Below are 144,179 nucleotides of genomic sequence, written 5' to 3'. Positions count from 1 at the left end.
AATAAAAGTAAATGGCCGTAACACAAGATTTTGACTTTAATTATACGCTGTCGTAAAAAGCTATTCAGACGCTTCAGAAAACTTGCAATAGACACAGACCACTTTTGTGGTTCTTTTTAGGCAATACACTGCACATTAATCAAGATTTGTGCATCTTCCCGTGTTGATTCATTCAGTAAATTAAGATGTTTTGTATTTAGTAATTTTGTATTAAAAGGTTTTCCTAAAATGAATGTCAAAAATGTTGCAAATGTATTTTAAATATGCATTTGATGCTTAATTTAATTAACTGTACACTAATTTGAATATATGTCTAGTTATATATTAGTATCATTGTGATATTGTTATACTTTATGCTTTTTTTTTTAAATAGTTTTTAAATTTTTTTCATTTTTTATCATTTTGATTCAGCAGTTTTTTTTTGTCTGGAAAATGAATGAATGAATAAATTAATGAATGAATGAGTGAATAAATTGATTAATGGATAGCAATGTAACCATTTTTTAGGTTAACCATGTGATATGAGCAAACTCCTCTGTAAAAACCTTCAGAATATTAATAGGAATAAAAAATATTGTGTGATATTGTAAGATGTCTGGGAAATCTACAAAGGCAACTACATAAAGTTTAATAATGTGCTCTTAAATTTATATTTTGGATGTTTTCTTTCCACTAGTCTGAAAGAAATCATGAAAGCAAAGAGCCTAAAATCTCAACATTGACCAGTGCCTGAATTAATAATGCTTTGTGTTATCATGCCATAAGGTGTTTATCCTTTTTTCGCTCTTGACAGAAAGTGTCCATCCACTTTAGATTCTGCTAAAGTTCTCAGTTTGTGTTTCACAGGAGGAAGTCAGTCATGCAGGTTTAGAATGAACACAATGTTTATATTTAGGTGAACGGTCTCTACACACAAGTGCGCTGCATTCATTCAGACAGTGGGAACAGGAAACTTCTGTCTGATTTCACTCTCGTTTTTTTGCTTAATTTCTTAATTCTGTCGTCCGGCATTCCTCCCTTTCTCTCCTTCACCCTCTAGATTCACGGCTTCTCACTGTCAAAAGTGCGCTGAAGACAGGTCACCCGGAAGATCTTTCCTCACTTTAATCTCCCTCCCTCAAACTCTCCGACTGGAGGTGACATGAGCTGCGTTTGGTCTGAGAGGAGGAAGCTGTGTTGTTCTACCCCCCTGTCACTCTGTCCCCTTTGCTGTCTGCCTCTTTGCCCCGAGCTGTCATGTCAGATGCCGGAGTCATGAAGGCAGCGGTGGAGAGATGGACGGCTGAGACAATGAGGGTGGCACCTGTGGGCACCTGCCTGCTTGTGATGCCTCGGCCTTCCTGCGTCACTTTCACTCGACAGGGCCAGATGGGGCGTCCTGCCAGACTGAGGCTCTGTGTGCAGTCCAACTGCTCTACAGGATGATGTTCTCACACCAAGGGCAGGCACAGCAATGTCAAATGAGTTACTGAACTATAAAGAAAAACTATCGGTTTAGGGACTTTTTGCTTGTACTTCTTTGGCAACACTTTATTTTTACGGTTATACCTACAATATTAGTTGCTTATTAGCCATTATTAGTGCTAATTAGGCACGTATTAATGCTTTATTCTACATGACCTTTTTCCTAATGCTACACAATACCTGAATTACTACTAACTACCTTACTGACTATTGATAAGCATGCAGTGCAAAGTTTATATTAATAATGCTCTGCATTGCATTACATTGTGTTTTAGAATCTATTACATTTCCATTAAATTAATGAATAATGCCTTTTTTTTACTTTTTTGTTTTTTTAACATTTTAAATGCTGTTATTTTGTACATTGTATTTATCAAAAAGTCTATAGCGTTAATTTGGATGTGATAAAAATGGCTTATTTTAAAGAGCTGTGTATGATATAATTAGCCGATTCATTTCAACCATCTTAACTCATTTAATTGGTTTTTCAAACTAGTTGTCGAACTGAGATGCGGGCATTATTGCAATGACAAGGTAATCAGCCAATCACAGCCCAAGAATTTTCTACATCATCTGACTTGTCACCTGTGTTTGCCCGTATTGCCCTTTACATTCACAAGAACAAAACAGATGCTTCTTTTGAAACATTATCTATTCATGTGACAGCATTGCTTTGAAAGAATCAGCGCTTTTAAATGCTGTTTGATCTTTCGTATTTTATTCCTTTTCTCTATCAGAACATTTTGAACCTCATGCCTCATCACAACCACGTTTTTCTTTGGAGTGGCTTGTCTGTTCCTCTCTTGATTTTAAGAGTGACTCAAAATCTCTATTTTCTGCGGGCAGCACTACAACAACGCCTGGCCTCCAAAAAGCCCTTAACTTAGAAATTGGATTCAGTGATGTGTATAATTCAGAAGCCTGGCCCTGACAAACACCCAGGGATTGACGCTGGTTTATTTTAGCCTCCTCTGTATTTTAGGCCAGGGTGGATGGCTGTGTATTAGACAGAGGAGCCATAAAGGCAGTGGACTTGTGGAAATCGGGCCTGGCTGCAGGCAGAGTCAGTAATCACACTAGCCAATGAAACCGCACAGACACTCAGGCTAAATTATTTTCGTCACTCGCTGCAGTGTAATAGCCGTACTAAAGAAAAGACAGAGGAGGCGACGGAGAAAGAGAATGATAGAGAGAGAGAGAGAGAGAGAGAGAGGCTGAGGGGTGAGTAATAAAAGTGTATCTCATTCGTTCACTTCACCAGCTCATAATGCACAGCCAAATTGCTGTCAATTGCTAAACAGGGATTTGAAGTGCAGTGTTCTGAATGTCGATTGATTGCCTGAAATTAAAGGCGTTTTTACACTAGAACTTGCAGCTCGAAAGTCTGTTTGACGTCAGAGTTTGGATCGCTTTGTTGTTTTCCTCGCTCCTGGGTGTACTTGAAAAGACAAAACACAAGTTGAAAAAGTCAAAAGTCAAACCTGGTCCAAAATTAACTTGCCGTATCTGGCCAAAAAGGCGACTTGAGTGGTTAAAAATGTTTTTGCTGGCCATTAAATTGTCATTTGTATTTCATCGTATGAATTTGTAGCTGTCACAAAAACGTCAAGGCATTGAGCTATTGTTCGTTAGTCGTTTTAGTGGTGAATGTGAAGTGTACTTGTGTTGTTGTTAATGCGAAGAATAATAAGAACGTTAAGATGATTGATTTTCCACTGAGAAAACTGCTTAGAGGAGCTTTTATGTCTTTGCTTTAATTTGTGAGCCGAAATGATTGTTTTTACAATTTGATTTAATCCAAGTAATGTTGCTGTTGAAATAAAGATATATAGCTGAAGGGGGGAAGGAAATTTAGGTTCACCTGTTTTTAAAATAAATACTTTAATTCACCAAGGATGCATTAAATCAATCACAAGTTCCAGATAAGATGTTTAAAAAGTTATGAATGTCTAGTAAAAGAAATGCTGTACTTTTGAGCAGTTTTGCAACAATTTAACATTTAATTAATCAGTTTCATGGCAAAAAATTACCAGCATATATATATACTCGTCCAGTATCAGTGTGTGACCTCACAAATGCACTTCTGGAAGAATGGTCAGAAATTTCCATAAACACAATCCTAAACCTTCTGGACAGCCTTCCCAGAAGAGTTGAAGATGTTATAGCTGCAGAGATTGGACCAACGTCATATTGGATTTGGATTAGGAATGGGATGTCCTTTAAATTCATATTATTCATAAATTCAAGGCAGGTGAGCAGACACTTTTGGCAATATATTGTGTGTGTGTGTGTGTGTGTGTGTGTGTGTGTGTGTATATATATATATATATATATATATATATATATATATATATATACATACACACAGTGCTTAAAATTTTAGGTCAGTAATTTTTTTTTACAAATGAATCAAAATAAAGTAAATAACGAATTGTTAATTTTTAAATATACCTTTTTTCCTTTTGTTTACTTTTACCTTCTGGAAAATAAGTTAATTTATTATACATGTACTCAGTACTTGATAGGGGCTCTTTTTGCATTACTGAGTTGAATTACTGAAATAAATGAACTTTTCTACATTTTCAACATTCTAATTTATTGAGATGCACCTCTTTACTATTCTTTTGAACTGTTTTTTCAGTAGTTTTTTGTCCAACTAAAAAAATATAATTATATGGTCATGTAACTCTGAAGAATGGAGTAATAGCTGCTATAAATTTAGCAAAATAAATTATATTTTATTTAAAATTGTAAAATCATAAGAGACCTTAAAAAAATCTTATAGACTCCAGACGTTCAGCAGCATATACCACTTCCCACCAATTTTTGTTATCATGTGTGATGTTTGGAGTGTGTCGGTTTTCGTTCCTTCCTTTTTCTAGTTCATTACCTAGCTTTTACGTTAAAGGTGCAAATGTACCAAGATTGCTAATGTGAAATTAGAAAAATTGGAGCAGCATGATGGAACTGAACTAAAATTTAGGTCAAGCTTTTAAACATCCAACATCTGGATATTCAACTGCACTCAGGATGGCAAAAATGCATGTACACCACTTACTCTGCCTCAGCCCGCCTCATTCAGTACACTCCTGGCTGCTCTGGAATAATGGCATGGTTTTTCGGTTTGCGTCATTGCCTACGGTTTCTGCGTTTCAAAATCTCAAGGCACTGTTCTCTCATCAGGGGGTACTACATGTAGATGTAGGGCCTGGACAATGCACATCTTATAATGAAAGCTCTATATGATGCCTCTCATATTCTTCTCTTCTGATCAGGAGCTCTTTGTCCACCAGAACAGAGAGAACATCAAGTCAATGTTCAGTAGCGTGGTGGGCAGATGAGATCGTGTTACTGCGGTCAGCTCTCACCCGAAGAAATGGCCTGTGATTCTCATTATCACCGTCTTTATGAATTCAAAAATAGAATCTGGCATGTATGCCCTGAATCTGACAGGATGTCACACAGAGACCCGCTCAACACGGCACCTCTCTGCTCGGCTTAAGGACGCCGTGGGAAATTCACGATCAAAATTTGTGATGCCAACCTGCTGTGGCACGATGAAAGCCCGACCTGCAATCAAAGCAATGACAGAACGGGATGACTTCGTAGGAGAAAGAGACAAACAGAAAGTATCTTTTATTTTTTTGAGCATGCTTTTCTAAACATATTCTTATTCATTGGTATGCTGCTCAACGATGGCTTTTTCCCAAGCTGTTGATGACTCAATGAATAATGGATTCCAACAGCTCAATAAAACATTCGGCTGGGTTTAGACCAGGTGTGCTTCGGCACATGCAGGTCTGAGCCAATGTCACCCAGTCAAAGCTCATTCACCTAAACAGCCCCAGATTCAGCAGAAAATGTGGCATTGATCTAAATGTCAGGCCTGTGAAATATTACAAAACTAAACCTTCCTGATTAAAACGTCTGATGAAGAAGGCTGAAATCTTTCATCATTCTATCTGTCGTTCTTTCTATCTACTGTTCCGTTGTTCTATTTAGCATTCTATCATTCTGGCATGCTATTCTATTCTATTCTTTTCTATTATGTCATTCTATCATTCTCTTCTATTGTCCTATTAGTCTTTTATACTACTTGTCATTTTGTTGATATGATTATATCATTTTATTTATATATCTGTTGTTCTATAATTCTGTCTCTCTTCTATATCATTCTATCTATTGTTCTGGCATTTGACCCAATATTATCTATTACCCATCATTCTATTTGTCATTCTATCATTCATTTCAATTATTTTCTCTGTTGTTCTATCTATCTATTGTTCTGTGGTTTATTCTATCTGACATTCTATCTACCACTCTGTCTGCAATTCCATGTTATTTTATTTGTCGTTCTTTTATTCTATTCTATTATTCTATCATTTTATCTGTCATTCTATATTTCTGTTGTTCTGTTCCATTTAAGATTCTGTGTATCATTCTTTCTGTTATTTTATTCGTCATTCTATCGTTTTGTAGTTCTATTTTATTCTATTATCTACTTTTATGTTTTGCCTTTTTTGTATGGCTACCTGTTGTTCTATCTGTTTTACTTTTGTTCTGTCTATCATTCTACATGTTCTATTATGTTCTTATGTTCTGCCATTCTACCATTCTATTCTATTCTATTGTTCTGTCTGTTGTTATATCTATATATGGTTCTGTCGTTATTTATATCATTCTATCTGTATTTTTTGTATGTTCTACTTATCAAATTATTATTTAAGCTCATAGTTCTCCACCGACAAACCTAATATACGTCATCTGCCTATCTGCCTATTTTCCAGAATTGGAATTCATTATTTATAATTAAGTTGCGTTATATTTCACAGCCTCTGACATATTTGTAGCAAAAAGTGCCATTGTGTGTGAATATTCATATCCATGCATGTGAATCTGTTTTGGAGGTCAGGAAACAGTAGGGTCAAGCAAACCTTCTCCACTTCCTCTGGGAGATCTGCTTCTCCACCAGCATGCTTGCAGACTTTTTTCTTCCTTCTCAGAAACTGATTTAAGTGGCTCCCCGGGGGCCTCACCTCGCCATATATCCAATGCACTGTTTGGATTTACTTAACAGTATCCTCATGTTGCAAATGGAGAATGAACTAAAATCAATGGAAACATCATCACAGGAGAGCTACCGTTCTGTTTTCTTCCATCTGCTGACCTTGTGATGCTCAGACCACCATTGATTTTTCCAATGAAGAGTGTAAGAATGTATATAAGAGCTTTCATAACAGTGTTTAGGTTCTTGTTTGTTTCTAAAGCCATTAACACAGAGGCTGATCATTAAAAACAGACACAAAGCAATGTTCCTTCTCGCCATATTCATTTGGATATACAGCGAATGTGAATTGGATGGCAGCGGTATCTAATTTAAACGAGCTTTGTTGGTTTGCGGTTCATGCGTACTGTTGGACACCATTAGAGCTAATGTTTTCATAATTACTGAGCATTAAAAACGGGAAATCAGGCCGCATTTCAGTACCAGCTGCCTTAACAGAACTAGGCAGTAGATTATAGGCCCAAAGCGCTCTGAATATTTACCAGCAGCACAGGCTGTCATATCTTTGCTTTTTCAAAATTTGCATTTAGTTTCATACGCCTCTGTTGTGGCATGTGTGTGCGTGTGGTTTGGATTTTCTCTCAGGTGGTGTGAAGATCATGTTTTATTCATCTCCGAGTCCCAACAGAGTGTCTTTTGGCGTTCCTCTGCCACCCTTTCGGTGCACCGTGTCCCTTTTTGACAGGCATTTCCCGCTGAGGTGAGAGCACAAAACTATTGCATTTTGGATCTGTCTTCTGTGAAACAAACTGCACAGGGAGAATGTAAATAAGACTTTATTTATCTCATCAATATCACCCTTGTCCCTCCACCCACCACTCAGGCACTTAACACGCTCAAGCGTTCACGCATCAGTACCCGCTTGCATTTCTTTCCTAACATGCTGGTCTTCCTATATGCAGCTTAATAAATTGAACAAATAATGTTTTCTTCTGATTCATAATAAAGCAGTAAGGAAAAGGGGATGCAGTGCAGTATTGCATTAGGATTGGTGCTATAATTGACTCCTCAAGGTTAATGGTGTGTGAGAGTGAAAGAGAGGGAGATATTACATTTGTTCCTCCTACAGGATCTGTTTCAATGGACACAGTTTTTCCTCTGACTAATATATAAGTGGATGTTTCTTCATCTATGGCCAGTTTGGCCTTTAGATACCAGCAAGAACTTAAACACTTAAAGAGTTGTTTTACTACTTATTTAATATTGCCCAACATTGAATATTAACACAAACAGGAATTTCAAGAATTATTTTATTTTATTTTAATTATACTTAAATGTCAAACAAAATTTAAATTCCTTGTAGATCAAATGTTGTTGAAATTACGAGTTAAACAATTAAAATTATTTAAATGTAAATAAATTCTTAATTTTATTTTTAATTACATTTGAAACATTACATCTTTCTATGAGAAATTTAATTTCTAGGATTTTATGCATCCTGCATACAACTGAATATTATTTTCCAACATTTGACACAATATTCTGTTTAGTGAAATTTACCTTGATTTTTTTTCGTAGAATATTTATATAGATTATATACTTTAATCTCTATTTAAATGATCATAGTCATTGTATGCTTTATTTTTATTATTATTATTATTATTATTATTATTATTATTATTATTATTATTATTATTATTATTATTATTATTATTATATTATTAATTATTGATATGATTGTCATGTTTTTATTGTGTTTAGGTATTTTTAACAGAATCAAAATAACCCAACTTTAGTTTGTTTGAGATTAATTGGAATGCACATTTTTCAGAACTTAAAAACGTTATCTGTTTTTGCAAATGAACTCTTTATTTATATATATATATATATATATATATATATATATATATATATATATATATATATATATATACTGTATAGAGAGAGAGAGAGAGAGAGAGAATTTTTATATTGAAAATATGTCTGATATAAGTGCGCTATACAGTTAAAACATATGTTCAATGATTGTTTTTTGAAAACGAGTAGCTGCAATTTTTGCTATCAGCATATTACAACCTCTTGTTGATATCAAGCAAGGTTACACAAACACCAACTTGATAATAACGCATTAGGGAATTCAGATTCTATAATGATAATTAACAAAATAATCTGTCTTCATTTGCTAATCCTCTAATTGAGTTGCACTGCTGGCTACTGAGCTGCATAGATGATTTTCCATTAGCTAGATGCCTATAAATATTCATTCTTTGAATAAGATGCCAGATTCACAGGATAGAGGCAAATACACACCCGGAACTGCACAAAGGAATTGTACGCAGGCATTAGGCTCATTTAAAATAATTCAAAGATTCTAATTGATGTTGATTTGGCTAATTGGACAGTAATAGTCTTCTTGGTTGTATGCCATGCACAGCGGTGCATTATGTATTTGAGGGAACTTGGATTCATTTTGTGATAATGTGCTTTGATTTTGATGAAAGTAACCTGATGTTTTGCAACTTGTGTTTGAGGCCTAGTTTAGCAGGAGTCATCTATAGGCAGCTGTCTAGCCTGGTTCTTTCCAATAATATGACTTGTGCACTTTTTTTGTAAGTCGCTGAGAGACAGACAGTCAGCGAGAGAGACAGAGACAAGATGAATGAGCGTCTGAAGCCTATAGACGGCAGAGCCTCAAGACGGCTCTCATGCAATCATGTGGGAAGAGCTGTACAAACAGATCTAAATTTCTGACAGATAGATTGACAGTCTGTATCAGCGCAGCCAAACAAACATGCTTCCCAGCATCTGTTATATGTTCATGTCTTCATGTGGAAACCTGTAACTGGGAATCAATCTGCTTTGATCCATCTCTACTGTAGTTTCCAGCAGCTTGAGGTGTTTTTCAGAGCGCAGGCAGTTTTTCAATCCAGTGTCAATGAAATACATTACAGGAAAAAGTTGATGTCTTAAGCCAGAAATGCACTGGTGATCTGGTTCTGGGAAATTCTTATCTCTGTTGACCTGCCAAATTGGTGCTTAGGACAAAGACTGTACAATAAATGATCGTGTTTTTACTATATGCATGTCATGCATACCAAAAAAACCTTCATCTGGACAATACTTAATGTGAAGCTCATCTATCTATCTCTGTGTAATTGCATGTTATATATATAAAGAATATATGTTGTACAAACTGTATTATCTATTTCCCAACACTAACTGTAAACCTAAACCCACTCCTCACAGGAACATTTCTGCATTTTTAGATTTTCAAAAATCATCATTCTGTATGACTCATAAGCTTGTTTCCTCACGGGGACCTCATGATTTGAGATATTGCATCTTCGTGGGGACATTTTGTCTCAACCACGTCTAAACTTAAATACACTTTTCCAGGGAAGATATTTGTTATTGGTGGGTTCTTTTTAATGGACCAAATGAGTAGTCTAAAAAAATAAGACATCACATAGCCTATATTGCTCATATTCTGTCATTTTTTAGGAGATCCGCAGCAGCCAACCAATTGTCTTGGAGATAAATGGGCATGCTAACTCTGGTGATAGTTAGCCATCTTTATCACAGAACCTGTGACAACATTCCCAGTTGTGCCTGCTGATGACAGCCCTGTATGTCAGAGAGCCACAGTCAATAACCTTCAGACCTACAGCAATGACACAAAACCCTGCAGACAAATGTGTTGTATTGTATGCAATTGTGTCTTCAGTTGGCCGCCCTCTGATGGCTTTGGGCTCATCGATTATCCGGCAGCGATGGAGTGAGTAATAGAGGTCACACACACTCACAAACACACACACACAGGCCTGAAAATGCTGAAAGAGTGAGTAATATATGCAGAAAAGAGCATATTTATAATTTACTGTCCTTAAAGACTCTGAAGACTACTAGTTCTGCATTAAAGCTCTTATCCTAGCATGTTAGAGGATGGAGATTGAGAGGTTGTACTCTGATGGGGGATAATGACTGTGATTAAGTCATAGCGTTCATTCTCCTCTCTAATGTATTGCAGATAGTGATGTTTACTTAGAAATCGTCGCATAAACAAAGCAAAATGGGGCCCAAAAGCAGCTATTGACAAAAGGAGCTTTGTGTGTTTTTATTTCTTGCATTGCCAAACCCCACATTAATGTCACTCTTTCAGGGAAAATGGGCTTCTTTTAATCCTTTTTTAAGCTCTACGACTTAAACACAATGGGTTCATGTACCCAATGTGAAAGAAATTTGAAAAGCCAAATGTTTTTGGCAAGTGCTTTTTATTTTCTGTAACAGCCGACAGCTTTGAAGGTGCCATGTTTTAGGAAGCATACAAGAACTTTTCTTATTTTAGGTGAATGGAGGTGGACATGGAGTGTCTCTGTGATCATAGAAAAACCATGCAAAAGAAATCGCAAATCGTTTTTTGGCAGTGCTGATCTTTTATTAGTTCAGCTTCAGCTGGTTGATGAAAATTGGGAATGGCAACAAGCAAAAATGTGAAACTGATCTGTGAGAGTTTTGTTTTATTTCTCAAAGCCATGTGCCATGTTCATCTGTTTGTGATCTGTTAACCCCAAAATTATTTATAGAAAGACATTTTGGATTATACAGCCAACCAAGTGGCAGTTATTACAGCACAAACACTTTTTAAGCAAAACATTTCATGCAGAGGTTTTAAATGCTAAACACACGGCACAACCCGTGCAGTTGGATTCTCGAACTAATGGCTTTCATAAGCTGATTCTGACTCACTGTTTTATTCATTAAATGAATCAGATCTTTGTAGTAATGTAAAGAATGTACAGCATCATTATTACTGTCTAATTCCAGAATTAATGACTTTTATCAGCTGGAAGTTTTTAATGACAATCAGACATTTATATGTCTGATTATATGACATATTATATGTTAGAAATATGTACCTCTTGCACTTTTTTGTACATACTTTATTGGACGCATTGCCGCAGTTTAAAAGAGAAATGTCTACTGAGTGGGACTAAAACACAGGTTCAATATATGAACCCTGGCACATTTTATTAAGTTGATATAGATACATATTGCTGTGTTTTAGTTTTGTATTGTATTGTAGTATTGTGAATATTTATAATTAAAATATCTGGGGACTGTTGCTAAAATTTAATGCTCTATCATGTTGGAAATATGCCCTACACCAAATTCAACCCTTAACCTACTGATAGTGTTAATAAATGCCAAACTGTTATAAAAAGGCAGTTGTTGATGCAACCGTGCCATTTTAACCACCTTTTATGCAGATTTGAACGATTTTGTTTAACCGCGGTTACACGGCATTCAAAGCAGAGCTCCTCGTCTCTCAAGTACGTCTCTGTACTTCTTGAGCTACAGAACAAACCTATTATCTATGACAACCCATAGATATAAAGCTGGATATGTTTGATGTTAACATTCAAAAGCATCAGTTTTCAAATCTCCCAGCATATTAATATTGTTTCGAATTTCTAACATGATATTCAAGTAATTGTGCGAGAATTACACTTTATTAAAGGAAAAATAAAGACACAGAGTCATCGGAAGTCAGTGATTTACTTTATTATTTTAAAAATATAAATATTTTGTTACAAAACCCCATCGATCTGCTTCAGAGGACATGTGATAGCCGTCCAGAGGCGTACAAGTTAGTTTTTGTGATGCAGTACTTGCAGATATATCAGCTTCAAAATAATGGCCAACATCCACCTGCATTACCAAGCTTGGAGGAGCCAGGATACATTTTTTAAAAACTCAGTGTTTGTCTGAAAGAAGAAAGTCATATACACCTAGGATGGCTTCGGGGTGAGTAGATTATTTCGTGAATTTGTGTGAAAAGGAATAAAAGGTAGAGTTTTGCGGTTTCTAGTGCTCATTTCTTTTGGAAACTGCAGTGATATGTACTTATTGGTATGTATGGGTATGTCCTGCTAAAACGCGCACAAGGTAGTTTTTTTTTTCATGTGTGTTTTTTTAAATTTTATGGTGTATCAGTATCAATTTATATAGAGGGAAATGCATTTATGTAAAAAGAAAGTGCGGTGTAAAATAAATGGGCTGTGCTGATTGTCTGTGACAGTACGGCTGTGCTCTCTTCTGTATCTTTGGCGACTTAAGTACGGAGAACATACAGGTGAGTGGCTCTGAACTGATGTTCTGACCCCTATTCTATTGCGATTGATCACTCTGACCATCGCTGCCAACCTCATATTTCATATTTCCCTTGAGGCACTTTCCTGTTCAGGGAAAGGAAGATGAGCAGGGTCTGTCCCCTTTACCCAGACATTTATTTTCTTCTTACTGTTGAAAAATAGCTAACTACTCGAGCAAGTAGTGATGCTATCAACTTATGCATGAAGTATCCGTCTTATGCATTTCATTTTGAGCAAGTTTCAGTGTTTGTGACAGAATGCTTGGATATATTGCACATATTTTTAGCATTTTAATGTCACCCATTTCACATCTTTCTAAATGGATCCTAGTTAATTGTTTCTGTCAGTTCTGCTTTTTGATCTTTTTGGTGTTTAGTTTTGTCTGGCCATTCAATGAGTTAATGAATTAACAATGAAAGTCTTTTCTCTGCAAGCTAAAATGAGTAATTTATAAGAGTCTGCATTTCAGATGAGGGCAAGAATTACAACCCTTCATCAGACAGACTTTAGCACCGACACCAGTAGAATATTCTTTCTATTTTTGATACTGTCCGATAACATAAGCCAAAGACATCATTATGGTTATAGTGAAAAAAACCCTTTTCAACATTTCATGTTTCCATGCATGGCTCTTCTGTCTGTTCTTGTCCATCAAATCATTTTTGACTCTGACAGATGAAAGTTCAGTGAGGATTTATTCCTGCACCCATGGCTTTGATCTTCTCTTTTCGGTTTGTCTCTTTCGCTGATATAAGGGTTCACAATCAACAGAGATCTGCCACTGATTTTTTTTTTTTTTTTTACAGTCAGGACACACAGATGCTGCCAAATCAGACAGAGAGTGACATTTGTGTCTGTTCTAAAAAAGCCCAGAAATTGTTTCTAGTTGGGTGGAAATATTTTTTTACTTTTATGAAAAGTCCCTTACATCATGATATATTAAACGGTAGAACATTGATAAAATGTCATGTTAATATCAGGGCCGTCAAACGATTAATTATGATTAATCACATACAAAACCTAAGTTTTTATTTGCATGATATATGTGTGTGTCCTGTGTATAATTATGTATATATAAATACACACACATACATGTACATGTGTCTATATTCGTATTCATATAACATAAATACATATTTGTAATATATAAATATAGCATATTTTTCTGAAATGCATTCGTGTGTATTCATATATACATAATAAATATATACAGCACATGATGATTACTTATCTTTTCCTTATGAGAAAATTGATCCTCTGCAGTGAATGGGTGCCGTCAGAATTAGATAAAAACAGCTGATAAAAACCCAACAGCAATCCACTAATGACTCCAGCCCATCAACTAACGTCTTGTGAATCAAAACGCTTGTGAACGCATTTGTCGCTTCCAACCAAAATCCATAACAATGCTTCTTACACCCGCAACATGAGGACGAAACAATACCGACAGAGTTATTTTAGAAGTTCTTCATAATGCTGTTGACACAAATCAAATCATCTGTAACAAAATAAATCTTGTCACATTTCAGTCTGATTACAGAGCTGCCTTAAAAAAATACACTGTAATAAATTACAAATCAACGAGCAAATTACTCCTAACTGGATACTGATTTGTATGTTTATCTCTTGCAGTTGCTTTCCAATGAGTCGAGAGGCAAAGGAGTTTGTTGATTTGCAGAGCATGGGATCAATTTCAAGCAGTAATTCTATTGTTCAACAAGCTCTCTTCTGTCCCTGGCCGAATCCCTTCATGCCATGTTCACACACCCTAATTTAATTCTTGTACACACACACTCTAACCTTATTTGCTCGCACATTGGAAGCAAGTTAAGCTCGCCTCTCCTCCGCTGTTCCATTACAGGCAAGGAAATGATGTAATCACAGATACTGTCAGTGTCAGCAGCAAGCCGTAATAAGATCTGATGCGCTGATCTATTCTGGGTCCCGTTTCTCTTTCACGGTCTCAAGTGGGAGAGAGGCAGAGTGAGGGAGAAATTTGATTGTGCACGCTTCACTTTACGAACATTCATCATCAAGATGAGTTAGCTGATTTGTGATTGAGCATTTAGGTAAACCGTTAGCAGGGGAAGCTTTTGAAGAGATGTTATCCTCCTCTAGCTCACAGTGTTTGCCAGCGAATGTTTTTTGGCCTTATGCCAGCGTGCCAACAGCACTTGATTGTGAAGGGAAACGAAACCGATAATAATGTTTCTGATATCTGCTGTTCCCCTCTGATAATGCAAGAAATTGTGTTTGCATAATTCACCGATGAATAAAACATTTCACCATCAGCCCTAATTGCACTGAATGAAGAATCAAAATGGACGTTTCAGCAGCGATGAATAAATGAATAATCGACTCTTTAATTGGCTTTAAACAAGTTAATTTAATGATGACAGGGATGGAATTTATATGATGGTGCGATCAAATGACGGCAATGAAAATCTGTATCTCTATCATCAGTCTGGTGAACATGCTGTAGAAATGTCCAGATGCATGCTTATAGCTTCGGTCAGAGTGACTGGCTTATACTGTCCAAGGAAACTGTGTTTCGTTACTGCTCCAGACAAGACTGCGATTAAATATGATAAAATATTACCAGTGGCTCCTGAAAGCCTGTCCGAATTTTTTTTACATTCGCTTCTTTTTTTCAAATTCGGCATCTTTTTATCAAAGTGCTACAGATGCGAAAATGCAAAAAACGTACACAGATCCAAAATTTTTAATGGACAAAAGTTTCGCAGGCAGTCTATGAAAGTGAATGACACAACGTGAGGTCGAATTAATATTTCAGCGTGTGACAATTTTTGTCTCATTGTGCAATGACCTTTTTGTGCAATGTTTTTGTGTGCATTTTCCATTTTTGGTATCCGTTGTGCTTTCAAACACAAAAAATCCAACCTGAAAAGTTTCAGAGGCAGCGTGTGATCATGAGTCACATAATCTGAGGCATTTATTTTTTACATGAAGAAAGTTCGGACTGCAACAGAAAGTTTGGAGTATGATGGCCTTTAATCTTGAAATCCTTTGTGGATTTGCAGATTGATTTAAACTTGAAATCATTGAAAAACTGAGCTTTTTTACAATTGTTTTTTTTTTTCCCTTTCCTGTCAAAATGTTTGCTATTGATGTGAAAATGCAGAAAATTCAACCTGATCCAAATTTGTTCTGTGACAAACAAACGTTTCAGAGGCAGTGTGTAAATGTGATTGACACAACGTGAAGTCGTCTTTATTTTTTTAACATGCAGAAAATTTCGAATAAAGTGTGCCAACATTTTTTAACTTTCTGTGACTTTGCAGTAGAAGAGCGAGGTCTGCTTAAAACACCTTTTTAGTGTATAAAAAATGTCAAAGAGGTAGCAAATGTATTTTTACATGTAGTTGCATGTAGATGAATATTTTATTCCCAGGGACCAGGCATATTTACTATTAATGAGAATAGTAGGCTATTGTTTGTAGGCCTATTCCTGCAACTCATAGTATATACATAGTATATAGTATATATATATATATATATATATATATATATATATATAGTACTCAACATAATTTCTATGTACATATTCTGCATATTGACAGGTTTCACTTGCATTCATTTATGATTCATTAATGATGCATGCACATTTGTGATTAAGCAGCTAAACAAACTCAGCTGGTCCTCTGTTGATTAAGTTGAGTGTCAACATTAATTCTGGGACACCGAAAACATAAACATAATCATCAGCATGTTGATGAGAAACTTCTCTAGCTTTAGTTTGTATAGTGTTTGAAGCACCGGTCTTAGGGATTCAGCTTTTCAAAGCAAGGATTGCAGTAGCTTTAATGACAGAAATCACAGCCCGATCTCACTTTATGAGGTGGCTAATACATACAAATTCATATTTTTGTTCAGTGCATAGATCTTTGTTAAATCGTCTGTATTTTACAATTTGCACAATTAGTTTGAATTTGTATGAATTTGACCTACATCTTATCCCGCCGGTAAACCAACCCCTCACATCTGTTCACCATGCATTTGTATTTGTGTACATATATTTTTCTGGCCTTGATATGTTGAGGACATTCAGTAACATATCAATTTAGCATGTATGGTTTCTCAGATATCAGGACGTCCCACCTATGGGTCTTGTTGGCTTCCTTTTTTTTTCTGGTGTGAACAGCTCAAGGGTGTTTTGTGTTTGTGTATATCAGAGCGCGACATCTGGCTCATGTGTTATTTGTGTTTCTAATGCACTGAATAATTCATGCTGGTTTGTTTTATTGTTTATACTAGTTCACACAGAGATGAGGAGAATGTAAGAAAGAGATTTTTTTTTTTCCATTGCGATGAAGTTTGGCCGGTTAACCTGATGTGTGAGAGTGCTCCGTGGAGTGGTTTGTAATCTAAGAGGGTTGAGAGAGTCTCTCTAGTCATGGCAGGTTGCAAACCTGAACCATGCTGAGTGTACACAGATGAACCCTGACTCTCAGCTTTCATTGTGAGGCATAAAAATAGTCTTTTACGCCAAGTATATTAAAGTTCTGTACCCTACAAAACTCGCAGCACTCTTCTCTTCATTTAGTTTTGGTGTGACTCATGCAATGTGACCAGTATCACCCCCTCTTTTACTTTCATTCACTCTCTCTTTTTTGAATGCTTTGTGTTACTGCAGCACTATTATGTTTTACAATTTCTTTAAACCCCATGTCACCACTTAATTTTGTGAACTGGACTTGGAAATGGATCTTGCACACAGCGTTCTCATGTAAAGCATGCTGTACAGTAAATTCACGTAATCTGTGCGTTTAATTGATCTGTCACCCACATGTCGTTGTGTGCATGTATATCATTTGTCACAGTGTAGATCAGCGGGTGGGCGGACACAGGTTGGTACTGACAGTTTAATGCATGTGACCCCCAGCCATTCGCTGCTGTCCCAGCAATTACATTCTTCCCTTCAATTAATCAGAGGCACCAGCGTTTCCCCGCTCCGGGGACTAAGAGGAAGAAAACGACCCGATTCACTCCTCTCTAATTTGCCCGCTAATTAAAACGGTTTTAGCCTGACTGGCCTCCAGCTCTGAGAGAGCTTTAAATTGCAGATTAAAAAAAAAATTTAAATCTCACCCAAAATGAATTTTTTTTGCCATCGTGCATGATCTTCAGACTACAACCGTGTAAGTTTTAGTGTGTTCTTATATAAATAATCTAAATATTTCCATTATTATGAAGCCAAAGAAAGTATTTTTGAATAAAATAATGCTAAATAAACACTGATTTATGTCTGTTTGAAAAACGTAGGGTCAAAAGGTTAATTTCGGATGCTGATTGGATGTTTGTGTGTTGATTATTCTGTCCGGTGATTGTGCATCTATTTGAGAGCTTCAACAGAAAGCTTGCGCTGACAGCAGCTTGACCGAGATGGATTTGTGGGAAGGGAAGGGAATCACCTGTTTGTTTTCAGAGCGTAGGCCCGAAATGACTGCATGATGTCAGGCTGTGTCTCGTCGTGTTGTTTTTAGCTCTCAATAATAGCGGCAAAGCGAGCCGCTTCAGAAATAGACGGATGGACTCAGGGAGTGGCGACTGGCGAATGTTGACTATTTTGACACACCACACCCTTGGGCTCATTTTTTTTTTCTTTCCAAAAGTGTGTCTGTTACTGGAAGATTGCAGCACTAGCAATGTCATGGGTTTGATACCTAAAAAAAAATATATATATATATATATATATATATATATATATATATGCATGTAATAAAATGATATTAAAACATTTTACATTTAAGCATAAATAATAAATTGTACCTCAGAGGCCATCTTTTAAACCGTCTGGATTACTTTCCAATATAGACGCCGTGCCTAATGGGGGAATTAAAGAATTACAACATTCTTTTTATAGGATCTTCCTGGTGTGGTTCTGATGTCAATGGAACATCCCAGAGCCCCGTGGTGCCCATTCCTTGGTCCATGCGGAATACGCTCTCTCCTGCAAAACATCCCTCATAGTCAAAACACACAGCTGAACATTTTTCTAAGAAGTGTTGGCACCAGAGGGGTTATAGAGCGCACAAGGGTTACCGAGAGAAACAAATGTGGAGGATCAAGTTTGTGTGAGGAGAGATGATGTGAGCGTGAATGGCATTCATGGGTTTGGACACACGTGTTTAAGTCTGTGTGGATTGACAGACAAATTGGTTGATAGTTCAGTATTTTATTTGTATTATTATAACATTTTGATTTGAATTATTATGAATATACAGATGTTATACTATGCATATATGGATATAAATTTGGTCATGACGAAAGACACAGACTAAACCTTAAAATTGAAAATATGCTGAAAGCTTAGTAACAGCCAGGCTTGTCCATGTAGATGAACTTAGTTTTTCATCTAAATGATTTGGACAAATTTACTGTTACATCAGTCTCTTCAATGGATTTTTTGTAGTGAAGTGGGTGCCATCAGAACGAGAGTCCACCCAGAGTACACAGTAATCCACCCAACTCCAGTCCACTAGTTCACATCTTTTGAAGCATTTTTGTAAAAAAACAAAGAAACAGAAAAACAAGTTATTTTACTTTTAAACCATTACTTATGGGCAAAATAGCACTTCCTCCAGTGAAAAAGCTTCACATCGAAATCCACCGACGCATTTATTTTGGACTGTTTTCACATATTTTGCATATTCTTGAACCACATGATGAACTTTTTCATTGGAGAAAGCAGTATTATGGAAAGTTCACTCGTATTAATAAGCAATAATACCAAACCGCATTGCTTATTAATACCAATAAGTGATGCAGATTGAAGTTAAAACGTCTTAATGATAATTTTGTTTTATTACAAACATGCAGCTTTTTGCTTCAAAAGACATTTGTTGATGGACAGGACACAAGTTGTGGATCATTTTTGTGTTTTTATCAGCTGTTTGGTCTCTTATTCTGCAAAGGATGCATTGGTGAGGAAGTGATGTAATGCTAAATTTAACTGATAATTCTTACTATACTATCATGAAGGTGAGTACATTTTCAGCAAATCATTGTTTCTTGGCGAACTATTCCTTTACGTTTAAGGAAGGCAGCAAAAACAATTTTTGAGGTCCAATTTTTGAGGTTCTCAGACAGGCAGGCATTTAGAGAAGAAGCCCAGAAAATAAAAGGTGACAGTGATCAGAGAGGGTTCCACTGGTTGGTCTTTGCCCTTATCACAGGTGCTCTGACGTCCCCCCGGTTCCTCCATTGGAATTGCTAAATCTGACCTTCAACAAGACATTTAAAAATGACCCCAGATTGTTTTTTTTATCTCCTGGTGCTGTTCCAGAGATTCCTTTTCTCTCTGTAGAAGATGAACTGGTCACTTTAACTCCTGGAATAAACTACAGTTGTGTAGTGAATGAAGATAAATGTAAAACTGTGTATAGCTTCTAGTGACAAGATGCTTTATTATCATCCTATCTGACCTCATCCTGAGGCAGTCTGCTCTGGACATAAAGAACATGTTTATTTAATAAAAAATAGATCGTTTTAAAGAGCTGCTGAAAGAAAACTGAGCATTGGGGGAAAATGATGTATATGAAAGACATGAATTTATATCCGACAACCACATATAGCATCACATTCTCATCAAAATGCAATGTGTGCAAATAAAAACAGAAATCAAATGCATTTTAACCCAGTCCACAAAATTCTATGCATGCCAAGCATAAGCATGCCAAGCATTTTTACATTATTCTATTCATGTTACAACATGCATGTTTATCATTACACAGAAGATTGCATTGCAATATTAAATGAACTAGTTTATTTCCTACACTATTGCCTACTTTATTGAATTTTTAATATGCATATATTTTAATATTTATTTTACTTTCCTCATTTATTTATTTTTATTCTTTTTTTTATTATTTTGATAGATTTTTTTATGTTTAGAAGAATACAAAACATTATTAAAATACCTTTTAAAATAAAAAGTGCAATTTAGGGAGTACTGCAGAAATATTACATTTAACCTAAATACCTTCTGTAATGGTATTTTTCAGGTCTGGCATTTAAAAAGACCTCTTACAGCTGATCTTACATTGTAATGGTACAGCAGATTACTTTAATGTTTGGTGTTTTGACGTACAACAAACCCATTAAGCACATGTTTAATGTGTTTTTTTCGTACAGAGAGAATGATAAAAGAAGTGGTGGTGGAAGCAGAAAGGGCAGATAAGAGGCTTTCGTTCAGTTTGTAGAAGCTTTTTCTGAGATCTTCAGTTTGTGGAATCAGAGCTATAGACTTGTATCTGTGTTGTGCCTTAAAGCCCTTTTTAGATTTACCCACCAAACACAATGAATGAAAAAGAAGTTTAGCTGGTCCATTTATCATGATCTGATCCTGCACAGAGGTGTATAAGTGTGTCTTTTGTGAAAAAGAAGGTTTAAAGATGAATAATAAATACTGGTTTTAGTGCTTTGGCATACAGTTATGTGGACTAAAGTCATCCCAGCTAACAAAAAAGTATAATAAGAACTTAACTCTTCTGTAGTTATATTGTGTACTAAGACCGGTGGGAAATTAAAAGTAGCAATTTTCTAGGCCGATATGTTATATGTTAAACTATACTCTCATTCTGACATAATAATCAAGGAAGTTTGCTGCCGTATCACAGCTTTTCATTTTCCTCTGGTTTAGTACATGATATAGCTACAGAAGTGTCAAGTTTTAAATAGCACAAAATATCTTTGGTCATTTTTGAACGCAATGCTACTGGTCTAATTGGACTCAATGATCTATGCTAAGCTATGCTAAAAGTGCTATCGCCAGACACAGAGATCAGCTATATGGATTCAAAAATGGTAAAACTCAACTTATGAACTCTGGGGGAGTTGGAAAAATTTGCCTATTTCCGAAAAAGTGTTTCTTAAAGGGTACATGCATTAGTCATTAAGGAAATGTTGCTTTGTTTAGCATGTTTTCTGAGCATTTTGAACAAGCAGCAAACATTAGATGAACATAAAACATTCCAAGAATGATGTGCACTTTGTTGAGAACATTATTAAAGACCTGGCATCTTTGAAAGAACATTCTCTTCAGGGTTAGAGAACATTGCTGAAACTTTCTGAGCACATTCCCTATTAGCTGAGAGATGAAAAGAACCTTGAGGCAAAGCAAAACTACAAGAAACTCTAAACTGCTGGTGAGGTCAGTAAAACAAAACAAAACATGATAATCATTGCAATTTTAAGCAGAACTTCATTTCCTACATTCCTTTTGTCCATTCCCAGTTTTCATTTTTAAACCACATATCAAATAAATATTTCTCTGTTTTGGGAAAACAACTACCCAAACAATATAATTTCAACTGTACATCAGGATGAAATTGTTGCCTTGACTTCAGTTAATCATATTTATTGACATTTCCACAGAAAACTGAGCATAGCAAATAATGAAAACCTGTCCTCATTCAAGACTTAACAACATATAATCATTGTTTGCCAGCACCTGAAATCTAAAGAGGCATCACTATCGAATTAGTTGAGGGAGAAAATCATCAGGACGAGTTGTTTTGGGCCGCTGCTTCCACTACAATCACATACGCTGGCCTGGTTGCTGTTACGGCCAATTTGAAAGGCTGTCAGATTTCAATAGCATTGAATAATCACTGTGTTTGTTCAGGTCTGATTGCGAGAGGCATACAGGGACATGGTTTGGCACAGTTAACGTGGTTTATTTGTTCATATTTCACTCTCTCTCTCTCCGCTCTGATTTTCTGAGAATATCAAGAAAAAAAAAAAATCCTTAACAAGCTTTAGCTGAATAACTGATTCACTGGAGAGATGCGCCGAGTTCACACACATGCAGAAATGAGTAAGTAATTTTTATTTCCCACATATTTGTTGATGCGGAAATTCTCAGTCCCAGAATCATTAAAGAATATTTGCCGAAGCAATTATCTCTATATAAATATGTAGACAAGAATTCACACTGCACGCACACATGCTCGCGCACAAACAAATATATTCACACCCTTCTGCATTTGTAATTGTAGTGTGGACATACAGTACATGCGATTAAGACCGAAAATATGCCTGTAAGAAAATTTTGGATCAGAGCATGTTTACCAAAACAATGTTTATTTAATTTCTTTTAATAATGAAATTTGAGTGTGGCTTAACAAACCAATGGTCCAATAGGAAGTTTGAGCTTTAAGGCTATATGTGGAAAGGCAGACTAACAACAAACAAATTATGATCGCATACGAGACAAAAAGCGTATTCATGCTTCAGTTTGTGGGCAAAGAAAAAAGAAACAGCGGGAAGGGATTTGATCCCCAAAACTGACATGAAACAGCAATGCAGGAACGTGTTTATAAACTCATGAAAAAGCAATTTCACACATGACAACATGAACGTGGAATCTGTCATTGTTCTCCTGATTAATTTAGCTTCTTCCACCACAAAACGGAAGACTGACAGAAAGGAAAATTAATTAATGGAGCAGATATGCAAATATGTTAGCAAGCCCTGTGTAGCAGAGGTTAAGATACACTAACGACTGTGAACTCAGTGAGATAGAACAGTTACTAAATAAACCATTAGAAAAAGATCTTCTAATAGGAAACAGACTGTAGGTAAATTGCAAATGGGGATCAGAGGAAGACAGATTCGTGCTTGCATTTGGATTCTCAGAGGCTTTCTCTCCAAAGCTATTTGCAGGAAAGTGAATATGCACTTAAGTGAATTATTTTTGTTGGGAGACGGGATCCTTGAGAGCTAGTACAACCACACGACGTCAGTAAAATGTCATGCCAATACTTTTTTTTGCTGCCGTAATTACACAGGGTGAAATGTTTGATTGTTTAAAACGATCAGAGATAATGTTTAGGCAATGGATGGTTTAAAACAAAGAAACTCAAACACTAACAAGAGCGGCAACACTGAAATTGCAGGGCACTCTGAAGTCAAGAGCTTTATTTAAGGGCACAATGGTGGTATTTATAGGTCATTCTCAGCATCGAACCTTAGTTGTTTAAAGATGATGAGTGCAGTTTTTTTAACGAAAAATAAAGTTTAGTATTATTTATAAACTGATATTTTATATTATTATTAAAAAAATTTCAATTTCAGTTTTAGTAATTTTAGTCTTTCACCGTAACTTTAACTTCAGCTTAAATAATGAACAAAAGTAGCAATAAAATGATAACAACATTCAAGATCTCTTTCATCCGTCAGTCTTGTTAGCCAAAAGCAGTGCGGTAGGATGGCTAATGCATTGCAGCCCTTGTTTCATCACTTTTAATATGATGCTGTAGCTTCTGCTCTGCCATTAATCTGAAGTTGTCTGCTGAGCTCTGTGCGTGGTAGATAATGTGCTTGGGTACCATCCCAGCCAGCTGTGCCAGACACCGCCCAGACTGGAGCCTATAACGGAGTTCATTTGGCTATAGTCTTCTGCTCATGATTTCCAACCAAAGCCTGAACAAAACTAAAAGCTGAGCTGATCAGTAAGGAAACAGCGTCATATAATTCTTACACATTTTTGAACAGCACTACAGTATTTGTATCAATTCCTTTCCGAACCGTTTCCAAACACAGGCGTGCATGTAGGTTGAACCGTTACAGAAGAGTCCCTGGTGGACAGTTCTCTAAATACTCCACGTATTTCCCAGGAAAGGACATTTATCACAGTTAATTCCCTCATCTTAATTATATGTGAAATGAGACAAAGAAAAGGCAGCAAGCGTGAGCTGCAGTAATTAGTTACAGTGCAGTAATTGATATTGTTCTGTTGCAGTGACTGAAGTCATCCGCATATAGTCAAAGCCCCTTTCATTAAGTTATCAAAACAGCCTCAGCCATTACATGCTCAATTATAGAAGAGTATTGGATTCTTTTCCTGCTAATCTCTTGCATTGAAAAAAGGTGATAAGTGAGAAAAAGGCTGAAATTGACTTGAGCAATTAGTAGAACAAATTATAAAGGTGTCGGTGTTTGCATTGAAAGCAGAAAACCACTTAGGAGAAAGCAATCAGACAAGAAAGAAATAAGGAAGGATGAATGGAAGAACGGATTGTAAAGAAGGCAAAGGAGGAAAGAAAAAAATAGCAGAGAGAAAATAATAAAGGTTGAATGGATTTTAAAAAAATAGGAAAAAGGGGAAAATAGTAAGGAGCAGAAAGATATAGAATAGAAAGGTTAAAACTGGATTTAAGAAAGGTTGAACAAGTGAAAAGAATGGAGAAGGAAACGGTAAGAAGGAAATACATATGGATGGATGAATTGAAGAAAAATGGTAAAGGAAAGTATACAGTGATGAAAAATGGAGGAAGGATGGATGGTGGAAGAATGAAAGGAGTAGGAAAAAGAGAAGGAAGGATGAATGAAAAGATGGGAGCAAAGGATAGAAGGAATTAAGGAAGGAAGAACAATGTAAAGAAGTATGGAAGGATCTGAAGAAAGCAGGGATGAAAATTGAGGAAGCAAATAAGCAGGAATGAAAGAAGTAAAAGGAATGAAAAAGAAAGAAAGTGTGGAAGGAAATTAGAAAAGAAAGGAAAAAGAAGAAAAGATAAATGGGTGGATGGAAATAATAAAAGAAAAGAGAGAATGGAGAAAAGAAAAATAGGAAGAATGAAAAATGGATGGATGGATGGAAGCAAGGTGGAAACATGGAAGGAAGAATGTTAAGAAAGAGGTATGGAAGGATCTAAACAAAGGAGGAAAGAAAAATGAGGGAAGGGATTTGTGTAGAAGAAAAGGGATGGAAGGTATGAATGGTAAGAAGAAGAAAGGATGAATGATTCGATGAAGGGAGTAAAAAAAATAGAGAGAGAATATAGAGAGTAGAGAAGGAAAAAAGGATGGGTGGATGGATGAAACAATAGAAAAAAATGATGAAAATGAATATAATTTTATGCTGCAAATGATATCTTCCTTTAAATTAAGAAACACTTTTGAGTGTTACTTACAGTATTTCATTTCACATAATTACAAGATGTTTGCTGAAATTATTTCTAAAATATCAACTCCAAGAAACAAATTACATAAATATGTTGATTCAAACAGCCTCGTCCCGTTTGAAGCCTTCCATCCTTCCTCCCACTTATTTTGATCCAGACATCAGAGCGTGTTTTTGCGGATAGTCCTGAGTCAGAAAGGGGGTTTTACTGGCTTTCAAGTGCTGCACAATGTGGGCTGTTCTGACCCGCTCCTCTTCTCAGAACACAACAGAATTTCTCCCCCGCTGTGGAGGCAGCGAGGCCACTACTTCAACTGTGGGCTGAACTCAAACTTGGTCTCACCGAAAGAACTCTCCACGAGTCCCTGTTGCCCGCCTGTTTGGAGGCCGAGGAATCCTGGGAGGCTCCTGACGTGTTCGTGCTGGAGCGAAGAGGCTTATGCAACGCAGTTACTGATGGAGAGTGACTCTAATGCACACCTGGAGTGGCTCTTGTGCGTCTGGGAGGGCTCTTAAGGGGAACAGGGCCGCACCTTTGAAGAGCAGGTGCCGGGGGCCATTAGGAGCACCACTCTGCAAAAAACCCCGGTGGAAATGCAGACAGGACAAATACTCACACACATCTATTTGACTCACAAATCTATTTGAGGAATAATTCACCCAATAATGGAAATTATGCCATGATTTTTCGCCATATGATTTCTATGGAGCACAAAAGAACATTTTAAGGAATATTCGGCGGAGCACATTCACTACAATCACAGTATGCCTTTGTTAAGTTTAAAGGGATTGCCATGATTTACTCACCTTCAAGCCATCGGTGTACAGCATATGGCTTTCTTCTTTCAGAAGAATGTAATTAGAGTTATATTTTTAAAAAAAAGTCCTGGCTCTTCCGAGCTTCATAATGGTAGTGAATGTGCTCTTTTGGGTTAATGAAAGGTTAAACCATGTGGAGGTTTATAAACCATAATCTTTTGTGAGAGAGTGAACTAGAGATTATGGTTTGTGAAATTTTTTATATAAATATTTTTTCTGAAACTTATCGCTTCGCTTGAATAGCCATTTATATACCCCCTGGATCCGTTTTAATGATAGATGGATGCACTTTTCTGGGTTACGAAATTTCAACCTCCCTTAACTGACATTATAAAGCTCAGAAGAGCCAAGACATTTTTAATATAACTCTGATTGTATTCATCAGAAAAAAGAAAGTCATATAGACCTAAGACGGCGTGAGGGTGAGTAAATCATGGACTAATTTTCATTTTTGGGTGAACCGTTCTTCTAAAGCTAAATGAGACACAAGTGTTAACAAATTAATATGCATGACTCACTAATCATCTTGAAAGTATAATCTAATATTTACAAACAAATTTTTTTCAATTAATTTAGTTGAAGTATTGTATAAGGAGAATATATATATACACACACACACATACATACACACACACACACACATATATTTTTGGTCAGCATAGCGTAGATGATTTTTTAAATTATTATTATTTGTATGTTTTTAAATAGTTAGCTGTTAAAAGCTAGTTTAACACAAACGATAATTGAAAATGATTTATCATGTAATGCTTATATCACAGTCCAATAGGTGCAAGTAGAACGAAATACTGGACTAACTAACTAACTAAGAATAGTGCAAAGCATTTTCTTGTATCTCTATGTTGTATCTCTAGGGAACATGTGGGGAAACAAATCTGAAAAGCCAAAGTCCCTGGTTGCTCTCTATATTTAATCTCATTGAGATTGTGTGCGTGCCATTCAGGGGCACTTTTAGTTTTCAGATAGAGAAGATGGTACAACACGTTGCTGTCAGGGTACCATTGTGCATTGTGTGAGCTGAGGTCATGCCTGGCTGAGAGTTTTGCTCTGTGAGCCGATAGGACGGCACATGCTGATATTTCCACAGGTCCAGGGTGAGAGCTTAAGGCTGTATATCAGCATTCACATCACAAATGATGAATTTAAGCCGAGTTTCACACTGAAAGACCACAAAGATGCCAACACATTCACAACATGTTAGCAGTAGCGTGTCACGTATGTCTTGACAGTATAACACACGCATTCACCTCAGCACATTCGGTTTTCACAGCTCTTTAGTTCTTGCTGTTTATATTTACACATGTCATTACCTCAATGCTATGTTTTAGACAGAGTGTCAAAGCTTGTCACACACTGTCAGTTCATGCATACATTAATGTGAATTAATCAAACTGTTTTCACACTTTTATTCAAATCAACTCTCAATACATATGTTCTCATGTCTCACGATGTACTTAAAATGTATTTATTTAACCTATTAAACTTTAGAAAACAATTGAATTTGAGTCAAAATTAATTCTTTCCAGTAAAGCCCAACTTTTGGTCATTATTATTGCAGTAAATTAGCAGCAAAAATCACCATAACATTGTTATATAAAAGTGGTCAATACGATTTATAACGTTTCTGGTGTTCGATTGCTTTGGTTGATGAACATACTCAAGCTGAATTTGAAGTTTGGGCTATAAGTTGCTTTGATTGGATCATTGAATCATTGAGTTGAACTTGAGAATGATTCATTCAGAGTGTTTTTTGAACTGGATGAACTGATTCTTCAAAGATTAAATTTAAACAGTGATTAGTGTTTTTGCTATTTTCTGTAATGAAGAATAGATCAGTTAACATCTATTCAGAGAATAAAACTATCGCATGGATTCATTACTTTTATGTTGTTATTATGTCATTTTGAAGCTTGACAGTTCTCATTCACTTTTGTATTACTACACACAATATTCCTATACTATTTTCTCCTTGTTTTTTATTCCAAGGAAAAAGGAAATCCACTCAGATTAAAAAAAAAAGGTTTAAATCAGCCTTTCTGTCCAGACTGGAGCTTCAGCCACTCCGGGTCCATCTCTTTAGATACACTAAATACAGATGGTGACCTACGCCAAGATTCATCTCCAAGTATCTCTGAGTAGGTCACCATCTGCCCCATGTTTGCGTGTGTCTGCTCTCTCACCTGGGAGTTTATTTATGTTGAGAGGTTGGAAGGTCATTAAAGGTCTCAATGCCGCCGCAATGATGGATCCGAGACAAAAGACAGATGCGTTCCACATCACGGTCCATAGCCCTGAAAGTCAGGGAGAAAAATACCCATCATTCAAGCAACATGATCCTGGGAAATTGAACATGATGTGGATGCGGACTGACCTACTGCATTATTTCTTCATGTTCTCATACTCCGGTCTCTTGAATCTCAGACAAGAGAAAGGGAACGGAGCGGATATGTTTCTGGGCCAGTGTGTGAGGCATTTTACGTCGTACTGGAAAGGCCATTTTGAGAATGTGATTTCCACAGAAAAGACAAATGGGCTGGAAGATGCACTCCCTATGATGCAGTGCAGAGATACTGCTCTGCGTGAGCCAGGGAAACCGCGTGTCGCTATAAATCTTGTGTGCCATATGCCGAGAGGAATTCCGTAATCCTCAGATTTTTGGGAGCGTGATCATTTTTCTTCCCCTCGCTCTCAATGCACGCCGGAAAAAGGAAAATTAAAAATGGATCGCAGGTGATTCATCATCGCAGGTGCGCCTGGAAAACCTCCTCATTATGAGGCCTGAAACTGAAAAACGACACTTAAAAATTCAAGACGTAGAGCGGAAATATATGATGCATCATCTACGTATAGAATAGCATTGGAAGAATATCTGTCTAACCGTCTTTCTGTCTATCATCTTTCTTTAATAACAGTAGAATTTAATTAAGAATTTAATAAAAATGGATTAGAAATTATTTTTTTAATAAGAAGAAGAGAGTATTTCTGAGAGCAATTTCCCAATTTACTTTAATATGTTTTGGTTTAGTTTTTGTTATCTAAAGATTAAAATATAAAATCATACTCACTAGGCTGTATTATATTATGGTGTAATGCAACTTTGTACTCTTTTTTTATTTTTACGATGTCATTTGTTAACATTAGTTAATGTATTATCTATGAACGAACAATGAACAATACATTTATTACAGTATTTTTTCATCTTTGTTAACATTTGTTAAAAATTCAACCAGTTTTTGTCACAGTGCGGCTAACAGTGCAATAGTGTTTTTAATAATGCATTAAATGCTGAAATAAGCATTCACTACGATTAATAACGAATGATTATTAATTAGCTCCATTAGAATTTATTTCTGTGAAAACAGTTGCTATAATATGAAGTTAAATGTGTGGATTTTTGTGCATTTCAGCAAATTGCTGAATTTTTAAGACCCATTTCACAGGTGCTGCAATGCAATTTCCCCCATGCTTTAATGGATGTTTTCGCATAATTAAAAACATTTGGTATTGCTTAAAAATCGGTTCCGTTCTGTAAGTCAAAGTGAGGCTACAGTTTGTTCATGAAGTGTGCAGTGGCTGATGGAGGCAGCCTCTCGGGAAAGAAAAGGATTATAGCCTATTAATTTTGGTTTATTTTTGTCCCTCATTGTATTTGCCTGCATGTCTTCATGGCTTCAATGCTTTGGGTCTAATGGCAATGCTAATGCATTCTAAGTCCCTGAGGCATGAAACTATTCTTGCTTTGTATTATGTTAGCCATCGAGTATGACAGTATGCATTCTCCCTGCAATTAAATCAAGACGTTGCGCTGATGTAGTGAAAGTGTAGGCCGGCCCATAGAACTCAATTTGAATATCTGCCTATCACTCGCCGTTGCCTGTTTATGTACCTTCCTCTCTGTTAGTGGCTTGTCCTTGTCAGAACGAATGGAGTCAGAACCACTGATGAAGGTTACATTTAAACATTGCACAGTTTACTTATTATAATATAAATATAAATCACTTTGATTTTAAAACATGTTTGGTGCCTGAGTGTGTGTTAAAATAGAAAGCAGATGACTTTATATGCAAGCCAGTGTTCATTTATGTGCTGTCCAGTGTTATTATAGCTAACTAAAACACACACACACACACACACACACACACACGCTGCACATACACACATACTGTACATACATACATATTCACACATACATACATTTCCATTACTTTCAAGTTACGTCTAAGTATAAATATGTATATTTCAGCATTTTGGCAACATTTACATTTAATGTGAACAAATTAAATTAAAATCAAATACTATATAGACATGTTTAAAAATGTTTTTTAAATGTTAGAAATAAAAATGGAAATATAAAAACCTACAACATAACTACATTAAACACTATTATTATTATTACCGTTATTAGTTATTTCACTGTAAAACCAGATTTTTTGTGATTTATTCATATAGGATTTACTAGAAAAATATGGTAGCCTTTACAATTCTTTCATTTCAGTGCATTATTTGGCATTTCATTGTAACTAAATTTACAGTTTCTGTGTAAGTGCATGTTAAACGTTAAGAAAAAAGAACCAGAATGGCATATTTATACAGTACGATCATGATCCTAAATTACAGTGAGACACTCTGGGCTTCAGGTTATCGGCACAGTTTCCTGCTCGGCTCATTTCAGCTTCTGCAGCTCTGTAATTGGCTAAGAGAAGCTTATTGTCCGTGTCAACAACAGAATGCCCAGCAGTTGTCTTTTTACCGCTTTCCTCTCATTGCCAGGAAGACCACGGACAGAAAATCTCTGAGGCCATGTGCATATCAGATTCAATTAGAGCCCGATCCATTATTCTCAGAGCAGCTTTTCAAAATGAATTAACTTGAATTGAATCGTTGCTTCATAACCGCTGCTTTCTGGTTTCCTGTGCTACAGTCTCACTTCTCCGAAATAGCTCTGAGTGGGCCTTCGGTTTAGTTTGAGTTCTCCTTTTCTCCTGTTTTCTTTTAAAGTTTAGACTTAGAAAAGATATAAATGTTGGGAAGAGAGCAAAAAAATGAATACGTGATCATTCCACAGAACAGACAATTGTTTCCCTGTATTTGACTTTTGCTAAGCTCATATACTTTTTTTTAACAAAACAATCACTTATTTTACCTAAAAATATATCAATATAAAGCTATATTGAATATATGTATTTGAATAGAATATTTGTAGAAATGTATAATCATTTAGAAGTAGTAATACTACTACTACTAATACATTTATAATGATAATTTAGTAATAAATGCGCAATTTATAATACATTTCTGAACAACATTATGCATAATACATAATAATACATTTATACTAAATTATATATATATATATATATATATATATATAGTATAAATATGGCAATATTGTGAAATATTATTGCATAAGAAATTACATTTGCATTCTCTCTATTATTACATTGCAATTTATAATACATTGCATGATCCTTCATAAATCATGATAAATCTTTTATTATGATAGATACCAAAACATTTGTGATGCCTAAGATTTTTGTGGATTTTTAAATAGTATATATATATAATATATATATTTGTGTGTGTGTGTGTGTGTGTGTGTGTGTGTGTGTGTGTGTATATATAATTTTCTTTTTTACAGACCCTTTTCAATGGTTGTGTTATGCATTTTATTTATTTGTTTAGCTGGAAATGCCACAAAGCAATACTGTACATTATAGATTATTTACAATCTTAAAGTTTGATCCAAAATGTGTGTTTATTAGATAAGAAAAGGTATCTGTTTTAGAGAATGACCCACGGAGAGGACAAAACAGGAATAAGGTCTGTTCAGTCTCCTCGTTGAGGATCAGAGTCATGAGCTGTAGGAATACACTGAACAGGACAGCCATCTGTGCAAAACATTCTGGAGATCTGCTCCACACACACACACACACACACACACACACATCAACACTTGATGCTGCATGTAAAGTAACACTGCCAAGCAGATTTAGCCACATGTACAATGCCAGTTTTGCAGCCATCCCAACAATCCATGGACAGTTTATTTGTAAATATTTCTCATTTTCTGGACAAAATTTTATGCATTCAAGATGATGAAGATTAGGAAGGCTAGAGTAGATTTCCATTGGATATTAAAGTTACTCTGGTCAAAAATGAAGGCAGCTGCCGCTGCTTTTTATGCACATTTATGTATATGCTTTTGCTACGCAGACACATTTATAAAAAACAATGGAGTTTACAAGTAAGCCTTATGTATTGTCTGTCACGGGGCGATTTGTCATTAACACTGCAAAGCGACTTTGTAGACTAGTCTATTATAGGAGAGGAGGAAAAGAGAGTTGCTTTATCTTCTTGAATTAGATTTGTGCTCTTCCCTGGAGCGATATTCCAAATGTGTTTTTCTAACTGCGGTGTAGAAAACAAAAGCACAAAGAAAACAAATGTGGTCTTTAGGGTGAGATTGATGAACGCGAGATGTTCATGACTCAGTGGAGGTGTTTTAGAGTTGGGCATCTCCTCGCCAGCTCTCACAGTTTTGCAGAAAATACATGAACATTACTCCCAAATCACATTTGATTTTAGCCATATCCAATAAACTGCAAGACTACATGATCAGATTGCTCTGAAAGTTGTCTGTTTCTGTTTGTCTTGCCATAAAAAACCAAAAAAGCCCAAAACATAAGAACATAGGAAACTCACAAGAAAAATTAGAATTAGAGTTAAAAAGACTGAATTAAAAAGAGAGAAAGGGACATTAGAGGGTGATGGAGAGAGCAAACAAAAGAGAAGGAAAACAAAAAAATCAAATGGAAGCACAAAACAAGTAAAACATACTAAATTTAAAGTGATATAAGTACAAAAAATCAATAAAAACACAATTAATGGTTTTAAGGGGTTAAAAAAACAATAACTAAAAATAGTGTAAAATAAGCAAAGGGAATCATGGGAAATAAGGAGATAAGCGGAAAAAAAACGGAAGAGCGCTAAAACTTGAAAGTGACCAATAGAAAGAGTGAAATAACCAAAACAATTAACCAGTATAAATAATAACAGTAAAATAAATACACAAGAAGGAGAAAGCAAACTAAACATGAATGAAGGGAGAAAGAACAAAGCAATCAATTAATCAATGAAAGAATAAAAATGCTAAACAAGAACAATGAAGGCTAAGTTCTTTAAAGAACTGTTCTTTGAAAGGTTCCTTTAGGGAACCAAAAATGGTCCTATGGCATTAACTAAAAAACACCAAATTGAAAACTTTCTTTTAAAATAGCATATTAGGATCGTAAAAGTATGTAAAATGGGTATAGTGTAATTGTATAGGTTTACGTTTCACTATTTTTTTATTTTTTTATTTTACATCTTTGGTTAATCCCTATTGAGCTCTGCATTCCCAGAAGTGCATGCTGACCAGATTCATTATTGTTGTACCTGCTTGTGTGACGTTACTTGCTTCTCTGATTTTTATGCTCTGTGTATGGCAAAATGGAGAAAATGAACAAACAAGCATCTGCAATAGTGACAGTTTAACCGTTTAAAGGAAGATCAATGTCTGTGCAGCTCCCATCACTGAGGGAATATTAGTTGAACCGCCACTAATTTGCTGGCGATAGAGGAAGAAAATGAAACCAGAGACACATCATCCTTCTGTGCTAATTCAATAACCGTGACCGATTTAAAAAATAGCAACTAACATTTATGTTTATGGACCCATAACAGACCAGAAAGACAAAGCCCAGAGGAGCACTCACAGGTTCTGAGTGTGTTTCCTGTGTGCGACTATAAATAAAGAGCGGGTGTGAGCAGTAAACAAACCGAGTGTGTCGTAGCATGTCAGAGCAGCGAGCTAAGACCACTTTAATGATTTCGGAGGGGCCTCAGGGGTCCAGAGTCCAAATGATGATTATCACACCCACTGTAATAACCTCAGCTTTATCATTTCCCTTTCACAGATCCCTGCAGCTTCCGAGGAAAGACATAATCCAGTCAGGATCTGAATGGATTTACCAGTTTTTCAGCAAATAAACATCATCAAGCCATCCAAGGGATGGAGAACAGATGGATGACTGGATGGATGTGCCTGAACAGGCCAGTATCGGCAGTGAAAATACACAGAACCGAAGAAGAATGTTAAATACACCTATAGAGTATATTCAATAATATTGATTAAAAAGAAGAAGAAAAAAAACTGTGTTGTGAATGCGGAAGCTGTGCTGAAGAGTGTGCTTAAACGTTATTAGCGTAAAAGCATAAAAATAAAGGCACGCGCTATCAAAAATATGGGAATAGTCCATTTTTTATTTTTAATAATTTTTTACTTTTTGAAGGTTTGTTAAGGAGCCCCTACGCGGACATGGTGATGGAAAAGAAAAAATATATGTCAATGCTGTCAAAAAAAAATGTTGTGTCTGCTCGCAAAACTTTAGTGATGAAAATGTTATGAGGAGAAAAAAATATTTCAGGGCTTTTGAGAGGGAACGGTACTGTTTTAGTGGGAGAATGCAAATGTAACGCGGCGCTTTCGCGGACAGATGCCAACGTTTGGTGAACCCAGAGTTTTGCTGGGGAATGCAATACTTGTAGAAAGCAAATGTTTTTAAAGAAGAATCTCGAAAAATGACTGAACTCCCAAAAAAAACTTTGCGCTTGCTCATAAAACATTTGCGTTCCTTCAAAAAAAATCTTTTATTCCCCACCACAAAACTCCCGGGTAACTTTAGCATTCTCTTGCAAAAGTATTGCATTCCCCCAAAAATCTATGGATTTTCCTCCCATTAAAAAGTATTAATTTCTTTAATATATATCTATCCATTGCTATGCTCTGTAGGGGTTAACCATATTGAAATAGGCTTAAATGTCACAAACCCAAGTGTGCTTCCCCATGGTTAACAGTCATTTTTTAGTTTCCACAGTGCTGCTGTAACAGGTTTAATCAATGAGTTTAATAACATATATATGGAAAAAAAACCTAAATGTGCTCATGATAAATCAGACGCCAACTTCTTAGCTTGTTCTTAGCTATAAAGTTGCTTGAAACTAATGTTATAAACATTAGATAATAAAGAATGAGCAATGCTAAACAATACTGGAAAAGCAAAAATAAATAAAATAAAAGCTACTTGTAAGATGACCCTATGGAAAATGTATCTTTTTATGTTGATGTAGATTTTTTTCATTTAGAATATAGAGAAATTAATAAAACAAATTGAAACACAATATTTTGATGTGATCATTTTAAAGGATAAAATAGTATTTTTAGTATTTTCTGATAAAATGTACTCAAGTAATCTAGTGTTGTCAAACAATTAATCACGATTAATTGGAGTCATCTCATTTACATAATATATGTGTTGTACTGTGTATATTTCTTATGTAAATATAAATACACACGCATGTATATATTTAAGAAAAATATGTTATATTATGCTATATATTTGTAAATAACTGGAATGGAACAAATTATACATGCATGCATGTAAATACATTAATATTTTCAAAAAATATGCATGCATATATATGTATTTATATACTTAATAAATATAATAGTATGCGCGCATACAGGGGTTGGACAATGAAACTGAAACACTGGCCAATTAAGTGTTGAGGTTTCATGGCTAAATTTGACCAGCCTGGACAGTCTTCATTGATTGCACATTCCACCAGTAAGAGCAAAGTGTGAAGGTTTAATTAGCAGTGTAATAGCAGTTTTGCTTAAAATACTGCAATGAGTACATATCAGAGTTCAGAAGAGTACAAATTGTTGCACGTCTTGCTGGCGCATCTGTGATCCAGACAGCAAGTCTTTGTGATGCATCAAGAGCCACGGTATCCAGGGTAATGTCAGCATACCACCAAGAAGGACGAACTACATCCAACAAAAGTAACTTTGGACGCAAGAGGAAGCTGTCTGAAAAGGATGTCCGGTGCTAACCCGGATTGTATCCAAAAAACATAAAACCACAGCTGCCCAACTCACTGCAGAATTAAATGTGCACCTCAACTCTCTAGTTTCCACCAAAACTGTCGGGAGCTTCACCGGAAGCTTCATATACATGGCCGGGCTGCTATAGCCAAGCCTTTGGTCACTCGTGCCAATGCCAAAGGTCGGTTTTCATGACGATGTAAAACATGTATTGTTCTTTGAGTCCACCTTCACTGTCTTTTCCACATCTGGGAGAGTTACGGTGTAGAGAAGCCCCAAAGAAGCGTACCACCCAGAGAGTTGCATGCCCAGAATGAAGCATGGGGGTGGATCAGTGATGGTTTGGGCTGCAATATCATGTCATTCCCTAGGCCTAATGCTTGTGCTAGATGGGCCCGTCACTGCCAAGGACTTCCAAACCATTCTGGAGGACCATGTGCACCCAATAGTTCAAACGTTGTATCCTGAAGGTGGTACCGTGTATCAGGATGATAATGCACCAACACACACAGCAAGACTGGTGACAGAGTTGTTTGATGAAATTGAAGTTGAACATCTCCCACAGCCAGCACAGACACCAGATCTAAATATTATTGAGCCACTTAGGGGTGTTTTGGAGGAGCGAGTCAGGAAAGGTTTTCCTCCACCAACATCACGTAGTGACCTGGCCGCTATTCTGCAAGAAGAATGGCTCAAAATCCCTCTGGCCACTGTGCAGGACTTGAATCTGTCATTCCCAAGACAAATCAATGCTGAATTGGTCGAAAAAGGAGGCCCTACACCATACTAATGAGTTATTGTGGTCTAAAACCAGGCGTTTCAGTTTTATTGTCCAACCCCTGTATATTATGTAAACAAAACCTTTGATTTTGGAAGTGATTAATCTCAATTACTTGTTTGACAGCACTAGTTTATTTTATTATGTTATGATGAGTTTTGACGTTGTATGAAATGTATATTTAATAAATGGAAATATTACATTATTATATATATATATATATATATTTTAATTATAATAAACCTTTGTTAAGCTACAAGTTGTATTTTTTGCTTCATTATATAACACAAATATTATACGTGTAAGTATTTTTACCCCCCAAATCTAAACTACTTACCATCTTCATAATAATATTAACAAATCCCTATTATCCTGGACTATATAGATAGATAGATAGATAGATAGATAGATAGATAGATAGATAGATAGATAGATAGATAGATAGATAGATAGATAGTCGTTGTTGCAAACCTGTATAAGTTTCCTTCTTTTGTTGAACAGATATTTAGAAAAATGTCTATTATGCAAGTCAATAGCTATTGGCAACTATTCTTCAAAATATCTTCTTTTCAAATGATGACAGAATTTTCAATTTCAGGTGAACTATTCTTTTAACCCAGAATGTATTTGTCCATTGGAAATGACATATACCTTTTGTAATGAATCTCCCAGGCCTCTCTCTCTGCGACAATGTAACCCCTGCACACAATGCCGTCCCCTCATTAGGGTTTTTTTCTTTCTGCCCTGGCTGGGCAAAGGTAGGGCGACCAGGCGAATCATTCTGTCCATTCTCACTGAAGCCATACAAACGTCATTATTCATGCTCTCACTAGTTAACAAGATCACTGGATGTGCATATTAATCCAATGCAAGAATGAATGTTCATTTAACATTATTAATAGTGATACGGTTTTGGAAACACAACGATCCGGGGAGGAACGTGGTGTGAGCCCAGCTGTTGTTTTCCTTCGTTGTTTCTGCATGAGCAGCCATGATGTAAAGGGCAGTGGATGCCTGTGCTCCGGCGCACAGGGAACTACTGTTCCCTTTCTATTTGTTCCACTCATCTGGGGCACTTGGTAGTTTCTGTCGAAAAAAATATCCAATTAATTCCTGTTTTGTTTTGACGCCGTTTGGTGTACTAATTAATACTGGTTGAAGCGTTATTCGAATGCTGGCGTCAGTCTAATTGTTTTGGCCATGTGCCGCGTAAACAACATGGTTTGCATTTGCACATGAAAGATGCAAGACATTTGTTTCCCAGTGTTTCAGAGATAAGTTGGCATTTTATGTTTTTTCATTAGAGTTTAAGGGCCTCAAGAGGCTTTTAGGAATTTAAATTTTCTACATATTGAAGCTGCACATCTCTTTACTAGTTTACAGTCTATCAATGCAAACGCTGCCAATTGCAGAACATAAAAGTCTCTTAAAATTAAGCCTCCACACAAACCTGATTCTGAAATGTGTTGCGGTGCCCGACAGAGAGCCAAGGATGGCTCAAACTGCCAGACAACACAAAAACAGCTGAAAATAAACAGAAATTAGCGAGAGAACAAATTAAACATTGTTTTTTAAAGAACAGAATATTTCACATGTGTGTGAGAGCAAGTTTTTAGTTGAGTTTAGTTTAGTTTGGTTTAGTTTTTGCTACCTAAATATATTTTATTATCTGTATATCTGTCTATCTATGAATATATTACTCATGCCGAACCTTTGAATTTAGGCTTTTTGAAAAAAAGTATAAGATGGCATTAGCGTACTATTTTTAAGAATTATGTATTGGGGCACACTAATTCTAATCTTACATAATCCTTTTTAAGATGGAGAGCAGCCAGAGTGAGTCGTGATGGAGTTGGTAACTGTTCATTAGATGCAGCCACATGGCCCACATCTCTATAACCTGAGAATGGGCATTTGATATGGAATATGTAACTCTTACAATAGATTCTTGGAGGAGTCTTTAATTGTTTTGCGGTCCGATGCTATTATTTGTCTTAAAGTTTAATCCATCATTCAGGAAATCAGCACTTTTAAACATGCATTATGGGATTTTCTTCGAGGGCTTTCTTAGAGATTGGTTCCGTTCCCATGACCTGAGAAGAATGTTTATGAGTCTTAGTGTGCTAAATCTCAAACTCTTTCTATCAGCCTCTCTTTCTCTCCTTTCCTTGAACTCAGAAACTAGAGGGTACGTTCTGTGATCTGAAAAAGAATTGCTTGGTCTCTCCACTGATAATTTGTGTTATGAGACTTGCAGAATCTGAGCTGAACTGAGGCTGATCTGACAGGTCTCTGTGGACCAAGGCGTATAGATCACTTTCAGCTGAAAATGTCACAGAATATTGCTGTTTTTTCTCATTAAGGGTCTCATTTACTATCTGTGCTCACATAAAAATGTGGAGCTACATACAAATTTGTTCCAAAAAAAAGAAAAACTCTACTGTATAAAAACAGCACCAATTATAACAATTTAGTTATGATTCATGATTTAATAATGTAATTAGTGAATTTAAATTATTAAATGAAAAAAATGCTGGTTGCTTTGTATTATGGTTATTATAGTTAACTAAAACTAAAATAAATAATAAGAAGAAATAAGAATTATATATATATATATATATATATATATATATATATATATATATAATATAAAATAAAAATTATATATAATATAACATTATATATATATATATATATATATATAGAATATAAAATATATATATATATATATATATATATATATATATATATATATATATATATATATATATATATATTACTACTTCATTTCAGCTAGTTACTAAAGTAAATAATAAAATAAAATAAATTATATATAATATAAAATAAAATAAATAAATAATAATAATACAAAAAAATATATATATTTTTTTTTCTACTTTATTTCAGCTAGTTACTAAAGTAACAACACTTCAAATAAAAATCTTTTTAAAGAATTTTAAAGATAAAAAGATATTTAAAAAAAAAACAATAATACAAAACAAAAACTAGACTATTGTTTGCCCAGTAAATGGTTGTTATAGTTATACTAAAACAATAATAGTATTTCATCACCACTAAAATTACAAACACACAATATAGAGCATATTTTCAGTAATAGTTGAAATACATTCAGTTTGAATAATTAAACACTCACAAATAATTAATAGATATTATGAGATATAAAGTTACATTTGATACCAATATGCACAACAAAGTACAACCCTGTACCAAAAAAATAAGCATGGTGTCTATTCTGATGAAGTTCCATAGACAGCCTTTAAGGTTGGTTTAGGTTCTAAGCAGTCTTTTCTGGAAGCCTTAAATTGAATTTGCTTCAATTTGTGCTCAGAAGTTGAATGGAACAATTTGTTCGGACTAATAAATTAGGAACATTGAGACACTCTGAAGCAAACAAGATAAATCGACAGAGAGGGAAAGTAGGGTGTTGTAATTCCATCTCTATTTCCAGATCCAGATCTTTTTGTTCTGGTGTTGTCTGTCTGATATAGTTGCTACAATTGCTAGTTCCTTCTCCCCAGTAGCCATTTCCATCTTAAAATACCTCCTTTTCCTCTTTCATATGTCTTAGAATAATTGTGGTGAGAGTCTTTGTGAGAGCGCATAGAAAGAAATCAATTCATTTCAAAGAAAGAGCCACATGTCTTTTCCTAAGTTCAACAGTGTGAAGAACTAAAACCACTAATGAAAATGGTCCATTTCTCTCAGTGGGAGCCATTCTGGCACTACAGCCCGAGATATGACTCACTTTTGGCAGAGGGTATGGAAACAGATAAAAGAAAGGGTGTCTGCAGCAGCTGTGCAGGGTTTTGAATGTTTGTGGCGTTTCTTGTGTACCCAGAAAAGTACGGGCGACGAAACACACCCTCTGCTGCGAGGCAGAAGGTCACACACACAGGAGGAGGCAGAACTGTGTGAAATGCACACGTCGTCTCTGCCTTTCTCTCCATCAGTGCTCACGCCTCTAACGGCGCAACCAATTAAAAGAGGAGAAGGGTGTGAGGACTGCTGTGTTGACAAAGCATCCTCATTCCCCTGTGAGTTGTGCAGCTCCCAGATCACCGCCGTTACGTGTTTTCTCACATCGGCCTATGTGTTTCTGTTTCCTCGCCCGACTGCACAGACTCCCTTTATTTGTAGTGAGCTCTGCAGTCATTACAGTCAAGGTGACCCAGTATTTGCATACACAGTGGTGCAGATAGTACATGGATGTAAAAGGTTGACAAGTCCAGTTGTCAACCCTTTATATCTTGCACCGTTTTTAACTTTGTAGAGGCTTTAGTGAACAAAAATACTGTAGGCTAAATAACGATATTGTCAGTGATGATTCCAAAGGCTATTCAAACCCCTTTTGGATTTTTAAATTGGATCAGTGTTGCCACATTGGAAATGCTATATGTTTACACTGGGTAAACATATAGCATATAGCTAGACCAACAACTTCTTACCTCTTTACCACAATATTACCACATTTGCCACAACAGATAAATAACTAGGTGTACCTAAGGGGTAAGGTCCAAACGTGCCTCCAGATGTTGAGGTAGTCCGTTCGCTGGTAAACTTTTAATACTGTCATGGACCGCAAAATAGTGCACGTTGGCTTAAAACAGCACTATATAACTTTCTCGGTGTACAGAATTTGCTAAATGTATAACATGAATTCATCTCCCAAACCGACTTCGTGCCTTATCTCGAATCGCTACTGTACACTTATAATAAGCGTTTATATTCGAACTATTGCGGCCCGTTGAGGCCGTCACCGCTGCGGAGTAACACGTGGATCGCCTTGGAGAAGTAGCTCCGGTTGGAATGTTCTTCCGCGGGATGCGTGCAGTTCTGTTTATTAACCGCTAGAGCGCCAAAAAACAATGCGGAAGAAAAGCAGCACGGTAGACGTAGGGTCCACAGCTAGATTAATTAATGTAGAAGCCCTATCATTAAACCATCTGAAGTTTCACAAAATACTGAAATTAATGTACATTATGGGATTTTTTCATTATTAATCATACATCCTACAGAGGTCTAAATGAACGACTCTCTGTGAGACCCTTAAAAAAACAAAAAAAAAAAAAAAATAATAATAATAATAATAATAATAAGAACATTAACCATGGTTTAAAAAATAAAAACTGGTTAATATACTATAAGCTATGGTAACCACAAATCGACTGTAGTTTTAATACACTAACCATAGGTTAATATTTGTTGTAAAACTATTAAGTTATTAACTATTAAGAAGAATAATATTGTGGCTACCTCCATTTTAGGTAATAACTGCACAATATGACTCATCAGTTAAGCATTTGTTAATCCGTTCATCCTTTACAAAGCATTGGTCCAACATTAATAAGCAGTTTATTGAGTCAGCATTGACTTCAATAGCAGTTCAATAATAGTTCAATAGTAAAAAGATACTATGAGAGTCAATAATGACCCAACTACTTGAGGAATGTCCATTTTTCTTGGCGAATCCCTTTAAATCACTTGATAAAATCGTTGTGAGGGATTCATTCAATTCTTCAGCCAAACAATTCGCTTAAAGGCAGTGATTCATTCAGAAATGAAACAGGTGAGTCATTCAATCCTTTTCTCAAACGATTCAGGAATTAAACAGCGATACACTTTGCTGCTAATTCTGTTTGTTTGGTTCATTTGTTTGAATCCTTTTCTGATATGGTTTTGGGCTGCACGGTGGGCAATAAAATCCCATTGACATTAAACAAAGATCTCGAGCAATATAGGCTGCTTAATTACTCAGAAATGTATCTCACATTCTAAATAGCCATTTTGTTTTCATTGCCCGAAAGACGTTGACTATAATGCTTCTATTTGCGCGCCTTCAAAATTTTTTATTAAGCACTACACGTAGCTACCTTTATACATCAGTCTTCTCGGCTGATTTAATATTGTTCCGCTTGTCGATCTAGAATGAAGAAAATTACCTGCACTTGTTTCGTCTTTGTGTATGAATTCACTTTTGTTTTCCGCTCAGCAGATCTGCACAGAGAGAAAGGGAGCTAAATCGCTGATTAAGAGACGGATATTTAAAAGCAAGCATCTATTTTCTGAACTATGCCGGGCAGTAGAGGTAAGAGAACCGCGTTTATTTAACCGCTGTCCTTCATTTTCCTCTGTAATGTAAAAGAGGAGCTCACTGTGCCAAAATGAAGCGTGATTTATCATGTTTCGTGAAACAGCGGGGTTTCTGAGGAGCTCACTCTTTCCAGGAGTAAACAATTGGATGCCCTTAATGAGCCTAAATTGCACTGTTGTTTGTTCAAGGTCAGACGTTTACGCGAGAAATCGGTCAGGGAACATAGTTAGTTCATTCGCATTGCATAGCGTGTAATAAATCAGCTCTACCCCACGCATAACCTCTACCAGTTTGATGGTAGGAATTTTTTTTCATCTGAGGTTTATTATGCAAGCACACAGAAATCTTGTTAAAATGAAAAGTCATATATCCTCGATTCCACTCAATGGTAAAAGAGAACTCTGTATGCTCAGAGTTCTAACACGTCAGAAATGATTTCTATAAATATGAAGATTGATACAGAGGCACCCTAAGACCACACAGCTTGTGCCCAATCTCCATTCCACTATTATTTCCTATCCTACTACCTCTCACAGCTGTATTTTTTTAAACTGTAATTTACATTTTACCGCCATTAACCAAATTACTCAAACCCGAGAACAATTACTCACAGACCATTACACAAGTCTTTGCTTAAACCTCTTAATTCTTCACCTGAGGCCGAAGAGAATTTTATCATATTACACAAAACGAGATAATGAAATCAGAGAGTTTTCGAACTGCCTCGCAAAATAAACCCACGATAGATTTTTTGGAGATGTTTTATGCATGCTATTGTTCCCCGCAGAGAGATAAAATACCAATGCTTTGAGTTTCGCTCGTGCATATCCATCAATCCGCTCTTAAACGAGAGAATGATTGCATATACTTAAGCATGTTTATCTGTCGAAGGCTGTTGGCTGCTCCCCAGCGTGTAGTTCTGATTTAGTTTGAAAACACTCGCTCACACTTGGCTTGCATTTCCCCATTAAGTTCCAAGACGAACCTGTGGTCGTAACCAAAGAACAAAACAGAGTTTGAAAATAATAATAACCAGATTGAAGGAGTTGATGACCACCGAGAGCCGAATGAGAAAATGCCGCCTTTGCATTCCAACTTGAATCATATGCTTTGAAAAACAATCTAGTTGAACTTTATATTATTGCAGGATCACAATTATGTTTTCAAGTACCTTTTATCTCTGGGCTTTAAGGCAGGGTTTGAGAAATGGTACAGAGTAACCACACAATTTATCACTGAATGGCATTTCAAAAGAGATGTTTTTGTTTCTTTCTTTTTTTTTTAAAATAATATCCAACAGAATGCTAGAAGTTATACTGTCACAAAGATCTATTTTTCATTTTTATTTGAAGTCTTTGAACTAAAAAGTCCAAAAACTTGTATTTATTTTCAAACCTTCTAAACATGAAGACTATCCTCGGCATGAGATTTAAAAGTAGACCCATCTGATGTTTGTTCTTCAGGTTTAAATCATTTTTAAATCAGCTAATATATTTAAAAATGTCATAATTTTATTTAAATTGCAAGTTACCTGAGTAAACCATTAGATTTTTTTCTCTTTAGCAACTAAGAAATTAATATATATATATATATATATATATATATATATATTTATTTATTTATTTATTTATTTATTTACAAATAAGACTTTTCTAATAAAGTGAATTATGCTGATATATATATATATATATATATATATATATATATATATATATATATATATATAAACTGTGAGCATAATTCTGAGCCTCATGAATTAAATGATTGTCAGTAGAATTTTTTTATCATTATTTTGGTACAAATTTTCTTAAAGCCTTTATGCATGATGTGTTGTAAAAATTTAATGCATTAATTATGATTTGTAGTGCACCTTATAATGCATTGCGTATATTGCAATAAAAATTGTAACCACAGTTAATAAATTACATTACAAAACACTTGGTTGTATTATTTTCCACAAGATATAATTTATTACAATGATTAATTATACTGAATTATACCTATTACAATGCATTTAAGTGTTTTTTTTAAACCTATCTATCTTTTGTTGTGTTATCTGTCTCTATGACTTGATTTACATTACATTAGAAAGCCTCAACCTGCTGTCAGTCCTTTTAAACACTGTCTATTCAGAATGTCATGTTAGCTGACAGATGATTGACAGTCATGGGTTGTGGAGTGCTGTTGACTTCATGGCAGTCGATAACAGGCAGATGCAGGTTTGTTTATTATAGTTGAGTAATGTTGAATCTGACATGAGAGCAGCTACTTGGCCTGAAGGAGATGCAATGAAATCCAGGGGTGGTGACTTAAATGCCCTTTTAAAATGTCTGATACTGGTCAGAGTGAAGGCCAGTTTAATTCATCCGAGTCACAAATACCCTGAAGACATCAGTATAGCTGAAAAACTGTAAGCTAAAATAATATGAATATGTGACACGACACTCAAAAAATGGTAAGTTGCTTACCTAAATATTTTTTTGTGGAAACGCTGTTGGGATACCTAATTTTGCTTAGAATTTGAGACAGCATATTTTAATAATTTTTAATAAAATCAATTGAAGTAATTTTTTTTTTATGTTTCATACAACAGCATCAGACTTCATTGCCAAAATGCAGGAAAACAAAATGCATGAAATAGTGAACTATTTTATTTAACAAAAACTGATCATTTTAACAGATTTGTGTGTGTTCTGCTCTGCTTAATTAGAATTGTCTTTCTTTCTAAGTTTTTAAAAGAGGTCTCTTATTTTTAACAAGGTTGCATTTATTTGATCAAAAATACATAAAAAAATGTAATGTATTATGGGTACATATAGGTAATGTTGTGAAATATTACTACAATATAAAATAACTATTTTATATTTTTTTTATAGAATTTAAAATGTAATATCAATGTGATGGCAAGGCTAAATTGACATCAGCTGTTACTTCAGTCTTCAGTGTCACATAATCCTTTCAAAATCAACCTAACATGCTGATTTGATGCTCAGAATGCAGTTCTTAATATTGTACATTTTAGAAACATTGCTGCTTAATATATATGTGATATACTGCTTTATCAAAAGTTTGGGGTAGTTACGATTCGAAAGAGAGAGAGAGAGAAAAAGAGGGAAAGAGCGAAAAAGGTAAAACATTAAAGAAACTGATTAAAAGTGACTTACTAGTCAGATATTCATTGCAAAAACAATTTTTAAATAAATGTTGTTCTTTAGAAATTTCGGTAACACTATGAGGTTCACTATAGTTACTATAAGCGAACTACATTAGTTGACAAATTAAGAACGACAATACTTTTACAGCATTTATTAATCTTAGCTACTGTTCATTTCAGCATTTACTGATTATCTGATTATTGAAATCACAAGCTATGTTTATTAACACCGTGAGCTAATGTGAACTATGAACGACTGTATTTATATTAACTAATATTAATAAATGTAAAGAGTGTAATAAATGCAGTGTTCTTTGTTCACTCATGTTAATTAACACTAACAAATTTTAAGTGTTACTGAAATTTCTGTATAAAAGTAGTGTTTTTACTGTGTTTTGTTTTTCAAAAACAAAGTATTTCATAAAATATTTTATAATTTTTTTAAAAACTATATATGTGTGTGTGTGTTTGTTTGTTTGTTCTGTGATCCTATCTTTTTGAGCATAAAGATTGTGATGATAAATAGCTTGTAGCCTGCTGAGTCTGGTTTGCAGCATTCGTAAAAATGCGCTGTGTGATAAAATTCAGCCGCTTACATGGACAGTACGTTGTGTGAAGAATACCTCAGACAGTGGTCAGCTCCCTAGATGTCTTATCTCTGAAATAGTTGACGTACCACACTGCCTTACAAACAGCAAGAGCTTGGGTTGTGTGTTGTAATACAGCAGAAATGCATTAGCGGTATTTCATATCCCATTAGGGCCCTTGTGAGAAGTGAGTAGCTGTCGTTGCAGGCAGCGACTGACTGATGTCTGAAGAGCTGTCACAGACAGCTTCTGTCACACTGAAGTTTCTTGTGTTTCTTCTCACCAAGAGTGTGTGTCAGTCAGTCACACCGCTGTCGTTCATTGCGTGATGCCTGACATCAGGCAGCACACAGGCGCCTCTAGTTTATTCGTGCATAAATTGTATTTGGCTGGTCTGCAGTGTTCGGGGGAATGCTGAATGCTACCCTAGAAATGGTGGTGGTGTGGTGTAGTGGTTAACGGTTTGGGTTGATGACCTAATGGTTTTAGGTTTGAACCCCACACTTAAAGCATCTGCTTTGCATGTAATTGATTTAACTGATGTCCGGTGTTGTGGGGGGTTTATTTCTTTGCCAGCTCTGTTAAAAAACATACGGTCACTGGTCAGGTTTTGTTCCAAAGCCATAGTATCAGTCCAATAAATGGGTGGAATAAATAAACAGTGTAAAATAATGAAAGAGGATAAAGTTGTTTCTATAATCTGAAAAGCATTGTCAAATCAGATATTCTGTATTTTGTTTTTTAAAACTTTTATTTTGAATTCGAATCATTGTGATTAATTGTTTGACGGTGCTGTTATTTACATTACTTCTCATTTTGGTTTGTGTTGCTTATTATTTTATTTAATTATTATATTTAGCAGACTTTTTTTGCATTTGAATGTTTTCTTTTGAGTCCATTGACACCATTCTGCATTAATTCTTCAACCCTCAGTCGGTCTTTCTGGACTGTTATCACTGAATCCCATTTTGACGTTCTGCATCTCTTCCTTCTGTGATTATATCAGTTCTATTTTCCACGAATGAAAGTAAGGCCTCGCTCTTCTCCTGGACTCCTCATCTTTCATAAAATCAGTGTCCCTATTGGTTGAGAGCTTTCATGAGTCACGCCATTCAGAGGTCATATTTCTCCATGCTGAATAATTTATTTTTCCTTTCTTATTCTCAGCATCGGGGTCAGTATTAAAGGTGGTAGAGTGAGTATGTGCCCATGAGCTGTTTAGCCATGAGCATAGAAATAACACAAAAAAATACAAAAATTCTATTATGATGTCTATACATAGTCAGATAATCGTCAGTATTCTCCATTATGATACTCTCGTGAATTGTTTAACCTTGCTCCTTACAGTATTTTCACCTGTGTGTTATTTAAATGAAGGACTGTCATAGGATTCACAATTGAAATGACCCTTAATCCCTCTCCCGTCTCCTTCAAGGTCCTTGTGGCTGTCAAATGCTATTCCACAGCTGTTAATTAAGCCGGTTTGTGCTTCACAACGTCAACCCTGAAGGCCCTTATATTGCAACAATATGTCTTTCCCAAGGACACCACCTCAAACTGCCCCATTGACAGGGCCGTGACCCCACCTAAGTTTTGTAGAGGCACTAATTAGGGCACCCTCCCATGTGTCCACACTGCAGGAATTAAGTTTCAGTGAGTGCGCCATAACAGTCACCAAACTACTCCAATGAAAGCCAAAGGCATTTTAATGCTGCGAATGGCATTTCTCTGGCCTTTGGAAATCAGTATCAGTATGAAAGAACTCAAACGTGTCTGTGCTGCTAATTTATTTATAACATAAAACACTGAATGTTCTGATAGATGCTGCTGAAAAATGTTTGTTATGGAGTTTGGCTATCTGGAATAAAAGCAAAAACATCATGCATTACTGACAACGAATTGATATAACTAGCATGCTTGTTCGTTTTATATTTTGCTGATTCTTATCGTATTTATACCCCAGATGGAGTGTTTGGATTAAACATAAAGCTTAAAATGGTTCTTTGTAACTACTAAAAAAATTATTTTGCTGTAGAGGACTCTCACTTTGACTGTATGTTTCTTTGGAGATTTAAAAAGTTCTTATCTATTCGTCCATCCATCTGTCCCTCTATCTATCTATCTATCTATCTATCTATCTATCTATCTATCTATCTATCTATCTATCTATCTATATCATCTGTCAGTCTCTCTTACAGTTGAGTGTCTTGTTTTATTTTTATATTTTTTTCTTCCTCCTTACGTTCAAATCTGGCATGAAAAAAGTTAAAAGCCTATTAGGTATAAGTTTTTTTTTGTGTGTCATCAGACTATAATATGCCTCAAAAATTGTATAAGATTGTTTAATTTTATTTATTGCTGTCAAAACTAGCATGTTGACCCAGGCGATATATATAAATAACTTTTATAAAGCTGTATTTACATGTATTTAGTTTAGAATTTAAAATTTGATAACTTTATTCAATTTCAGTATATTTCTGCTGAGGGGCACAAGTAACCTAGCTAAATATAACATTTATAATGGGTTTATGTGAAGATTTTTTTTCTATACATAGAGCCATTGACTGGACAAACAGATCCATCCCCAAACTATGGTCTGGTAACGATGACTGGGAGCAACATTTTTATGGCATTGTCATTTCTTTGAGAAATCAATCTACTAATGTTTTACATAGTCTTCACATTTCAAGATGTGTTAGCAAAAAAGTATTTTAACATTTAAAAAAAAAAACACTCTGGTCTCATAAAAATATCAGCACTTTTTGTGCCATACTGCATGTTTCACCTCAGCTTCAAAGAGAAATGTTCTGTTTCCACAGTAGAAACAAAAATACTAAGAGAGTCAATGGTGACCCAAAACAGCCTGGTTACAAACTTTCTCTATTCCTTTAACAAATGCAAAACTGATATAAAAAGGCATTTGTTCTGTCAAACCGTAGTTACACAGAAATGTGCATTTCTAGTACATCTCTTCGTGAGCTGCAGAACAAACCTACCATCTATGAAAACCCATAGACATGAAGTATGCGTGATGCTAACATTCAAAAGCATCAGTTTTCAAATCTCCCGGCATATTAATATTGTTTTAAAGTCACGTGATATTCTTTAAGCAACTGTGCAAAAAAATGTAACTGGATTAATCGAAACTGTACATTTGTGTAAAAAGGAGTTTTGCTGCCTCTAGTGTTAATTTTCTTTGGAAACTGCAGTGATATGTACTTATTGGTACATATTTTGGGTCTTGCTAAAAAGTGCAATGAGGTAGCTTTATGACATGAGACCAGGTAGAAAAAAAAAACACACCCTTCAGCTTTAAATGGCCTGTTTGAGAGGTTTTAGTCTCTCCAGTATCTGAATCATATATAGCTCAGACGTAAGAGAGTTTTAAGCATTAAACTTTTTATAAAGAGAAACTTGAAGTTAAAAATAGTACCTCAAGAACATGTACGAGTGCGTTGTACTGGAGTGTGTGGAAAGGTGAACGCCCCGTTCTTCCCAGTTTGGTCAGCTCGCCTCTGGGCTTTTCTGGCTGGGCTGGGGTGTACAGTAGGACTTCAGAAGACTGTGTATGACTCTCTCCACCCACTCAGTGACTCCTGCCCATGCACCCGGGCTGATTAATCTCCATTTCCACTGCAGTGCGTGGAGGAGTGTAGAGGGGATATCACATGCTCTCACTTATTCCCTGCATTAACGCAGTGGGTGTGGGTCACCTCGCTGAGGAGTCTGTAGACGCTTTCTTTATCTCTCTATTCTCAGCCCACGTTCTGAATCAGCTTTCAGGGCTACAGAGGTTCCTCTCTTCCAGCAACTTTTGTTTCTGCTGTATATTATAAATAGACCTCAAACACACCTCTCGACAGGATGGGAGATTCGGTGTGATTTGTACAGGTTTATCTGCTCCGTGATTCCCTGGTCTTGCATGTCACTCAGATGATTTACTGGCTCTTGAATGGCCTGTGAGATTTCTATTTTGAATGTCTGTGTACTAGCAACGTGAATAGAGAGTGTTGCGTTATAGCAGATGTTTTACCGTTTTATTATTATAATGAATTTTAGAAGAAACAACTGAAGTGATGCAGGGATTGAAATAATTTTTTTCTCTCACCAGCTAATTTGGCTACTACATTTTAAATTATGGGCCATTCATAACTTGTGCTAGCCAAAAAAACTAAAAAAAAAACAAAAACATAAATCATGGAAATCATCATTTTGTGTGGTTGATAGAAATTCATAGAAATGAATTTTTTCCAATAAGTTTACATTGATTTTTACCTTTTATGGGCATTTTTTCTTTAGAAAGACTTTTGATATTGATTAACTATTGAAATGAATAGAAATACATACATTTTCTGCCCCCTTGTCTTGAATTATGTGATACTTCTCAACGCATATTAATAGACTGAATCATATAAGAACTCACTAAATTGGTCTAACCAGACATCATCACTTAGTCACATAGTATGCTATGGTTTTTGCAGTATACTTGATAATGATGTCTCACAAGTTCAGTTTTGTGCTAGACCTATGCAGATTTGGCTTGCATAAACTTAATGAGTGAAAATAACTTTTCATTTATTTGGCAGAGTTACCTGCCGCAGCTGATTTTTACCAACATTTGGTGGGTCTTTTCAAACCCTGGATGTAGGCATCACAAATAGAGCAATTGGATGCAATTATGTCTTTCATTTATGTGGCATTTATGTGCATGACAAGAAAATCACAATCTGTCAGCCTGTAATGTGCACATATGTTCAACACTGCCATTAGTTGACACAATCAAGTATTTATATCTAATCTAGCACATTATAGAGCGTCGAGAGTCAAGAGGCAAGAAATAACTGCCACCCTGCTAATTAAAAAAAAAAAAAAACACACAAAAAACACACTTTTTAATTTAAGCAGCTACGCATTAAACATAGTAGCTGTTTTAAAGGTAAATCGTTTTTTAGTAGCTAAACACATTAATTACAAAGGCATAATATTGGGCATGTATTAGAATTTGTAAACAATAATCTTTAATCAGATTTTCCAAGTGATTTTTATATATGGTTGCATGTGAAAATGTCTGACTAGGTCAATTAAATTTCCTTTATAAATATCAAACATTCATCTCCATGATGGTAATATAAAAGGACATAGGGTTAAAACTAGAAATGTGATCATGTAAAATTTACTCTTTATAACCTTTTTTCTCTGTTTATATTGTATTCACTCAGCCTTACTTAACTTTTTCCTTAACTGAATTACATGGATTTTAGTAAACTTAAGTTAATTACGTAAAGTTAATTCAATGTTGTTGAATCAACTTAACATCCCTGACTTCGATTTAGTCTATTAATTCAGTTCAGTTATTCTAAAATTTATATCATCACCTTCAACCAAAACAAAAAAATCCAGTTTCACCCATGAAAAGAGTTAATTCTGTTTACACATTTTTTCAAGAAGAACAATTTGTACAGAATCTAAAGACTATAATTGAAAAAAAAAAACTTGTTGGGCATAGCCATAAGAGTTTTGTTACATCCTTAGCGTGCACAAAGCATTAAATGATTTTAAGTCATGTTAGCAGGCCCACTTTACCCCCAGTAACACTAACATATCAGAAACTGTTTTAAATACAAAAATAAAAGAGCATTGAACGAGTCTCCCAATTTGATCATCTTAATTAAAAAGTTCCTAAAATAACATTTTATTTCAACATTTACTCTCCTTATTTAGCCTTGTGCAAAGCATGATGGGAAGGGAAACCCACTATCTAGTTGAACAAGTATCATTTATGTACTCTCAACTCAAATGCATTAAGTAAAATAAAGTGGTTGTAAAGAATTATGTTGGATTGTTGTCATTAAACAAGCATTAAATATTACCTTTGGCCTACTTAATTGTTTAACACAATGCAGTTGTTTAAATCGGAAACCTAACATAATGTTGTTAAATAAAAAAATAATAATTTTTTAAAATAAACCAAACAGTGATGGAAAATAAAGCCCAGCAAAATTCCCACGACAGAATTGAACACTAATATGAATGTTGCAACTGCATTTCATTTTATGTTATACCCTTCATTTTATAATCAGAATAACTGAATATTATACACCGTAGCTTCCACTTTCCACTTTGTTTCTTACACACTCTCTCTTTCTCCTTATATTCATATTGCTCTCGCTTTTGCTTCTTACGGTGCCACAGAAACAGTAGCTTTAGCCCTGGAGGCGAACTACTGGTGCAGGAGTTTTTGACATAATCAGCACAATAAAATCTGCCTTGTTAAAGATGATGAAATGGAGTGTTCAGCCCAGATGGATAGCACTTATTTCTTTAAAAGCCATGCCGCATAGAACTGCAGCATGGTATGTATGAACCAAAATCCAGTAATGTTATATAACAGCGTCCTACAGTACAGTAGATCATTCTCCCCCTTGTAACTGAATACCCTTTGTGTCGCTTCAATCTACTCCTCTCTGATCTTCTTCATTGGATTTATGTGGGTTTTATGTTCTCGATATGCAAATTCTGGCACTCAAAGCACTTTCTTTATTCAAGCATTCTAATCAGCCAGATACAGAAACATTAGCTTAACCAATAGTTCGAGTTTAAGGGCGGGACTTTGACTGAGCAATGCCAGACGGGGAAAATAATCTGTGCCTGCATCCGAAATTGCATGCTTTCCTACTATACATTGTGTGCACAATTATTAGGGAAGTGATTATTTTGACCATATTGTCATTTTATCCATAATTTCCAACTCCAAGCTGTATAAACTTGAATGCTTATTGGATTTAATGCATATCAGGTGATGTGTATTTGTTTAACGAGGGTAGGTGTGGCCTAAGGAGATCAACACCCTATTTAAAGGTGGGCATAATTACTAGGCAGATTCTTCTTCTCAGGAAAAATGGGCCAAAAAAGAGCTTTGACTGACTCTAAAAAGTCCAAAAATTGTAGAAAGTCTTTCACAGGGATGCATTACTCTTGAAATATCCAAGATATCGGGGCGTGCTCACAGAACCATCAAACGTTTTTGTAGGAAATAGTCAACAGGATCGCAAAAAATATATAGAGAAGAAAATACGTAAAATAACTGCCAAAGATTTTAGAAGAATCAAACATGAAGCTACCAGGAACCCATTATCCTCCACTGCTGCCATATTCCACAACTGCAACCTATCTGGAGTGTCTTGAAGTATGAGGTGTTCAGTTTTCAGAGACATGGCCAAGGTAAGAAAGGTTGAAACCCGGCCACCTCTGAGAAAGACACATATGTTGAAACATCAAGAATGGGCTAAGAAATATCTGAAGACAGATTTTTCAAAGGTTTTGTGGACTGATAAGATGACAGTGGCTCTTGACAGACCAGATGGATGGGCCCGTGGATCAGTAATGGACACAGAGCTCCACTTCCACTTGAATGCCAGCAAGGTGGAGGTGGGGTACCGGTTTGGGCAGGTATTATTAAAGATGAGCTAGTTAGACCTTTTCGGGTTGAAAATGGACACAAAATCAACTCTCAGACCTACTGCCAATTTTTGAAAGAGACCTTCTTCAAGTAGCGGTACAGGAAAAAGTCAACATCTTTCAAGAAGACTTTGATTTTTATGCAACATCGCTCCATCACATGCATCAAAGTACTCCACTGCGTGGCTGGCCAGCAAAGGCCTTTAAAGTTGGAAAAACTAATGACATGGCCCCTTCTTCACCTGACTTAAACCTTGAGAATTTTTGGGCCCTTCTTAGGCAGGAAATTTACAGCGAAGGTAAACAGTACACCTCTCTGAACCGTGTCTGGGAGGCTGTGGTTACGGTTGCTCAAAAAGTTGATTCTGACCCGATCAAGAAACTGACTGACTCCGTGAATGGAAGGCTTGTGACTTGTGACGAAAACAAGGGTGGCTATATTGGTCACTTTTCTTTTTGAAATTTCAGAAATGTTTATTTGTAAATTGAGGTTGTTCATTATTCCCACTTTAACAGGTGAAAATAAACAAGTGAGATGGGAAAATCTTTGTTTTTCATTTAGTTGCATAGTTCTGCACACTAATAGTTGCACACTGATAATGGTGTACATGTAGATATTCTCTTAAAAAAGCCAAAACTTCACTTTTACTACTTTATATGTTCAGATTCGTTAACATTTTGGATTGACCAAGAGCACTGTAGTTGTTCAATAACAAAATAAATCTTGCTTAATAATTGTATTGTAGGCGAAAAACAGTATGTGACATAAGATCACATAAAAGAGAAGGCAAAACATATCCGGGAGGAAATACTAGATATGACTTGGCGTGATTCCAAAGTGTGCATAGGATGGATACTATCCCGTCAGGCAGAGAGGATTTATGAATAGCAGTTATGCGATGCATCATGTGACAATGATAATATGGCGAATGTAGTACGTCCAGACTACATTATCTTTATAGACTACATTTTTGCAGTTGCGAAGTATCTACTCAAGTGTGCGATTTCGCATGGAGCGTGTGACAGAAGTACGCTGTCTCTGCAGTTCCAATGCCGATGCTACTTCTTTATAACTATCAACTGAACTTAAATACGAACAAATTTGTATATTTATAAGCTTAATAAACACTGCATAGGCCAGATGGTTTGGTCCTTTCATAAAAAATTTATGTTTTGTGTTGGTCAGTTTGAGCACAGCTCTAGAGGAGACACGTAACAATATAAAGGCTTTTGTAGGAGAAAAAGTACATTAGCATATAGCAATATATAGCAAATAAATCTATCAAATATATTATATATTATATGTTTAAACTGAAAACTAAAAATATATTTAAATAAGTTATTTAATATCTCAGCATTCTACTTCAAGAAGCTCATAAATAGTGCTGTTAAATGATTAATTGCTATAATTTCTTAAAAAAATAAATGTTTTTATTTACATAATGTGTGTTCTGTGTATATTATGTATGTATAAAGAGACACACATACAGCATATATTCAGAAAATATGTATGTGTGTGTGTGTGTATGTAAAATATATATATATTCTTATATTTTGTATTATAAATAAACATATGTAAAAGTATTTTTTCTTACGTGTGTATTTATACTACTACTTCTACTACAATACTCATTAATAATTGAAATTGAAAAAACCTAAATAATGAAGTATAAGAAACTAAAATGTATTCATTATATAATTTTATATAATATAATCTTATAATATCACATTTATTTTTGCAAATGTCTATTTTTAAACTACGTTAGTAACGCATTTTGGCCTCTTTTCTTTGTATATTTTGAAATAAAAACATTTAGTAAATCCCATTGGGATTCTCATTTTTATTAATTTTCCACAAGCAAAATACTGGAAAAAGTTTTTTCTTTTATTTATTAATAATAATTTTAATAATTAATTTTTGCAATCTGTTTAGTGTGATTTAAATGGAACGGAAACGAAACGCTTCTCCTGCTCCTAAGAAATAATGTAAAAGGCAAATTCCCAGCCAGTTGCTAAAGATTCTAATTCATCCTATTTATGTCATCCATTTCTCCACTAGAACGCTCGGCGTGACGATTACTGTAGAGGAAATGTGGACTAAGAGAACAGATGGGCCGGACTGATGAGAGCGAACTGTAGAATCTTACCCATCAATCCTGTGTGAACGATCCCTGAGGACTCACATGTGGTCGGCTTCCGTCTGCTGTGTTTCCAAGTATAGGCCCGTAAGAACACACACACTTTTTTTGCACATATTCTCACCCCGATTCATGGGTGGGCTTCAGCAGGGGCCAGACGTGCAGATGTGCACCTCCAGATGAGCGTCACCGTCCCACTTCATGCATCTGCCTTTTCTTTCACCCTCTGTCCCTTCTATTACCTTTCTCTCCTTTTCCTTCTCAGTAACTCTGGTCTCTACTATTCTTACACTGTAATCAGAAAACACTTCACTGCGGCCCCTTGAATGTAACATTTAATTAACCCTGCAATTATTGCATCTGGAGCTTATTAACATATCAAATGAGCAACCGCTGGGACACGGAAAAAGGAAGTGGGGCTTTTGGGAGGCATTGATTACCTTTTCAATGCACAGCTTGCTTCAATATGACTCATTGTGCTTAAAGCAGCCTGTTAATTTTCCCTCATGCTCATTTTGTAAAATGTAAATGTGTTTTAGCACATTTTCTCAGCTCATTAGTTTGAGGTTCACGTCAGCGGCGTGCAGAGGTGCTGCGGCTAGATGGAGTTGGCGGAGGTGATACGCATCTTTCTGCAGGTTTGCTGTGTTGGGAGAATATATGAATAATTTCTTGTTTGTTTGTCGATTACGCTGAGGTTGATCGGCTAGGGGAGATCGTGTCGGCTCGGCGGGAGGGAAGTTTCTGTCTTTAACCTGTCAGGCAAAGCCTGTGATCTGTTGGATCTGAGCTGTCAGGTGCTTGTCATACAGATGCTGTAGCACTTGTTAAGAAAGGCAGCTCCTGGTATAAAGATCTGGCGGCTGTAAAATAGCAGCTCTGTAATTAGGCTACACAATGTTGAGACTTCACTTGTATGTTTGTGAATCTGGGTAAGGCAAACGGCACTTCTGCTGTCGCTCATAACAAGGGTTCGAGAATTATATAATGTATATATAACTGAACACATAAATGGTGACGAAGCATAAAAAAGAAACATGATAAAACATTCACCAATTATCACAAATTTAAAGAAGAATTTTAAAGCTGTTTAAGGTGTGATCATAAAATTATATTGGAAATCTTAAACTTTTTACATTTTGCCAAAGCGTTTTAAAATGATATTAATAAAAAAAAAAAATATATATATATATATATATATATATATATATATATATATATATATATATTTTTATTATTATTATTTTTAATATTAATATAATTTATTTAGATTTTATTATTTTTTTATTTAACCATAAATTGACATTCACAGAATTCCCTCATTACATTTTACATTTGATGTTGTGCTTGTTGCTGTTGAAATAACGGTAACACTTTACAAAAAGGTGTAACTGGTTAACTTTAGTTAATGAACATTAACTAAGAATAATAAATGCTGTAGAAGTATTCTTCATTCTTAGCTCATGTTAACTAATGTTGTTAATTAATGTTAACTAATGATGCTTATTGTAAAGTGTTACCAATAACTGTTTTTTATTATCAGTTTTGTACTTTAGGTTTGTATGTTACATCTGTTGTTGTTAATGTATGTTGACTGGATTGTTTCAGTTTCATGCGTGTTATCATGACAGTCTTTAGTGTTTGTGTGAAAGACACTTTGCACCTACAAAATAGATTACTTCAATAGGTTGGTAAATTAACATCATATTAGTTTTATTACAGTACTTAAATGTCATTTTAGGATAAAACCATAACACCTAAAATATTGCTACCAAAACTTTTACTGAAAAATCTACAGTTGCCTTTTTTTTACAGAATCTTTTATTTCTTTCAGTGAACAGTACATTTTTAATGGGTAGTGTATATTTAGGGCACATAAAAATTGACAATGAAATTAGGTCTAACAAAACAAAGCAACCAGAACATTTTATTTCAAATATGTTTAATATGTCATTTCCATCATTGCCATTTTAAAATTCTCTACATCATTCGAGATGAAGTCAAAAGCCAGCAGTTACATTGCAAAATGAATTGTTGGCATTTTAGCATGTCTCTTTCTCTGATCCAAACTTTGGTCAGTCATGTATTTCGTTGCTGTAACAGGGCACTGAATTTCAAATGATCTATTCTGTTGAATAACCGCACATGTTTGTCTTTGACCTCCAATGTTGTTCTTTGCATCCACGGCTTAGCACAGATGGCTTTAATTGTGATTTTGCAGGCATGATGAGTTCTGTCCTTAGAAAGACAATAAGCACTTTGGCACACAATACTATGTGTTTGTGGGTACCAGAGCATATGGACAGACTTGTAGGAGTGGAGAGGGGTACCAGGTGCTGGGCTTCTGTGATGAAGCCTTTTGTTGGACAACCAATGGAGTCAAAGGCATACCTTGATGAGCAGTTTTATCACAAGAATGCCTCGTCCTTGAGACAAAGAGAGAGAGTGAAGGCTGAAGAGGTGAAAGAAAGCAATTATTTCAGAGAGAGGGCACCTTCGGAGCCTGGTGAACATATGTGAGATCTCGCGTATGGAGAGAGGTCTGATTGACCATGAGCTGATGAGAAAACCTGCACAGGTGTGTTTCTACCAATTTCACAATCCTCAGGGGGTCAGAGACGAACTCCAGCCGCTCGTGAGAGACACTTTACTGTCTTTCTGCACGTTACACAAATAACATCTGGCTGGGAGCAACAAAAAAAGAAAGTTTTTACAGAATGACATCATTTACAGTACGGTATTTTCAGTTCTCTAGGCTCACAGGGGTCAGTATTAAATACACTGTGTTATCTATCTATCTATCTATCTATCTATCTATCTATCTATCTATCTTTTATGGCTGTACGATATATTGCATGCAATAGTCATGCAAATCTCCTCAGGAAAACCGGTTCTGTGATTAAAAATAAACCTCTATCACCTGTTTTCAGATGGAGTGGCATTTAATACACAGAGCTGTAGTTCTATCTATCTATCTATCTATCTATCTATCTATCTATCTATCTATCTATCTATCTATCTATCTATCTATCTATCTATCTATCTATCCATCCTTTATGACTCATCTATGACTGATAAATAATGCTTAGATGCTCTGGGGAGTAAAGGTCCTTGCACACTAAGTAATTTTTTGTATTTGTCATCTTACAGATGCGAAAAAAGCAGAAAATTAAACTGATCCATTTTTTTATGATGGATGAAGGCTTTGGAAGCAAGGCGTAAATATGGTTCTATTTTTGAATGTGCGTAATTTTCCGACAAAACTTTCAGACCTTTAGAATTCTCAGTCCAGTATAATATATTTTGATATGTTTGTACATAATCGGTTGCGTGAACTAAGCGTTGGTGATTTGTTAAAGAAAAAAGAGAAATTGCTTTTATGATGTGTACAAGTTGAACTGAACAAAAAGCGCTTCAGATGTGATCTGAAAAATACCAAAGCGTCTGAAAAAACTAAATTGGAATATGAAAAAGTACTTAAATGAATACGTAATTAAACACTAAATTCAAAACAAAGAGTTAAAGCACTTAAAATTAAGAGTTAAAGCAAAGTAAGATTAAAGCACTTAAGTGCTCTGGCATCCAACAAGGTTACTGGAAACATTTTTTAGTTTTTGCCGTTTTCAGTCTCCTTTTGTGTCAGTGTTTGTAGGTGCATGCTATTTCATTATATCTGAATGTGTGAGCTGTTCGAGGTCATGATAGAAAGTATGAATTTAACAACACTTTGCTTTCGCGGCGGCTCGACAAGCCACCTTGTCTTTGGGAGGCGTGTGGCTTTGTCTAATCTAATTTTGCTTTGCAGCTGCCTCGCTCTCTGACGTCAGCTCTTTGTGCTTCAAAGGCAAACCCACAGAAACTGTGTGACAGGGAAATATGGAAGGAGTTATTTTGCTACAAAGAATCCTTGGCCCCAAGCAAATTCATAATTTTCACACTGATACGTTGGAGCCAGTGTCTTTGCACTTACTGCCTTTTATAGCTTTTTGAAATGTTCTGGTGCTCAGGCGCGCTGAGTCAGAGGAGACATTCGTTCTCATTTGTCACATTAAATGACCGGGCTAATCATGCTGGGGAACATCATGGAACATTTGTAATCCTACAGTGGCAATAAAAGTCCATTAAACAGAGAGAGTCTCATATTGTTAAATTGCTCTGGTCAGATCTGTTGTTGAGTTGGTTGAACTTAATGTCTCGACCCCAAACCTTGGTTCAAAGTCCACACATGCATTGCCTACATGAGTTAACCTGAAATGGGTTATTTAATGTATGGTTAATGAGCAAACATATTTAACCATTGATAAAAAAATTATGTGAGGTCATTTATGTGAATATAAAAGCCCCTGGTGAAGTTATTTTTCATTCTTTACAAGCGGTAAAAAGAAAGATGAGTTTAAGCTGCAGCTAACTTTTTTATAAAAGCCCTGTTGAAAAAACTTGTTTAGGTATGTTTTAAAGCTGGGGTGCTGGTTTAAACTGGTGTATGCTGGTCCATTGCTGGTTTAACCTGGTTGTTTGTTGGTTTATGCTGGTCACGTGCTGGCAAAGGACCAGCTTCAAAACATACGTAACCAGCATATGCTGTTTTATTCAGCAGGGTTTGGTTCCAAACTCCTGAAAGGAGCTTCAAACGATTTGGTTTTGGCCTGATTTTCGAAACGCATGTATTTCTTTCAACTTTTAAATGCACGAATGTTTCGCAAATCATTTTTACATATACGCGTAGCGAACCCGGACCTATATATCCAGCACAGATAGATTTTTAACTGCTGCAAGACCAAAAATCCCTCTTGATATTTTAAAATAAAGCACTTAAAATTTAAAACTGTTCAATTTGAGCAGATAATTTTACCATCGCTGTCATCGTTCAGGTAAAATTCAGGTATTCGTTTATCTTTTACTTTTTTTTATATTTTTTGTAATGAATAGATTGAGGAATACTAAGAAAGTTAATGTCTAACTTTAAAAAAATGAAGGAGGGAGAGGGTAGAGAATGACCCTGAGGCATGCGGTTAAGGGTTAATAATGTTACTTGAAGAACATTGCTTATAACTTTTATAACCAAAATGTTAGCCAAAGTTTTGACCGTATTCCCTGTTATCTGTCACTTTAGTAATAATTAATAGCAACAATAACAACAGTAATGATTAACAGAACCATTTCATAACCATTTACTCCTTATTTTGAAACAACGCAAAAAAAACAAAAAAAAAACAGTAAAAACACTACAGTAAAAACCAGATAAAAGGTTGACGGTAAATTCCTGGAAAATTTACGGGAAAAAACGTAAACTGATGTTTCAAGAATTCCCTGCACTGCATTTCAATTTTTGATGTTTTTTCTTTAAAATTACTATATTTCTTCTTAGTTTCTTTTATCAGCTATGTTTATTAGGGTTGTATGTTACATGTGATGCTGTTAAATTAATGTTTATTTCATATTTCAGTTGAATGAGTCTCACTGTGATGATGTTTAATGTGTGTGAAAGACTCTGTGCACCTTCTATATATGTTATTAGTTAGAAATTGCTTATGAAGGGCTTTGATTCATCATTTGACTTTCTCATCTCCACCTGCCTTTGGTGTTTATCTCAAAGGTATTTCAGTACTTTAATAGGATGGTATATTAACATTATGATGAATTACGGTAAAAAAAGCGTAAAACCTAAAACGTTGTTGCTGTATATCTAATTCCGGGAACCACAGCTGCCAGTTTTTTATCGTAAATTTTGATTTTTTAATTTTTTTACTGTGGGATAACAGGTTTAAAAAACGCCTTCAAAAGCATTTGTCTCTCATAGACAACACTTCCCATGGCTGTTCTACATTTCTGAAGACATGTACGACATCACACAGTCTGTACAAGAGTGCAGAACGCAACAAAACAGGAAGTGCTTCCTGTTCTGTGAATCAGTAGAGGTTCAGTGCTCAACTGCATTCGAGAGATGTGAGAGCCGTGTGGAGGAGTCTTGAACGTACTCTTATACATCAGGAATTCATCCGAACGACTTCAGACCTTTCACTTGTATGGGCGTCACTTTGTATTAAAAAGCAGAGACACATAATGGCTCATAATTATTAATTTGGTTATACACGAAAGCTTCTGCTGTTTTAATAAATTCTAACTAATGAAAGTAAACTTCCAAAATCAAATGGTCAGTATTCTTCTGAACTGAACTCAGTTTAGTTCTCTCCCATAAAAACTCATGGTAGGTATTTATTAGCATCTTGGCATTATTAAAAGTCATAAAGGACAACATGGCTTTTATGTTCCATTTTTTATGAGTGAGGAAAGGGTTTTATGACCAGGGATAGTAAAAGAAGTGACAAATTCTCATGCATTAAATACTTTTCTAAAAAGGATTCCTTCAAAAATCATTCACATGGACATTACACAATGTAGCGGAAAATATGAATAAAAAAAATAAAATAATTTTTTTAAATTAACTCCTCACTTTGAACTTTGGAAGCTTGGAAGAAGTTTTAATGTTGAGCAATACTGACAAAATATCAAGGGGCAAGCTTTTCTGTTTTATTAATTACTAATTGATTAATAATTTGGACCTTACTTTAATGTTAAACTCCAAAGATAAAATATTACGTAACTAAATGTCATATAAGCAAACGATATAATATATTGTTATATATTATAAATGGCATGCTGTGATATGCTATGCGGTGAAAAATGTGTTTAAAAAAAAAAAATGTGCTGAACAACTGCAGCGAAACACACATTAAAGCCTTGCATGTGCTTGAAAGATTTCCTCATTTAATTCAATGAATGCAAACCATCTGCATTACAAAGAGGCATATTGATTACATAAGAGAACAAAAGTGACACTAAACGTATCGTATGACAATCCAGTTCAATTTTATATATGGCGTATGCCTAGATTTTCCATAACGGTCATCTCTGGTTTGGGTCAGACTCTAAGATTACTGGTCAATAAGTAGAACAATTACATTCAGTTTAACATGAAGTTGGGTTACTGTGTCCTTGCTCATTATAGGAACTTGAACCACTTTCTTGCTTCAATGCTTTCACCCCCTAAAGGCAAATAAGTAAGGTTAAAGCCAGGGACACTCAGACAATGTTCTGAGCAAGGCCAAGTCAGACGTGATGAATTACACCAACAACAGCAATTGTCAGTCTCAGGTTCTTTTTAAAAAAAGCATTCAATTAAATGAGCTCCTAAGCTCTCATGCACAGATGCTCAATGGGTTTTTTAAAATGAAAAGAGTTACCTGTAAAATAGACATCCCTGAACTGCACCTACAGTAATATCTTCGTCTGCTGGTGTTACGTAATATCTATATTGAAAGGGGAAGAAAAAAAAAGAATAAAATGTAATTTTCACTTTACAGCAGTCCAGATGAGCTCAAGTCACTGGACATCAGTCGCTCATAATGGAAACTGAATTAACTGGTATATTCTGTCTGGAGATTGAAGATGAATGTTGTTTGCGCAATCAATATTAGTCATTATCTTTCAGGATGCGAGCTGTATTCTCAAATCAGGTTACTGTGGACGCTGACTTCCTATAGGTCGTGCGAAGAGAATAAGTGCTTTTCATACGGCCATCTATTCACTCTCCAAACCACTTGTCCTTTGAATGTTGCAGCATTGTGTAAAATGCATCTAAATATAAGTGCATCCTTTCTTTTTAAAAATATTCAGTACACCCTCTATGTCAACATATGTTTCTTCTATCCCAAATTAATATGCTAATACACTACTATATGTATTATTATTGTTATATGTGCTGTTGACCAATTTTTTTTTCTGGGTCATATTGGTTATTTTTGTTGATTTTAAACCTACACCATAAAAATGTCACTTGAAATTTATACTTATATAAACTTATACTTAAGTAAAACTAAAGCCAAAAAAGAGATGTTTAAACATGTTTAAAATAACATTAAATACCAGACAAATTAAATCATTTTATCATATAATTTATATATAAATATTGAAATATATACATACGTGTGTATTTATATACACAGTACACACACACACACACACATGTATTAGGTAAAGAACTATCTAAATTATACTAAATGAACACCTTTCAATAAATGGCATATTGGGATGTTAGAAAAACAATGTTTATTTTGCACTTGTAATTATTTATTAGATTGTCGTAGGATATATTTATTTTAATAATATGTGTATTATATTATTATAATATCAGTATTAGTTGCTATAAACATTAATGAACTTGAAGTATATTTCTGCTGACAATAGGCTTCTAACAACAACAAAAAAATCATATTCTTTCATGCATGATTTAACAATAAAAAATGCTGTGATGGTTCCGCTGCATGATATAATTTCATTTATTTGCTAATGGACTCTCTCGCATAGAAAAACATTGCTGATTGCTTCATTGAAGTGACGAGAGAGATAGTTCACCTCTGTATTATCAACAAATACGCCCGGGATCAAGCGATCCATTTCGGCCGAGCTGACATAAATGTAGAATTTTCCATGGGTATGTAGTCAGGGGAACTGTACTGTGAGCCTGACACTAAAGGTGTGTTTAAAGCTCATATTATCATCAATGTTTGAGCTAAAAGGGGTTGAGGTCAGGCTTCCTACTGAAATTTTAGACTGACAAATGGAGCTGGAACACGAGTAAATGACTATGGGGAAAATTGAAGGCAAAGCAGATTTTAATGGAACATCACTCAAAAACTGTACAGGGTATGTGCGGGTTCGTTCGCATTCACGACGGCCTCACAGAACATGAAATAAGCTTACGTGTTAACCTTATTGTCTTGATCGTGGGTTGTGAAATGGAACATTTAAGACCTGAATATATTGCTTTACTTGCACTTAGGCTTAAATTCGAAAGCCTCGGTGGTTAAAAAGCCTTCCCGTGTCACAAATCACTCACGTCTATCAGTCACTACTGCCTCTCTGTACTTTGAAAATAAAGCTTAAATGCTGGAACTATAAGATGTAAGAGCACAAAATGTCAGGGTTTTTTTTTTTTTTTTTTAAAAGAATATTTATACCAGTAGCCTGTGTGTGTGTGTCTACAGCCTACCATATAAATATCTGTTTGACTGTATTCATATGGAGAAAATTTACAACATACCATTTCCAGGCCTCGTACTCCTCTGTGTCGCCCCCTTTCGGTCCTATGTGGACTCACGGAACTAAGTTAAATCTCTTCAATTACTACATGTTTGATGTTTTGGTTATCGTACGAAATTTTGCATGAAGCGAATTACTTATTTTGAAGTTACTCGTGCAATTCCACCACAAAACATCACATAATAATTTATTTAGTTATTAAATAACACCCATAAGCGTATTATTAGGGAGCATGCGGACAAAGAAAAATATATAGCCATGTAAAAAAAACTAAGATCTACATCATAATAAGTGTGTAGCTAAGCTGTAAAAATTAATTAAACAACTTAATATCGCTATTTAATTATTTTAAGTTAGTGTGTTCGTTTTGTTAACGACAAATGTTAAAGTTAAATATAAAATGACTGTTAATTCTGTTAACGCAGTATTTTTTTAAATGTAGGCTATAAATTATATACAAAAGACCAAACTACTTGCATTTTAACCAAAAGGGCAACTTTATGTTCAGGACAGTCGTGGATCGCGACCAAATTATTATCCAAAAACAACAACAACAACAACAAAAAAAAACACTGCAAGCGAGAACTCCAAACAAATAATTTCCTTCATAGTTACGAGCGTGAGCTTGATGTGTGTGTGTGGGGAAAGTGGGTGTCGCTGTGTAGAATAATTATGCGAGACAAGGGAGGTATTTTCTGACGGGTTGCTTCACAGAAGACGCAACAACCCCGAGGTCTGAGGAGCGCTCTGCCTTCATCCGCAGTAAAGGTCCCGGGAACGGATTCGAGCTGGATTTTTGACAGGTAGGACCGAGCAAAATGTGGATATAATGTATCCAAACACACGTTGTCTCCAGATTCTGAACTCTTAAGTGGACCTACGATGATCTGCCTGAGGAGAGACGAGAAGGGTGCGAGCCACCACAGAAGCACCGCGGACTGTTGTTGTCTGAGAAATGATAACAAATGAACGACACGGAAAGGAACATGGTTGAAAGGACCAGTAAATTTCTGTTGATCGTCGTCGGATCGGTCTTCTTCATGCTGATTTTGTACCAGTACGTGGCGCCCGGGGTGATAAACTTCGGTTCCCCGCAGGGGTACCTTCTCGGCGAAGAGGACATGACCATTTTCCCCACTCCGGATCCGCACTATGTGAAAAAGTACTACTTCCCTATTAAAGATCTCGAGCGCAACATCGAATTCGAGATCAAGGGGGAAGACGTGATTGTGTTTCTCCACATTCAAAAGACCGGCGGGACCACCTTCGGGAGGCATCTAGTCCAAAATGTTCGACTGGAGCTTCCTTGTGATTGTAGACCGGGCCAGAAGAAGTGTACTTGCTACCGTCCGAACCGAAAGGAGACCTGGCTGTTCTCTCGCTTCTCCACGGGCTGGAGTTGCGGCTTGCACGCGGACTGGACCGAGCTCACCAACTGCGTTCCGGGAGTCCTCAACAAGAAGGAAAGCAAGTCGAAAAAAACGAGGTGAGTTTGGTTAGCGTGTCCCTGCAAGTGCTGGAAGTAGCAGGGTTTTCAAAACACTCCCAGTGTCGCGAGGAGTTTAAATACCTCTGCGTGCGCAGTAAGGAACATTTAGTAAAAGTCTCAGGTGCTGGGTTCGGCTTTGCTTTTGTTGATAACATTATGGTTTTAAACTCTTTTTTTTTTCACCCTGTGTAAAATCGCCTCAGCCTGTGTTCAGTTGTGCGTAAACAATAGACTTCCTACATTACACCAGCTTGTCGTTTGAAAGCCGTGTTTGTTTAGGGTACTCGGCAAAGGTTACGGTGTCGGTTTCGTGAAAGAATCGAATCCGTTACATTCGAACGCGATTCGGTTAGACAGCATCGTTTTTGTTTCATTTGCTGCTCCAGGGCGGGAAGGGGATTCCCTTTAGTGAACCGAAGTTACGCTGGAAAAGTCCAAAAGGTTAATTCACGATTTTTCTATATTTAAAAGATTAGAGTTGAGGTCTGTACAGCTAATTTAGCCGTTCGTCTTCTGTTAAAGGTAGTGGCCCAACATGGCGTTTGTTAGATAAATCTAAATGCTTTTTATACGTCCCAATAATCCCTTATTTACTTCAAGAAATCCTGGTAATATGATTGTCTTTGTTAGACTGTGCTGCTAACTCATCTGATATCTGTACGTCCTCAAGGGAGGATGATGGTATGATAGCTTTGCCTTTAATTATTTATGGAATGGTAATTATTTTGGTGACACTTTTACCTAGTCCCCTGAATTTCACCTGGCATAAACTGTCTTAACTGTAAGGCACAGCGGTAGTAATTAATCGCGCTATAATTGAACATATAATATTTGTAACTTTCGGTCTTGCTCTCATTTAGTTTTTCTTTTTTACCACAAAGTACCGTATTTGACTGTAGTAACTGTATTTCTATTGAAAATGTTGATTCTTTTTTTTTTGTGTAGAGAATGAGTCACCCCATCGAGGGCTTGAACCTACAACATTTCAGTTTATAGCTCTGAGCTTTAACCACACTGCTATATCACCCCTATTTCTACCCTGCGCGCCATTTCATCGAGTTGACCACAAATTAAGTGGCTCGCTTGTGTTTATTGTCACAACGACTAGAAAACCAAAGCAGTTTCAGTTTATACACAAGGAAGCTCTCCAGCTGTGTAACCAGATAACTAGTCAGACGCACAACGGGGTGTGTTTTAGCAAGCCTGCCGGGAGAGCTGAAACAACATGCTGATATCTTGCTGTTCTGGACAACTTAAAGACTTCTTTCAAGACTTCTCTGTGCGTTTGAAAATCACTGGCCCTAAATGTGATAATGGACACCGTGACTCATGTTTCACTAAGTGCACGGAAAGGACATCCTAGAACTTGCCTTACCTTTCACTTTCCCAGGTGTTTTTTTTTTTAGGATTTTTTTTTTTGACTCCGCCCGGGGAACTTTGTGGAATGCCTGCACATTCCTTTTTAGCGAATGGCCAGTTAACCTCTTAAACCTCTTAACTCGACAACCTGTTAATTCATGATGATGCACTTTTCGGTAAAAACCTACTAGATCCAAACACACTGCTGCTGGTGAGCGGCCACATTCTGTCAGCTGTGGGCTTGGTTGATGAAAATTGGGAATTTCATGGATGGTTATGTCCAATCACTGAGAAAGAGGGTTTAAAAGCTCGTCCAACTAGCCTAATAGACACCCTGCTGGCTGAGTGCATCACACATGCCTTGACGCACAGGCCTAAGTGACTCGCACTACCAGAAGAGTTGTTACTGGCTGATCTCAGCGGCCCTGCACCAACAGCCGCAGCCACACTTGAACAAGTAGAGCGCCGTTCACACTCCCTGCTGGTGACGTGTTTTCAAGATGCAATCGCCATGTGTTCAGTTACAACAAAGTGATTTATAGTACACAAGTTTAATATGTAAATATAGTGGACAGTGTGGCATTTATAATACATAAGCATCATATTAGACACTATTTAGTATTATTATTTTGTATCACTAATGGTTTAAATATTGAATATTTAATTGTGCATGCTCATAACTTTGCCATCTGCCTTCGCCATCATCTACTGCTGATTTAAAGTTAATCTTTAAAGAACAAAAAAATCATCTTTTCATACTGTGCATAATGTTATGAGGTCTAGATTCACTTCAGTATTTAAAGAAAGATTAATTTTAAGTTTTGAAATGTTTTTATTATTTATTCGCATAAAAAATAGTGACTTAATATGACTTAAATGAGTCATTTATCAGCCATAGCCATGAAATGAAGTATCAGTTTATTGTTATAAGACAGGAATTTTACATCATTTAAGAAATATAAATCCCCACTTTATATATATATATATTGTTTTTTTTTATACTAAACACTAATTTGTTTTCATTGCCTGTAAATGAGAACTCACATGATTTCACTGAAATAGTGTTTTGACATTTGCAGTGTATATATTAGTTTGAGATCATCTATTTCCAGTCTAGTCAACTGACTATCGATTCTGCCAGAAGTGGTTGAACCTCTTGCTCTAATGGGTTTTATGGTGGGGGCAGTAGCTCGTTAAGATTATCATAAACGCCACAGTAAAGGCTCATTATCTGTTCTTCTCCTGGGTAACGTCTCAATGACACACACACATTGGGGTGTGTGTGTGTGTGTGTGTGTATGTGCGTCGAGAGAGGGAGAGCAATTTGACTCTCAACCAGAAATAGAATAAGGTTAGTTGCACTTGAGGAAGATGTTGTAACTGATAGTTAGGATGGGGTCTGTGCCTTCTAAATTAATGCTGTAGCATGTCGTTGCATGGAGAAGAGTCATCTACATGACAGGTCAAAGGGTTTAGCTTCATGGTGACTCATTTGAATTGCGTTCGTGACTTTGTGTATACGGGATATGTACGTACAAGTTAGCAAGCGGAACGGATCTAGGAAATACTTAAGCAAACTCAGCATTTTTCACAGTGTGTCTGTGAAGAAATCTGAAGAAAATGTAAGTGGGGCGAATTGACGAAACCTTCCAGCACAGTGCAGTGTTGTAGTACAGTGTTTCGGATCGTCGTCCAAGTCAAAGAGCCCATCTGTCAGCCTCTATGACATTCTGTTTGTGCTTCAATTCAAAAACTTTCTTCACTCATTTTATTGTAGTTCCAAGGGAATTTCTCAAGTCTGATAATGATGAATAGCGATCGACAAGCCAAACTTAGCTGGGTAGCAATCATGTTAACGGCACAATCTGTGAACATTGCGAGTTTGATATCGAGCCTTTTGAAGAAGACTCTTCTGCTTAACCCATCACCCACACACGGTGCTAGTTTTCACCTAAGCAAACGACTATTGACAGCTTTAAGTCCAATCTGTCTGTAGCTCCTGGCAACAGACTGTTTATTTCATCTGTATGTCACGAGAGTTGCTTATATTAACGATCATGCAGGAAACTGCAGTATGAAGCCTGCGATAGCAACCATAAACCTTACCATTATCAGATAATTAGTTGGTTTTTTTTATTAGTCTGTGTATTAAGTAGCACCCCCACCTCGACTGATGTGGTTCAAAGTGGAGATGTGATGAAATGCTGGCTGTCATAGATCTGGATCAGGCGGGATGGTGACATAGATTTAGACAGAGCTGCTTTTGTGCTAAATTTGGGTCTCAGGATCCACTGGGAACCGTTCAGGGATATTATGTCTAAGTAAGGTCTGTTTGTAGCTCGAATGTTTATAAGAGGATTTGTTCTGGACATAAATGCTGATAATCGGTACAGCAGATCCTCAGCTTGATTTTCAACCACAGCTGTAACGAAACTTGTGTGCAGTACCGGTATACTATCAATTTACTTTGTTTTATTCATGGTGCTTGTGACGTTTTAGGATAAATTGAGTCGAATGGCTATTTCTGGAAGACTTTCACAAATGGCCATCAAAATCGCTTCAGTCAAGTATAAATCAAATGTGTACTAAACTGTAATGCCTGGAGAAAGCTCCAATGTAGGTGTTTTAAGATGTAGTTCTAGCATGTGTGTTTTTAAGTGCATTAACAACATGACAGCGTCTAAAATGTATGATTCTGGAGATGTAAAATGTTGGATTATCCTTATTAATAGGGTATTGAAATCACAGATTGAATTATTCTTGTTGATTAAATCAATCTGTTCAGTACCATCAAATTTAATGCATTTACCTAATTTGGCATTATTCTGTTCTTTGTGGTTTCTGATGCCATTTTCAACTAATTTTCAGGGGTTTAATCTTTTAAGTTAAACCAAAAATATTAAACATAAAGATTATGATTAGGGCTGTTAAGTGATTAAACTTTTTTTTTTTTTTTTTTTTTTTTTTTTTTTATTAAATTAATTACATGATGTGATGATTAATTAATCACAGATTAATTTGAGTGAGAAATTCCTGCTTCAGCGTAGCAACGATTCACCCAGTTCGTTCAAAATATGCATTAAGATTGTCATTGTGCCTAAAATAACACAATATTAACTTCTTCTTTTACTTAACTTACTGAATAACTTCTTACTCACTGAGAATATGACAAAAACTCAAACATTCTTGAATTTTAATGACATTCCAACTCCGTTCTCTAGGCTCCACGCAATGAGTTGTGTCCCTGCATCATATTTGTCATCAAGCTGCTGTATGATAAGTCCGGGGAGGGGAAAGTGTGTTAAATGCAATTAAAATCATTTATAATAAAATGTAAAAAAAATTATATAAAAATTAATATTAACCTGTTATGTTTCAGTGTAATTATTCTAATTAACATTTTAAATTACCTGCCATAATTATGATTAAAGCTAAAAGTGCTCCACCCGACCCAGGGATCGTCTGAAGGGATTTGAAAAAGTAAAACTCAACTGTTTAACTGGAGTTGGAAATTAGCCTATTTTCTAAAGTGGTGTCCTCCTTTTAAACTAATATATAAAGATGTTATATATATATATATATATATATGCAGTAAAAGTAGTAATAGGGTGAAATTAAGTAACGGTAATCTTTTAATTTAAAATAAAAAATTTTGTCGCGATGGCAAAGTTTAATTTTTAATTTTTAACAGTGTTTAGTATCACATGATCTTGTACAAACACGTGTGATAAAAATATATAGTAATTTTTACATCAGTTTCACACCTAAGGAATTATGCACTGGTAAAAATATAATACAATAAATAGAAAAGATTGCATAGTTCTGAATATCCTATGTGTTTTGCCCTCTACCAGTATAGGTGCTAACTGCTAAACATAACCGGCCGACAATTAAAACAATGAGCAATGGCAGCAAGGGGGTCAGGAAACCATAGGATCAGTGGTTATAAATAGATTCTCAATGGGCGAATCCTCTTTGCCTCACTGGTGTAATCTTGAAGAAGGTGCACAGACCGGTAATAATAGTGGTTCTGGCTGCAGGATGTGATTTACTGTGAGACAGGACAGCAGCCTGTGAGGGAACAGGCCAGCGGTAAGCCACTAACTACCTGTCCGCAGAGACAAATGAGGGCCAAATTCTCTCAGACTTTCCCCTTTTCTTATTTTCTCGTCGTGTTCATTGCCTCCCTCGTTGTATCTACTCCTCTTTCTTTCTGTAGCGCTCACTTTATAGCTTCTCTTTCTCCGTCGTTCTCTGCGAGCGCGACTGAAGTGTTTATTTTAATGTAGAACTCCACAGTTCCGGCATTCTTGTTTTGTATTGCTTGTTAAGTAAATGATGCCGGCACTCTAGGGAAAAGTATATAAATTGTGGTTCCCTGGCATGTGGGTTTAATGCAAAAGTCCGGAGCCCTTGATGGCATGGATTTCCTGTAGCAGGCATGAAACTGGATGAGCTCTGGATGAGCGGTGGTCTGTAGCAGCGGTGAGAAGCAGGAGGTTCGTCGCTAAATTGAATCAGATGTTGTCAGGCTGTGATGGCTCACGGTTCAGTGAGAGCCACTCAGACACACTTTGGAGGTAATTGGAGGACTTTTCTCTTCAACCTCACATGTCCTTTCGGTGATTTATCTTAAGATATGACCTTAGTGCTGATACTATTCAAATTTTGCATGGATATCACACATTCAATCCACTCCTGGGACTCGTTTTTCATGTAGCCTTTTGAAGTTCACATTGAAGTTTATTTTTGCCAAGAACCAAACGTTGATATGTTTGAGGTAAATTGGATATAATTTTTCCAGTAAATTGAAGTTGTTTAAGTGAGGGGTTATTGCTATAGTTAACTAAGAGTAATAAATAAATAAATTACTTGAAATAAATATTATGATTTAAAATGTATATAAACAAAACATGTATAAAAAAAACTTCAACATTTTCTCACATAAAATAGTACTAATATAATTAAAAAATAATAATAAATTATAAATTGCTATAATAGTAATTACTAATAATAATATCAGTGATACTAAAATAACACTTTTTTTTGTATTTAAAATATGAAGGAAATCTGATTTTGTTAATGGAGTTTTGTGGGGTTTTTTGTAAAAATGCCTCTCTTTCTAATGATCTTATCACATATGGATTACTGCCATAGTAAAAAAACATAATCGAAGGCAGTCCAGCACAGGTGTATGCTCGTGCATTTCATGGTTATTACACATTGATTTGGCAGTAGTGCTTGCAGAGTTTACATTTACATTTTAAACATTTAGCTGACACTTTTTTTTTTTTTCCCAAAGCAACTTACAATTAGAGTTCAAAGCTTAGGTGTTTGTGGGTCTCTTGGTGTAAAGTTCAGCTGGTCAGGGGACACACCTGAACCTCGGGAGGTTAGCTGTGTCAGTGGCCGCACATGGCATGATAGCACAGCACACAGCCATGTCCCTATGAGCCGGGACAGCCTTAGTGTGTTAATCCAATCAGATCAGCGGGGGATTAGAGACCGTTGTCTCCGAAGAAGACCATGGAGTTATGCTAATCTCTTTAGCGACGAGTGCTGGGGCCAGAGCGTCTCTCTCTCATGAGATGCAGGCAGACAGTTGCTTCCTGCGTTGAGAGAGTTATTTCATACACCAAAATAATACCCATTAGGATGTAGCATGTTTTAGGACCACTAGGGTTGGGAACAGAGAACTTCCTGATTAAGAAAAGTTATAAAATTAAAAAAAATATATTAATAAAAGTATATATTGATTGATGTGAGTGAATTGTAGCACAACCAGTGTGGTGATTCATAAAATAATTTCAATAAATCATTTTAGTGAATCAAAAATATATGGTATAGTCAGTTTAATCCTGAGGGAATGAATGCTACGAACCAGATCTTTCTCTCCAAATCAAAAACATACAGGACAAGCTCTGTAACCCAATTCATTAAACAAAAACATCTCATAAACTGGCTCTTTTTTTGTGAATCAAAAACATGCAGCTCGACCAGTATAATCCAATTTCTGATTGAATGAATCTTTCAAGCGGGTCCATTTTAGTCAAGAAACAGAGCAACTGGTGTATTCTGAATTCTGAATGAAGAAGTATTATTCATTTGTAGTCAATCAAAAACGTACAGCAAAACCTGAGTAGTCTCATTCCTGAAATAATTCTAATGAGTCAGTTCATTTTAGTGCATCTGAAGTGGGCTATATAGCATACTTAGCGTATGGCTTCCTAATGACTAAATACGAGTTGGTTTATTCTAGTGAATCAGAAATATACAGTAAGGTCAGTGTAATCTGATTCCTTAAGAAATGAATGTCATGAACCATTTATTTTTTTGTCTGTCTTATGAACTAATTAATTTTAGCCAGTCAGAATAATACAGAGCAACTAGCAACTGTGTTATGATTCCTAAATGAATAAATATCATGAGCTAGTTCATTATAGTCAATAAAAAAAGCTTGCAAGTCTTAAGTCAATGTAAACACTGGCTCATGTAGTAAAGATGCACATTATATTCTCTAAAAGATTTGATAATGAAAACATTAAATCAAATCGGCACCTTTTGGTACAAGTTCCCATGTACCGCACAAAAAGGGCAAACTTGAAAGTCATTTCTTAATTTTGAAACCCCTTGTCCCGACCAAACCAAGCAACACTTTTATTTCTTGTTCAGCATGAAAGTCGAAATTGACGCTTATAAATGCGTCATACTTTTAATGGCAAAAAGTCTAGCTCGGATACGTCCCGTGCCGCCTCGGTGACTAGATGACTGATCTTCACATCATTTGCGGGGACTCAGTGCCGTATGAAATTGAATTCAGGGAAAGTGAAGACCGCAAGATGGGGATTTAGAAGCTGATCATTGTATTCTACTAGGGAGGATAATGTTATCAGTTACTCCCTTCGGGGAAAGCAGGCTTAAACGGAAGCTGCACAGGAAGTACACGAAAACCCGACGGTCGATCTGTCAAATAAAAGTGATTAGAAGAGTCTTTCACGATCGCTGTTCCTGTCGTCCTCGTCTAGCATCAAGGACGTGAGGGGGATGAGGAATCTGGTGCTTTTTTGTTTTTAATTCAATGAACTTTGATTTATTTATTTATTTTTTTTCCTCGAGACCTCGTTTGTCTTGGTGTGCGAGATGTCCGTCGTGAATGACATCTCACTTAGCACGTCTTCAGATCTATATCGGTGCGCGCAGGAAATGGGCCGTCCTGCTGTCCTGCACTAGATTGATGCTCTACAAGGGCAAATTACAAGGTAATGAGTGGTTAGCTGGAGACACTCTTTAATTACGGCTTGATGGTCTCGAGTGAGTCTGAAGGACAGCTATGGATTGTTGTGTGCTTGTTTGCGCGTGTCTGGATATCTCAAGCAGCGGCTGGTCGCCGTCTCGCACTTTCTCCTGTATTTTTAGTCGATTCCAAATCTGGAGGCCCGTCTCAAGGCGGACTAATAATAGCCCTGGGGCCTATTATGACAATGACGTGCAATCTGTCTCTTTCTGCTGAACGGCCGGCAGGGCGCTAGCAGACTCATTCGGCTCACGCTAGCTGAGATACCCTCATTAAAGCTCGGTCTTATTAAAACATGTGAAAACGGGCGATGAAGGAGAGCAGTTTGTGCGGGAACGATGACAGAATCAAAGCTGTGACCAAATGGTGGTTCCCAGTGGGATTTCATTATCGAATTGTCGAGCACATGTCAACATATTTGCACATGCACACTTAGTGGTGTGCGTAGGATTTTTTTTGCTCGGTTTTTTTGGCTACGTTTGGACGTCATTGGTGACATTGGGCAGCACAGGCTGTGTTACACACAAGTGTGCCCACACATAATCTGCACACTTTTTTTCATTTTCATGGAGGAAATCTTCTTCATTGATTTTAAATTAAATTTAAATTATTTTAAACTTTTTCTTCTTTTTCAGTGAAAAGAAATGGATCGTGTAAAGAACATGTACCACAATCTAACATGCTGTTGGTTATATATGAGTTACAATGCTTGTTTCGTTACAGTATGAAAGGAATACTTATACATTACTCATTGTTTTAGTAAATAAATAAATAAATATATATATATATGTAATGTATACAGGAACTATCCAACATTTGAAATAATTTTTAAAATGTAAAAAAATAATAATGCCAAATTGTTTATAGAGATTAATCGCATCCAAAAAATAAAAGTTTTTGTTTAAATATTATATGTTTGTGTATGGTGTATTTGTATAAAATATACACATATCGTATATTTAGAAAATATTTACATATTTACATGTGTATATTTTTATATTATATAGTACATATTATTTTATAATAATAATAATAATAATAATAATAATATCTTTCTTAAACATGTTCATATATTTATATGTATAATTTTTTTTTTTTAATGAACAACAGAGCAAAAACTGTGCAATTAAATTCTTATTTATTTAACAGAGAAAAATATCAGGCTAATTAAATTTTGTCTGGACTACAATAAGAATATTTAAAGGAATAGTTCACCCAAAAATCTTAATTACCCCATATTTTACTCAACCCGAAGCCATCCTAGGCACATAAAAAGTTAATTCTTGCTCTTCCAACTTGGTAATGCTGGTGGATAGCGGCCATGATTCTAAAGCTCCTTAAATCGGATATATCCGCAAGTACTGCAACATAAACCTTATACTCCTTCAGGGGTTATCACATGTCCTCTGAAGCAGGTCGATGGGGTTTTTTTGAACAAAAATATTTTTAACTTTAAAATTGTAACTAAATAACATAAATTGTTGTAAATAACTGACTAATGTTGCTTTCCGCTAGAACGCTGAGCTCCGGCTTCTTGGCTGGCCCTGTGACTCGATGTATGATGCAACCTAAGCCAGCCAAGAAGCCAGAACTCGGCGTTCAGTCAGTCAGTCAATTATAATTTTACAACTAGAAATATTTTTTCTTAATTTAAATTATGCTGAAATAAATTGTTGCCGAAAAATATAAATGCAAGAAACTACATACACAAATTAGAAAAGTTGCTTTGGCAGCTAACTGAATACATTTTTGAAGTACAGATATTGACTTTGAAAAAACAATTCTGTCTGTCTACACACACACACACACACACACACACACGAACACACACACATAATGTGAAAACGTATTAAAATATGCAAATAACTAATATAATAATATTTACATAATTTAAAAATAATTCTTAATTGGCCAGTATATCTATCGCTAGTGCTGGCTTTTGCATTATTGATTTGATAAATTGGCCAAGCTGTGGGTCAGCTGAAGGGAGAGGTAATTGTAAAGGTGAAAATAAGAAACCAGCGACACAGAATGAGTATGTTCAAGGTGAGATTTCTGCAATGAGGAAGGGGGTGGATAACGTATCGAGAGAAATGAGGAAGAACACTGTCACAGAGTTGTTTTACAGCATGCGCGGTTGGCTCTGATTCATTGGATTCACTCTTCTGCAGACGTTCACCTTCCACTGCCTCTGATACGCTCAGCCAGTCAACATGCGTACAGTAATTCCAGGCTCCCTCCGGCTGTTTCTGGCTTTACCACAAGTCCTGGACACAGATAACGCAACACTGCACCAGATTGATTCCTTTTGCATGCTGTAAATCTTCCCGCACCTCTGCTAATGCCCCGAGAACAGAACTGGGATAGACGACTCTTCATTACCCAAACAGCGGGGCGTCCAAACCAACCCATGACACAGTCGATTCTCAGCACAAACCGCATCTGTTATCCCAGTGTAAGATGTTAAATAAAGAAAAGGAAAGGCTGAGCATGTGGAAACCGATCAGTTGGCTCGATTGTAAAGGATTTGTTTTTTTCTCCCCCTTGTTGTTGCTGAGCAGATGTCTCCAGCCAGCGAGAATTGGGTTCCGTGAAATTTGGGCTGGCATTGTGTTATTAGACATCTGGATGCTGTTGCCTGATATTTGGCTGTGCAGCAGTTGAGGGATTTAAAACTAGCAAATTTTTCGATTTTTGAGCCTCTTCGCACCCGCAGTTGAAAGTGCAGAAACAGCTAAACGCTAGAAAGAACATCTAAGAAATCGAGGGAGATGGAGCATATGCTGAGAAAACAAAAGCTTAAACTCATATTTTGAAGGTTCCCACCTCCCTGATCTCCAAACATAGACCTAACGGGATTGGGAGGGAAAGGAAACCGACAGGCACATCGCTAGAGATATTATTACCCATTTATGGTACTATTTATACCTCTGCTGGGCCTGCAGAGCACCAAGGGGAAGTGAGGTCATATATGTTGAGATTGCTGGAGGCTGGTTTACATTCTCCTGAACATGTTTTATTTATTAATACTATGATGGAGGTCAGTAACAGGCGCTTTTCTGCATGTATCCAGTGTGTTGGAGGAGGCGTTGAGAGCACCGGTTTGCCTGCAGCGAGTCGGGGGATGTGGGTGGGTTTCGGTTTATGCGCTTACCTGGACATGGATCAGAAAGGCAACGGGCCGTACAGGCTTTCAGTGGTTTGGACCCAGGGTTAGGCTTGAGCTGCGTGAGCGTGCCCGGGGGTTGTTTTTGGCGTTGAAATAGAAGAGGAACAGGAGATAGAGAGAGAGAGAGCGAGAAAGAGGGAGAGAGAGAGAGAGGAGTGATAAATAGATAAATCTAGCCCCATTGATGAAAAGATTCACATTGACCTCCAAAACTGTCTGTAAAGAGTAATTGTGGGGAAAAAATGAATGGTCTGTTGCCTCCTTTTTAAACTCACAAAAAGAGACTGGGTGCAATACCATCCGTCTATCTCTGTCTGTCCGTCTGTGGCAAAAACGTCAACAGAAAGACATCTTATCTGCTGTATGCGGTCATGCTCTATTGATTTTATATGACGTTTCAAATATGAACTTTGCAGGGGTTTTAAAAAAAGTTTCAGTTATTTCTTCTGAGGATCATTCTGTGGAGTATTGCAAATATAAATGCATTTAAAATAACGTTTTAAAGGCTAGTAAATTACAAACCTGTGGACTGTACGTCATACCCGAGGGATGGAATACAATGTCTACTTCATTTTCTCTTCTGTTTTTCATTATACAGCCATTTCAATTAGTTTTTTTTTATTTATTTTTTTATAGATGACTAAACATAGCACAGGGCCGATGGTCTTCAAAGCAGCTAAAGAATTCAGTTTTTCTTTATCATATATATAAAGAAAAACTTTATTTTGGGAGACAATACACTGCACTTTTTAGATTTTATGACTTTTACGAGATTGTTCACATTCACATACAGCTACATTACACATTGCATAAATAGCAGTATTGGAAATGGTATAATAGGGGCGCTTTAAAACCTCGATCAGTCCGTTTTGGGAAGTTGAATAGTCATTTTATTGTTAAAGTGTTCACAGTGTTAAGGTTTTTATTAAATAGTGACTTATGTTTGTTAATTTCCAACTGTATGGCTTTGAAAGACTTGCTCAAGTTGTATGGACCATGTCGATAAAACTTTTTATGGTGTTTTTTGTTTGTAAGGCCCCTTACCTTTTGATATAGAGTTAAATATGGATAGAACAACATGTGGATAAGTAAATGATAACATAAGGTTAATTTGTAAGTGCGCTATCCCTTTAAGGAGTTTGAGAGAAGAGTTGTTTAGTGTGTGTGTGTGTGTGTGTTTGTTTAAACTTCTTGGTGTGGCCCTGACTGTGGGTTTTTAATATGTCTGGATTTTTATTGCCGTTGGGAAAGGATGGAGCTTTTGTGAACTACAGTCTAAATTGACAAGTAGATTGAATTTGTGGAATGGATGATGAAATGCTATTGAAATATTCATTTTTCCTTTGTGCTACAGATGGGTTGGGGCGCCCACCCACATGTCCCACTACTGCTTCACTTGAGGAAGAACTGTCACCGATTCGTCACCTCACAGCTGTTCCGCAGAGGAAGAGAGTTCCCGTAAACTGACGCATTTCTCTTGATGATCAAACCGCTATTGAAGTTGTTCCTCGGAACGAAATGAAAAAAAGAAACGTTTCCAATACAATAACATCCGGTCTTCTGTTATTAAATGTTGTTAGGTGTAGTCCCGAGCTGCTATAATGAGTTAAAAGAGGGAAAGGCATTATGGGAATTGATGATGTTGGCAGAGCAGGAGTCTTGCAGTCAGGAGGCATGTGAACTAAGCCGGCCTGTTCGACGAGCGTGATAATTGAATTGTTGGAAATGCAAATCCGTTTCAATGGCATCTGCAGACAATGACCGCTGCAAGCAAATGAAGATCCACCTGTGGAAGCTGTGAGCATGCGCAAGGAATTGTGGGTAATCGTTGCTTTGCGAGCGGACAAAGACCCTTTGAATCTCTGCAACCTTTTTGTGTCTTTTCATTATATTCAGTCTTTTCTCTCTGAACTCAAAGAAGTTGAGACTTATTAAGTCTGTCAATCTTTTTGTTTTTCATTCACTCTTTCATTTTTATTAGATTTAGTCAGTGTAGATGCCATACTAAAGGTTTTTTTTTTTTTTTTTTTTAAATGGGATGCATTGATATTGAAATTGATAATGTGGTGTAGTCTTTTCATGTTATGCCCAATAGTTTACCAAAAAATAAAGTTTTCTTTATGTAGGAATGCTGGTTAACATTTACTTCCATAGTATTTCTTTCCCTGCTCTGGACCCGTTTGAGTCTTTTCTTCTACTGAATGCAAAATAAAATTTTTTGTAGAATGTTAGTAACCAAATATTTAATTGTAGCCATCGACTCCCTTGCCATTTCTTTTATTTTTGTACTATGCAAGTCAATGGCTACCGTCAACTAATTACCAACATTTTTCAAATCCTTTTTTTTTTTCATCAACAGACGAAAATCTTTGCCATAAACCCGCCGCTGTCCTTTAAAGTTACTGCTTTAAATGATTCACTTATAAAACTTGTTTGTGTTCGTTTGAGCGAGGTTCTAGTTGAGCGAACACGAGTAAATCCAACCATCCATCATTCTCATCAGCCGAGCATGTCTCCAAGCTGCCCGTTTCTCCCGAAACTCCTGAGTAGGAGCTTTGGAAAGTTTGTTCATTGAAAAAAGTGCTGAAGGTGGTTTTCCTTTTTGAAGCGCGGCGGCCGTGGCTGTGTACAGGCCTTTGTTGTATGATGACGTGATTGAAAGCTAAACATGCGGGCTTTCTAGAAGATCAAATGATACGAGTTCTTCAAACCCCCAGTGCAGCGTGTTTTCCTTGGCTCAGCGCTGATGTACAGGGGTTTGAATATGCGAGTAGGTGCAGTGCATATTGCAGGCCTCGCACTTCAAAGACATCCGTTTATATCTCGCATACTATTTCAGGCTGTTTTAATGGCCACTGGTGGAGGAAATGGATGTGATTTACTGGATGTGAGTGAAACCGTTTGATTTACTTTGCTGCTTCTTACGTCATTTCGAAGGAATCTTCTCTTTTGTTCGCCAGAGTTACATGGAGTTTGACTGCCTTATTGAAGAACGTGGCTCTGACCAGGGGATTTTTTAATTTTTTTGGTCTGTCATGAAGGGTTCAGGTTCTTCTAAAGAATTATAATTGATGACGCAGCTCAGCAGAAATAAAAAGTGCTGAGCTCTGCCAGTAAAACAGATTTGCGACAGAGAACTGGAACGGAATCATGTCTTTCTAGCATAGCTGGGTCGACTTCATTTTTTAATGGTACTGTGATATGTGAAGCTTGAACTGGTTTTGTTTCCTTTTTGGCATGGCATAGTACTTTACCTTTTATTTATGTAGTTTCCTCAAAAAATAAATAAAATAAAGTATTGTTATTGTTAACGTCTATATAGCTTTAGTTTTTTTTTTTTTTTTTTTTTTTTCAGTATCAAGGTAATGTGAAGAGTTAAATTAAGTTATCAATTATTTTTTTGTCAAGTAACACACTCTTATCTCTCTCTCTCTCTCGCTCTCTATCTCTCTATACATTTTATATATACAGTGTGTATATATATATATATATATGTGTGTGTGTGTATATATATGTGTGTGTGTGTATATATATGTGTGTGTGTGTATATATATGTGTGTGTGTGTATATATATATGTGTATATATATACATATATGTGTATATATATACATATATGTGTATATGTGTGTGTTATATGGGCATTATCAGCCATAAAACAAAAAATGCATTTATTTCAAAATAAGCAGGCTTTTTAAGCACATTGCTTTCTAAAGTAGTTAACCATTTTTTTTATATACAATAATTATACTGTTTAAAACAGCATTTGGATATTAAAGGATCATGTTCACAGTAACCGTGCTGAACTACACCTGTGTTTGCTTTGCTAGAACACCTGTGTGAACATTAGGAAATGACTTAATACATCCAGTAAAAACGACATGTGGGTGTACTTGTGTCAGTCTGTGTTGCATGTGTGTGTGTGTGTGTGTGTGGAGCTGAGTACAGGATGAGAGTGGTCTGGGTCTCTCTGTGCTAGTGAAACACGAGGTGATCTGTGATTTATTGTGTCAGTTATCACCTTCTGTGTCCCGAGTAGCTGTTGCCCAGATGGTCTTGTCGTTAAGAGGTGTAAATTACACATTTAAATGGAGTCATTCCAGAACTCTGTATGCGCATACATGCCTTAAATGAGATGTTCATCTTTCACATATTATGAAAGAAATTATAAAACAGACTTGCTTTTTGTCAAACCTTCTTGCCAATGTAAAGGACCGACAAATGCTGTTTAAAGATGGTTGCAGTGCATTTATATAACAATTTTAGGCATTTTGCTTATGTTGGTCCTGCTGCTGATTTTGCTTTTGTACATGTGTGCAAAGAGTGTGTGTACACACACCTATAGGTGTGTTTGTGCTGACCCTAATGCTGGCAGCTGCATCCTGTCATCATTTACTAGGGTCAGCAAACCTTGCGAGTCTTTGAATGATGGCTTTAGCCTCTTTTAGCAGGTGTTTAATAGAAGAATGAGCCAAAGCCACCTTCCCTTCACCTTCAGTTTCATTAAACCCAGACCGGAGCTTTTAACAGCAGCTGAGGGTGGGCTGAATAAAGACGGGATCATATTTAAGCATTTTCAGGGATGCAGTAGCCTTTCAAAGCATTGAGCAAGGGAAAACAGCTCATCTGGGATTCTCCCTAAAGGTTTTGGGTCAAATGGGATTTACAGAGGGTGGATATTTACCCCCTTATCAGGTCTGCTTTGAGCTTCCTTTAAGAACATAACATTTTTATTTGTCCGTTTTTTTTTTTTCCATAAATATTGAATTTAGTTAAGTCGCTTGTCCTCTGTCCTACAGCTGAACTCAAAGACCGTTCGGCCCTGAGAGAAGAGGTCAGGACAAACCAATGTCACTATTCACATGGTAATAATGCTGTTCACTTTCACTCAGTATGCCGGACTAATGGATAGAGCATCGATTATAGCTGTCATGTTAAGAAACGCCAAGGGACTGGCTGCTTTTTTTTTTAAGTGCAATTAAAATTCAATGATGGCTAAAGGGTCAATAATCAAACGCCTTTTGGAAATGGGCCTCTGAAAGACAGAAAGTCAATGGAAATCACTTTACCATCATGGGGTCTGTTAGTAGACACGTGTTGAGTGATATTTTTTTTTTTCTCCCCCCGCTGGTCAAGGAACTCTGATAACCTTTGGTTCACATTCGTCATTGGAGTTTACAGGCTTGAAATGGCATTCATGATGCATTTAACTTGTGAAATTTCTAATTGAAACATTCTCATTTTGAACGAGTCTATCGATCCAAAGGAACCTGTAATTCATTCATGGTTTCTGTATTGGAAATCGATCCAAAGATCTTGTCTTACACTTTTGTTTTCTTTGGAAAAAATATTGAAACTAAAGAAATTTACATTTATTTCAGACTTCAGATTCAAGGCAAAAACTGTTATAATAATATCCTATTTTATAATTATATCCTATCCTTTTTTTACACTATTGCCATAATTATTTTTATACTATTTTATATATTCTTGTGTGTGTGTGTGTGTGTATTTTTTTCTGTTCTTTTTCTTCTGTTAGTGCTGTCAAATAATTAATCACAGTGAAATACACTATTAAAGTTTTTGACTTTCATTGAGATATACACAGCACACATGCATATAGCATGTAAACAAACAATTTTTGATTCAATTAATCACCTGACAGCACTAATTTATAAAAAAAATAATATTGGGCTATAATTTTATTTTGCCTATTTTTAACTGTAAACTAAAAAAAAGATTGATTAAAAAAAATAGTTGTGTTCAGCAGGAATTATTATAGAGAAGCACTTTTAATTTACTCATTTAGCTATAATATATTTAATTAATATTATGTTTCTTTGCCCATACATCTGTGGTTATGTTACAGGCATTTAGTCACATTTTAAATTACATTTACATTAAAAAAAACCTATTGTTTTTTAGAATATTAGCCATGCATTTATTATTGATTCGCTTTATGAACTGCAACACTTAGAGAGTTGAAGTTGTCCTGAAAAGCATTTCTGTTTTTCTAGCAGGGTCTGGTTTGGTTTAGCTCTATCTTATTCTTGGTTTCTCTTAATTACATGCTCGTCATACGCCCCTAACGGTAAGGATGTAATTAACTATCAAGCGTTTCAGCGAGCAGCTGTTTGTGGTCTGTGGTGTAGGTTTGGTACGAAGCATGACAGCCGAGACTCTGGATTAACAAATCACTGTGTCATGATCTGTATCTGAACATTATGATAACGACGGCCATGATGACATGATGTACAGACATGGGGTTTTTTTTAACGGCGACCGGAGCTGACAGTGGCAGGTGGCACAGTGGCCCACAGAGACTCTTTTGTCCATTATTGCATTATTCCACTGGTTCTCTCTGTGAGTTCTGCGTTAGTTGTTTTAGAGCCATCTGGAGCCACTCACTCTTGTCTTTTTTACCTTTTTTTTCTTTGGTTTAAAGGTCAGTGGTCAGCAGGAATCTGAGCCTGCATGTGGTCTAGAGTGGTTACCACCATTAACATTAGGCAAGAGGTCAAAGGTCAGACTTGGGGTTTAGGGAGATAAAAGCAAATCCTTGTTTTATGGCGTGCCGTCTCCGTCTCCAGACTGCTCCTATTGCTTTTCCAGATAGACATCAAGTCCTAATGGCTAAACGGAAGCATAAGTATCATGATTTCAATTTATAAAGCAATTTAAAAGCATTATAAAGCTGTTTTGTTTTGTTTTTTTCCTAAACGAATGTTTTTTTTTTTTTTTTTTTTTTTTTGAGCATCATTGTAGGAAAATCATTGAGAAGTTCTTCATTGAAAAAAGTAATATAAGTAATAGTAATAATAATTTCACAATAAGTAATAGTTTTAATACATAATTATAATTATATTATAAAAATGTTAGTAATCATTAAAAATGTAAAAATGTTTATTATTATTAATAATAAATAATTTATAAATAATAGGTAATGTAATAATAAATATATTAGTAATAATTAAGGAATAAAAATTTAAAATGTCATACTTGCCAATTAAAAAAAAAATCTTTCTAAATCAAATCAGAATAGCTTGCCAAAAAAAATAGATGGTTTTGTAAACTGTGTTAATCACTGTCGGGTTCAAAAAAAGGTTGATTTCTAAAACTGAGGTCTGTTACCCAATGTCCTTATGTGTGACTGTTGGAATTACTGCTTTTAGTTTCTACAAAGCAAAAATGTTTATTTTGCTGTATTTTTTTTTGTGGAGATGCTCGCTTTTTGTATTCTGCTTTTCTGAGATGAGCTTTGCCATTTAAAGCCCATTAGGTTGATTGATTCTGTCTGTGTTATGGTAAATGGCAGTGTTGGGTTGCTGCCCCTTTTCATAAACTCCATTTTTAATCTAGCAGAAAGGTTCACGCATCTGTTCATTTTTCATCCTGGCGGCTGGCTGAGGTTCATCGTGGCTGGGGGCACCATATGGTTGAATTACCCAAAAGCCACTGGTTCATCACCTGTTTTTTTTTTATAAAAATGACACTGGTTGAGAGCGCTGGAGTGGGCAGAAACACAGTCCTGTGAAAAACAACAGATGCTGAGAATGCCTCCTCTGTCTGACTGAATGTCAAGTGGTTCATGAGGAATTCTAGGTGTGTTTGACTAACCTCAAATCTGTGAGCCCTGTTTATATACAGTACACCTCAATCATTTTTAAGGATGTTAAATTAATGGACATTACATAAAAGTCTCAATTTAAGTTACCATTAAGCCTAACTGCAAAACATTTAATTCATAAATGAATATGACCTCGTGTTGTGTCACATTTACACACTGCTTCCGAAAACTGTAATCCGTCATAAAAAATTCAGATCAGGTTAGCACTTCTGCATTTTCACACACGTAGAAAGCATTTTAATAGGAAAAATAAAAAACATTCTACAATTTCAGACACAGTGTGCAAAGATCTAAAACACTGTCCGTGAAACCGGGTCTACATGTTTTATATTCATATGTATATATCATATCTTCATGATTTTAAGAAAGGAATGATATGAAAATTAACCATCAAATGGCAGGTGTTTTTCTTTTTTTTTAATTTTCTTTATTAAATTTGCTTTCCATTTTTCTTTTCTTTTTTAATAATGTTTTATTACTTTATTTTTTTTCATCATTACATAAGCGATTTATGCGATTTAATCACAATTAATTATTTGACATGACGACTAATAATAATAATAATAATAATAATAATCAGTTCTTCCTGTATAAATGGTTGGCTCTGGACAGAATAATCTGCAGTGTGAACGAGGTAGGTGATGTCTAGCGTCGCGAGACTAATAGGACTTTGATAAACTGGTGATGATGACGGTTAACTCCCGACTGCTGGTAATCCGGAGGTTCATAGGTCTGTGCGTTTGATGTTCCCCGTTCTCAGATTATCCCCGTAGATCCTGTTAGTGTGATGTTCACACTGCTAATCTGAGCCAGAAACATGCAGCACATCTCATATTCAAATCACACACAGCCACCTGCTCATGAGATCACAGCTGCGATACGGGACGAGCAAAAAAGATTTCATTTGACCTCATCAGATGTTATTATTTTTCAGCAGCGAGCGGTGACCCTCTTATGTTTTCTCCTTTTGTCCGCTTCACACCATTTGTATCTCCTCGATCGGGAAAAAAAGATTCGGAATTAACCTGTCACCATTTCACAACGTCTGTTTGAACGCCACACAATGGCTGATTTCACAAATCAGATACTGTACAGGATATACCTTTGTGTCTTTTATAGCTTTGTTGAAAAGGCCTTGTTTATTGCATTTGAGAAAATCATTTACCTCAAGTATGAGTAACAGTAAAAGCTTATGCTAAAATGCTTATCTTTTGAAGATTTTAAAATAAGTTTCAGTATTTTATTTCAAGTCTCTCTCTCTCTCCTCTCTCTCTCTCTCTCTCTCTCTCTCTCTCTCTCTCTCTCTCTCTCTCTCTCTCTCTCTCTCTCTCTCTCTCTCTCTCTCTCTCTCTCTCTCTCTCTCTCTCTCTCTCTCTCTCTCTCTCATGCTGACCATCTCTCATGCTGACCATCTCTCCATTTCAACTAAGATGTTATTTTCCTCGGCCTCATTCCCTTTCATAGTGTGTGTTCTCAGTGTGAGATATTTCAGGTATCTCTGATCGTGCTGCCAATAAAGGTGTCTCATGGGATGCCAGGGTCCTTCTGTGTCAGTGGTCCTGCCTTGACACCATCTGGGTCTCTAGTTTACTGCCTGTGCATTTGTTTGTCATCAAAGACTAAGATTATCCTGATCTCTTTGATATGGACGACTGCGGACAAACACGCTCAGGGTTATACAAGCTTTATTTGGCAGTTTTTTTTTTTTGGTCTTTAGTAAAAACCAAAAGTAAATATATGCACTACAGTCCAAAAAAATTTGGTCAGTAAGATCTTTATCCGTTTATAAAAATAGGAAATTTCTAATGTTCACCAAGGGAGTATTTATTTGATGAAAAATACAGTAAAAACTGCAGTACTGTGAAATAGTAATACAGCTGAAAATAACTTTTCTATTTTAATAAATTGACAATTTATTTATTTATAATATATATACATGCATGCATGCATACACACACACACACACACACACAAAGCTCTCTTCCCATTAAAATATAATTTCCCACAAAATTTTGTGCATAACTATATAATAGACAAATAATATTCTAATTAGCTGTGATTTCTTTACTTGGCAAGAGCAAACTTTTTTGTGGCTAGAAATTTTGTGGTGAAGTTAAGCTGTTCAAAGACCGCTTAGATCAGTATATTCACTATTATTTACAGCTTACTATTATTAGAACAAATAATCAGGCCTTTTCATTGCATACCACGGTTAATCCAAGTGTAGATCCTGCCGTCTGGATGGGTATGATCTCCACCCAATGCTTTAAATTTCTGTTGCATACCAATTTGTCTTTCCCTTCGCTGTCGGCAAATGGTGAACGATCGTGGAAGGGTTCGACTTACAGTAGACGTTTCTGTTGCGACGCAAATGCCTATTTGATTAATGCAAAACGAGCCTCAACTAAACCAAAAAACGGTGGCTTGAAGTTTTGATTTGCATCCAACGAAGTGCATGTAGGCTCTTGTGAGACGCTGCTCTCTGTCCTTCGTATCAGGCAGCCGATCGGTGTCAGCAGGTGAAACGAAGTCTATTTGGTGGCTCTTTTCTGATTTACTTGAAAGTTTTGAAACCGTTAAGTTCAACAAGCAAGTCAGTGCTAAAAACGGGGGTTTGTTCTTTTACATTTTCTATTTTCTCTTCCTGAAATCAGAAAAGTTACACCAGAGTTACAACACCATATCTCTACCAAGAGACAGTCTTTCACTAAGGGATCAAAGTGCGAGTGCCTTTGTTTCAGTTTCACAAGGGCTAAGTTGTGACTGTGAGATAGAAACTGAACATTTGAGGAAAGAATTCAGGAGTTTCTCTTTGCTGTTGCTCACTTTTCATCTATTCATCCTATTCACCATCCGTGTGTTTTTCATACTCTCAGTATATCTCTGTTATGTTGCCTTCCTCTTCACACGGAGATGAGAAATAAGGTAATTGCAAAATGTGAGGCTCCGTTCCAGCTCTGTGTTCACCAACAGAAAAAGTGTCATTTATGTATTCACCCTCATGTTGTTCCAAACCCAAACCTTCGCGAGTTTCCTTCTAACACACGACACAACCGTTTTAGGTTGCTGTTTTCCAGATTTGTCCACGAAATTACAAATAACTGATAATTTGCTTGTCCCCATTTCATTCCAAACCCATCAAATTTTGGTTATTCTTAAAAAAAAAAAAATTAATTCAAAAGATAATTTTAATAAAATCTAGAAGTTTCTGTTCCAAATTAAAAGTACATAAAAGCAGATAATCAAAACTTAGAAGATAAAAAAGATAGCAAAATCATTTTATTAATATGAAGCATTCCATTAAAATTGAATTCATTTGTTCACTAAATGATAGGGTTTAATGCAAAAACACAAAACGAATGAATGATTTCAGAAGACTTTTATGATACATTCACATTGATTTCAGAGCTTGGACGCCCCTGTCCACATTCACATTTATAATATTTATCATATTATAATAAATATAAAGGTACCAAGTTTTGGGGGGTCAACCGTTAATTAAAATTTTATGAGAATCATGCAAGGAATTCCTACAAATCAGGTTCTCTTTTCTTTTGTCATTTTTAGTTCTCACTTGATAGTTCGATTTTGTTAACATGACTTAACATTTTGTACTGTGTTCTGATTCTGAGAAATAATATCTCTCGTGCCCTGAAAGAAGAATCAATCCGCAGTAAATACATATATAAAACTGAGAGCGATCCATGTTAAGTGTCTATCACATTTTAACATTCGAAGGTGAACTTGCTTCTTACATTTCACTCGGTTGAAACCATCCCACAAGATGTTTACTCCACGCGTTGTCTACTGATGAAATATTGTCTCTTTGAACGGATCGTTGGCTCTCATAAGTACCACGTCCTTCTCAGAGGACTCTCTGTGTTTGTGTAGATGTTTGAGAGTTTTTTTTTTTTTTTTTTCCCTCTGGTGAGTTTTTTTCCTTGAGTTTATTTTATTTTTTTATTTTTTGAGTAGCCTGAAGAGAGCTGTCAATCAGGTTGACTGACACCGAGACTGCATTCGCACCTTGCCTTTGTGTAGGGAGTTTTCCTTCGGTCTATTCATGTGTGCCACTGCATCCCTGCAGCCCGTGGCACTAATAAGTCTGTCACGGCCGTCTGTGAAAAGTCACGTTCAGCTGTGTGTTATGTGTGTGTGACCCGAGGGAATGTGACACCTCATTTCTCAGTCGAGACAACAGAGGCACCGCACTTTGAAGCCTCCGGTGCTGCTCGAATTGAACCCTGTGTGACTGTGCGACCCCGGTATGGGAGGAAGCTTGTACACTTTCGACACTCCCACACAACTCACACGGAGCCCTCATGTGCTAACTGCTCATAAATGTTTTATATGAAGCATATGCCAAACACACACAATGCTGTCGGCCTGCCAAGTAGACAATGTATGGGAATGTGCTGTATGTATGTGCATGAGGCTACTAGTCTAGTTTGAATGCACGCTCTTAAAAACAAAGGTGCTTAAAAGGTTCTTCACAGTGATACCTGATGTAAAAGAATCATTTTTGGTTCCATTAAGGCAAAGGTTTTTTTAAAGAACCGTCTTTATTACCTTTTTATAATTTATAGAACCTTCTTTTGAAAAAAAAAAAAAAAAAAAAATCTGAGGTTCTTTTAGATGTTAAAGGTTCTTTATGGATCATTGAGGCAAAAAGGTTCTTCTATAGCAGTGTACTTGACGTTTAGTTCATTGGGCTCCGTTAGAATTTCATACTTGTATTTAGCAAGGATGCATTTAATTTTTAAATGGTACACGATTTCTACTTCAAATAAATGTTGTTGAACTTTTTTTCAAAGAATCCTAAAAAATGTATTGTGATTTTTCAACACCGATAATAAGAATTATCCCAAATCCCCAAAAGCTTTCTGAACCACAACAATATTCTAAACCCACCTTTTGTATAGAATGGAAGACAACAGAATGAGGATGAGTGCATAATTTAATTTTTTTTTCGTGTGAACCTTCTTTAATTAGTTTTGGCAACAATAAGCCCTTCCTTTTAACGGTCTCTTCTGTGCAGTGTCTGTTAGCTCTGTCTCTGTCATTGTCTCTGTGCTTTTGTCTCTCTGACTGTCAACTTTGCTCTTTCTCATCTCTCTATCCCCGTTCACACCGGTAAACAACACAAAATAAAGCAATTTTCCTCACCCAAACTATTCCTATGCAAATTTTCTCCCTTCCCCGAAAGTATTTGCATACAGTTTTACGTTTTCTTTTTGCTCTGATTGTTGTAGCTTCTGAAAATGCCCTGAAACTGTAATGTAATTCACGGAGCTGCGGTTTCATTTTAAAATCGCGTGCTGAAATTTTCCGCCTGGTGCGAACTGATCTCGGCTCTTTATCTCGCTCACGAAATCGTAAGTTTGAGGGGGAGGGTGTTCCCGGCAGCGCGATCATTTGTTGACGTGCCTCGTGGGACCTGAAGAAAGCGGAGTTATGCATGTGTGGAAGCGTGATTGAAGGTGTAAATGCTCCAGGCCTGATTGGTGAGCTCTGTTAGTGGAGGTGACGGGCTGACATGAGGTGAGGGGTCTGACTGTGGCAGAATCTCCACCCCAAAGCTGCTCTGCGGCCCAGGCAAATGTTTCTCATTCTCAGCTGTCATCCGCTGCTCACAGGCAGACTGGCACGCAGGGATCTCGCCCGCTCCGAGCCCCGAAACACAACATGCCGTGGCGCTCCACCCCTGTGCCGCCCGTCCGGGGCTTTAGAGACAGAAACGGAGACAATCTCCTGAGAAATTTCCAGAGTATGCGCGTGAGCCGCCACATAGACGCTACGCTCTTTTTAAACTGGATAAAGGGGCGAGACCTCCCCTTTCTTTCTCTCCCCCGCTCTAATGGAGTTGCTGCGGTGGTTCAATCCCAGGGTGCACCTCAAGAGGATTCGGAAGAAGTGTAGATTGAGGGATGAGAGCTGTATAATGACCTGTTCATTCATTCATTCTTTGATGAATGACTCTTTAATGTAAACAGCCGACCTCCACTGGAACCAAATTAAATGTGTGTGATTATTAGTTTCTAAGCAAGATTCAGTTGTTTTTAAAGTTAAGCTAATTATAATTAATAGAGACTAACATTCGACTACTTTAGCTATCTAAAAAAAAAAAAAAAAAAAAAACAAACATTTTGGTGAGACCTTTTTAATTTCATCAAATAATTTTTTCTGTATTTTCTGCTGAATGCAGCCTTTATGTTTTCTTTTTTTCGTTTTTGTGACATGCAGGTCAGATTGGTTAGAGTTCAGGTGTTACAACACTTTTTCTTTTCAGATTCAGTCACCGTTTTCTTTCTAGTCTTCTTCTAATAGAATTTCAGTTAACTTCTCATGAAACTTCTCCAGATGTGCACCGGGCTTTGCTTTCTCTGCTGTTGTCATTTTTTTTCTCTTCCCTTTCTTCTTGTCCCTTCCTCTCGCACCCATAAATCAAAAAACAGTCAGTCTCAGAAAAACTGGCTTGTTAAAGGCCAAGGCTATCTTTTAGATGATTTCTATTGAATAATTTTCTGAAAGTAGTTCTACAAATGAACGCAGGTGACTGTCAAATCGATAGAAATCATGTGGTCAGTCAGACCATCTCTCGTTCCTTCTATATGAACCTTCCTACACGTTAACTGAGCTGCCTAAATGTAAAGAAGTAAACTACATGCAAAAATGTTTTGAATTGTATATTATTATTATTATTATTATTATTATTATTATTATTATCATTATCTCTGTGGTGCTCACATGAGGATGCAGGTTCAGTTGTATTCCAAGATATCCTATTCATTTCTTTTGCTATAAATAAAACTGATAAATGGCAAAAAGGTTACTTATTTCTTCATTTATTAATGTAATTACTTTTTAAAAGGTCAAAATAATAAACTTTATATTAATTTATTTTGAGTATATTTTATCCATATACAATGCTGTTTTTTTTTAAGTTTATTATGCTCATTTAGGCTGTATCTATTTAATCAAATTATTTTAATCTTATTGCGAAAAAAGTTTTTTTTTTTAATTTTTTTAATATTTGGATTACTCTGATTAATAAAATATTGAACAACAAAACAGTTTCAATGCTGCTAATAAATCAGAATATTACAATGGTTTCTGAAAGATCATGTGACATTGAAGACTAGAGTAATGATGCTTTTGCTTTTCTTTTTTTATATATATATTAAAACATAAAAATATTTTTTCTGTACTTTTGATCAAATAAATACAACCTTGATGAGCATAAAATAACAAAAAAACATAAAAACTATTAGTCATCACAAACTTGCGGTGTACATTTGTATATATTTTTAAAAGTTATGTATTTCTATTTCTATATATAATTATTTTAAAATCTAGTCATCAAACATTGCACTGTGGTGCTCACATGGGTATGTGGGTTCAGATCTGTCCAGCTAACCTGACCCCATCCCCCTCTCTTTCCCCATTATTTCTTGCGTGACTGTATCCACTAATATGAATAAAAAAGCTCGAAATGCTAAAATCATGCTTCCATAATGCGTAACAGTTTCATTGAGACTCACAAACTGCAGTTTTTATTAATCTTTCTCTCACGCTCTGTCTCTCACACCAAGCAACGTTAGCGAAGGGAGGTAATTGTGCCAGAGCCTTAGAGGGAGGTAAAATGGAATAATGAGACTCATTATCATACTAAAGAAGGAGAGAGGGACCGAAGATGGGAAGGAGATGAGAAAATGAAAAAAAAGGGAGGGAAGGATGAGGAAGTGCTCCCATCAGTTTGCTAGCGAGAGCGTCTATGCTCTTGTTAACGGAGTTTAACTGAAGAACGGTGTCAGTCTGGCTTTGCTGAATATTCTCTCTAACGCTGCAGAAATGAAACCACTTTTCCCTTCGCTCCGTCGCTTTGATCAGCCCGCGCCAGTCTTCTTCCACACTGGATGAATAGCTGGGAAATAAGACTAGTGGAGCGTGTTACCGCCGCGCAAATGACAGGTGAAGGGCAGTTTCCTCTCTCTCGCTGGCAGGGCTGATCCGGTGACAGACTTTGAAGTTTAGAGGAATCTCCTCTTCGCGTTGAATCGGGGCGGATAGAAGCACTTCACACTGAGAGATGTTTTTGTCTCCGCTCTGAAGTGGGCAAGATTACAGCGTTTTGAGTTTTTTTTTTAATCCTCACCGAGCGTGAGATTAGAAACACCAGCACAATGGAGCAGGAAGTAGAGGAGGAGAGTTGTTCAAGGACATGGGGAAGTTTGTGTCTTTGAGGCGAGTGCGACAGGCTTAGCGGGATTTGACGGAGACCGCGTTTTGTTCTCACATTGCTGCGTGATGCTTCGATATCAGAAGCCTGGCTGTAATATTGCATTATGGAAGGGGCGAAGGAGAGAGACCGAGATAAAAGAAAGCGGGTGGTGTTGTTCGAGGCGCAATGGTGCAATAGTTTGTGAAGGAGAAACAATGTCAGCGCTCAAACTTTCTTTTTAGCCGCTGGTTACCAGACTTTTCGATTTTAATTGCGTGTGGTGCTCTGCAGCTTGTCTACAGTAAACTTCATTTCATTAACGGTAGTTGATACAATAGGTGAAATCAAACAAATATACAATACTTTTAGAGGCATTATTAGTCTTCATTAAAGTAATGCACTACCAGTAAAAAGTTTTTACTATTTTATTTTACATATTGCAGTCGCCGTTGTAATATTGTTTGTCATAAATTAGCAGGAACTTGCTTGTTTAGAGCTGAATTAATGAATTTCTTTTATGAAGTTAATAGGTTGTGGGTTCGTTTGGAGGACACACATGAATTTTCAATTAATGATACTAAGATTAGACCACAATAAAATGTTTTTCCCCTAATAAAATTAATCTGTTGCATTTCTTTAACAATTAATTTCATTAATCAAGAATCGATGGACGTTGAACTTAATATAAAGCTTCCTCCAATTCATGAAAATGCCGGTACGATCTTCGGGACTTCCGGTAACACCAGACTTATTACTTCCAAGCAAACTTGTGTACACGGACCATAAACCAGACTTTTTTTAATCTAAAAATATTGTGAAATATTGCCTTTTTAAAAAATGCATATTTTATTTTAAAATGTATTCTAATGTAATTAATCCTTTTAATAGTATCAGTTATTTTTTTCAATCTCGCTGCCCCCTAAACCTTTGCAAAATAGTGCATCAGTTTCTGCAAAAATATCAAGCAGCAAAAGCTGTTTTTAACATAAAAAAGCCAAATCAGCATATTTAAACGTATTATGAATAAACACGAATAAATTATTTACGTATTATAATATATTAAATATTGTTACAATTATTCATAAGATTGCACAATGCATTCTAAAGTGAATTGCAAATCATAAGTAATGCAGTAAAACTATTTTTTATAATGCATTATACATAAAGGTTTTAAGTAAACTGTTATTTTTATTTTATTTTTTTTTTTGGCCAATTATTCACCGTTTAGTATATTCAAATTTAGTAGATTCAGTGTTTTTTGTTTATATATCTATTATGCTCACCAAGGCTGTATTTAATATAAAAAAAAATAAAATATATTTGAAAAAGTTGTTTTAAATGTAATTAATTATTCATCTGATGGCAAAAAACAGCTTTCTTGTTATATAATAATTTTAACAACATTTTTAAAAGCCTTGTTTAGTTAAGGATACATTGAAATTTGTTCATTGTTTGTTCATGTTAGTTCACACTTCATAATGCAGTAATGTTAACGGATAAATATTTTCAAACTTCAAACAAATTTCAACTTAATTTGAATATTTACTAATGAATGTAATCTAAGTATTTTAAGTGTCGCTCATAGTTATTTATTATCAAATAATAATAATAACAAATGAAACCTTGTTGTTCAAGCATTCCCCATTTTATGTCATTAAACACTTTTACATTACATTATGAATAGGTAAATTGTGAAAAACAGATGATGATGATTATAAACACTAACGCATTTCTGTTTATTATTAGCTAAAGAGGTGCAATTTGAGATGCTCTTGGCCACCGCAGAGCCAATGAGAATATAATTTGATTACCTTTCATTGTGCGATGCCAAGAGCTTTTGCTGAAATTATGACTCAGTTTTAATAGTATCATTACTCTTTTAGCACACGGAAATGAGTCATTAGCAGTGCAATACATCTACTGTCTTTGGCTTCATTACGTTTAGCCTTTTGTTGCTTATCTGTAATCTTTCATATGAAACCAGCAGAGCCCGGTTGATTTTTATTTTGTGTACTTTCCACCAAACATTTGATTAAAGGATTTGCAGCTTGACCTAAATCTTATATCACAGTATGATATTTTCTATATTACGTAACCATGAAGCTGTCTATGTGAGAAATTAATGTAATTTATTTTTTTATGTTAGATTTCTTCAAACCATTCCATGGGCTCGCTGGTATAATTGATTTAAAAGAAAAAAATAGTGCAAAATGGTAAAAAAAGCTTCCACTGTACTCTTTCAAAAAAGTACTAATATATTGAATTTAAGGGTAAAATAGGTACATTTAGAAAGCGTACCGTAGCTTGTGCAATGTATTTTCTGACAGTGAATGTGATTTTCAGCTCTAAAAAGATACTGGTTTATTGAATTTATGTGGTAAAGAGACAGTGACCTTCTCAAGTCTGAAATGTTTGTTGTATCGGAGCTATAACCAACAAAGCGCCGTGTGTCATGATTTCAGCTTTACTTTAAAGCCCACCGGCTGTTTTGATGGATCACAAGGAGGACCAAACACACTTCACATGTCACTTGCTTCTCCAAGGTGTTGCGATTTGAAGAAAACGCTGAGCAGCCGGCATGTCAGCTGTCACTTCACCAGAAAAAAAACCTGAGCGGCTATCAGAGCCGCTGAGGCGTGGATGGCGTGCACGGTGCCTCCCCATACCGTGTGCCTGTGTATCGGTGCATGTCCGTGACGCTTCTTGAGTGCTCTGACGATGTGTCTTCTCTTCGCTCAGTGGTGTGGCCGTGTCTCGCCCGAGCACCTATGAGACGCGTGCTTGTGTTTGAACGCTGTCCTTGGTGCTGAACAGCTGTCTGGCCGAAAGCTGGATTGATTGAACGGTGCACTCGTACTCACACAGGTGGAAGTGAGGGACCGAACTAAAACGGTGAAGTGACTCAAACCTGATTGAATTCACTTCCTCTCTGGCCTCTATGCTATGTGCAGGTCAGTCAGACTGTAGAGGTTGTGCATTACACTGCATTTACTGCATGAGAGAGAGAGACTGAGAGAGAGAGAGACTGAGAGAGAGCAAAATGAGCTCAATGAGCTCTCTTTTGCTGCTGATTGCATTTAAAAGGCAGCTATAAAAGACAATATCATATTTATTTTTACCATATCAAATTTCTATCGGCCCATTCTGTGTATCACCCACCCCTATATGAATTGATTACTGTATACTTTTATTTTGTAGCTTCTGATGTTGCATTTTGATGCTGATTTGCCATTTATGTTTAGCATTAACATGGCTGTCAAATCAAATGTGATATTGTGGGTTGGTTCTTGGGTATTCAGATATCTCCCAACAGAATTAGCACTGTTTTGGCAGAAAAGGGGTGGCTGATGGAGGGATTTTAAGACGACTGAATCAAGAGTCACTGGAACATAAATTGGAGAGGTGTCGTTTGAAAGCCGATGACTCAATAACTGCTCTTATTTTTTCCATTCCAATACACACACACACACACACACACACACACACACACACACACACTCTCACTCCTGGATTTGGTATCTCAGGTGTTAGATTAAGCTCATATTACACAGACTGATTTCTCGGAAAGGTTTGAAATAATTAACTCGGATGAGAAGCAGAACCAAGAGCCCTCTCAGACATCTTCATTAATATGGAAGTCACTTCTTTTTCAGAAGAAAATCTGCATTAGTGTTATGTAAATTACATAGTAGCCATACTTGAGTATAAAACCTATTTGAAATGTGGGAGGTGGACAGCTAGAGACTGTTAGGTCTGTTAGAAGTATTTCTTTTTTCGCTTCTGATGTACATTCAGGCTGTGTACCAAACCCGTGTGTTTACGGTGAGCAATGTGACCATCACAAGAGTAAATACGCTTTCTAGATTAAATCAGGCTCTGTGATAAATAATAATAAGCTGATTAAAACACTCTCATCAACTAACAAAGAGTGCGAATGAGACTGTATAGCTTGCTTATTTTATTCCCTGTAGAGAAGAATATGCTGATAGGCAGACATGTTTGGTTGTCAGGTGTAGAATAGAAAAGTGTTCAAGTATTAATCGTATATGAAGGCGCTGCTGTTCTAAACACTGTGTAGGGCTTTTTCACATACGGTCTGCTCCCTGCAGACAGATCCATATTGATCGACGTGGACCATATCTGTCTTGATCCAGATCGACCGTGCCGCCGTGACATCAGCGCATCGGTCAGCACAGCGGAAACCGTTAATGCAGAACTCATTAAACCGCACGAATAGGCATATGCTTTGCTTGAAATACCAGTAAAAAAAAATCAGGCTGATTCACCCTTTATTATTCATCTTTCCTTCCTTTTTTTTTCCTGATTACTGATTTTATATCCTATAATTATTCCATTAATTCTTTAATTTTTTTCTTCCTCGCCTTTTTATTATTCCTTTGCTTTTTAACCTTTTTTCTTTATTGATCTCCTATTATTCTTCAATCCATTCTTCTCTTTTTCCTTTCCTTTTTTCTTTGTCATTTTTTCATATTTTCCATCCTTGCTTTCTCATTTTTCTTCCTTTTTTATTATTCTATCACTAAATAATTTTTTTTTTTGTCTTTTAGTTCCATTTTTTTTCCTCTGCTTCTTTTATTCTTTCTGTCTCCCTTTCTTCCTTTCACAGCATTATGCATTGAGAATTAATATATTCTTTCTTACTTCTTATATACACCCAACTTTTAATATTCTCAAGAGTTCTGTTTTGGCTGTGTATTAGGTTGCCGTGTGTGTGTGTGTGTGTGAATATCAGTGTCTTGCGTTAGTTCAAGTGTGGGAGATCGACAACTGGCCCGAAGGCTCTCCATTGCCAGTCTGCTTTTATCAAGCTCCAGTCATATGAAGGTCTCTCTCACTTCTTACCAAGGACCCTCGATGCATTATAACAAGGCCAGTGTTTCATTTGAGCCTTCATTTTTTTTTTCTTTTGTTATCTTTCTGTTGGTTTCTCTCAGCCATCAACCTGATAAAGAGACTCTCGGTGCTTTAAAATGACAGAAGTGTTCAAAGAATTCAGAAATGTCTCCATTAGCAAGATCTTCATTGCACTAAGAGAAAATAGACTCTGCAATTATCCAGGAGTATCTCATGTGTGACAGGCATTCTGAGCAGGTCAAAAACACTTATTAACTTCAAACTGTGTGAGCGTGCGTCATGGCTGCCTTGTGTTTGTTGTCTTTGTTCAGTGGCAGCTAGAAACGGAAGCTTTATTTATTTGTGCAGAAAAATATTTACTCGTGTTAATTTCTTGCATTTTCTCTTTTGTTAACTATTAGTAGGTTAAATATGTAAAACGCATAACAAGCCTCTCAGGATATCTTAAGCAGCTAAATTCACCAGCATATATTCTGATTGGCATTAACCAACCCGAACTAGAAGCACAATACATTCTGGTCATGGAAGGAAAACGAACGCTTGCTTTCAAGTGTAAACAAATAGTATGAAATAAAGTAAAGCACAATAAATTGACAGTTTAGCCTGGGTGCTTGCAAGTGCAACACCAGCAGTGATGCGCATTAGCCAGGAAAATGGGGGAAAAGCCCCTGGCCTCCTTCCAGACGGCCTGAAAAGGGAGAAGCGAGAGAGGGAGGATGAGGGGGAGCAGAGATAGGACCAGCATCTGCTTCGCGCCTCAGTAGTTTTAAAAAAACAAGAGAAGGGGGGGACGCTGGATGCCAGTGACTGTGAGTACACCTGTCTGGTATCGCCATGGCAACCTAATTAGAAGGCCAATAGGATGAAGGCAGGGTCTTGTTAGAGACGCCAAAGACAGGAGCTCAAAAACTGTTCAGCGTTAAAGATTAGAATGAGACTGAAGAAAGATGGCTTCAGCTGAGGTGATTTGAGAAGATTCGTCTTCACCTGACAGCACCACAACACAGCCCTGCCTTACCTTTCTAAGCCATTTTTACTATTTCTATTTTACATTTTACACATTTAATTAATTTCTTAAATTCTTTTTATAAAAAGTAAAAAGCAAAAAAAAAGCAAAAGTAATGTAAAAGTTGTTTTGTTTTAATACTATATTTGTGTTTAACCCATATTTATTTTCTTCCTCATTTTATAATTATATACTATTTTATTTACTTATTTATTTTGTCTCTAACCCATATTTGCTATTGCTATGGCATTTGTTGTTGCATATTTCCATTATTTTACCCTATTTTACATACCGGTACTTTTTTGTACTTTTAAAAATATATATTTTCAGTTATTGTTGTATGTGTTTTTTTCATCATTGACATTATTCATATTATTTGTCTTTAACTGGTTTAATGTTAATATTTCAATTTTTTTTAAGATTTTTATCTTGTTTTTTCTTTTATTTCTGCTTCATATTTTATATTATATAATTTCTTATATACCTATATAATGTAAATAAAAGTAAAGTTTCTGCCTTTTTTCTAAATATATTTTGTTTTTGTTTTTTTTACCATGCCATTAAAGCAGGCTCTTATTGAAAGTGAGAGGGATATCTTTCAGAGAGATCCAAAACAAAGGTCTCTGTCTTTCACTTTCAAGCCTCCTCTGTCTCGTTCTCTTTCTCTCTGAGCTCTCTCTGTCTGTCGAATAAGACAAGTGGTCTAAACAAGCCTGGGGTTACACACATTCTGTCCTCTTCTGCCAGAGACGCTCGTTGTTTAAACTGTAACCTTGTTAACCCAGGAATCCAGCTCTAAAACAGACACCTTTTTGTTCTTAAAAAAAAAAAAAAAGAAAGTATATATGATTAGTGTGTTAAACACAAAAGACAAGAAAGGCATAGCTGAAAATAATTCAATTTTAGTCTGGACTGTGTACATTATATACCTAGGATAGAAGAGATTGTGTTTCCATGTCATCTGAAGTAGTTTTATAGAAATGGTGGAGTTCTGTTAGAATTGCGGTCTGTTTCAATGAGAAGTCAGTGAAGGTGAAACGGAGGGATCTCCCCCTCAGGCTGTTAGGGGGTCTCTTTGCTATAAACATTCCTCACATTCCTGCTGCTAATTGGATCAGAACCATGGAGTTCCTGGTGGAGAGCTCCTTTATTGTGCTTTTAGAGTCTTACATGGATGGTGGTCTCTCTCTCTCTGTCTCTGTCTCTCTCTGTCTCTCTCTGTCTCTCTCTCTCTCTCTCTGTCTCTCTCTGTCTCTCTCTCTGTCTCTCTCTCACTCTCTCTCTCTGTCTCTGTCTCTCTCTCTCTCTCTCTCTCTCTTTCTCTCTGTCTCTCTCTGTCTCTCTCTCTGTCTTTCTCTCTGTCTCTCTCTGTCTCTCTCTCTCTCTCTCTCTCTCTCTCTCTCTCTCTCTCTCTCTCTCTCTGTCTCTCTCTCTCTGTCTCTCTCTCTGTCTCTCTCTCTCTCTCTGTCTCTCTCTCTCTCTCTCTCTCTCTCTCTCTGTCTCTCTCTCTCTCTCTCTCTCTCTCTCTGTCTCTGTCTCTCTCTCTCTCTCTCTCTCTCTCTCTCTCTCTCTCTCTCTCTCTCTCTCTCTCTCTCTCTCTCTCTCTCTCTCTCTCTCTCTCTCTCTCTCTCTCTCTCTCTCTCTCTCTCTCTCTCTGTCTCTCTCTCTCTCTCTCTCTCTCTCTCTCTCTCTCTCTCTCTCTCTCTCTCTCTCTCTCTCTCTCTCTCTCTCTCTCTCTCTCTGTCTCTGTCTCTCTCTCTCTCTGTCTCTCTCTGTCTCTCTCTCTCTCTGTCTCTCTCTCTCTCTCTCTCTCTCTCTCTCTCTCTCTCTCTCTCTCTCTCTCTCTCTCTCTCTCTCTCTCTCTCTCTCTCTCTCTCTCTCTCTCTCTCTCTCTCTCTCTCTGTGTGTCTCTCTCTCTCTCTCTCTGTGTGTCTCTCTCTCTCTCTGTCTTTCTCCTTCTCTCACGCACTACTATTTGGTCTCTTGGTCTCCACTTGAGCGATACATTTTTTTGTCTTTTTTATTAGTATTTTTGTTAATATAGTTTTTGTTTTATTTTGTTTGTTTTTAACTTTTTTGTTTGTTTGCTTGTAGTATTTAGTTTGATGACTCACGGACCTGAAAGCATAAAAAAAGCACTTCTTTTCCACCCCCACAGCGCATCAGCAAGAAGTAAATATTCTAGGCCGAAGGTTAAAGGCCAGGTCATCCTAGACTCTCTCAGGAGGGCATCGCATTATGAGAAGGATTTATGAAATCCTGCATTATTCCCTCTGTAGTCTCCGGTCCTGCCTTAGTGCCTCCTGGATCTTCAGTCATACATAAACATAAAGAACTGCATGCAACAATAAGCTCTAGCTTTATTAAAGCCTCTGCTCCGTCTGAACTCGCGTATCACTGCTGTCTGTCTCTCTAACCAGAACTCTCTCTTTCCTGTAGAGTTTCAGTGTTTTGAATTGCACAGCAACAGTCAGATTTAGATTTGATTGTCATCTTTCTGCAATATTTAAGAAATTCGATCTTTCATTCTGACACACTATTCTCTTTCAACACCTTCTTTAACATGAATTGTTGCATTATAAGGTGGTAACACATGATGCGTGTGAGATAACGCAGATGCTCTAATCTTCAGGCTACCGATTTCCTCATGACACCCGTCACAATTCACATCCTGACTGCTTTTGAATGACCCCCATGAGGTCACGCAGGGTTCCTTCAGCGTGTTGTTTTAGGGCTTGCTCTGTCCTTGCACATTTGGCAGATCTTAAACCTGCCAGGAGTCTTTCCGCCTGCTAGCATCTCAACGCATTATTTATCACCCACTCTGACGGCAAACACCTGTGCGGGTTTAAGATAGCTAGTTTACGAGACCCCCAGGTAGATCCCAGGACCTGCAGGGGGTCGACGCATCCTTGCTGACTTGTTTACCACATCTCTAAGCTTTTATTTGCGGTTCCTCGTCTACTTGAGGCACTACTCACGTTTTCTTCATACAAATCTATTGCTTTATACTCCTCTCTTTCCTCCTTTCCTCCTCTATCTCTCTCACTCTCACATACACTGCCGTCTTTATCTGTGTCTCTTCCTCCCACATCCTAAGACGAAAGAATCGCCGCTCTCTTGTTAGTCACGCTCCCTCAGCTGTTACAGCTAGCGTGTGGCAGAGAGCGCCAGGAATAAGGTGGAATTTACATTCATCCTAGTGAAAGCAGTTGTGCCTCCTTTGATAGTCAGAGAAATCTAGTTGAAATCCTCCACCTCACTGGTACTTTAACAGGTTTGATGCTGTCACGGGTGAAATTTCCACCTACTACTTCGCTCTACACTTTAGGCAAAGCGCTGCCTCCGCTCACATTCAGAAAGACATGGGGAGACCCTCTTACTTCTCGGTCTCTATGCACTTCATCATATTTGTGTATATTCACAGATCGGAGTGAAAATAGCTTGTTTCTTGTTTGAAAGAATTCTGTAAAGCGTCATTTATCTGATGTTTTTGTTTATCATTTTAACGTGGAAACCTTCGTTTTTAAAATATTACATTTGCACGATTATTTTAGCCTGCTCACTTTCAGCAAACTATCGGTTTCCACAAGATTATTAATATATTTTTAACATTGATAATAATGAGAAGTGATTCAGAAGCAACAAGTCAGCACATCAGAATGGTTTCTAAAGCTTTATGTGACTGAAGACGTAATATTACTAATTTTACTAAAAATATTTACTAAGAATGCATTTAGGAATATATTAAAATAGCTGTTATCAATTGTAATATTTCACAATATTACTGTTTTCAATATTTTTGGACAAAAAAATACAAAATTTCAAAAACTTCATGGTGAACAAACTATACTAATGTGATTCATACAGAGCTCTTGTAAGTCTATATTAGCTTTCCAGATACTTCCAAGACAAGAATTAAAAATGGCCACTGACGCCATTTCAGACAGAAAAGCAAGTTCAGCTTTTCTGTTATGAGAAGTGGCTCTGCCACATTTTGCTGTTTCTTCACCCAAGGCTTTTTAACTCCACACATGAAATGTTAAATGAACAGATTCACTCTGGTTTGATGCAACGAGATGCTCCAGACAAGTTAAGTTCGTAGCTACGCTTAGGGCTTCGTTTTATGTAGATTCATTATTATAAGGACGCAAATGTGGACCTCTCTTTGTGTAAATTAGATTTAATGACAAAATCAGAATAATTCTCAGTGGCTCACTTCAGTATAATTTATGTACATTGGTAAAATAAATAGCAGAGGAGATTTGCTATCACTTATCTTGTGTGTGTGTGTGTGTGTGTGTGTGTGTGTGTGTGTACACAATGTGAGATGTTTTCATTTATGCATAAATTATATTAATTTTATTCATGTTTTTAGCACAAGGGTTTATTTTTTTTGTTTGTTTCTAAAGGTTAAGTTCACCCAAAAATGTAAGTTGTCATTAGTTGCTCATCCTTATGTTGTTTCAAAAAAAAGGCATTTGTTCATTTTCAGAACACAAATTAAGTTTTTTTTTTTTTTTTTATTATGTAACCCGAGAGCTTTCTGAACCCCTATAGACACCACTGATGTCACATGGTCTATTTTAACAATGTCCTTACTACCTTTCCGGGCCTTGAACGCTGTCGTTTTGTTGCTGTCTATGCAGGATCAGAAAGCTCTCTCATTTTATCAAAAATATCTTGTCATTAGCTGCTTCTTGTTGTGATCGTGTCAGCCGATTTTGTGGCAGTTGGCCACAGAGAAACAAAGTTCCTGGAAAGCAAGTTGTTGAAGAAACATCGAGGCCTACCAACTTTCAAATAGCATGTCAGCAGAATTGCATCTTTTGATCCGAGGTGTAATCATGTCGCTGCATGTACAGTGGGCCAGTTCAAAACGACTTCAGTGTTGTGGATCAAATGCTCGTAATCATAACCATTCTGGTGCCATCGATATGTCAGTGTGTCATCTTTGTGTGGCTAGAAAAGGTAATGTTTTCCTTTTATGTGTGTGTGAGAAAGTTTTATGTGTGTACATAAATGTCCACACTGAATTGTCAAAAGTGCTTTTCTTTGTCCAAGTTTTTTTGTACTCTTTGTGCTCTTACAGGGAAATGGATTTTCAAGTGGACCATCTCCAGGATGACAGACTAGAGTCATTTTGCACAGTCTGGTGCTTTTTTTTGCAGACAGAAAATTCAGGAGATTTTTAATTTCCCAGTCCACACTCAAAAGCAGCAAGCATCCCCGATGATATTAAACCGGTCTGAAACGTATTCACCTGAACTGTCCTAGTCGTGTCATCTTTGGATTGTTGGCAGATGTACTAGTGCATTAAACCGGTGGAGGTTGGATGCTCTGGAGGGGTGAGGGAACCCTGTGGCAAGAGCTAGCAAAGGTTCTGCATCAATAATGCAGCAATTGCTCCACTTCCCTGGTTTAAACGCACCATTGGGAGGGCGGCACTGGAAGTGGAATGTCTTAGGAAGCTAAGATGTTGATCAAATTGGCTTTTTTCATGTGTATTTGTGAGAACGAGAGCATCTTGGCAACGACAAACAACATGGGGGTTAACACACTGATCCAAACCAAAAACTGAAACCAAAAGTCGTTTCCTCCATTTTTCTGCAACTTCCTCTCTGCGAGTGCGTCTCAAAGAGAAAATGGTGCCCCCACAGCTGTTTTGTGTCTGGTCTGTCAGAACGGGTGACTGGTCTTTGTGCAGTCATCATATATTTGAGAGGCTGATTTGCATGTGGAGTCATGTCAGATGGAGAGTTGTGACGGCTCCACTGTGAGCTGTCAGCCCGAGGAGGAGTCTTCCAGCATGCTCTGTCTTCAGCTCTGACCTTGAACTCCAGACTCTCCAGCGGGCCGTTCGTTGCATCTCTCTCGAGCCACATTTCCTTTTCCATGTCTCAGTGGGAGAGAGAAGGGTTTTAACCTCAATAATGAGATTTTTAATGAAGTCGTGGATTGTTTTAATGCATTTGCTAAGTGTGTTTGATTCTACAATGGAAACACATGGAATGATTTTGTAATGAACTTCACGTTCAGGGTAGCATTCTCCCCAATAGTATTTGGTATTACTGGATTTAGACTACTACATTTTGAAGTTATCTTCTTGGTACAGGTATTTGTTTTACACTTTAAACAAACCTACTCTAGACACAGTGTGAAGTTCGAAAAAACATTTTATTGTTTGATTGCAAGAACACATCCAGTGAAGGTCATCTCTGTATTTTCACAGGGCCTTAGGATTAGTTAGTTGATTTCGAAAATGTAGTTTTACACATGTATACTCTTGTTGACATTGAAATTTTGTAGCACAAGAGGATTAAACAAATACTTACAAACAACAGGCACCAGATTCCAACGCTCCCCGTTGACTTTGCCAAAGCAGACTTGCACACAAACACACAAATGCTTCTGCCCGAGCTGGCCTCAACTAGGTCTTAATTCAATTATGAAAGACTTTTATGAAAGAGGCTTGTGGTTCAATAGCTTAATTTATGAGTCTGCACACCGCAGCAGTCCAAGCTCGTAGTATGACCCTAAGTTACTTTGCGAGGTGCCCCAAGTCTCAGTACTGGGTCCATTCTCATTAATAATGTGGCTATTTCAGTGTGTGTTATTAGTATTGACCGGCCTTGCAGAGAGCAGGCAGCCAGTTATTGGCTGGGATTTGGATCTGCCGTGTGTGTTGATGGGGCCCCGAGTTTAATCACTGTGGAAACATGAGAGTTATTAAAACGGGAAGCCTTGGCACTGCAGAGGGATCTCGGATGTCTCTCGGGCTCCCTAATGATTATAAGCCTGCAGCTTTGTCACCAAATAGTGAGAAAGGAAGAGAGAATGAAAAGATTTGAAGATACAGAGAGGACATGAAAAGTAAAAAAAAAAAAATCTATTAATTTAGAGGGTGAATTAAGCAAAAGATCAATAAAAATAAATCGGAAGTCAGAAAGCCATTTTAGCACTAAGCTCAAAATCTCGAATTCTGATCTCGCATATCTAAAAGTGTTCTTGGAGGGTGTCGAAGTGCTCATAACTGTCCTGTGCTTTCTGTAAGGGTCTGGTTAATACATGCACACTGCCACCATGTGGTCAGCAAGGGCACTGCATATACAGTGAAAGGGCATCTGAGTGCACGGTGTTGGCTGAATTGCCGCCTCTTGGCCAGAGGCAAGATGATTGCACAGTGTGTTTCAGCACCCAGTGTTACCTTGGGAGGTGCCATGTGGGTCACCAGCAATGAATTTCAGCTTCGCCTACTGTTTTTGTCTAATCACTGATTTCATGCCTTTTTCGATTGTGTAGTCACATCTAGGCACTTTGGAGGGTGTCTGTTTCCTTGGCACGTTTGGTCACTGGGGTGTGAAAAGGTAATGTTGGGTGAAGCACAGCTGGAGCGGGTGGTGACGGGGGGGTGTTGAATTTGTAACTGAGAGCTAAATCTCTCTGTCGTCAGTTTGGTCGAGATTAATCTGTCGAAAACCACCTGCTAGTTTGTTGGCAGTGCTTGGTCTTCCTCCCACTCCACAAATCCTTTTGCGTGGTTCCGACGAAACACACTTTTCCCTGTGGCTTGTGTCTCTGTAGGATTTTTAGAGTGGCAGAATGCTCTGGTAGAGAGGTTTTTTTGTGTGTTTTCAAGAAAGGTCCCTATAGTGTGCATGTAAGCAGCGTAAGAACTGGGTATTTTCCTTGAGGTGGTTTCATCACCATCATTATCTGATCTGAGCTCTCACTACAATACAGCCAAAAAGATTCTGAACCGTGCCTGTTATTTCACTTAGTTCAGCTCCATATAATGGTTGGTAAAGATGTTTGCAGATGTTTTTCCATCTCTTGCTAAATGGGGAAGTGTGCAGCATACATGATTTTGTATTATATGTGGCAAAAAAGGTCGTCATGTTTGAATGATCACAAAAGAATCATTTAATCAGAGGTTTTTCATTTTTATTATTGATTTTCATTGAAACTGAATCACAGAAGTGAATCAACTTTTCCATTGACCAAGCATTTTGCTACTTATATTTAATAAATGTACACTTTTTTTATTTATATATATATATATATATATATATATATATATATATATATATATATATATATTTTTTTTTTTCCTTTTTGTTTTTTTTTTTGTCCTAGTCCTTATATTCTTGTTCCCCATTTTTGTCCATCTTCAAAGATGTTTCAAGGTCCGTCAATTAAAAGGATATCTAAACAGACAGGATGTGAAGTTGTGGGAAAAAGATTAAGACGGAGTCTTCCCAACATGCCCTTGGGCACCAGAGCAAAGGCATTTATTGAGTCACGGTTTACACCTATTAAATCCTGTCTTTCGAAAGTATTAATTGTAGGATAAAGTTGTAGACATGTAGACTGCCACAATACAGGTTGCAATGTGATGATGATTTTCCTTTGTTCTGCCATGAATGCCTTGATGATGATGTTTTCAGCTCACTGTAGCTCCAACAGCAAAGGTCATGGGTTCATTTCCCATGCAATAAAAGTCACTTTGGATAAAGTCTGCCAAATGCTTAAATGTGGATATCATAATCTTGTATATGATTGTTTGTGTGTGTGTGTGTGTGTGTGTGACTAATGGAGGTCTCTTATCTCGTTTCCTGCAGAAAGTTCTATTACATCACTCTGCTGAGGGACCCCGTTTCCCGCTACCTTAGCGAATGGAGGCACGTCCAACGAGGGGCGACGTGGAAGACGTCCCTCCATATGTGTGACGGACGGACACCAACGCCCGAAGAGTTGCCGTCCTGCTACGAGGGCTCAGACTGGTCGGGGTGCACATTGCAGCACTTCATGGACTGCCCCTACAACCTCGCCAATAACCGTCAAGTACGCATGCTGGCCGACCTCAGCCTGGTTGGATGCTACAACCTCTCCACTGTTCCCGAGAAGAGGCGCTCACAGCTGCTGCTGGAATCGGCCAAGAAAAACCTACGAGACATGGCTTTCTTCGGCCTGACGGAGTTCCAGCGGAAGACTCAGTACTTGTTCGAGCGCACCTTCCACCTCAAGTTCATTCGGCCTTTCATGCAGTACAACAGCACGCGGGCAGCCGGCGTGGATCTGGATAACGACACGATACAGCGCATCGAGGAGCTCAACGACCTGGATATGAAGCTGTACGACTACGCCAAAGACCTGTTTCAGCAGCGCTACCAGTACAAGCACATGCTGGACCGCCGGGAGCAGAGACTACTGAGAGGACAGGCGTCTTTCCACAGTCCGTTCCGAGAGGACGGAGCCGGAGGAGAGGGTACAGCACGCCTGCCAACCGAGGACTACATGAATCACATCGTCAACGGATGGTAACCGCCCACCCCTCTCCAGAGAGACCAAAAAAGTGACACAGTTACAAGGAGAGGGGGAATAAACAGACCCAAGTGGAATATCTATTCCCAGATGGGAGAGTTCAATGTCCCAATCTTTGGGTGGGAATATGGGACCAGGAACGTTCAAGAAATGCGTTTCGCTTAGTGCCGCATCTCATAGGCCTTTTTTTTTAAACACATAACATTAATATTAAATTATTATCTTTTTTTTTTTTTTTTTTGTGCCACAAACTTTTCCTCGACTTCCGTGCTGCAGTGTTTTTCAAAAAGAGTGACTGAAATGAACAAACAGGTTTTAATATCTGATTCAAGTGAATATCTGAGAATCTAAACTCTTTAGGAAAATATAAAGATTGTTTTTATATACATATATATAAATATGTATGAATCTTAGATTTGCCTTTTTTTAAACCTGCATTGAAGTGGATGGAGCCAGTCACAAGTGGTTGAAAATTACTAACAGGTCTTGTGAGTATGATTTTATAGATATATCTTAATATATATATATATATAACTCAGAAGAGTCCAGTTTTCCATGAGTGTTTTTATCGTTTTTCCCTTTTCGAGTGTCGATTCCTAAACAGAGATTTATTGGAAAGCCATTCCTGACAGACGTATCCAACTGTAGTACTGTTACCCAAAAAATGATTATGCCTACATCTTTTGTTTGCTTTTTAAGCATGTGCTAATTTATACAGTATGCACTGTATGTGTTTGTTTTTGCACATTTGCTGTGATCCTTTTACCCATGATGCAGTGCAGTATACCCAAACTTTGCATTGTAAATCACGTACCTTGAATGAACAAAAACCTTCTCTTCATTTACCGATCAGGATTCACATCACCATTTGCCCTCGTTAATTAAGTTTGCGCGCATGTAAATGTGTTAATTGAACTTGCACTGAGCATGCTGTGGCTTGACATCTCTCACAGATAGTTCTCGTATGGCTCTGTCTACGGAGACTCTTTAACTTTCATCTTCACACTTCCCTCCAGCTTAAACTCGAAGTAAACAGACTGCTATTGAAGCCACGTTAGAGCCATTTTTACAAATGTTTATGGGAAAAGAGTATCTCAGTCAGAATATGGAGATCAGTGCAGATTAAAATCAAGAAAGTGGTGAGGAAAGTGCGACCATTGCAGTGTGTGTGTGTGTGTGTGTGTGTGTGTGTGTGTGTCTGTGTGTGTCTGTGTGTGAGTGCGTGTGTGTGTGTGTACGTTAATGTGTACAAGTGTATATTGTTTATATTTGAGGTGTCTTGAGTTTGCTTCCCAACTATGTTCATTACTGTGAGTATTTCTGTTATTCATGACACCTGGATCTTTAAAATTACCAATAAAAAGAATTTGCCATTTTTAAAATGTGGTCAATTTGGTCATTTTTTTTTGTTTCTTAAATGTGCACTTTTTTCTTTCCTCTACAGTACTTTTAAGTGTTACATGTTCTCTAAGAAATAATGTGCTGATTTGCTGCTGAAAAAAACATCCCTAAATAAATAATTCTAATAATAACAGTGTTGAAGTTTTTGCGGAAACCTTGAATCCTTTTTTTCAGTATTTGTTGATGAATAGAAAGTTCAAAAGTTTTTTTTTTTTAGTTGTTAAGTTAATGTATGGTTGCTAAGTAAAATTAGTTTTCTTTAAGGTGCCTGTAATGGATTTTTGAAAATGAACTTTCATGCAGTGTTAACAATTCTAAGTGAATTTTGAAATTTGAAAGCACACCGTGTATAAAATTGTCTCTGAACGAGTCAATTCATTGAAAATAAAATTGTGTTGATATCAACATGACACATTAGCATATTACCCGCCCGCTTGTTGGTCTGAATGAAAATGCTAATTCATTCTTTGCCACTAGGTGCCACCTTTGGAGCAGTAAAAAAAAAAAGCGGTTTCCCCGGTAACGCTGTCCACAAAGCAGCACTGTGCTTACAGGCTTTATCAGGCATTACAAGATGAAATGAAAATGAGACCAATCATGGCAGATTAGCATCATGCAGAGGAAGAGTTTGGAAAAATGAATAACTGAGCGAATCCTCTAGGAGTCGTTAAGCAAGAGAGGAAAGTGAAAGTGTTTTTTGATCTTGCATGCGTGTCAACCTTTTGGGTGCTCTCATAACCAAAATATGAACCTTTCATCTCCTATAACAGAGGCCCTTAAAAAACCCCTAAAATATTAAACTGGTAGTGTATGAGCAAGCGTTATTTATTCAGGTCATTATTATTGGATTGTAGCGTACCTTGATGATGTTTTGGGATTATGTGAATATAACTTGAGCGTTAATATTCACAGTAAAAAACAACAACAAACAAAAAAAACATTTGACTCTCAAAGAAAACATTAAATAATTACATTCACCTGAAAACTCGTTAAGTTCAGCCCTTAAAACGCTTTAGCCTCAGGAAACCCAACAGCTCTGTGCAAAAGTGTTGGAACAATCACAGGATTTCTCTCCACCTCTTACAAAAGTGTTTCTGTTGTTTGAGTTAATCAGGAGCCCTCTCTAGAGTGTTAATTATCTTTTAGAGTGTGTGTGTGTGTGTGTGTGTGTGTGTGTGTGTGTGTGTGTGTGTGTGTGCGTGCGCTCAGTGTCCCAGGGAACAGGCTCAATGTTATGAAACATATCCAGCGGAGGGCAATCTTATCATTACTTTTTTCCTGACTCAACAGATTTCAGAGACAAACATTAAGAGAATCTCAAACAAGAGTCTTTTAAACCCTCTATAATCGTCATATTTCACTACAGCAGTCTTACCAGGTCAACAAGAATTCAGGAACCAGGTCTCCAAGATTCTGTGCAATTTACTATATCTTTAAAAAGGATAAAAACCGTTGCAAAGCTCTTTTTTTCCTCAGTTGCCCGATCCTGTGCGTCTCTTTAAACCTCCGTGCCTCAGTTCCCGTGAGAGTGGAGCAGAAATCATCTGCTGTTCCTCTGAGAGCTAAGATGCTGATGACACGGCTCTGTTGTAACCAGAGATCCAGCCCAGCAGAAGCACAGGGACGGCCGCTTACCTCACTCGTTGTTTTTATTGTTCTTTGTAAGACTGATGGGATTGGATTTTGTGTTGTGTTCAAAACTAAAGACCAACATGGACTTCGGGGACCTCGTTTATGAAGTGTGCGTGTGCTCATATTTGATCTTAGAGTGTGCATACGCTTAAATCCACATCAATGCGTATTTGTAAAAATAAAAAAAACGCCTTTACAAACGCTTAGCATCCCATCAGGTTCTCAGCAGATGCACATACTTTTTCACGCCTGAGTGCTGCAGGTTTTTTTTGAAAATGTAAGCTGTTCTTGCAGCTTGCTGTTCTGAATTAACGCATTTAGACGGCGGTAATCTTTTTAATAACATTTGTTGAGAGTCGTTTACAATGCAGGGATATGACACCGTTCAGTTATGCACAAGTCATTTCAAACATCTCAAAAAAAAGATCAGATTTGGGATGGTTTTTGCTGACATTTTATAATGAGGCCCCAGAGGTTTACAAGGGACACAGTGTTGCATTACAGCCTAAAGTTTTCAAAAATACAGTCCGTTTTGATGCAAGACCATTAAACTAATCGTAAACTAAACTAATCAAGCATTTAGTATATTAATAACGGTCAATGGGTAGAAAATACTTTAGTCCACCTTGGCAGATGTTAACATGGATGTTTGTCTTTAAAAGCCATGAACATGCTATGTACACATGTATGAATGTGTGAAAAAAAAAAAAAAAAAAATACTATCCAGGCTTCATTAATTATTAGAAGTTTGTTACTCTATTGGGTCACCGCTTTGTCCAGCAGAAATTATTTAAAAAAATAAAATAAATTATACAACCATTTCAATGACAGATTTCAGGATATTAAAATAAGTAAATGAACAACTGTGGCACAGCGTTCAAAACACACAGATTGGACTGTGTACATCTGATCATGTCCCCTCAACTGTCTGGACAAGCAAAAATACAAAAAACATCTAAAGCTACAGCAGCATTTAAACAGCAGTGAGATTTTAAGATTTAATTCATTAATAATAATACAATAATATACTTTTATTCTGTATAGATGCATTACATTGATCAAAAGTAACACTAGAAACTAAATGCAGCCTTGGTGACTGTAAGAGGCTTCTTTAAAAAACATTAAATGTGAAAAAAGCCCAAACATTTGGCTGTGTATTTGAAATTTAATTTAATATTCTAATACTTGCTTTCCGGAAGCACCGGCTTCCTCTCAACAGTGATCAACAGTGATCGATAGCGGTCAAGGAGCAGTGGTAAAACATAACACAGGAATTATTATGAAAGTGAATATAATGGTTTTCACAGTGGAAGGAATATAGCAGCAGTGTGTGTTTTAGCCCATTTATTATATTTGCCTGGTTTCCCAAGTGTCGGTGGCGCCCCACAAAAGATCGAATCTTCTCACACACAGCTTTTGATTCAGCTTCAAAACTACTAAAGAACCTAAGACTACAGATCATATCGCTTCTCTTCATCCAGCACAGCCAAGCAAAATCTGATTTAAGCCATTACTTTAACTGAATCATATATTTAGGTTTGGGCTCCGCATGTTCTGCTCAACTACTGGTATAATCAAGTCAAGGAAATGTATTAAACGTGTTTGGAACCACGTGTTCTTGTAAAGCGTACTGTTACATGGCCTAAGCACCAGACCCACCATTCAACCTGACACAGAAAAAGCTATGCTCTTCAAAGACACTAGAGAGCACAAGAGGACTAATAATGCCTGGGATCTAATGCAAGCCGAGTGCGCTTTTTTTTGGTACTCCACAACATCTTTAAGTATGTCTTTATATTTGTGCGAGAAAGCGTCTAAACTCCCATATCATGAGAGTATTTATTGACCGTAATTCTGGATTGTTGAATAAGTGTTTTTCAGGTTTGCAAATGTATGCTTTCCATTTGTTTTTCCATTCCATATCATCTTGGAGTTATCCTCTGACTTGTAACATACTAAATAATAGCACACTTATTCAGACGCATTGAGTGTGTATGCATTTGTGTGACATAAAAATGAAGATTTTAACTTTTTGGTGTGAAATGAATTTAGCCTTCATGGACATTTACATCAGATGAGTTCAATCCCTGCTCAAATAAATTCTGAATGTCCATAAGATGGAGCTGTCGGTTTAGTTTTGTCACTTTAGTTTGATTCATTTTCAGCAGCGGAGGGTGTTTTAGCAGAATTTTTTTTTTTCTTTCTTTCTTTCATTTGTCCCAAAGTGTCAAGTTCTTCACTGACCTTAGTTAACAAGAGCACTAAGTTTTGATTTAAAAAAAAAAAAAAAAAAAAAAAAAAAAAAAAACTTTAAAAGTCAATATTTCAAGGACTTTTTCATCTGGCCTAATAATTCAGATTAAAAATAAAATAAAGCAATCCTGGATCATAAAAGTTTGTGTAAGATGGCACTTTCAAAGTGTGCCCTTGAATAAAGAAAATACTTTTTGTCTGCTTTGAGTTCTCACGTGCTAAAACATCTGCCATTTTAAAGCAAAGGCATTAAAAGTCTCATAATGATCCGTTCGAACGAATCGAAAGCGTCATTTACGATTAAACGATTCACTATGAATCAGACTTGTCGAATAATAATAAGAGGAGGACTTTTAATGGTAGCTATTAAAAAATAACAACGCTGTAACACTATTGTAATTAGAGCCATGTTTTAACTTTTGAATAAATCAGATAGCAATTAAAGTGAGCTACTACCACTTTACTGGTAAATTTTTACTTAATCCACCATGACACCGATTAAAAGCCTTGTGTAGTATGTAGTAGGCTACAGAGACAGTGAATCGTTTATTAACATTAACTGTCGAGCGGACCGATTTGCTAAAAAAAAGATGAAGACTGTTTAGGATGAACCGATTCAGAATCAATTTGTCGAACAATACAGAGAACAAATTCACCAAATTGTAGATTTTATAATAATAATACAATTAATAATAAAACTTACATATGAATGATAAAGCTTACAGCACTATTGCTTAATCACACCGCACTGCTATCTGTTAGAAAAAAAGCAGTTTGTAGGAAAGCAAATTAAAAAACTAATCTGTAGTCGTGCTACTAAAATGTAGGTAACTTGTTTTGATGACTATTTCATGTTTTTCAAGTCAAATGATGTTTTAGAGTAGGTCCACCCAGACTAGATGTCATCTAGACCCTGTCAGAAGAGCTCCAGGCAGGGCTTATTTTGAACAAGCCATTATTCGGATCCGGTGTTTGGCCGATTTTCAACGCCCTGCTAAATTATTACTCCCCTCCTTGAAATCACTACTAATCCTAACCCCACCCCTAATCCTAACCCCTCCTCCACACCTAAAACTAAACCTACCAATACTAGGGGTAATGATCTGGCGGGGGTCAAAATTCGGCAATACCTCCGAAGTCCGAAACCTCATTTTCGCGACTGAAAGAAGTCTATGTTCACCTATAGCATGCATATGATATATATCATGAACGATCCGTACATCTACATTAGAAATAACGAATTTGAGGCGCAAAAGATGCGACATGTGAAGAGCCCTTTACAAGCGAACACAAGAACACAAGAGTAGACTGCCTTTTCTTTCACACCTGTTTACATTTAAGGCTGCTTACAAGGATATTCACCAGTGCGGCCAATCTTACAATAGTTTGTGTGCTTAAGATCAACAATGACACGCTCGAGGCGGCTTTAAGCGCGTTTTTGGACACGCGGGCACATGGGATACAGCTAATAGAATATAAAAGATGTGCAAATGATAAATTTTTTTGTGACAGTACAACAATGACCTAATAAGACGAGTGACAGTCACGTCAACTGTCCCAGAAATGTGAGCGAAAGTAATGGATCAGCTTTCAGCATATTGTTATACTCATGCAAATATACATCGTTAATTAACCTAATCATCTGTGTGGATGTATTTATTCATTTGACCTACGATACTGAATACAGGAAGGTATTACAGGAAGATTTGCAGGAAGGTTCCCTCATTAGAAACTTGGCTGCAGGGACAAAAAAAAAAACACCTACCCAGCGGTTTAATGAACAAAAGCTACATTCTGTGTAGCGAGGAAAAGATCGCCCTGTCATGCCTAAATTGCAGGGAAGATCCAAGAAGTGTGCGTTACACGACTTGGAAGTCGATCTGGCTGAAAAACCATTCAAGTTTGGGATTTGAGAAGCTCTCGTTCACCCAGATGGTGTTTGGAGATGAGGTCAGTGGAACCAGTCTGTGAAGACACTTACGCACTGAAATCTGATAGCATTCACGGGCAAGGCACACTGAGGAACTCATCATTCGCGTGGTTGCTGTTTGAATAAATGTTAACACTCCTGTTCAGATGAAAAGATAGTAGCGTTCGATGAGAAATTATCCACTAGGATGAACTGCTTCATCCTGAACCCTACTGTAGCTTTTTTTAAAATGTATTCATTAAACAGTACAGACGTTAAAACCTTAAGGCAATGCGATTATAATTCTACACAAAGTCATTGATTCAACTTGATTCAATAATAATACTGCTTTCTGACGTCACGTTTAGTGTAGCTAGCTCAAATTAGTCAGTTGTTTTTTTTAAACGACGTATATATGCGGTGCATGTTCGATGCTAAAACTACATGAACATTGAAACATAAATACAATTTTATTGCCCGTAAATTAGCGAGGCTGAAGATTTAGTAGATAATCAGCAAACACCTGCCGCTGTGCGTTTTCCCGTGGGCAACCGTACCCAGTCCGACAGCAGAGATTACTGCCGCTACCACAGATACGCTATTACCGTACACCTGCAAATGAGTGTTGATCTCGCAGCTTATGCTCAAATGAGACTGCAGCTCGAGAAGGAGAGCTAGCGAAAGAGGACGGCAAGATAAAGATACGCATACGGTATCTTTCCTCAACAACTCCCCTGTCTCTGGTGTCTCCGTTTATAAACCCGCTGCGCTAATGACTCCTGCTGAAACCAATGAAGAATAACACTGATTGTGCTTATCAAACAATACTGGATTAATGCTTTCCGTTCAGCTGCCCGCGTCTGAGGTCTGCGGGCCCACTTATTTACAAGGAATTTCAGGACATGACAATACATCCATTTTGACAAACCTTTCCGTATGCACGCTGGATAGCGAATTAAATATCATCTTGCCACATCGGGTGACCGATAATGCTTTTATGTAAATGTTAACAAGCATGAAACATGCGGCCAGCAGCATGAGTGCAATTAGCATACTCGGAGTAAAACATTTTATGAAGAAAATATGAGTGACATTTACATGCAAAAAGCCATTACCATGGGGCTAGAGTGTTGCATGTGGTTTCCGGGCTGCTATTTCACGGTTACTAAGGTGTTATTTAGCATTTGATATGAGGTTTCTATTGTGTTGCTTACTGGTAAAAGTTTGAAGTGAAATATTGTGGCCCTTAGGCCCCATTTACACCAAACCAAGAATACACAGTCAGGCTGGAGCCCATGTTAACAATTCAAGCTCTATTATAGAATACCGGCATAAACATGTGACGGGATAATAGTGGCAAAGCATTGGTAAAATCTTTCTTTTGGCTCAGGCTGGCAGTGGCTGATACATTCTGGTCAAATGTGTAAAAGTGCTGTAAGAGCTCGCCTCAGCACTTACCTCCGAATTCAGACCTGCATTACTCACATTTCAATTACAGATCACATTACTCCCATCATACCTCGCTAGAATACCAATTCATGGGATGATTACCTTTCTTCCTCCCTATCATCTGGAGAAAAATGAGACTTTCAGACTGAACAGCTACTCGTAGAGTTTCTTGTCTCCTGAGTGTTGAATGGTTTAGCATTTAGATAGCAGCCATGAAAGAAATTAAAGATGAGGGACCGAATGAGAGAAAGAGAGAGATATGTGCTGGATTGTATACTTAGCGCTTCATTCTGACCGAGACTGAATCTCCTCAGAGAACAAGAACTGAATTACAATGAAACTCGTAAGATTCACGTAAAATTGCGTAACTTTACATTATCAAGAACAGGGTTACATTTTGGATTGTTTTGTGCAAAGATAAACACATCAGTTTGTACTCGGTCAGTCTGTTGAATTTAATGATATATATCATAAACATTCCAGTTAGATATTATAAAAAAAAGGATTTATAATTAATAATATTATATTAATATTAGTATTTGAATTGCTACTACCATTTGTATTACTACTTTTGAGCACCAAATCATATTAGAAGGATTTCTGATCACGCGACATTGAACGCTACTGTGGCTTCGGTTTTGCCATCACAGGAATATTTACTTAAAAGTAAAACAATATTTTTTTTCTATTTTTGATAAATGCAGCCTTGTTGAGGAAATGTTTCAAATCCCCACCCCAAAAAACAATTCAATAAATAAAAAAATCACAGCATTACCAGGGAAGTATAAGTGAGTGACAACATGAAACGTGGCGTTTCAAAGAGTTTCTACTAGAAATTGAAGAACAAAAAAAGACGTTCTTGAAGACAACTGTTGCTGTATAGAGGGTGAAAGGAGGGTGTCGTGGGTTTTTGTCTATGCTGCATGCTGATGTTGATGGAGCGTTTGGTGTGTGTGTGTGTGTGTGTGTGTGTGTGTGAAAACAGCAGGTGGGTTCATGTTGAGGTCAGGGTCAGCTCACTGTCTCTCAACAGAGAGCTTAAGTTTGCCTTTGGGGACTAAACACATCTCTCCCGCACCCCCTTTACATTTTTCATAACTCATTTATTATGACGTGAAATGCCCTTCTGCGAGACACTGAAAGCATCTGACACTTTGCTACAAGTGTGTGCTCAATTGTCATTTGCTGACATGCATTATTATATTTCAGTAAGAATCCCAATTTAAACAGTGAAGAATCATGAAATTCACGAAAGGCCCAAAAATCTTTAAACAAATATGAACAAACTACATTTGTTTGGTTTCTTCAAAGGCAATGAAGTTCTGTTGAATCTGTGTTATCTGTGCCGTGTTTTCATAAGGTCTTAAAATTGTACTTTGGACCACTAGGGAATACTTGACCGTCATATCACCTCTGTGGTGAATTATTTACTTAATCTCACTTCACACCAAATTCTGTACTGTTTACGGATTAAAAAAAGGAGCTTTTCATTTTTTTTTCTTTTCGATGAACATTGCTGTGGAGGTTTCTCTCTTATTCTCACATTGACGGTGCTATCTTTGTTTTATTTGACGCATGCATTGTGTAGTAGTTCACATTTTCATCCTCATTTATTGGTTTCTTACAGCTTGGTTGCTCTAATAAAACAATAAGAAAATAAAATAATACAAGTAAATAACTGAAATTGGAACAATTCAAAATCTAGGTCTTAAAACCAGATCAAGCTACCACATCGAAAATAAAATTCCATCATAAAGAACATAAACTATTGGTGTTAACGCCAAGAATGTTAATGAATATTTTTTGAGACTGGCACTTAAAGCGCCGTAGAGTATTTGATGCAAATGTTATGTTAACAATGTTAAGATTTGAATAAAGAGTTTTCAACGGCAAAATTGAAGTACCATTTTATGTTCCCCAAAGAACCTTTCAGTAAACATTTGTCAAAAGAAACATTATTTTCTTAGCGTAAACATTTTAATCATCTGAGTGACCAATTTCCAATATAAATAATATTTTGTGGAAAGGTTCTGTGAACATTAGAGGTTCTTAATGGCGCCATTAATGCCAGTAAAAAACCTGTAGGATGAGTGTAGGTTGTCAGAATTAGATTTATTGAATATACTAAATACGCATTACAGAAAAATATGCACCCTGTAAAGCACAAAGTAGTGAAGAAATCACCTCCGAGCTTAAAACTACCCATTAGACACCCACCTCCTCTCAAAAGGGAGCTGTTCATAACCACATCATCTAAACCCCCTGTAGATGAAATCATAAAATATAAGCCCAAACATTTTCCACCACACCTCGAACTCTTTTGTTGTTGTTTTTGCTAACAAACCGTCCTTGCCTTTCACACGATAAATGTCAAAACTGTTTTCCCGCAGCAGCAAATTTCCATCTTATCAATCTGTGTCCCGCATTTTGTATAAGAAAGCTATGGGACTGGTTAGTAAGTACTATAATCGGTGCAGGATGAAACATGCACCTTGAAATGCTGAAGGCCAAGAAAAAGGTCAAAGCCCCATTTTCCATGGTGGAGTATTGCTGTTGTGTAGAATTACACTTCTTTGAATATAATATATAACCACTTTTCCATAACAGAAGAATCTGTCTGAAAGAGATACCGGCCCCTACAATGAATTAAACTGACGGGGTACTGATGGGACAATGAATAAATAGTGGACTAGAAGGTGGATAGGTGCTGGAATCTGAGGGCAATAATAATAGCATTCATAAAAAATGCATAACCTTTTATAATCATAAAGATTACTCATTGGCATCTATGGTTCTATGACATCTATTGAACCTTTCCATTTTACAAGGTTCATTATTGTGGGAAAAGGTTCTTTAGATTGTTCATATATTCATCACACTAAGAAAATGTTATTTAAAAAAAGATTCTTCGTGGAACCCAAAATGTTCTTAATACATTGGTTCAAAAACCCCCTTTGAATTTTTGTTTATCATGTCAGTGATAAATTACGAGCTTATTTCAAAATGATCAAATGGAACATTTAGAACCACATTAACAAATACTCTAATGGTTATTTTTGAAAGCCACATGGGTGTATGCCAATTTTCCTACAAGACGGAATTTTAGCAGCAAGTGGCAATTGTCTTTGTTCAGTCATGATCTGACAAGCCCCCACGAAAATGGTTTTAAATTACAACATACACGAATAACCTGTGAAAAAGAGGTGTGCTGGATGACAGCAATTTTATCAGCATGGTTCCTTCTCTGCGGTTTCTTGCAGAGACCTCATTGCAGTGAAGAACATGTGGCAGAGAGAGTGGTCTCGGCAGGCGGCCCCGTCTGAAAGGAGGACGGGTGGCAGGGATGCCCATCCATTGAGATGAAAGCCACTGCTTTACTGATTAAACTTTGCAGGTTCCAGTTCGGTCTCAGTGACGCCATGTCAATTATCCACAGCTCTTCCCACCACCTGCCGTCTTCTATCCACAAATTGCTTGTAATTAATGCAATTTTCTTCGTCAGGCACAATAAGGGTTGAGCTGAGGAAGCCTCACATCATTAGCTCACGCTTAGAGAATTGGGCAGTGGATTTAGGTAACGTGCCCTTTGTGACTTGATTTGCTATTCAGTCCTGCTGTGTTGCCTACATGCTGAACAAAAGTAATTTAATCAGTCGAACACATCATTGTTTGATCGTTTTTTTCAGCTCTTTGTTGTTAGACGCTGACCTAAAGCCTGTATTGATTTGGAAGCTGGTGACTGTTTATTATGCCACGTTGTCTAATGGGCATCACAGATGTTTAGCGATTTAGAATGATATGTTAAACACATTGATCACAAGCTTATTGATCTTGTTTGATCGGTTTGTCCAACAAAGCAAAGCAAAAGGTACTCGCACGTGGCGTTATATTTAAATGAGCTGTATTGGAATTACAACATCAGGTTAACAGCTTGAGTTATTCTGTGTCTAAGATGACCTCTGACCTTGGCCTTGCATTGCTGTGTTTCAATGGGGTAGCATTTGCATAAGTTGCATATGTCCGTTACGCTCCAACGGTTTCACTGCTCACCCACCTTGGGTCAGTCAAACAGTAAAATAGAAGTTAAAACCTAAACTGTTTGAGTAGCTGGAAAGGTAGAGCACTAGCAAAACAAGGTCATTATTTGATTCCAATGAATCAACTGAATGCAGTGGAAAGAATCGCTTGACAAATTCACTTAGTACATTTACATTTAAAAGTTTGCAAGGATGCATCATTAAATGAATCAAAATTGACATTTTTAATGATTAAAAGATTTTTATTTTTAAAACAAATACTGTTCTTTTGAACTTTGCATTTATCGAAAAAACCTTAAAAATATGTATCTGGACAGTAAAGTAGTTCTTTTACAATGTATACAGTATAATTGTTTTTATGTATATTTAATCAAATAAATGCAGCCTCGCTGAGCATAAAAAAAGCATAAAGCTAAAAAAAATGCATTCGAACTTTTGAGAGGTAGCACATATAAATAAATCAGCAAAACAGCAAAACAAACAATGGGGATCCACAAGGCTCTGTTATTGGACTTTAGAAATTGCTGTTTAGTAGGGTTTTTTCTTATTCACAGCATAAACAAATGATTATGCTAATATGCTAACTGCAGAGACAGAATGAATTGAGACTTAATCAGTGAGGGTATTTTCACAAACCTCCTCTCTTAGATCCGCAGAGACAATGGGCACAATTACCAGACTGAGTTGGAGGATTCCCCCCCGTGTTGTCTCAGATGACAAATCAGGTTTAGACATACTCCACAGGGCCAGACATAAAGCACTTCATCACGCCAAGAATTAGAGAACATAACAAAAAGAAAAAACCGAGAGTGAGAGGATAATAACATATTCAAAATCAAACATGAAGAGAGCAGTTAAAACGCTTTAGAGCAGCCGGCACTATCCATACAATAATGTGTAAAAAAGTCACACAAAGCAATATTATTCTTCCAAGTTATAAGCTCTCATTTTCAACATCAAATAGAACAAATAGAAAATCTAATAGCTTGTAATCCCCTTTCGAGACTTAACAATATCTTGGATTTAGACATGAAAGTAGTTACTGAATGAGCAGACTAATGCATAATGTGGCTATAATGGTGATTGGCCTTTCAAAAAAAAAAGAAAAAAAAAAAGATACCAACATAAATAAGTAACATGCATCTCTCCATCCACGTTTATTTCTCTTATTTTCCCTTCCCCCCCAAACGTTCACTTCTTCCTTTTAAACACATCCTCATTCACATTCATGGCATTACAGCGACCGATAACTATCTGTAGCGATGTCGGATGGAAACGTATTGCATTTAGCCGCTTGATAAAAGCAGCCCTGCATTACATTTCTATGCTTATTTCTCAAAGAGAGAAAATGATTACACATCAGCAGAAATCATCAAGGTATCAAGGGATGAGAATGTAATTTCGGAAGGGGTAAATGTCTGGCATTATCCAAGCTTATCCAAAGGGTTTCATCTACACAGAGGGAATAGAAGTGCTTCTAAAACAGAAAGCAAATATTGACATTTTCCAGGGTTGTCCAGGTGTTTGATTTATGCTTGACTTGCCTCTGATCAATGTGAGATGTCCCCTGCGTCTCGGTGCTTTGATTCCTCCTCGTATACCATTGTGGCTTCCAGCACTACAATCACGATTTTAGAGCCACAGCATTTACTGCGTTTTCAGAACCAGAGCAGTTTATGAACAAAAACATTATATTTCTGTTTTTGCCTGCTGTTTTGAACGCTTTCTCACATAAAAACACAAGACGCCACACAGCAGAATGGCAGGATCAATGCATGTATTTAAACAAACAAACAACAAAAAGGAACTAAAATACTAGCGAGACATCACGCAACGGTAAGTATTATGCTAACCAGCATCCAGCACATTGTTTCCGAAATTTTCAAAAGAGAACCCTTAAATGAATGAAATTCTGTGCTCTACGTGGGAAAATAAATAAATAAATAAATAAATAAATAAATGTAGCTATAATTGCACATTTTCATGTTTAACTATGGTAACATAATAACTAATATATGCATATTAAATAAAAGTATTAATAAAACTATTAAAAATGACAAGAACCCTAACCTCCGTATCTTTGCATCATGCTTATAACACATACCCCAAAATGCCCAAAAAGGTAAAATAAATAATTAAATTACATTACGTTATGATTACTTTGGACGGGGGAAAAAATAATCTGAAAAAGCATACTTGATAGCGTACTAGCAACAAAACACTGTAAAAATTAATTGCGTATTTTCTAATTATACTGTATTGTATTTTTATTTTATGCTTTTGTGTTTTAAATCAATCGGTTATGTTTAACATTATATTTAAAACCTTGATTCAGTCTTTTATTTTGACTAAAAATGCTTCGTTAACACTTTACAACAAGGTTTAGAGGTTAACAACACTAGTTATGATGAACTAAGAATGAACAATACTAGCATTTATTAATCTTAGTTAAAGTTAATTAAGCATTTACTAACGTATTATTAAAATCACAAGTTAACATCAGTTAATGCAATGTGAACTAACATGTATAAACAATAAACAGTTTTTTAATTAACTAACATTAACTATGATTAATAAATAGCGTAATGAATGCATCGTTCATTGTTTGTTCATGTTAGTTAATGCATTAACAGAATTACACTTTATTGTAAAGTGTTACCGATGCTTCTGTGAATTGTGAACATGATGGTGTACATTCAAAATAACAATATTCGCATGTTTCAGAGACTTTCTAATAAAAACTTACATCACACATGGTCTATCAGACTGAGCAACATAACACTTTTTTTTCTGAAATGGTTTTAAAATTACATGTTTATGAAAGGTGCATGTTGCTATGCAATACAGCAAAATTGAGATGAATTATAAGGCTTATTTTGGACTGCCGCTTTCATGTCGGAAGTGGATTGAACGCCAGAAAATGCAAACAAAGGATCAAGTTTAAAGCAAATCTGCAGCCTAGCTGGAACATTTTGTGGAGGACATTGTATGTCCTGTCTACAGCCAAAGCTTGATGAAAAGCCAATCCAGGACAACAGACTGATGAGGTTTGTCCCACAGGTTCCCACCAGCTCCCTGAAAACGTTTTTATCAGCCCGTGCACCGGTGGTCTGACAGCGACAGGCAGCACTTCAGCAGTCAGCCTGGGAGGCTGATGAAAAGGTTTGTAAGATGACAAAGGCAGCGGAATAATATTTGACGCGCTAGTGACAGCCTGTAGTGTGTCCTGGTGAGATTTCAAGGTGATTTCTGCAAATGAGGACTGACGAGGGCTTCTCCATCTTGAAAAATCCCGGAGAACAAGCCCATGGCTGTCTGTTAGCCGGTTAACCAAACGGCTACATGAATATACGAATACAAATTGATCTTTCTTGTTTTTTTGCGTCATGTGTACAAATAACGTTTGCATACGCATGACAAACGTGCTGGTGATGGATCAGTCTGTCTGCAGTACTACTGTGCATCCATCGAGGACAGATGCATAGTCTGAGACAGTCTGAGACAGCAGATGTAATCAGATACCTTCCATGTGCACTGATGGCCTGAATAAGCAGAATGGATCTGCTCCAAATGGAAAGCGCAGCGATGGAATAAACCTGCCAGGCCTGTGTCCATCAGATCCAGAGCCAGGACATTCGTTTGATAAGGCCTGGACATAGACACAAATATATAGACTGGCAAGGTCTAAAAAATATGTCTTTCGGTGATGGACCCAAGAGATAGCAATAGAATATAGCCTGTAACATACTTCTATGTGCATAGCTGGACCAGCAGCATAGTCCAGGTGATGTTAGATGCACATAAGCAGAATAAAATGTTCTGAATAAGGTGATAAATGCATAATAAAAATATTATATATATATATATATATATATATATATATATATATATATATATATATATATATATATATATATATATATATATATATATATATTTTTTTATTTTTTTTTTTTTTTTTTTTCTGGCAAATAATCAAGAAATACTGTATAAAATTTGCTTTGCAAATTTTCTAAAATGTTGAAATTAATTTTTGTGTTTTGATTTCTTTTTAAATAAAATAAATAAATATTATTTGTATTGGTTTTAAAAATAATTACATTTCAATATGAATAACTATATATATATAAACTTGTGTTTTTAAAAACTGTAAAATGTCAAAATGTTATGGAAAAGATATTTCAGACTTGTCAATATCGATGTTTTTTTACTATGTGAAATCTGAAAAAAATTCTTATAATGTTTTCTTATAAAGGATTTTAGGTAAGTTTTAATAAATATTTTATAATGTATGATTATTAATAATATCAAAAATGAATATAAAAGTAATATTTATCTAAAATATTATTTAAAACTTTCTTTTTTTGGAGAATGACCCGTATACTCCCAGTAAAAATTTGGACTGCTTTTTTTTTTGTGCTTTTCACATTTTAAAATAGAGCAGCTAACATACATCCAGACAGAAGCGATAAAAATCACAATCGAGTTAAGATTCCCCCTCTAGCTAATAAGTTTATTATAAACCTCTGCGAGGACAGATCTGTGTGTGAAAGCCCTGAGCTCTGCCCGGGTCCAGGCCGAAGGCCTCCCATCTCACCCCTCTAATTGTCATCAAGTTTTTTTAATCATGTTTAATGGGCTGTAGAGAGAGTCCTGTCACCGACCCTTCTCAGACCTCTCTTTTCTCATTAAAGCAGACAGCGAAAGAATACCCAAGTCTCTCCTCTTCTCTAACACAGCTAAATTTAGCAGAATGTTATTAAATCATGTCATTCAAGTCTTGCGTTTGTTTTTAGAACTATATTGCCATCAATACTGCTGACACAATAATGTTATATTATCATCGAGGTAACAACATTGCTCTAGACTTTATCATGTTTAGAATCCAAACAAGAGGACACATGTCTTGAGGATCAGACTAATTGTGAATAGCGGCTGCTGAAACAGTGATTTATTGCCGACCGTGAACGACTGCAACCACCATAACCACGGCTGTTGTGGATTTTATGGAAGATACAAAACATGTCCTGTACGTTTATATGGATCTTGAAACAACACATTCACCTTATGAACATTTATTGTTCACCCAGATGCAATATTCTGATTTTACATTCTCACATTTGCCAGTTGAATATAATAGACTGAGACTAGTCACATTTGTATGACATTGAAATCTGTATGTTAGGTGTTAGTTATATACTCATTAATTAACATTTCTTAAAAATGTTTTTAAATAAATGACAATTTAATATTTATATTTTAATTATTATTTGTTAAGAAACACATCAACGTGATTTAGAAAGAATCACGTGACACTGAAGACTGGAGTATATATATATGTATATATATATATATATATATATATATATATATATATATATATATATATGTATATATATATATATATATATATATATATATATATATATATATATATATATATATATATATATATAGAGAGAGAGAGAGAGAGAGAGAGAGAGAGAGAGAGAGAGAGAGGTTTATTTTCACTACAACCCTGATTTTTACTCTTTCAAATATATATAAAATCATTAAGAATTTGTCAGAGACTTACATTATTATTATTATTATATTTTTAGAGTAGTTAAAACCAAATAAATAAAACTGTTTAAATTTTTTTTTACTAATATATACGCATACACATTTAAACCCTAACAACATGCCCCCATAACAATTTAAAAAGACATTGATTTGCATAACTGGACATTTGACAATTGCAAGATATTTACAGAATAAAAGCCCTCCCCAATGTGACAACTAGCCCCAGTTTCTCCTATATCCTCAGTGCTAGCAGCGTCAAGGTCACGGCTCTATCATTTGATGAATCAAACTCATTTCACCCTGTGCGGCTAATTGAGGGTTGTCTTGCTGTGGCATCTAACTAATACTCAGACCATCATGTTCGTTTTTAAAGACACATTAGCTCAAATGGACCTCTTCTTTCTGGGTAATTGGTTTCTGGAGAGCTCCGCAGGCCGATCCTCTAAATACCCTCACACTTTCATCCATCACATATCGCAGTCAAGATCCTAGTTTATTATTCCCCGTTTTCTAATTTTCCCTGCACCTGAGGGGTTAATCTCTTTCCGTATCCTAATGGAATCCTAACAATTACGCACCCGGGAACCCCCGCCAGCACCCACCTCTGTGTTTAACACTTGATGGCTTCAAGGTGACTGTTGATTATTTTCTGTATTTTCCCCCTTCAAGCCTTTTCTTTTATGTGTGCATCAAGGCGAGGAGAGAAAAGTGTCTATCAAGCGAAATCAGTTTTCCTCCTCCCAGCTCGCGGGTCAGCAGTCCCACCGGAGTGGGCATATTACATAAATTAAGTTTAAGCTCAATTTTCTTTGCCCTACAAAGAATAGGTCACCTTGAACAAATTCAGCTCAAACTAGCATGCAAGCTAATAATCGGCGTGTCTTACCAAGAAAAATGGAATGCCGCTAAACTCGACTTTATCCATTTTACCGCCGGCCATAATTCGTCAGCCAGGGTTTACCACCCGAGGTCCTGTCTGACATTATCTTCCTTTTATGATGACTGAGTATTCAGCTGGTGAGCTATACTGATGCAGGAAGGATGAGATTTCCAGATGTGTCATATATTTGTGCTGTTTTTTCGTGGGTCTTGGAAACCTGAGACCTTCTCATTAATTTTGGAAATACCAAATAAATCAGCTGGGCAGCCCGGAAGTTGCAGAAGGGGACAGAGAAATCCGACTGACCTTTATAGTCACCATGCTTCACTGCAGTGAATGACTTGTGACATTAATCTGCCGAAAGTCTGCTAGGAAAAAAATTGGATGAGGTAAATCATTAAAAGCTTATGGTGATGGATTTCTGAAGGGGCTTAACTCTGATTCTTCACACTAGTATGGCATCCTTGCCTTGGTAAACATGTTAAAAACTGAGAGAGAGAGAGAGAGAGAGAGAGAGAGAGAAAGAGAGAGAGAGAAAACAGAGCGAGAGAGAGAGCGACAGAGTTGACATCTTGTATATGCATTAATTAAATCAACATGCAAGAACTTAATAAAATCTATCATTATGTATACTGTGTATTAAAAATTTGGTGTCACTAAGCTTTTAAATTGAAAGTTTTTTTATTAGTTTTATGAATTAAAAAAAAAATTTCAACAAGAATGCATTAAATTGACCAAAAGTAACATTTAATGTCACGAAAGATACCTATTACAAATAAATGCTGCTCTTTTCCATCCTGAGTAAAATCCTGAATAAAGTATCAAAACAAAAAAGTGATCAGTTTTCAACACTAATGATAAAGTTTTTTAAATATAAAATCAACATATAAGAATGATGTCTGAAGGATCATGTGACACTGAAGACTGTAATAGCTTTCTGATAATTTAGCTTTGCCATTAAAGAAATATATTACATATTTTGCCGACATTTGGGTGAGTATGGGTCAGATTTTATTACATGACAAATCAAAACAAATGAATGAACTGCACACAGAAAAAAAATTAAAATGTAAGTTTGTTTGACATGACCAGGAAGTTCCCTGAAAACAATGATTGCAAAATTGACGTTATATACAAGAGTTAAAATTAGTAGTTAATGTACATTTTATTTCAGTATTTGAATTAGAATTTATTGAAAGGATATATATTGTTCACTGTTTTTGCTCAATTTGATTCCAATAAAAGATCACAGCAGAACAGTAGCACATATGAAACACCCAGCGGTTTGTTAATGAATGATTCGTGTTTTTGAATCATTTGAGTCAATGATTCAGTGGACCATTCATAAGGACAGGCACTTGCATTGTTCTAGAATGAATCAGTCGTCTGAACGAATCAACTATTGGCGGTTTCGTTTTATGGTAGCCTATTTTTTTCGAACATTTCATATAGCTATATATGTAGCTATATTAAATCACCATGCTCACAGCATTACACTGTTATCAGTTTGCAGTGTATATATATATATATATATATATATATATATATATATATATATATATATATATTGTGCACTTTTGTTTTTGCATGTCTCATAATTCTTGCGGCAGAGCTAAGATTACTCTCTTTCTCATTCAATAAAGTGAACATCCCTACTTTATTACATCCACCCTCAAATGGCAAACTTTCTCCCATACACCTGCACCGAGACTGAAAATTTATGAGAAAAAATATTATTTATTTGTTTATAGATCACTATAATTGAACTACGAGTACAATAAACCTGATACGGCCACAAATAAACAAACAAAACCAAGACAATCACAAAGCAGCAACTAAATCCCTGCCTCTGTTCAGAACGCTCATACAATGACATTTCAGAAGTCAGTGGATTCAGAAGAACAGATATTGCATTTTATGGCAGTTACAAGAGGACAGTGATGTTTATGATTTCCATAAATATTTCTCAAAGGGGTCCCTGTCATATCAAATAAGGTGAAATGTTCCTCTCGTGCCTTCAAACTGAAACTGCCTCTGGCCAGTGCATATGGAACTCCGCGAGCTTTCATCGACAAGTAATTTGTCTGAGTGACAGTGAAAATGCTTCAGGGTGCATCACAGCTGCAGCTAATCAGAATATAGTTTAATTAATTTGAGCCAATGGGATTCTATTGTGGGCGGGGCCAATGCTATAAATAGAAACCAAGTGACAGTCAACAAACTTTGTGCAGTGCTTAATGTGTTCTTGTGTGAATTGCTCATTTTACTCCATTATATCATTTGATATTAAGAAAACATTTGTTTTTATCAGTGCATCATGAACTTATGTCAAAGATGGTTTAAAATGGTTTAAAATGACAAATGAGTCCAATTGATCGAATTTTCATTTAAGGGTAAATTAACCCATTAACCATTTGTTTTTAAGTTATTCATCAGTTTTATCCTTCAACTATAGCTCAACTAAGACAGATGAAAAACGAATGTGGAAAAATATTGCAATTACTTGTTAAAAACTAAGGACGTAAACCTTTTTCTCTACATAATTTATTTGGGTTTTGTTTTCAGATTAGTCAGTATATTGGAATGAATCTTTTTAAGTTAAGTAACGCACAATACTCACATGATTAATTCACTGCACTGAGCTTGAAAAAAATTAAAAAGTAAGTCTCATTCACTGATAATTGCATGGATTATTATGCGTATGCACATAAAATTGATCTTAACCTTGTTCTAATAATATGGTATTTTATAGAGATTTATCTTGGCTAAAAATATAACAACCTTTCACTGTGAATGACAAAACATAGATGCAAAATCCATATAAAATGTAATCTGCACGAGCGAACATCTACACAAATCTTTTATCTTCAGCCTCCGTGCATTCACACAAAGAAACACCAGTTCTACTGCACTGAACATCCATAGTACATCTGTATCGACCTGTAAGATCTGATATTTGACGGATGAGTAAAGCTGTAAACAAGCTTGATATTTGCTCAGGATTCATTCTTCAGTGCCGATACCAACGGCTTGTGATTTTTAGCATGCCACCAGTTGACTTTGACACAATCGTTGCCTTGCACCTAGACGGACCCCAGATCATGAAAGCGCTGTGCCATGTCATATCCGCAGCAAAGGCAGCCACACACGCACAGCCGCATGCCTCAGTGGCGTATGAGAGGGGTGTTTAAAATGCAAACTTTAAAAAGGGCAGCACAGTAAATATCCTCTGCGGAGCGCTGATAAGGTCAACTGTCAGTCTTCAGGCACCATGAGGCAGAGAATGTGAAAATGGGACAATTCATATCCCCTCTTTAAGCTGTCATAGCAGGGCTTGTCATGCATGCCATTACATGGGGCCGGACTGTAACAAGCTCCCTGGGATGTAAAAAGATATGCACATAATAAAAGCGCCCTCGCCAGTCTGCCAGTGATTGACTGTGAGTGCAGCCGTGGGCGACACCGGGCTGTGCCCACCTATGGCTTGTGAATAGTTTTTCTATTTATAAAGATATGGAGCCTGCTGTTTTATGGGTGTGTAGTCTAGGAGAGATGAGATTTAGGGCAGGATAGTACACAAATGCTCTCAAGAATGTCTTGTGGGAGCCGTGAGAGAGGGTTTGATCCGCAGAGGGAGAAGAGTCAAGTTCTCTCTTGAAAAGTTTTGCTTCTTCTGCCCTTTTAAACACACATGTGCCACATGCATGGTTAGAGTGCATTGGAGCTCTGCAAAGTGAAGATGCCAGTGTGATTTAGAACCTAGATTTTCTCCATTTGCATAGTTCTTCCTTAAAAAGCATCTGATGGTTTGCCCTTTTTGCTCTTGTTCAAGCAAGGCTGCTTTAAGTCATGCCTCCGAGGTTATGCTGAATAAACTGTTTCAATCAAAAAACAGCAAAATATTTAACAATTTGACGTCCTAGCATTTTAACCCTTACAAAAATTAACCATGAGTTAACTACCAAAAAAGCTAAGCAAAATGAACAAAACAAAACATGGTAACCACAAATTAAAGGGGTCGTGTTGTGCGATTTTCAATTTTCCTTTCTTTTTGGAGAGTTACAAGCTGTGCATAGATAAGTTCCTTAAAGTTCCAAAGAAGTTTCAAAACCAATGAGATTGTCTTTATAAAAGTTATGACTTGTCCACACACCCCTAAATCCTTAAATTCTTGCTGTAGTGTTGCTGCAGGCGCCATGTTCTGGAGACGCTGTGTTTTGTTGTGAAAGTGAAACTTTGTGCTTCCACAGAAGGACACAACTAGAAATCAGTGTTTAAGCTGTATTTAAAACATTTTTCCAGAACAGTTCAACACAAATATTAAAGTGTGTTCAGCAGGTTAACGGAGGACTACTTCCTGAACCTGCAGACTGTGCACAGAGACTAAGTTATGTAAGTTATGTTAGTTGTTTCTAAGTAAGGTATGTTTTCTTATTAAAATAAACCACTACTTAATTTTCAAATGCAAGTTACAAGTAACAAGAATACTTGTTTGGCATTTTTGCAGTGCAAACATGGTGTTATGTTAATGCAGTGCAAGGCAATGCAATACGTTGTCTCATAGCACCAGGACGTGGCATCACAATATGGTAAGGGGCGTAACATTTCTATTAGATACTTGAGTTATTCGGCCAATCGCCAATCAGAAATCAGAGAGCACCTTGATTTTTTAGAATGATGAGATTTGTACAAATCAACCTGTTTCAGGAAGGAGAAATAAGAATGTACAGTATGTGGAAATAATGTGTCTTTTCCTCCTTAAACCCCATAAACACACTGCGTTACTCCAAATACACAAAATAATGTTTTTTTTTTAGAAACATCATATGACCCCTTTAATCATGGTCTTGCTACACTAACCAGAGTGTAGCCACAGTATTTGTAGTAAAACCATGGTTATACAAATGGTAATTTGGTCAACATGTTTTCCGTCAAACATTCATTTTCGGATTGATCTTTGTGAATTTTTTGAGTTTGTATTGAAAAACCTTTTAAAGAACTTTTAAAAGAGACGTGCCAGACAAAATTGACATCAAGGCAGTGATGTGATTGGTTATCAAGGCACACGTGATCAACCTCCAGTGGTAGATTTGTGGTATTAGATACCTTGGTATCTAATAATATGGCCACCTCTGAAAAGTGAAAACGCTAGTCTGCTAAGTTTCCTCAGTTTTGCGAGCTCTTCATTGAAGATTGAGCTCTGAAAAGTGAGGATGCTAATCGGATTTAACTGCTAGGTTTCCTTAGTTCCCTTGGTCCTTCCTTGAAAAGGTTCAGTTTCTTTGCTCTTTTAAACACATGGTTTCAACTTGTGCAATAAACATGTATTGTTAAAAAGTGTTCCAGCTCTGAACATTGATGCTGGTCTGATTTAGTCATGACGTTTTCTTCACACGATTCCTGCTGATGCTGATTTGTCCAACGGTGCACTTTCAGAAAATAAGCTGTCACTGGGGTACCAAAAGCTGAAAGTTCTTTGTATTATTTTCCCCTAAATGGTATATTGGTGCCTAAAGTGTACATATTAGTACAGTCTCAGTTAAATGTCCAGCTGTGACCCATACAAGGCATAGAAAAAAGCATTTTCTTTCAAAACAACACAACAACGCAGAAAAAAGCAGTAAAACAAATAGCAAACAAAACAATAATTACTAAAGTAAGCTTTATAAGTAAATGTTACATCAGACTTTCTACTTTCAAACTTTAATTGCTAAATCTGATTAAAAATGGTTTCTTTTTAACAATCACAGAGTAATTACTCATTCAAAATAAGCAACTATTCAGTGAAAATACAGCACACCTTGTCCTTTTTTCAAGTATTCATAGGAAGGTCAACAAATGCACTTGGGTCAAGGAACACTCCACTTTTTTGGGAAATAGGCTCATTCTCCAACTCCCCCAGAGTTGATAAGTAGAGTTTTACCATTTCGAAATCAATCTCCCAGTCCGGCGATAGCACTTTTAGCATAACTTAGCATAGATCGTTAAATCCAATTAGACCAGTAGCATTGCGTTCAAAAATGAAAGAGTTTTTATATTTTTCCTATTTAAAACGTGACTCTACTGTAGTTATATTGTGTACTAAGACCGGTGGGAAAAAATGTTGTGGTTTATAGTAAAACTCTTCTTAACTCTGGGGGAGTTGGAGAATGAGCCTATTTCCAAAACTCCACACTTCAAATTTCTCACTTAAAACATCTTCATTCATTTTTGATGTCATCTTGGTGTAAAGGAAAACAACATATTTCGAATACGCTTTATGATAAACTGCACAATAAGGTCAATTTTGACTTCACACTATCAGATTTGCTCAATTATTATGCAGGGTCACAGTCTGTAAATTCTTCTGTAATGTGCAAACAGCTCCTGTGTGGCATCAGACACCGTATATTTCATTAAACTGTCATCAGGCTTGAAACACAAGCTTGAATCGCAAGGCGCCAGTCTAATTCTGCCCCCCTCCTGTCTCCACCGTCTACGCTCACTGTCACTGATATTAAACAAATATTTTCACTCAGGCGGGGGGATATCTAGCAGCAGCAGGCAGAATTCAATGAGGCTTTGTGTTGGAAGAACGAAAGCCTAAAGAAGGGAATTTCATTTTTAAGGGTAAAAACAAGACACTTCAGTGTTGTGAATCTTAATTGGATCAGTTGTAAAGGTGCTTGCCTTTTTAAGCAAACAGATATACCGTGCATTAGGGCTGCCAATCAATTTAAACTGAATTAATAACATGATATGTGAATGAATTAATCAAATTCATAATGCATGCAGTAAATAAAAAAAAAAAAATGATTCAAAGCTATTTTGGTAATGTGGCCAAAAATGTGGCGAAAACAAATTTACATTGAATATTTATATATACTATATTTTTATAATAATTTATTTTAAACTAAAATATTTGCATGAATTAGAAAATATTTTTACAGTATTATGTTTTGTCATATTTTAATAATTACAAATTATTTAAAAATATTTCTTTGCATTTAATAGACAAAGTAATTTTACATATATGTGTGTTTGTGAGTGTGTGTGTGTGTTGTAAACACGTAATAATTGTACAAATTAACACATTAAATTGGCAACCTTAAATATGTGTATCTTGATGCCAAACACTGTAACTGAATCCAGCAATGATTCAGTTTCCTTAAACCTTCCCTCCAGCTGTCTTCCTCACGCTGTGCATCACAAACAGACGATTGTGACCCATCTTTGTCATTTGTTTAAGCCTCATAATGAATTCTCGGATGGAAGAGACACAAATGATGATAAATTCCTGCCTCTGACTTTGTGGTAATGCCGTATTTACCAGAAGTCAATCAATTTGCCATAGCAGCGCATCGCGAAGGGAATGCATTGCGAGAGAGGGGGCAGAAATGGAGATTGATTCTTAAAGAGTGACGCTCTCTCAATCACCCAGCTGTTGCAGATACAGAGTAAAGGATGATGGATGATGGCTGGCCGGTGTGTCCAGTTAAGGCTAAAGAAGCACACCTGTTCTAGTTTTAATCCTCCCTGTCCAAGGAAATTGATTGTGAGGTTTTCCGTTTATCCTAGTAGAGGCCGTGAGCACAAATGGGCTGGACCTCCAATGTCCTTAATATGTCCTAACTATGATTTCTAACTTTTTGTTGTAGAGAAATGAAATAGAAGTGTTAACATTTATGTGGCAGGATTATCATTTAATGATTAGTTTTATACAAATGTCTCTATATAAATGTATTTATTTGCTTAATACAATCCAGTGCTTCTGATTACATGATTAAAATACATTATATATGTCATGATAAATCAAAGTTGCAGATTTTTGCAAAACATTCAGATTCTGCCTTTTCCGGGTTTAATGAAAGGCAGCATATTAACAGGTCTAAATTGAGTTTTGTTTTATAGCATGACCTTTAACCCCTTATTAAAGCCTACCATTAACTTAAATATCTAAATCCTCCATAATCAACTTAGACTATTATGTCTTCTGTAGAACACAGAAGAAGATATTTCAAAGAAAAACGGGGTGCACAAAATATGTGAAGGTTAATAAAAGATGATGATTTTCTTAATTTTTGAAGAACTATCCCTTTAAGTCACAATGAATCTGAAATATCACATGGCGGAGAAAGACAGACTCTAATGAGGGAAAATATGATCAATATTTCCGACCTCCTGGCCTCATGTCAATTCTGAAAGGTCATAGATCAAGTAGGCTTGAGTTCTCTCGTTAAGATGTCATTAACACTTTAAGTGGAGCATCATTGTCTCGTGTCTCTCTATTTCTTTAAGGTTAATTGAGTGAGGGCATGTCCTGTCACTAAGCTCAACATTAATATATTCTTTTCTTAACACCGCAAACCTCTTGAGGGAACGTGACGGCCCTCAAGCACACATTTTAATTATATTCGAAAAACTCTGATTGATGCTTTTTTTAATCAAGACCCACATCGCGACTCAATGTCAACATTCATTAGGTAGGCCTGCATTTCAATGAGCAAATATTTAACCTGGGCTGCTTTTTCATTATTAACTAATTCTGCCAGATCTTATTAGACATACCTTCTTATTGTTTCTCTTTTCCTTTCTCCTCTTTAAATTTTTTATGTTTTCAGGAGACTGTAGCATCTCCCTCTTCAGGTTCTTTAGTTATACAGCCTGGATTTGTGGTCTGGACCTGCCATTAACTCCAGCAGAAACAGAGGAAGCCTCAGGCATCGCAGATGCGTTATAAGCGGCTCCGGAGAGGCAGAGCACTGTCAGAGTCCACCCAGCCCGCAGGTGCACATCCACATCCACAGACGTTCAGCTGCCAGAGAGTGCTGTCATTATGAGAGAAAAAATACAGCAAGAGAAACGGACAAAGAGACAGATGGAGAGAAGCAGAATAAAGAAAGAGGAGATGAGTCGAAAAGAGAGAGAAAGGGTCTACGTTGAGAATGGAGTGCATACTACACATTTAAAAAAAAAAAAGTTTGTGAATCAGTAAGCAATATGGAATGATAATAATTCAGAAATTCATATATATATATACACACACACACACACACACACACAGAAATTTTGCAATGTTTAAATAAAAATATATATATTGCTAAAAATAATTTAATAAAATCAAATTATAATATAATATAATATAATATAATATAATATTTTTTTGCCTGGCTGTTGTGGACCACAGTTTAAAAAAAAAAAAGTTGCAAAGTTGTGGAAATGTGGAAGCATATTGATATTATTGGTATATCCATTAAAAAAATAAACACAATGTTTGTGTAAAAAAAACAGTATTGGAAACAATGTGTTATGTAGTATAACATGGATTTTGGCAATTTATTTCATGCTTAAAAAAACAAAGCACACTCTGCTTCGGAAACATTATGTTATAGTAAGAGTTGTATGTTATTTCCAGTACAGCCAAGATAGGTTTTTAGTATTCTGCGAACAGACTTTTCTCACTTCATTTCTAAATTAAACATAGGATATTGTGTTTGCTCACAGACTAGACAAATGAAATACAAATCGTTACCAGATATGTCAGTCTGATGCAATTTTATGCAATGTGTGAAAGGATGTGTGTGTACTCAGCAGACGCGGAGAGCTTTTTGTGTCACCTGTGAGAACAAGAAGTTAGATTTTCATGTTTTGAAGGAAACAATATTGGTTATAATCCCCACGACTTGACAGACACAGCAAAAGGCAACTCTAATATAAACAAGAACAGCACTGGATACAAAACACACCACCATAAATCACAAAGTCTCAGGGTGCTTTTTCAGCTAATCCTAACCTATTCTCACATTTGTATTCCCCTGCAGTCACGCAAACTGGATTTATTCGATTGCTTCTCGCCATACATGGACTTGTTACGGATTGAAAAATGAGAGACTTGGGTGTCTTTGTTGTAACCATGGTAACATATCCATGTCCATGCTGTTACCGTGTAGACGCTTTGCTTGTGCTTGTTATAGTAAAATAAAGATAACCATGTTTACTCTTTACACTAATTCCGTACTTCTTCGTTTTTGACAAAATGGTATTTGCTGATTTTATTCTGCACTTACAAACGATTATAATCTCTTATCATGACTGCTAATTCTAATCCGATGCCTGAATACAAAAGAATTTAACCCCAAATCACATTTTCAGAGTCAGCATATAGGTGATATGAAATATATTAGCACTCACCTTTCCAAAACCAATGAGCTAATTGACTAGTTGGCTCAGGCATAGTCCTAATGTGAGGGCTGTTCCAGGAACGTATTTTAAATTCTGTCACCACCATGTGTATCTGTTGAGGGTGAAACAATCCCAGAGTGCATTGCAAGAAGGCGGAAAAATAACACTTTAAATATAAACTCAAATATGTGACCCTGGACCACAAAAATCATCTGAAAGCTGAATAAAGAAGCATTGATGTGTGGTTTGTTTTATTTGGCTGAAATAAAACTATTTGAAAATCTGGAATCTGTGGGTGAAAAAAAAAGAAATTGGGAAAACGCCTTTTAAAGTTGTCCAAATAAAGCTCTTTTCTAGAATGCAAACAAAATGGATACGGTTATAATCTAATGCATAGATATTAACCCTTTTACCTATATTAAATATACACTTGTTTCACAGTTACATAGCCTGTTTGTTTTAATTTATTTTAAGATTTAAGGTCAACTTCGATATGGCTCTAAAGGTCACACAAAATGATATTCAAACTCATATTTGACTTTTAACTTGGAATAAAGCACACAATCAGTATTGGTCATAGTTGCAAAATACTGTGGGTTTTTTTTAGCCACAACATCTTTTTTTTTTTTTAAATAGAAACTTTAATACCTCAGGTAAACATGGAAAATGTTACCAGGGGGTCATGTGTGGTTAGTTTTTTGTTATTTTGCTCATTATTTGTGTAGTATGTATTTTTGTGTTTTGTTTTGTTGTTAGCTTAGCAACATGCTAATACCCTATGCTGTTCTATTTGCTATTAGCAGTCTATATAGTCCTAACAGGAAGAATATTAGCATTTCATGGATTTCAGTCTGGATCCTTTGGGTTTTCTGATTATTTTTTGATTTATAGTTACTGTATAGCCTACATCATACATTTAAAGCATCTGCATTGGATTTAAAATGCAAAAAAATAATGTAAACAATGTAAAAAAAAACCATGTTGGTCTACCACTTACAAGGATGTAAGTTTACAACCTTGGCAAATTAGCAGGCTGCTAAGCTAATGACAAGTAACAGATATGCCTATACTTGCATGAATATAGGCTAATATGGGGAAATTCATAGCTGATAGTTAACAAATATTTTAAAGTGCTACCTTAAGTCAATATAAAAACACAAACCAGCAAAATCCCACCCGTGAAAGGTCATCCCTTTTCATTTGATTCTTTAAATGTGAGTTATTGGATCATTCCAAGATGGCAGATATGTTAACATGTCTGGATTGGAATAATCAAATGTGGGATGGTTATAAGGGCTATCTTACAAAATGGCTGACTATACTCTAGGATTTGGTACAATGATATTGACTCTAGCTGCTGGTTTCATTCGGCAGCATTAATTAAACAGTGTGCTGTAATCAAATGAAAGGTGGATTTATTGGCTGCAGTACAACATGACACTGTTGGCTGGTCTCCATAACTGTCTGCCCTTGAATCATCTTCAAAGAGGATAAATAGTCCAAAAAACGTTAATTACATTCAACTAAACTAGGTTAGAAACAGATGCTTGGATTAATAAAGACTGACCATGAGGAAGAATAATGCGATTATGCTTTGTGACAAAAAAAAAAAAAGCTTTGACATTTTAAAACACTGCTGCTTTTCTGCTGATGTCATTACACTTTTAATTAAGATGTTACATATGCTTGATGTCTTTCAAACACGCTGTACACACACCCACGCGTTTTTATTTTTTATTCCATTCACACACGCACCAAAACCTGAATGAATCTTTGCTCGAGTTGCTTGTTCTCTAAATTCTGCTATTTGTTCATTCCGAGAAGGAATGAATAACTAGCTGAATTTGGAGATCAGGCTGTAATGAAACAGCTGCGTGAAGCTTAAACCCGAAGCCGTTTTTAAGGTGGCGAAACCCTCGCTGCCATTCAACGAAGCCCCTCCAGATGGTGGCCCACTGTTTGAGCAGAGCATGATGGGAATAGCAAAGACCTCTGCTCTGTTTGTTTTCAGTTAGTATGGATCTCACGAGCATCTCCTGGAAGAGGTAGAAGGGAAGGGAGAGAGACAAGCGTCTGACAGTCTGTTTACCTGTGTGTTTATTCACTATCGCTCTGGGGAGTCTAGGTTTAGGATCCGTTTTCTGGTGACAGATGTTCAATGTTTTTCTTGGAACTGACCTTTCGTTCCTGCAATTTCTGGATTGGTAATGCTTTAACTTAAATTTATTGCATGAAACAGTAATATTTAACCTCTTCCGTGTACCTTAAACATGAAATGCTTTATATATACACGTGGTTTAATATTTTGCAACTAAACTCATTTGGACTGCTGTAAAATGCTAAAATGTTTCTCAGACCTAACTTTTTAAAAGGAATTATTTGAAATATAAATGTAACATGCAACATACAAAATCTAAATTAATATATAAAATATAATATAAAGAAGACATTTTAGAATTAATTGTAAAAGATCTTATGATTATCTTTTTATTCAAGACTATAAATTTAAAAATATATTAGTTTTTATGTAATATATGTATGCGTACTGTACATATTGTGTATATATTATATAAACACCCACCCATACATTATATATTTTGAAAATATTTACATGTACATTTTATATATCTATATTTATTTAATATATTAACATTATTTATTATATATTAATATATTTTGTCTTAAATGTATACACGTGTGTGTTTGTATTTAGATATATATTTTTAATAAATATATGCAGTGTACACACATTATGTAAACAAAAATGTTAATTTTGGATGCAATAAATCATGACAGCAACACACACCATTCAAAAAAGGTAAAAGTGTTTTAAAGTAAAAATTTACAATTATGTTTAATTGCGAAAGAAATAAAGAAATAAAAAGTTTTTTTGAGCTTTTTTGGTAACCAATAATCAAAAAATCGAAAATACATACATTTTATATAGAGTTCAGTGAGTGTAAAGCTTTTCAAATTTTTCGAATCATGGTTTGCTTCACGTAATTCTAAATAATTTATCTAAAAATAAAAATAGAACTTTACATGGGTGATAAATATGTGTGCATAGATTGATAGATGATAACCAAGGGCTAAAAATATTAACATATTTATTGGACACAATGTTTAAAATGCATACAATTCAACAAGAGCTTTATGAAATAATAACCGGTACACAAATGATCACAATGTTGAAAACCTCAAAACAAAAGATACACAGAAAATTAGAGGTAACATCTTCAGGTACTGACTGAGGACCTGGTTTGCTAAAGTCAATGTCTCAGTGACCCTTCATGGCCCTATCTGATCATGTATCCATTACTGACCTCCTACAAGCCAGAGAGGCTTTTTACACTCAGGGATGAAGCCCTCCAGTTTAGAAGTGGGTTGCAAAGTGCATCACATGCGTACACTTCAATGCAGGTACACCAGATATGATTTAATTATGTAATGCGCAGTGCGGTTACCCGTACAACAAAACAGCAGTCCTGACTGGTAGAGAGTGAGCGACAGAGGCCGACTGTTAAACCTTCTAAAGATTTTGTAATGCTGAATCTTTCGAGCCACAAGAGAGTGGCCTCTTACAGTTTAATTCACGACTTTCCAGACACGTCATTAATATTTTTCAAACAGCGCTACACGTCTCCCCCGCTGAGTGACATTTATTTATTCTCCCTTCTCACGGCTAATCCTGGCTGATATTCAAACCTGGCAATCAAAGTTTAAGTTGTGTGTTCACCATCTTGGCTAAAAATGTCTATTCCAGGTCCTGATGCAATGTGCAGGTAACCCAGTAACAGGTAGCGTGGACTGTGTAAACTGCCAGACCATAGTATATGCATGATATTACTGTGTATAATAACAGCACTTCACAAAATGAAACGCGAACAACTGCATTTATTTAATTTCTAAAAAGCAAAAGGAATGTCAAAAATGCTTCATAACAATGTTTACTGCATTGAACTGTGAGAGTGTGTGTGCACGTTTGTCAGTAGTGGGCTATAAGATAAAAAATATGAAAAATGAGAACTTTGAGATCACTCCAAGAATTCAAAGTTTATTGTTTTGTGTTGGAAGACGCTTTTTGCAACGCCTCATTAAATTATTTGCTGTTATTGTTGCCGCATGGGAAATTACAAATCGGAATAGGCACATATGTTTCAGTAATTTGGCAATTAGGAATAGCTCCTAATTAAGAATTACTAAAAGGACAGAGCAGATGCGCCAGTTACAATTATAACCTTGACTTTCATCAATAAATATGCAGAAGAAATAAAGATTCTTCATTATGGTTTCAATTAAATGTAACTCAATGAGCCGAAGGAACACTTTCCTACGTGAGGGTCACAGAGTGAGAGGCTAACACTGTTTTTGTTTCTTCTGCATCACTTAGAGGTCTGTCAACTTTATAAATAATGTAAACATAATTGTTTTTGAACTTTGAAATTTATTTTGCATTTTCCTTAACAGAGTGTTCAAGTTGTGCTTATTAAATCAATACTGTTTCACCTACAAGGTTTGCATCTGCACTGCAAAAATTCACTTACTCAATTTTGTCTTGTTTTCCAATAAAATGTTTTTAATAAATTAATAAACATAAGATAAACTATTGTTCAGAGGTTTGGGATCGATCATATTTTTTCAGTTTTTTTTTAAAAAGTCTCTTTTGCTCACCAGGGCTACATTTATTGGATCAAAATATTGTGAAATATTATTTGAATTTATTATAACCTTTTATATTATTATATATTATGTCTTTTCTTCAGTGTCACATGATCCTTCAGAAATCAGTCTGTTATACTGATTTGTGTTTTAAATAGCATTTCTTTTTCTTTTTTTATCAGGAGATAAAAGAAAAAAGATACAAATTTTATTTCTTTATGGTCACTTTTTACT

General features: G+C 36.3%; 1 protein-coding gene across 1 annotated transcript; it reads left to right on the top strand.

The window, feature by feature from the left end:
• Positions 1–66,264: 66,264 nt before the first annotated feature.
• On the top strand, positions 66,265–111,384 carry hs6st1b (heparan sulfate 6-O-sulfotransferase 1b). Its single transcript, XM_043227070.1, has 2 exons — positions 66,265–67,126; positions 109,300–111,384. Exons 1-2 carry the CDS (start codon positions 66,606–66,608, stop codon positions 110,000–110,002), a joined length of 1,224 nt encoding a protein of 407 aa, XP_043083005.1. The 5' UTR covers positions 66,265–66,605; the 3' UTR covers positions 110,003–111,384.
• The last annotated feature ends 32,795 nt before the right edge of the window (positions 111,385–144,179 follow it).

The sequence above is a fragment of the Puntigrus tetrazona genome, chromosome 24 (genome assembly GCF_018831695.1).
Source record: "Puntigrus tetrazona isolate hp1 chromosome 24, ASM1883169v1, whole genome shotgun sequence".
NCBI lineage: Eukaryota > Metazoa > Chordata > Actinopteri > Cypriniformes > Cyprinidae > Puntigrus > Puntigrus tetrazona.
This window is presented reverse-complemented; position numbering and strand designations above follow the sequence as displayed.

Coding starts and splice junctions, on each gene's coding strand:
- hs6st1b (XM_043227070.1), top strand. CDS start 66,606: ATGAACGACACGGAAAGGAACATGGTTGAAAGGACCAGTAAATTTCTG. Junction 67,127..109,299: donor AGCAAGTCGAAAAAAACGAG/GTGAGTTTGGTT, acceptor CGTTTCCTGCAG/AAAGTTCTATTACATCACTC.